At 47.8% G+C, this 138,116-nt stretch overlaps 14 protein-coding genes, 1 long non-coding RNA gene, 1 other non-coding gene and 2 pseudogenes across 22 annotated transcripts; 11 read left to right on the top strand and 7 right to left on the bottom strand.

Moving 5' to 3' along the window:
- Positions 1-3,684: 3,684 nt before the first annotated feature.
- On the bottom strand, positions 3,685-6,609 carry LOC112876033 (transcription factor NAI1-like). 2 transcript variants are annotated; one of them, XM_025940064.1, is made up of 4 exons: positions 6,476-6,609; positions 5,584-6,202; positions 5,088-5,483; positions 3,685-4,321 (listed from the first exon to the last, which is right to left on the bottom strand). In XM_025940064.1, the coding sequence occupies exons 1-4, from the start codon at positions 6,577-6,579 to the stop codon at positions 4,208-4,210; spliced, it is 1,233 nt and encodes a 410-aa protein (XP_025795849.1). In that variant the 5' UTR covers positions 6,580-6,609; the 3' UTR covers positions 3,685-4,207. The 2 variants fall into 2 exon arrangements, with proteins under 2 accessions (XP_025795849.1, XP_025795850.1); XM_025940065.1 differs by having other exon boundaries at positions 5,584-6,208; positions 6,476-6,501.
- Positions 6,610-11,575: 4,966 nt separating this feature from the next.
- Positions 11,576-16,331, bottom strand: LOC112876579 (transcription factor bHLH25-like). Of its 2 annotated transcripts, XM_025940723.1 has the most exons (4): positions 16,228-16,331; positions 15,610-16,053; positions 15,091-15,483; positions 11,576-12,256 (listed from the first exon to the last, which is right to left on the bottom strand). In XM_025940723.1, the coding sequence occupies exons 2-4, from the start codon at positions 16,027-16,029 to the stop codon at positions 12,146-12,148; spliced, it is 924 nt and encodes a 307-aa protein (XP_025796508.1). In that variant the 5' UTR covers positions 16,030-16,053; positions 16,228-16,331; the 3' UTR covers positions 11,576-12,145. The 2 variants fall into 2 exon arrangements, with proteins under 2 accessions (XP_025796508.1, XP_025796507.1); XM_025940722.1 differs by having other exon boundaries at positions 15,610-16,293.
- Positions 16,332-22,102: 5,771 nt separating this feature from the next.
- LOC112875297 (ADP-ribosylation factor-like protein 2) lies at positions 22,103-43,143 on the top strand. Of its 2 annotated transcripts, none has more exons than XM_025939097.1 (5): positions 22,103-22,303; positions 22,473-22,583; positions 23,916-24,078; positions 24,569-24,649; positions 42,933-43,143. In XM_025939097.1, exons 1-5 carry the CDS (start codon positions 22,239-22,241, stop codon positions 42,981-42,983), a joined length of 471 nt encoding a protein of 156 aa, XP_025794882.1. In that variant the 5' UTR covers positions 22,103-22,238; the 3' UTR covers positions 42,984-43,143. The 2 variants fall into 2 exon arrangements, with proteins under 2 accessions (XP_025794882.1, XP_025794881.1); XM_025939096.1 differs by lacking the exon at positions 42,933-43,143 and adding an exon at positions 41,078-41,271 and having other exon boundaries at positions 22,104-22,303.
- LOC112875299 (glycine-rich RNA-binding protein 2-like) lies at positions 41,370-42,328 on the bottom strand. Its single transcript, XM_025939098.1, has 2 exons — positions 42,129-42,328; positions 41,370-41,955 (listed from the first exon to the last, which is right to left on the bottom strand). The coding sequence occupies exons 1-2, from the start codon at positions 42,240-42,242 to the stop codon at positions 41,566-41,568; spliced, it is 504 nt and encodes a 167-aa protein (XP_025794883.1). The 5' UTR covers positions 42,243-42,328; the 3' UTR covers positions 41,370-41,565.
- A 712-nt stretch (positions 43,144-43,855) lies between the features above and the next one.
- TRNAR-CCU lies at positions 43,856-43,928 on the top strand. Its single transcript has one exon. It is a non-coding gene; the product is annotated as a tRNA-Arg (tRNA).
- A 245-nt stretch (positions 43,929-44,173) lies between these two features.
- Positions 44,174-45,009, top strand: LOC112877643. Its single transcript, XM_025941991.1, has one exon. The coding sequence runs from the start codon at positions 44,409-44,411 to the stop codon at positions 44,937-44,939; it is 531 nt and encodes a 176-aa protein (XP_025797776.1). The 5' UTR covers positions 44,174-44,408; the 3' UTR covers positions 44,940-45,009.
- Positions 45,010-50,481: 5,472 nt separating this feature from the next.
- LOC112872708 lies at positions 50,482-52,239 on the top strand (annotated as a pseudogene).
- Positions 52,240-58,282: 6,043 nt separating this feature from the next.
- LOC112874304 (protein WHAT'S THIS FACTOR 1 homolog) lies at positions 58,283-73,316 on the top strand. Of its 2 annotated transcripts, XM_025937551.1 has the most exons (8): positions 62,064-62,422; positions 63,166-63,798; positions 63,976-65,557; positions 70,318-70,564; positions 70,687-71,074; positions 72,332-72,406; positions 72,475-72,744; positions 72,864-73,316. In XM_025937551.1, exons 2-3 carry the CDS (start codon positions 63,254-63,256, stop codon positions 64,406-64,408), a joined length of 978 nt encoding a protein of 325 aa, XP_025793336.1. In that variant the 5' UTR covers positions 62,064-62,422; positions 63,166-63,253; the 3' UTR covers positions 64,409-65,557; positions 70,318-70,564; positions 70,687-71,074; positions 72,332-72,406; positions 72,475-72,744; positions 72,864-73,316. The 2 variants fall into 2 exon arrangements, with proteins under 2 accessions (XP_025793335.1, XP_025793336.1); XM_025937550.1 differs by lacking the exon at positions 62,064-62,422 and adding an exon at positions 58,283-58,577 and having other exon boundaries at positions 63,166-65,557.
- Positions 73,317-80,198: 6,882 nt separating this feature from the next.
- Positions 80,199-80,999, bottom strand: LOC112877648. The gene is made up of 2 exons (XR_003225530.1): positions 80,922-80,999; positions 80,199-80,831 (listed from the first exon to the last, which is right to left on the bottom strand). It is a non-coding gene; the product is annotated as an uncharacterized LOC112877648 (long non-coding RNA).
- Positions 81,000-81,248: 249 nt separating this feature from the next.
- Positions 81,249-83,015, top strand: LOC112877647 (BOI-related E3 ubiquitin-protein ligase 1-like). The gene is made up of 2 exons (XM_025941996.1): positions 81,249-82,135; positions 82,249-83,015. The coding sequence occupies exons 1-2, from the start codon at positions 81,653-81,655 to the stop codon at positions 82,789-82,791; spliced, it is 1,026 nt and encodes a 341-aa protein (XP_025797781.1). The 5' UTR covers positions 81,249-81,652; the 3' UTR covers positions 82,792-83,015.
- A 3,965-nt stretch (positions 83,016-86,980) lies between these two features.
- Positions 86,981-89,742, top strand: LOC112876002 (acidic leucine-rich nuclear phosphoprotein 32-related protein 2-like). Its single transcript, XM_025940025.1, has 2 exons — positions 86,981-87,778; positions 89,288-89,742. The coding sequence occupies exons 1-2, from the start codon at positions 87,068-87,070 to the stop codon at positions 89,429-89,431; spliced, it is 855 nt and encodes a 284-aa protein (XP_025795810.1). The 5' UTR covers positions 86,981-87,067; the 3' UTR covers positions 89,432-89,742.
- Positions 89,743-91,270: 1,528 nt separating this feature from the next.
- Positions 91,271-95,170, top strand: LOC112876001 (putative receptor-like protein kinase At4g00960). Of its 3 annotated transcripts, none has more exons than XM_025940024.1 (9): positions 91,271-91,688; positions 91,760-92,048; positions 92,187-92,989; positions 93,193-93,318; positions 93,556-93,677; positions 93,772-93,982; positions 94,092-94,305; positions 94,402-94,567; positions 94,687-95,170. In XM_025940024.1, exons 2-9 carry the CDS (start codon positions 92,008-92,010, stop codon positions 95,026-95,028), a joined length of 2,025 nt encoding a protein of 674 aa, XP_025795809.1. In that variant the 5' UTR covers positions 91,271-91,688; positions 91,760-92,007; the 3' UTR covers positions 95,029-95,170. The 3 variants fall into 3 exon arrangements, with proteins under 3 accessions (XP_025795809.1, XP_025795807.1, XP_025795808.1); XM_025940022.1 differs by having other exon boundaries at positions 91,476-91,688; positions 94,062-94,305; XM_025940023.1 differs by having other exon boundaries at positions 91,477-91,688; positions 91,760-91,952; positions 94,062-94,305.
- A 6,910-nt stretch (positions 95,171-102,080) lies between these two features.
- Positions 102,081-103,274, bottom strand: LOC112876523 (deoxyuridine 5'-triphosphate nucleotidohydrolase). The gene is made up of 3 exons (XM_025940651.1): positions 102,900-103,274; positions 102,717-102,808; positions 102,081-102,614 (listed from the first exon to the last, which is right to left on the bottom strand). The coding sequence occupies exons 1-3, from the start codon at positions 103,211-103,213 to the stop codon at positions 102,370-102,372; spliced, it is 651 nt and encodes a 216-aa protein (XP_025796436.1). The 5' UTR covers positions 103,214-103,274; the 3' UTR covers positions 102,081-102,369.
- A 651-nt stretch (positions 103,275-103,925) lies between these two features.
- On the bottom strand, positions 103,926-110,127 carry LOC112876354 (guanine nucleotide-binding protein subunit beta). Its single transcript, XM_025940448.1, has 6 exons — positions 109,791-110,127; positions 109,571-109,665; positions 107,088-107,512; positions 105,864-106,227; positions 104,965-105,078; positions 103,926-104,393 (listed from the first exon to the last, which is right to left on the bottom strand). The coding sequence occupies exons 1-6, from the start codon at positions 109,897-109,899 to the stop codon at positions 104,358-104,360; spliced, it is 1,143 nt and encodes a 380-aa protein (XP_025796233.1). The 5' UTR covers positions 109,900-110,127; the 3' UTR covers positions 103,926-104,357.
- Positions 110,128-110,965: 838 nt separating this feature from the next.
- Positions 110,966-114,171, bottom strand: LOC112872814 (glucan endo-1,3-beta-glucosidase 7). The gene is made up of 3 exons (XM_025935856.1): positions 113,789-114,171; positions 112,222-113,496; positions 110,966-111,510 (listed from the first exon to the last, which is right to left on the bottom strand). The coding sequence occupies exons 1-3, from the start codon at positions 113,865-113,867 to the stop codon at positions 111,473-111,475; spliced, it is 1,392 nt and encodes a 463-aa protein (XP_025791641.1). The 5' UTR covers positions 113,868-114,171; the 3' UTR covers positions 110,966-111,472.
- Positions 114,172-116,285: 2,114 nt separating this feature from the next.
- LOC112875819 lies at positions 116,286-118,314 on the top strand. The gene is made up of 2 exons (XM_025939801.1): positions 116,286-116,602; positions 117,601-118,314. The coding sequence occupies exons 1-2, from the start codon at positions 116,541-116,543 to the stop codon at positions 117,806-117,808; spliced, it is 270 nt and encodes an 89-aa protein (XP_025795586.1). The 5' UTR covers positions 116,286-116,540; the 3' UTR covers positions 117,809-118,314.
- Positions 118,315-120,726: 2,412 nt separating this feature from the next.
- On the top strand, positions 120,727-121,614 carry LOC112872709 (putative cyclin-dependent kinase F-2). The gene has a single exon (XM_025935778.1). It carries the CDS (start codon positions 120,727-120,729, stop codon positions 121,612-121,614), a length of 888 nt encoding a protein of 295 aa, XP_025791563.1.
- A 5,640-nt stretch (positions 121,615-127,254) lies between these two features.
- Positions 127,255-131,622, top strand: LOC112872711 (annotated as a pseudogene).
- The last annotated feature ends 6,494 nt before the right edge of the window (positions 131,623-138,116 follow it).

Below are 138,116 nucleotides of genomic sequence, written 5' to 3' on the forward strand. Positions count from 1 at the left end.
GTCCAGCACTGCCCGTCGTCCTATCGCTGGTCCTGATGATGATGGTGATTGCATGCATCTGTCGTCGTCCCCTACCTGCACGCTCCGTCCTGGAGGCACGTGGTGAACAAGCCTCCTCCTGGCCTTCTCCGGCGACCATGCGATGCATACGCTGCTTTAATTTGTTTGGCAGCACCTGTCTCTGTGCTGCCCACTCATCACGCTCGATCGGGCACCACTGCACTCCAGTACGTGGCGGCTAGCACGCAGCATGCTGGCGAATCAGCAGCATCATTGCATTAAAAGGCCCAGATTCCTCTCTCTCTCTCTGGTGGCTCTCCCGAGGTCGCTTTGCAACAGGCATCATATAGGCAGGCACGTAGAGGTGGGGAAAACGAGGGCCAATGTGATCCATTCATTCGCGTGTTCTCCTGGATAGACATATGGAATCTATGCGCGGCCTTTTCATATCCTTCCCTGCTCTCGATTAGATAGCGAGGCTGCTATTTATGGAATTACTCTACTGCTGAGTGTTTGGCAGAGCCGCGGAGCTGTCTTGGAGGCTGCTCCAAAATAGCTCGATCCGGCTCTTCTATTTTTCACTCAAAACAGCTCGTCACACGGAACATTTGGTAGAGCTCCTTAGAAGGAGCCGGAACCGGAGCTGGATAGCAGCCCTGCCAAACATGACCTCTCCAGTTCTTTAATCTTATAGTTTAGAGTAGTACTTGCTTGTAAGGCCTACTTAGGTGCACATCATTGATTCGTTGTAGTAACTTTGCATTGTATGTATGTTCTGACCTGGTTTATAGGTATTGGCTGCAGCTGATGATCCATTTTGGTGTCTAGACGGCCAACTTGGTCCATAGTTGATGGCGACCAAATAAATATTCAAGATTGCAAGTCTATTTGATGAAATTGTCACACCGAGAAGACGTCCATCTGTTCTGAATTATCGATAATTTTTTTTATTTGACCCAAAATCAAAAACTCTAATTTTAACCAAATATATATTTACACGAAAATTACTGAATCACGTTCAGTAAAAAGGTGTCCGTAATCGCACGCAACAGTTATTACTGAAAATTTATCCGGTAATTATTGAGTGTACTGTAGCTAGCTACACCTAGGGGTTAGGGCATAGAATAGCACGTGGGTATATTTACATCTATAGTGCTAAGTTAGTGTATTACCAAATTGTATATTTCCATATGGATTTAATGAAACCAATAGGAAGGCGTAAATGTTGAGGCTTTTTTCATGAAGCCGGCCGTTTAACCATGCATCTCACGCACGTATTAACATCGAGATAGACTGTAGAATTGCAGCGACTGGTTGCCGAAAACATTGACTGCTGCCCATGCATGAAGCGCGGTACATTGCAAAAAAAAACAAAACGGAATCATCGTGAGAGTCCCAATAAGACTATGGTCCGTACCTGACACAAACATAAATTAATCCAGGTTAGTAGGGGACATGCTCACGTGGCCGATAGATGGCCATACTCCTTGTGCCAGCAGGGGCCACGGTGACCAGCATCGATCTGTTCTGTTTCTGTTCGCTTGGTTGTAACAACTAATTAACCACAGCGTTCTTGATAGCGTTGGAAATCAAAATCGTACGAGAAGTTGGCGTATCTGAAATGAAACGAATATCAGAATATGTCAGATATATATATATATATATATATGTTTAATAGCGAGATGCGAAATCGAGCTTTCTTGTCAGCTTGCTCTAGCCTCTATCTACAGTTGAAAAGATTTGAAAGTTGACGTGCGGGTGTTTTTTTTATAGATCATGTTTGATCCATGGACCAAACTTTAGCTCTAAAGTTTAGTCCATTAGATATCAAACAGGTGGACTAAATTTTGGATTAAAGTTTAGAGTTTAGTTCATTAGTCCATAAGACCCACTAATTCGGACTAAAGTTTAGTTTCACCTATTTATACATTTTAAATAATTTTCCACTTAAAGTTTAGTTCATAGATTCAGACAGGCATGGACTAAAGTTTAGTTTTATATTTAATTATCTAAATTTTAGTGCAGACTAAAGTTTAGTTCTAAGTGATCCAAACGGGACCTTAGCCTCGATCTCCTTTGCAACTAAGTGATCCGAACGGGACCTTAGCCTCGATCTCCTTTGCAATCACCTAAAGGACAAAAAAAATGTTTCTAGAGGCCATGCACTAAAAAAAATTAGATATGCAACCCTAAAGTTTACTTATTAAGATATCCCAAAATCTTTTGGTGTTAATACAATACTACACACACTGCGGCCTTGTGGCTAGTAGCTAATAGCTAGCAGGTTCCAGACGTACGGTTTGCTTAGCAATAATGGAAGTAAAAAATATCTAGCTAAGCTTAAAAAATTATAAAGGTAGTTCACATCATGGAGATTGTCCCAGAGACTGAGCTGTCTACTGATGTCAATGTTTCGATCTTGAACTCTCACGATTCACCAAGAATACTATATATATGAATATATATATGTGGCAATTATATACGCGGCACTATATCAGAATGGGTCCTGCACGGTTTGCCATAGGACACCCACCAAACTTTTGTCTCTTGTTAAACTAATCGATCCAAACAACCATTTCTCCTCTCTTAATTTTGAGCTAACGGCCTTCTCTTGATTGCGAGACTATACCTTGTCGAGGTCCTTTGTTGTCAACTCATTCTTAATCATGCTTGCGTATTCCATGGCGATCAAGAAAATCAGCGCATATGAACGTGCACAACTGCGTATCGTTTTGATTTATCAAGTACCCACATGCTTTTACAAAATTATCCTTTGATTCGCACTATCCTACAACACACGCAGTAAAGCACTTGTGCGGGATATACCCCCGATTGGTACAAGGAAGGCCCTCCTCCTACTTTGCGAAAGGGGTTCGGGCCGGCTGTTCAAGTTGACGTAATGGTAACAAGAAGATCCCTGAGATATGGAAGTATATTTATTATAATATTTGTACCCCCACTCCACACCCTGTGGCGGATCCAAGAATTGAAGTTGTGTGTGTGGGTGGGGAGGGGGGGCCCTCCATGGGATGCATGGGGGTAGGGGGTGGAGGGCTCCCGCCCCCCCTGCCCCCATACTGGATCCGCCCTTGCCCACCCTCACTCCCACTAGGATTATATTGATTTTATTTGTATATACCCTCTCCGATCATAATAAGTTAATTATTTCAAATTTGGTTGCAAATTACTTTTATGTGTTACATATATATATTTAAAAAGAATATGCGAAGATTTATCTAAAAATACAGTTTCATAAAAGTATACAAATTTATTTTATAATGTTCCTTAACAAAAGTTATGTTTTGAATAACGTGTTAGTGTCCAGAATGTTGCTTATTATTAATTTATTTGTGGGACCGGTGTGGGAGTATAAGTATGGTTGCTCGTGAATCTCGAAATCCCTCGCAGGTAAATCACTGTATCACAATATAGTTCCTGAATTCTTCATCAAGTTCCTCCCAGATAATCAACTACATGAGAGTTTCTGAATTTCCTTCCACAGAATGTCTGCATAATTTTAAAATATAGTCCATACAAATACAACGCGAAGCCTCTAAAAATTTAAGTGTATTTAAATTTACCATTATATTGCTCAAAGGCACACATCTCATAACATTACTAATTGTACCCACTTAATATTTTTATCTGAACTGAAATGTATGACTAGTTGTAAATGCACAAATATAGATCAATGGAGACAGCTAGAATCATGAACAGTGGTATTAGCACATGGCTACATAATATTTGTACAAGAGCTAAGCTTGGTTCAAATCAACTTGACAACTTACTTGCAGACCACTTGCTGGTACATGCATGCATTGCATGCTTTATTTCACTGGAGGCAACCATCTGATTTGATCTTTCTTGAGGATTTTTTTGGGACAATAACACCTCCCATCTGCATGGATGTTGATGCATACCTGGCACCAAGTTGCAAACATGTGGTGCAGAAATTATCGTCTCGAACATCCACTAGTGTGCATGCTCATGGTCGTCATCACCACTTACACAATGTGCATGATTTGTTGCATGCACGCTACGTGAAGGGACGTCGCGCCAAAGGTTAAAAAAAAAAGCTCAACCCGTAAATTGTTGCAAAAAAGAAAAAGAAAAGGAACACTCAATTGCATTATATATGCCATCGGAGTTTACTATTCCCACAGCCGTAGATATTTTTTTTTTTGTATATGCAGACCCAAGCCTTTAACTAGTTTCCTGTTTCATCATCAGTGCTGTTGCAGCTGCTATTATGCTGGTGCAGTAATGCAGAGTTGAGTCTGCCAACAATCTCCTCCGCAGTTACGGTGAACCCCTCCTCCACCTGATCAAACCAAAAGATTGTTGTTAACCTCTTGTTCTGAATATCAACTTATTAACAACTCAGCTAGCAAGTTCTCCTCAAAGTTAAGAAACTCCATCCAATAATTGTAAGTTATGTGGTTTATCTATTGCAAGGTCTCTATAATTTTGAGGTGTGGAAATTAGAAAAAAAATGAAACGAACGGATTGCATCACCGTAATGACCACTCGAAAAATGAACACGGATTGCATCCAATATATAGATCAGTAACTCAACAAGACTAGTTTCAACCAAAAAAGGAAAAAAAAAACAGATCATTCAAAATATATGAATGCAGTAGCTAGGCAGGGTTTGCTATCAATGAGATCAATGTATGCAATTTCACTCTTCAATGAAATCAAGAAATAGAAGATAAATAAAGTTGAATCATGCTAGTCTTGTTAAAACATGTGCTACTGATTATCTCACTCACAATCGGATAAAAGTTAAAAGCTTTTAATGCGGGAAAAAATAAAAGTTAAAGTTGAACCATACGTTCCGTCATTGATTGCATTGCGAAAAGGTATCCTGTCAACACGAAATTAATGGATTATAATATCCTATTGATAGTACTAATTATTTGTCTTTTGGCTATGCTCTTCCACTATTAAGAATTCGTAACCAGCATAACTTTTCTTTCACATCGATCAAAAGACTATCAGAGTGTTGTTATGTTAAGAAACAGTGAAGCACAGTACTACAATTATATGATCAGAGTATCCATTAGACTGGTCGGTCAAACCTGTACCTTTGCTGTGATGGTTATGATCAGAGTGCCCGCCGGGAACGGCATGACATTGGCGTGGGTGATACTGAGGCGGAGCTCCTCGACCTCGGTGAGCAGCTTCACGGCCACCCCCTTGCCGTCCTCGCAGTTGATCCTCACCATCACGCTCTTATCCGAGAACCGGGCCTCTATCTCCGGCAGCTGTTTCCTCACCGCAGGCGCGGCTGATGACGCTGACAACGGGGAGCCATCTTCGTCCGGCTTGGCCGCAGCATGGAGGCATGGCCTCTTGACGAGCACCACGGTCTTGACGATGCTCCTGCCGTTGCTGCTGCCGTCAGCCTCCAGGCCTCTGAGCTTTTCTTGGAGCTCCTTGACGTACTTGGTCGCGTCAGAAAGGATCGTCGCCTTGTCCATCTGGTCAGAAATTAATCGTTGCATCGTGCGATTCAATTCGTGTCAGAGATAATCGGTAATGTCCAAGAGGTGAAGGGATTAATCTGATTTGGATCAGGACCTTCTTGAGGCTGGGGATGACGGTGGAGAGCTCGATGAAGCGTTGGTTGATCTTCTCCCGCCGCTTCCGCTCCGCGATGATGTGGTCCTGAGCGTACGGCGTCGACATGGATCCCGCGCCCTTTGCACCTGCTCTCCTCGTCGGTGGCGACCGGCACACTATGTCCGGCGGGCGGCGCGTGGGGGCGGCCTCCGCCGCCGCCAGCATGCCGTCGCTGCCTGGCAGCGCCGAGGCGGCGGCGCCGAAGTTCCAGCTCACCGGAAGGTTGGTGCCGCTGCCGCTTCTGCTCGGTGCGCGCCTGGCGGAGTTGGGCGTCGGCGGCCAGGCGTCGTGATCCATGGCCGCGCCGGCCGAGTTGTTGCCTCCGCTGCTGCCGTCGGTGGTGTCGTCGCCGGAGCTCCAGCTGTTCGCCGGCGCTGCCGAGATGAGCTCCTGGACCATTTCGGCCGCGTGCGAGGCCTCCCGGAGCGCTTGGAGCGAGGGGAAGGTCGCCTCGCTGCAGTCGTTGCTGATGGCGCCGGCCACCGGCCGCTCGTGCCGCAGCGTGTCCATCGCCCACTGCATAAACAGGCTCGAGTCCTCCTCCATTCTGATGCCTGTCCTTAGCTTGGCGGTGTATCTGCAGCTAGCAGAGATGATGATATGCTTATTAATTCGGTAGCAGGCTAGAACAATTTTTATATCCTCCAGGGGAAATGGTGCAAATGGTGTATGACCCGGCGAAATCACTACGTGAGCAGATCTTGCTAGCTACTCCGTAGAAAAGGCAAGACCAAATAAACGCACTAAAACCCCACGACGTCACCCGGAACAATCTCTTCAACAAATTGAGGCCTACACACGTACAAATGTACTACTGATTGCTGATTCAGAAATAAACCCAGACAATTACCTCAGATCCATCAGTGGCGCCCTCTCTCGACCATAATTGGAGTAAATTATATGAAGCTCGGGTGAAAATGATAGCTTGCACACCGTCACTGAAAGGTGAATCATGAGGTAAAAGCACAAGCCATGATATGTGGATTTGGCCTCCTATCCAAATCAAGCTAAGGTCAGGGGGTGAGGCTTTGCGGTGACTAGATCAACCAATAGTGCGTATGCTCTTTAGTGATGGTTAGGACTGGGCATTTTTTTTTCTCGAAAACACTGAACCAAACCGACGCACCGAGTTGACGGTTTTTCAGTTTTTTCCGGTTCGGTTTCGGTTTGCATGTTTACCGGACTCGGTGATCGGTGTCGGGTTCGGCTCCAGGGTCGCACCGAACCGAACAAACCACCGAAATAATACACTTTGCAGACTCCAGAAGTAAATTTGGCCCACCACGGCCCATCCCCTGCCTCACCTCCACCCTAACCTTATCCTCTCCACTGTCTTCCTCTCCCGAGTCCCAATCCCCCACTCCCTCGCACCCAAGGCGGCGGCGTCACGAGCAGCGCCCGGCGCCGACGCGCGGGGCTCAGGCGGCTGCAGGCTGCTTGCATCCTATCTTGTGACTTGTGCTGCTTGCTTGCTGCGTCGGCTCGGCTAGCTGCATCTGTACACCTACACTAGTTGCTGAACTTCGGTATAAAACCGAACACCGAACCGATCGTGTCGGTTCTTGATATCGCGTAGCACCGGACGGTTCTCATTTTTGCTGCACCGAATTCAAACCGAACGCCCAGCCCTAGTGATGGTTATGTTGCGGATACATGTAGATCAGCACCGAAACAGACACATGTGCACAGTACACAAAGAGCCATCTACAAAAAAAACTGATCCCTAGTCTTTAAACATTTTAAGTAATACGGCTATGTATCTGTAAAATAAAAGCTAAGTGATCTCCAGATTAGTAAAGAAAGTGGATAACATTAGGCGTGACACCCGTAGCCTGACCCGCCCACAGCCCTAGCAAAGGCCTGAACCCTGACGTATCTGCCTACTTGCACTGCTGATTGAGTTTGACGTATCTGCTGAAGTTGGGTATTCCCAACATAAATGTGTAAATGGAAAAATGTATAGGCAACGCAAATTTGAGTGTGGAAACTAAATGATTCATGCTATATAACTTAGAGAAAATCTTCAATTATGCTACAAATTTGGACTTGGAATTTGGGAAAAATTACAGCATAGAATCTTCTGCATCCTGCTCCTCCTATATTGGCCCTAGCCTTTAGGCCATCCCATGCTATTGGGAACCATTGCACCTAGCTTGCTGCTTTGCTGACATATTATAGCTCTTCTAATCCTCTTGGCCGTTGTTATGGTGCCACGCCATCTACGATCTACCAGCCTGGCCCAAGATTTGGATTTGAGAAGTAAAAAAAAATCGACAGAGGCTGATAAAATACGATGTGCGAGACTTGAGAGAGAAAAGAGACAGTGAGACAGAGAGGTGATGGGCTAGATAATCTCCTCATAGACTTAGAAATAATAGAATTTGACCTAACATAAACTATAAATATGTATGTACTTTATATATACTTATATTTTGCAAAATAAGTTGGGTATTTCTGGGAATATCAGGAATACCCCCTTGACTCCGCCCATGGTTTGACAGATCTTAGTTTTTTGAGCACGCAACTAGCTATAGTTGGAAGCAATTGCCAGATAAAGTTCAACCCTATACGCAAATAACAAATTAGGCGCCAAATTGACCTCATTGTGATGGCAATCCAAAGGAATAGCTGATCTGTTAATTGTTTTTCTGATCTTTGGACATATTTTGGGCCTTTGGGGTTAGAACTAATATAAATGACAATGTGCACAAATACAAAGTTGCATTTGTCTCTGAGGTTTGCAGCTGATTTGAGGACAATCAACTGATACTTCTCATATGCATCATTTTGGAGATTCTGGAAAAGAGAACAAACAAGAACAAGCAAATCATTACCCGGATTTTGGATTTTGGAGTTGTTCTTGATTGGAGAGCCAAGGAGGTTTCCTAAAAACACAACCTTGGTTTACCTATGTCAGTATATGGAATGCAACAAGGTTAAATATTGGGCCAGGGTGTCCAAAAAAATTAATACCTAAGATCTTAGTTAGGGTATGTAGGCTTAATTTGTTTACACCACGGAAACTTTAACCTACATGTATCGTACGATTTATCTACAAATGAAAGGGCATTGTTTCCACATCAAGAGCTCCATTATTGGGGCAAGGCCACCACTGTAAACGTCATGCTGGCCATTCAGAAATCTTGCCATCTTTTCCATGGAGAACAACGGCCGTTTTGTCAACAAGCTAGCAAATGCAAGTTAAACCCCGGCCCCTCTAAAGGCTAGCGAAAACATCGCTTTACATGCTGATGGTGCCTCCAATCTTGTAGCCGCTGGGTGCGCGTGAGTACAATAATCTACTACCAGTAGCATATTCTTTAACCAAAGGCACGCACACAGCCCGAGTTGCTTTTCATCAGCAGATCAATTTTTTTTTATCTAATGTGTGCAGGTCATCAGAGGTATGGCGCAGTGTAAAATCACGTGCTGTTTACCTAGATTTGTGCAGCGTGTCCTGTGCGAAATGCGGCCGTCAAGAAAGAATGATAGACGCATGCGCAACACGAAGAACACACTCTCCAGATAGATATATAGATATACGGCTGCGATGGGATTTTCTGTACTAGTGAAAGGTCCAACCCGGACCAGATGAAAGGTCTGTTCTGTTCTGTACTAGTGACTTGCTGGCGCCTAGAGACCCGGTCGTAATTAAGCCCGTAACAGGAAGCTGCATTTCTGTTATTAGTACTTTAGAGTTAGCGGCGCTTGCAATTTGTTGTCTTTTCCCTCTTCCCTTCACTTCACGTAGCTAAAGATAAACATGTCTAAACAATGCCAACGCAGCAGGTTGGACTTTGGAGTAAAAAAAACAGCTGACATAGAGTAGCAAGCTATCTAACTGAGCTGGACCCCGTACTACACTAGTAATTAACTATAAAGTATATATGTTTGGTTACATGTACCATTTATTTGGTTCCTAAACGTAATGATTCAGGATGGATGGTGATCCTCAGATTTGACTGGGTAAACTCATTCAGGATGAAACATTTCATCACTTGGCATAATTTTCTACTATAAGTGATGAACCATATTGTGTTCAAAGAAATTGGTTGAACCGCACCATCAAGAATCATCCATACATGCACCAATTGCTCCATTTTGAAGAAACAAGATGCTCCTTGAGCAGTATTCTCTCCGTTTTGAATGCGTTTCTGGTCTTGTTTGGATATACATATTAATCGGCCCAACAACGATCCGAGTATAGGTTGGTGGGCTGATTTAATTTGATGGACATCGGAACCTATGTTCAGCCCAAAATGACCAGGCGGTTGAACATGGTTTTTTTTTTAAAAAAAATAGTCTAGAGCCTAGTATATTGTCTTCAACACATACATGTAACAACATCCATATTCTAGAAGCATCATCTATCAAAGCCACGTATTTACTTTTTCTTTAAAGAAAAATTATGAAACGGCCACCCCTGTTCGCCGTCATAGCTCTGCTTCAGCCTTGGACTTCCCTGTTCTTTGTCCCAAGAGAGTATAGTAGGCTGCTCTGGTGGGCGGCTGATTCCTCCGTTATCCTTTGGTTACTAACACTATTAATAGCATTTGGTTTTTGTCATCTGTTCAGCTTTTTGTGGCGGCTGCAGATCGATAGTGCAGTTCCCCATTTGGGTTGGTTTTGCAGTTTTTCCAATGCAGATTGCCGACTGACTCACGTGCCTGTTCAGGCGGTTCTGAATCTGTTTCATAACAAAAAAAAAAGGTTCTGAATCTGGAAGTGATAGACAGAAGCAACTTAATTACAACGGCGAGGGGGCTTTGTGCTTTCTTGATTGGTTTGCTTAGCACTAACTGTAATAAGTAGTCTAGGTACACTCATAGAATAAATAATAACAGAGATTGAGCTGTCTACTGATGATGTCATGGTTTCAATAAGAAACGCCCACCGGGCGCGATTAGTATATGTCAATTATAGTACGTACTATACATAGCACTTTCAGAATGGATCCAGGCTAGGTTTGCCAAAGATGTTGTGTTCACTCAGCTAACCTATGTCTCCGATTAGACTAATGTATCCTAACACCAATCATGCTTTCCTTAACCTTGTGCACTAACCTTGATTGATTGCGAGATCGTCATACCTTAATCGTGTTCCTGGTCATCTCTGTCATTCGTAATCATGCTTTGCGTATTCCATGACGATATAAATCAGGGCGTGCACAGTTGCATTTACGGTATGTGCTTGCCGTATAGACTACTGTTTCCCCAGTTACAATTTTGTTCTTTTCAGAATTGCTGCAAAAGTGTTAAACTGGGGGCATACTAATACAAAGGGAAGTTTTTGTCACTATAGTATGTAGATTTATTCGCAAAAATAACGGGAAAGCTATACTCTACTCGAGCATTTTCTTTGCCTTTCACACTCGAATTTTGTTTTTCTCCTATCACCAATCCGAGACTTTCCCCTCCTCTTCCCTTCTTCTCCATCTCCAGTGAGCTCTTCGGTGAGATTTAGCGTTCGAGGTTGGGGGTTAGGGTTCCGGTAACCTTCTCTATTGCCGACCTTATAGAGGAAGGCTAGGGTGGTAGGCCGGCCCGGCGGAGGTAGCGGGCACGGGGGCGGTGAGGCTGGTGGCGGTGGCACCGCCAGCCGGGTGGTGGAGGAAGCCGGTTGGGTCAGGCCGGGGCAGAGCGACGACGGCTATGGCGGCGGTGGCAGTGCTGGGAGGGGTAGGTGGAGGAGCTGCGGGTGCCAGAGGAAGAAGAAGGCTAAAAGAAGAAGATGAACAGTGCAAGGACGAAGATCCACCGTCAGATCTTGATTTAATGGTAAAAAATTCATGTGTGGAGAAGGAAAAAATACCCGGGTGTGATGCATGCATATGTGTACTGAGCGTGCACATATGCATATATTTATTGTTATTGTATACCTTGTCTTCTGATCTGAAATACAATACAGAATAATCATATACGTAAAAATAGATCGATGGAGACAGCAAGCATCATGAACAGTTTGTAGTACTATAGCACATGATCTTACATATATATTTTACATGCATGAAAAGGCTCGATGCAAATAAAACGTAACTTGAAGAAGTACTTGATTATTGATCTTTCTTGAGAGCTTTTTCTGCAACGACAGTAGCATTCATCTGCTTTGGTCGTTGATGTTTCCCGTTAAGTCTAAACATGTGGTGCAGAACCTTTCTTCGTACGTAGTAATTAGCAATTAAGTATTCGAGCTTTCAGCCAAATTGCCAACATGTGGTGCAGAAATTCTCGTCGCAAGAGCATCCACTAGCTAGTGTGAATACTGCACGGCCAATGACCACTTGACATACGGTGTGCATGGGATCTGATGGTTAATCGCATCACTTGCATGCACGCTACATACGTGAATCGACGGCACACCAAAGGGGAGATCGAAAAACTCAAGCCGTAAATAATCATAAAACTAAAAAAAAAACACCACCCATGCTTCAGTGCTTCACATACTATGACTACACATCTCAGACGTTTCATACCGTTGCATGTGTGTTTATTATTTGTGCACACGAGCAAGCTGGCTGCCTTCAATATGTTCCTGTTTCTTCAGTGCTGTTGCAGCTGCTATGCTGGTTCAGTAATGCAGAGTCGAGTCTGTCGGCAATCTCCTCTTTTGTTGCGGAGAAACCCTCCTCAACCTGGTCAATCGAACAACTATGAATCACTTGATCTGAATCATCATCTAATAATTTAGCAAATTAAATAGCAAGATGTCCTCAGTGCCAGAAAACCTGCTTGTGCACGTTGGCACGGCTAATCTGTCCGCCACATGCACAAAGAAAAATATAGCCGCGCGCCCCTGCCTCTTTGGGGTGCTTTATGAGAGTTTAGAGCGGGTATCAGCACTATAGACGCATGTGGCATCTGGACACATTTCTTTAGTCTACTAGAGACCATTTGTCTTTCCTCTAAAGTTTTGAAGAATGGGCGAAGCTAGGTGAAAATGGCGACGGGTATTTCCTATTGCATACCGGGAATCCGGGATCTTTGCCTTTAAAGAACAGTGCTTCTCACTATTTTTTTGCACAAATCCATCAGGGTCAGATAGCAAAGCTCAGCTCCATTCCTGTTGGAGACATCTGTATTTACAGTGTACTAGGCAAATATACCCATATATTGCTACCGGACAAACACCGTATAAATATTATAAGTATTAGGTATGTATAGTTGTCTATATGTTAATTTGTAGGAATTTACGTGATCGAGTTGGGGATGCACGGGATGGACCAAGGCCTGCATGTTGATGATAGAAGTTGGACAAAAAAAATTAAGGTGTAAACGCTATGTGCTTTAGAAATAGGTAAAAATTATTAAATTATTATTTTCTATTTTAATTTCATAAAGGTGCCACCATATGCATTAACGTCTTCTTTTTATAGAGGGGCACTTTCTACATGTCCTCAAGCTTCATAAGACAATTTCACAGAGACATTCATTTATGTCCAATTGAGTAAAATTGGGTGGACGGTGTATTTAATTTTTCAGATGCTATACATTTTCAGTTACTTTAGGTCGCTTCCTTGAACCATTAACTTTAGGGGAAGGATCCTCCACTAGGAACCTTTAAAGCAAAGATATGTGCATGTCTCATTGTATTGGAACTCTAAGTTACAGTTCTGTAGTTTTAAATGATTGAAATATAAGAAAATTAGAAACATTTGAAAAATAGAGAATTTTTATGTACTTAATTACATCATTGTCGAGGGTAGAATTTTTCATAATCCCTCTAGGATATTGTATTTTGCAAGGTATGGTAAAACATTATTACTGCACACTGCAAGTTGAGTCAAGCATGTGCAAAGATGATTGAAACAAGGCCATAAGATGTATATATTACACTTAGCGAACTAACCGCAATTAGGTTGGTTAGGTTCCAAACGGTTCTAAGTCTAATTAATCTCTGACTTGTTATGGGTAGTCGTATGTATAGCTAACTATTCTTTCAGTGGTAGGCGTGTGTCCATTGGTAATGAGGTGCATGTGATGACTTCCGTAATCTTAAGATGTGCTAACCAATCTCGAAGAAGTTAGAGGTAGGGTGTGCATACATACATTCATGGGAATATATAGGGTGAATGCATGCATGAGTATATGTGAGCATGTGAGTCTGTATTGTGATTAAAAAAGTATATACTACACTCATTTCTTAGAAGACCACATCTCTCAATGGAATTTTATATGTACATTTTTGTGTGTAGTGTATAATTCACTAATTAGTACATCATAATAAGATATTGTACAACAAAAGATATAGTACATTCATCTAATTAAATGGTCCACTTATTCCAAATTAAAGAACAGAAAAGGTTCCGCGAAGGTTTGAAGTGGTTCGCAACAATAATAAAGAATAACCTGTTAAATTCTTAAATTGGGTGGGTTCCTCCTTTTTCCAATGTGGATGTTTTTACTATATACCCACAACATCTACAAAGTCATTTTTATATAAATCTAACAAAAGTACTTGCAATATGATTCATATGCTTAAAATTGAGAGCAAAATTGTATTGGTTATACAATTTTGTATTACTATTTTCAACATTCATAACTAGCTGGTATCACAAAAGTAATTTTTTTCCTTTTACTATTACAATTCTATGTTGCTAATAATAAATGACACCACCAAAATAAACAATGCAACCCCTTCTTTATGGTTTCTAAACGAGAATTTCTACATTTTCTCCTTTTTAACTACTAGGGGAATGGTAGCTCTTGAAGTAGGAGGTGCGGTGAATCCAATCATTATCCCATATCTATAGAATATAGTTATGTTTGATTTGGTTGTAGCATACCTTCAAATACATAAAAGACACATATAGGTCAGTATTTATATGCAACTGCAAATTATAAAAATACAAAAGAAGACGGGCAACTGAAAAACTCAATTGAACTAGCTGTTTGTTGTAGGCGATACGATGAACTTAACGCAGACTTGTTTAGGTGGACTCATTATCACACCCTCCCACGGAGAGAGTGGAAAGCCTTGATTTTTATAGTAAGTAACAGATCAAGTATTGTAATTTTATTCTTTGAAACAAAACCAAGATACAACTGTTAAGGTTGTATTACTTGGACCCTTCGGCGCTCTTGTTAAACCAAGTGCTGCCATAGAAATTGGAAAATCGAGTTTCTCCCTCCCAACCTATCATGCATGCAATAGATTTTAAAGTTGAACCATGCAATTTTCCTTTGATTTGCTCATTTGCATTGCGAAGGTACCCTGATAGCATGGAATATAGAGAAATGGATGCATTGTATAATTGTTACGATTCAAATGACATGTTGTACTAACAGTTTGCATTTTGGTGGTTATGCATGTGTTTGTTCAATTATATAAATTTCTAACCACAGCACTTGTTTATGCATTTAATTTTCTGCACCAAGAAAGAGACTAGAAAATGTTCTTAAGAAATTCAGCATAGTACAATTATGGTCAGACAGACGATTGGTCATCAAAAGGGGATGAAAAACTTGCCTTGGCCGTGATGGCTATGATCAGAGTACAAGCGGAGAACAGCATAACATTGGCGTGGATGACGGTGAGTTGGAGCTCCTCGATCTCGGTGAGCACCTTCACGACCACCCCCTTGCTCTTCTCACAGTGAACCCTCACCATCACGTTCTTCTCTGAGAACCGGACCTCAATCTCCGGTAGCTCTTTCCTCGCTGTCGGTGTGCCAGGCGACGCCGACCGCTGGGAGCCATCATCCTCCGTCGCGGCCGCGGCATGGAGGCATGGCCTCTTGGCGCGCACCAGGCGGGTCTCGATGCTCCTGCCGCTGCTGCCGCCGGCCTCCACGTCTTTGAGCTTCTCTTGGAGCTCCTTCACGTACCTTGTCGCGTCCGAAAGGATCGTCGCCTTGTCCATCTGACCACATATTAGCCGTTGCATTATTATGTGATAATAATAATCTGTATCGATCAGGGATTATATGGGCGTCGATAGCAGTGGAGAGGCGCAGGAAATTTAATCTGGATCCCGGATGCGGATCACCTTCTTGAGGCCGGGGATAACAGTGGAGAGCTCGATGAACCGCTGGTTGATCTTCTCTCGCCGCTTCCGTTCTGCGATGATGTGGTCCTGCGCGTACGACGCCGACATGGATCCCACGCCGGTTCTCCTCGTTGGCGGCGGCCCGTGCCCCAGATCCGGCAGACCGCGAAGGGGGTTGCTGCCAGGCTGCGCAAAGTTCAAGCTCGCCGCGCCGTCGCCGCCGGCGGAGCTCCAGCTGTTTGGTGCATGGACGCCGTTGATCAGCTCCTGGACCATCTCGGCTGCGTGCGACGCCTCGCGGAGCGCTTGGAGCGAGGGGAAGGTAGCCTCGCTGAAGTCAAGACCGGCGGCGGCTAGTCCAGGCTGCTCGTGCTGCAGCGTGTTCGTCGCACACTTGATGAACAGGCTCATGTCCTCCATGTCGGCAGATGGCCAGGTAACTAACCGCAGAAGATGATGATATCCTGATTATATTAGTAACTCGATCGGAGTGCAGAAAAAATTATAGGACAAGATCACCAAAGATAGCCTGCCAATATTCAGTACAGAGGGAACATGCATCATAAAAGGCAGCCTGCTAGGACTACAAATGTACTGCAAATTCATGAACTCAGTTACCTCCCAAATGATTTGGAAAATGTTGGCTTAATAATGTTCTCATAGCCATGGGAGAAAGTCCATCTATTTATAGCCAGCGCACCCCCAAACTCTGCAAACTGTCTCTATACTGCTTGCTTTGCTCAATTGAGGTCACGCAGTGGCCACTCTCTCTTACCATCCAAAAGCCAAGGAATTGAATAAGAAATAATTTCCTGAGATTCTGGTGTTGTGGCCTATATCTAGTGATAATGATATTTTGGCACCTCACGGCAGGCGATGCCCCGGGAAGGTGTCAAGGTGATATATGAGGCAAATTATTTTTTTAGATAAAGATGAAAAAGAAATATTTCCTCTGTTTTGATTATATAACGTTTATGATGAGCTAAGTAGTTTATTTTTTAACTAATTAGTTTAACTCAAACATCATAGATTTAAAAATGTAGGGAATTTATATAACTTCACCGCTATATTCATATGTTTCATGGCCTCCTACCAAACAAGATCTTTGTTTGGACTGGTTTGAAGTGTTCAATGTTCTCTAGTGTGTAACTACGATCCTTTTCAAGCTAAGGGAGATCAAACAGTGAAGTGAGTAAAGGAAGATCAATTCGGAGACAGGAAACAAGAACACAAGACTATATATAGAAGGTCAAAACTAGCCCAAATGAAAATGTGCACAAGTAACAATTTGTATACTCATTTGTGTCATTCTAGGTTCAGATGCAAAATTTATACCTTCTCTAATCATAAATTTAAGTACATTATGGCGTTGTTGTTAGTCAAACTTTTAAGTTCCGTCCAATGTCCATCAGATACATAGATAGACAACACCAGATTGGTGGTACTAGATGCATCGTACACATATTTAAAGTGTCATGTTGGGGGAGGATCTAGTCAAATTTCTAAAGATTTTTTTATTGTGAGTATAGGAATTACTGAATTAGCCAGGAAGACGATAGCCGCATACAGAACAACTAAGGCGACACCGTTCTTGAGTATTATTTGGAATGGGTGTTATTATGCGCACAAGTGTATATGAAATTCAACTGAGTTAAACTAGGTGAAAATTGCAAAGAAATTGACTTCCATGTACCAACTACTTGACTTGATATAGTCTAAGCGGTGAAGCAAACAAAACATGAGAATCCTGCTATCTCATTACTCCTCGATCACAGGCATGCGCAGATGCAGCCCGCCTATACCATACGGACTTAGTCAGGGTCATAAGTACCTAATCCTTTTTACTCTCAAATCACTTGAACAAAAATCTTAACGAGTTACCCGACAGAAACTTCTACTTGCATATAAATACTCTACTTTGGCTGACACAAATGGGGAGTTCACTTACATTCCAAGCTCACCATTATTAGATCACGATTACCGTAAACATCTCACTTTGGCCTTTCAGAGATATGGCTATCTTTTGACGTAAAGCGATGGCCGTTTTGTCGGCAACTAACTGAAAAAAGAAGTAAAATTTTCCAAACGGAGGCAGCGCTGATAGCTGCTGCTGGTGCGAGTGCATACTTCAATTTACTCCTTGTATCAATTGTGACAACTTTTATGCCATCGATCGATGCATGACCATGACAGCATAAAGGCCAGGTGAAAAATCACGTGCGCTGTTTCCTTGTGCCACACAGCGAGCTGTGCAAAATGCGGCGGTCCGGTAGGAAGTAAGGCAATCTCCAACGGGAGACTCTAAACCGTTCTCTACCCTATATATAGAGATTCCGTTCTGTATATGCTCCAGCAGCGTTCTCTAAATGATTCTCTAAAAATAGAGAGCGCTACAGGTTTCCTCTATATATAGATTCTCTCTCCTCTTCTCTATTTTTTCTTTACGTTTTAAACACTGGATTAAATAAAAATAAAATATGTCCATAGCATTTGAGGTATGATAAATACGTACGTACAAAAATTTGGAACAAAATACGTTTCTAATATAGGGTCTAATGTATAGAGAACGAGATTTAGAGAATGTTGTTGGAGAAAAATAAGATATAGAGGAGAGAATCTTGTAGAGAAGTCTGTAAATGAAGTCTGTAAATGATGGATACAGAGAAGGATAACAACCTTTTCTCGATGAACGGATGCAAAGCACAGCGCTCTGATCTAGAGGAGAATCCAACTCAAACTTACACTCGCACGCGTACCTATATCTACAGAGCACTTAAACATATACAAAGATGCTGGTGACAGTGGCCCTTTTCTTTTGCAAGAATTAACCTATGGAAAAAAAACGAACACAATATATTTAGCAAAGATTTGTCCAAAAATGAAAAGTTTCTTTTAAATGAGGGAAGTGTAATTTCCGGACTTTGCCAAAGTAAGGTTGCATGCAACCTTAGACTCACAAACATCAATTATGAAATGTGGCCAGGTTGTATATATACTACGAGAAATTTTACAATGATTGAAATAAATAAGGGTTGTTCATCACGCTAAAATCAATAATTAAGATATAAGATGTACCTAGAAAAATGTACCAAATTTGTGGACCAATACCAAAAAAGTAGGACCAGTACCAATATTAATTTAATTTTGTAATTTTCACAATCAAATCAACAGCCAGAAAAATTCTGCACAACAGGTTCCAAAAGTACGGCATGGTAGTACCTTCCAACCATAGTAACAAGCCTCATATACTTTATTTCCCTTAGAATGGGGATTTCAATTTTTCTTTGGAACGCTGGCATTAACCATGTGGATGCGGTATAAACCGGCGGTTATACTTGTTTTCATAGCCGGTTGCCACTGCGCCCACCTATTTAAGAATCGGCTGTTTGAGCTGAACTGGCGGTAATAGCCCGTTTGCAAAGTCCTTTTCTGTGCTAGTGAAAAAGAGACAGAAGCCTGAACAAGGACGAGTTTAATAAAAAAGAAAGAAATTTAAAGAATGGCATGACTTCTTAATTTTTTCTTATATGCATGGGGACATCACGGTTATTTGTTTCCACTCAAAAATTAAACTCTTGCACTCCATTCATTTGACACTTCCAGCAAACCAGGATGGTGATATTCTCTGCTGATGGTCCTATTTTTTTGCGATTATACAGTATAATTCAGACACTTACAAAGCATCTCTGAAGACTGAGCCGAAATATCCTCGAGATTGATGAAATCACCACGTGCGTCTCATTATCGATCTCATTGTCGATGGGAACGTCGCCTACCAATGAAATTGTTCCACCATTCAGACTTGGAATATTATTGCCATATGTTTTGGCTATGCAGATCCCTGGTAGCCATGCGTAGATATTATGTGTACCACATACTTACTCCCTTCTTTTTTGTAATACGCATTTGTAACCCAATATTCAACCACTAATCTTTGACAAACATTTAATCTAAGAATAATTGTTGATTATACCATATAAATTCATATCGACGGGTACATTTTTGAAAACATTTTTATATGAAATATAAATGTTTATGGCTATGCGGCTGGATGCCCCTTATATTTTTGGACTAATAAGGTAGTAAGACATTAACGGTCAAAGTGTGATGTTGGAGACCACCCTCTGAAAAAAAAAGGTCAGGTTTTCTAGAAGTGGCAACATCACAGTGGGACAGGATACAGGTAAGCGCACAAGAAATGTTGTCCACGCACAAAATCTTGCTAAATCTGCACTGAGACCTACTCTCACAAGCAAGAAGCTGATCATATCGGTGCGATTGGTGAGTACTTGTGGAGAGTCTAGCTAGCTAGCGCGTGTGTTTGCGAACGCTAACACTTGTGGAGTATAATAGATGAGTTTATTTGTATATATTTTTTGAAGCTTTTGGTATGTGACACCTCGGTTGCTTATATTAGAGATCTTCAAGTCCCATGTGACCTACTACTCCTTGTCTGTGCATCCGTGCTATTAAGGCCATTAAAATACAGCTAAAGAGATGACTTGCCTAATAAAATTCACTCTCGATCGAGCTCGCGCTGATGCACATTTCAATTGGCTGAATATATCGATGATTAATCAAGTGAATTACAAGGTAGGGTTGGTTGATGGGCGGACCCGGCGACCTTGATGACCGCCAATGTCCTCTCTGACAAATTTCGTTTTTTGCACACAAAAAACTGTTACCAAATAAAAAAAATATTTGGTGGATCTGCTAGATAAAAAAAAACTAAATCACGCGGGCTGAGGCCGATCGTGACACTTTTCAGAACATAGATGACAGATCTACTCTTTTTTAACTTTTTTCTCCAACACATACAGTACACATATTTTTTAAAATATATATATATACAGTGACAACTACTGCTCTCTGGCGTATAGCCTAGGAGTGGTAATGGATCGTGGTCTGGTGGTCTCTTCACAATCTAATCAACTTGCCCTTATATATTTTTATCTTAAAATTGTATAAGATTAGAGCCCGGTCCTTTTAGGATCCGACCCTTAGATTACTTAGGCTAAATTTTAAGCCGCTTTACCACTCTACATAGATACATACTCTAGCATTTGTGTAAAGTTAATATGTACGGATTCAGGCTAGATTGGGTCGGCAATACATAAGCATTATCGTCCCTTGATTTGTGGGGAACTGAAGAGACAAATCAAGCCAGCCTGCGTGTGATGGTGGAGCCAAGGGAATTGCATGTAATGACATTTCTACGCTACAGTTTTGAGAAGGGGAGACATTGTTGTCAATGACATGTCAGATATGATGTTGATGTCTTTTACAAGGATGATGCGAAAGGCTGATGATAGTGTTTATTTGTGACTTTGCTTCTAATATCCTGCTATAATCACTCTTCATAAAACATGATTGAGAATAGGCAATGCCTTGGTATTGGCTAGCTCTTCCTCCTAGAAGTTTTTATGTTAAAATAGACTGGTATTTACATAGAAGTTTTTATGTATTGCTATGGTGCTACTTATACTTGCTAATCATACAGTAGACTGGTCGCACACTTTGTGTGTTTGTAGTTTATTTTTGTGTGCAAGCTCATATTATTCCCGTGTTGGAGAGAAGCTCAATAATAGCCATGCCAAGAATGTTGTTGTCTTCAGTTCACGCCATCTGTCGCGTCTAGTTGTGTTCTTCTTCTTCTTTACTTAATGGTAATTGATTCATACGACATCTTAAAAAAGTATAACTAAATCAGGTAATCTACACAACCAAACAAGCTAAATGCAAGTCATCGATCGTATACTCTAAACCAATCATCCTTTTTAAAACAAGCCCAAGGACCATCATGCTCTTGTACTAAGGCCAATTATGAAGCATGAGCAAATGTGAATGCATTTATTAGCTTGTTTGGCTTCCATGGCTTTGTTCTATGCCACAATGCAAAGAATACCGCATCTAAAAATAAGTTGATGATGTGAGTTAAACTAAAACATATGCAACACAGTTTCAGTTCGAATGATAGGAAATATGACCGACAAAGAGATATTTACTTTAATCTCCAATATATATTTTTAAATATGTTATTTATGTTTTTTATTTTTCGATGACTACCAAAACATCTAGTTATATTTGAGTTGTTTGGTTCATATTTTGGGTAGTTCCATATATATTACATTGAATTGTTTGACCTTTGAGATTTATAGCTTTTTTAGATAACAGAGGTAATTATTAAGAAAAGTATACCACTTTTTTTTTGAGGGCAAAAGTATACCACTTGGTTTGGCAGGTAAAATCACACGCGCCTGACCTGCTTCATTTTTTTGCCAATTGCATGCTTGGGCTCATCTCGGTTTTGTCTGGACCTGATCCAGTAAAGTTTCGGCTTCTTGGACAAAAATATTGCACGCTAGGCCCAGGTCTAGTATTTTAGCCAATGGGTACAAAAAGACAGGTCCAAGGATGCAAAACGGGCTGGGTGGTTGCGGGCTTGCGGCCCAGGAGGAGGAGACTGAAAAATTTGCTGCTAGAGAAAACTGGAGTGAGGGAGAAGTTGGCATCACTCTGCTGGTCTGTCTGCTCTGCTTGCGGCGGCCTTGGACTCCCCTGTTCGGCCAGTCCTCTCCCCTGCCCGCCTCCGGTCCTCTCCTCTGTTCGGCCGCTTTCCCTCCGAGATCATGGGGCTACTCAGCATCATCAGGAAGATCAAGCGCAAGGAGAAGGAGATGCGCATCCTCATGGTGTAGGTTCCCTCCGCCCTCCATTTCCTTTTTGATGTCCTATGCGTCCGTTCCCCACGGTTCTTAGATTCGTTCGGATCCAGTGCTCGTGCCGCCGGTCTGCTCAATCTTTCGTTTGGCGTTTGCATTGGTTCATGGCGGCTGATGTGATGCGATGTGGGTTCGCCTCAGGGGTCTGGACAACTCGGGGAAGACGACCATCGTGCTCAAGATCAACGGGGAGGACACCAGCGTCATCAGCCCCACCCTCGGCTTCAACATCAAGACCATCAAGTACCACAAGTATGCGTTCCTTCTTTCCTCTTCTAGTCCACTACAGCTCCTGAGCATATGCATTTCTGACATAAGGTTGCTTGCTTTAGAGTCGAGTGTTATGTTAGGCTTGAGTCCCAAAAGGAATTCCTTGCTTTTAAATTAAAAAGGGCGATACATTAGTTCAGTTCATATGGTTTAGTGCCACTGTTGCAATTTAGAACATCAAGAAGTTTTCACCTTAGTTGTGATAATTTAGTGGAGTCGTTTGTTTATGGGCTGCACCTTTGTCTGATACAATGAGGTGGAACTGAGAACCCTGCCATCACATTCTTTTTCTCGCCCTGAGGATTACATTGTGGTTAATTGCCAAATTAGTATATTACAGAGTAGTCTGCTCTGCAAGGTAAATTATATCAGTAGGATTTATTGAAGATGTTAAGGACAAAGGTCAATAGTGCTTCTGTACATGTTCTGCCATGGGACAAATAGTTCAATGTTTTACTTCTGCTGTTCTGCGTTTGTAGAACTGTGAAATAAAAATTGCATAGGCCAGCAGTTTGACAGACTTGTTTTGCATGTTTGTTCATACAAAATGGGGATCGGTTGCCATGTTGAGGTTTCCCACTCAAGTTACCAAAAGTTTTCCTGCTGGTACACATTCATCCGATACGTTACATAAAACATGATTCAGTGAATTAATTGATATTTTTCCCTTAATTGAGATAACATATTGCACTTGTTTACTGGGGGCATGTTCATCTGATATCATGCAGTGAGAAGCCGTAATGCTTTCTCCTCCTGGTCTACTGATTGGATTGCTGTTAATTTGTTAAGTAGAATATTACAGTAGATAACTCTGAAGTAAATTGCGTGATAATAGGGTCTATTAAAGATGTGAGGACAAAATCCAGCATTTCTTCTTTGTAGCCAACACATGTTTGGCCATCAAACAAACAGTTTGATGCTTTAATTCTGTGTTTGTAGAATTGTGAAACAAAAACTGCACAGGCTAGCAATTTGATAGTCCAATGTTGCATGTTGGTTCACGCAACCTAAAAGTTCTGCTGGAGATGCATTTTCATTACTTGTAGTTTCAAACAACTATAAGTTTTTAGTGCAGTGTTGAACTTTTGGAAGATTCAGTTCAGTATAATTATAGATGCAATTTTTTAGTGCAGCATTGAACTTTAGGAACATTCAGTTCATCAGAAGAGCAGACACAATTTTCAAGTACTATAGGTTGCAGACCCTCATTGTCATTTTCCAAATACCAGGCATAGCACATGTGACAATCATGCTTTTTTTTCATGTTACTGCAAGTGGGTCTGGTTAATTATTTTAATTTGGTGATTGTCTCAGATACTTGTTGAACATATGGGACGTTGGAGGACAGAAGACTATCCGATCTTATTGGAGAAATTACTTTGAGCAGACTGATGGGCTAGTTTGGGTGGTTGATAGTTCAGACGTACGAAGGCTTGATGATTGCCGTGCTGAACTCCACAATCTCTTGAAAGAAGAGGTATACTATTACCAGACCTCTAAGCGATAGTGATGAACCGAATATTTAGCTGTAGTTCCATAAAATTTGGTACATAAAAACATTGTTGTCCTTCAATGCCGTGAGAAGATGACTGAAACGTCTGCTTTTAAGTATATTTCGTTTCATTTAGCCCACCTATAATTGTGTAGTCCTAATGATTAATATGATAGCCCGTTTAGTTAATGACAGGGGTCTCATGGTTAAGCGAACGTGAAACTTGATCCCCCACCCCACCCCCACCATCGGGCATCAAATTTAATGTGCTATTGAGCTTATACCCATGAATCCCTTTGTCTTGGCTTGAAATGGTACTGAAATAACATTTCAAACATTGAGGGTGGTACTAGTGAAGAACTATGCCATGTGTTTGGCAGTAAAGAATAATGTCTCTTTGCCAGCCTAGGCTAAGAAATTTATGTATTCAGACAGTATTCCAATTGAATGATCCTTGAATTATTAATTTTAACAGAGACTAGCCGGAGCTTCATTGTTAGTTTTTGCAAATAAACAAGACATACAAGGAGCTCTAAAACCAGCTGAAATTGCCAAGGTAAGCAAACTTCAGTTCCTACATGTGCATTTGAGACTTATGTTTATTTGGCTGCCTCTTGTATGCTTCTGTTAGACAAAGGCTGCAGACATGAAACAGATTCCATAGGCCAGTTATGTTTAGCTATACTGATCTTCATGTGCTCATTTACTGTCAGTGGCGTCATTATTACCATGTGCCACACTCATGTTTGACAAGGTTCTTGTCGGAGGAAATCTCCAGTTCGGTGGCGGAATGCACCCGCCTAATCCTAGTCTAGGATGAGTTTGGGGGAAGTCAAGGAACGGTAGATCAAGGGGTGAATGAATACAGAAAGCACACAAGGGTTTAGAGTGGTTCAGACCGCCGGAGCGTAAAACTCTACTCCACTGTGTGTTGTATTATTTGTGAGAACTTAAAGCTTCCGAGAGCTCGTGAGCTTGGGTGTCTCTGAAAATCCTGCTTTCTATCGTGTGCGCTCTCCCTTTTATATGCTCAAGGGGAGCGCGTACACTGAGCGGGGCCCCGACAGGTGGACCCGACGACATATTAGATAACGTACCCATTGGAGCCTTTATGCCACAGATTCGGAAATCTTCCTCTTCGGCTTCTCCCTGTAGTTCTCGATCGGGAAGTTGATGTGCATATCTTCTACCAGGGTATGGTCATGTACCGTTTCACCAGCACAGTGCCTGCTGTCAGTGACATGCACAGTGGAAGTCGTGCTGTCACTGTTGGGTCAATTCCCGCTGACAGACGAAGGGGCCGTGTTGACCTGCCGTGCTGTAGCTTCAGCGCATACTGTAGTTGCGCACGCCGCAGCCCTCCTGCAGCAGATCATAATTACCCTTTGCTCACTCGCGCGGCGCTGTGATGTGACTACACGCCGCCCGCCTTCGTACGCGGTGTGGTGATGCGACGCGCCGCCTCGGTAACTGGCGGACTTACCGTGGTGTCAGCATACCTACCCGACGTGTCAGTGGACAGCCCACGTCCTGACCCGGGCACGCGCACCCCACCTACCGGCATTTAATACGGTAGTTGGGCTGGTGTCCCGCAGAAAGCTGGCTGCCACCGAACACGTAGCAGAGCTGGCTTAGCAGCCGGTTCCTCAGGGGCACGTGGCGACACCGGACCTCCTCCCCGGAGGAAAGGGAGGTCTGGGCCCCTGAGGCCGACCCAGGTGCACGGACCCCTAGAGGGTCCGGCTTCCACACGTGGCGGCACCGGACCACCCCACGGGGGTTCGGGCCCGTGATGGCCGTTCCTGAGCACCTTATCCTTATGGGCACATGGAGGCGCCAGACCTGTTAGAGCACGGGGTAAGGTCCGGAGACCGTGATCCCAGCTGTCAGGCCCGGGCCGTACACCCCGTCACCAAAAAGCTTAGCGCGAGCTTACGGATAACCTCGCACCCCTCGGGTTGGACATACTAGCAGGAGGTACCCCTGCCCGTATGTACGCACAGTTCTGCTTTGATGTGGACCCAAAAGGATATGCTCAATTGAATGTAGTTAGCACCAGTTATGCTCTTGAATAGTTCTATATCGTGTCAGCATCCAATTTTGCTGCAATAGTTGTATATCCACTATCCAGTCATTCGTGATCAGTCTGCATTTTATTCTCTAAAAATTATGAACCTGTAAAATAGATTTTTGTCAACGGCATGTAGTTCTCCTTGCGAACCAGGACTCTGCAACACTCCATCATTTTCCATTGATTAGATGGAAATTGCTGTGGAGGTTCTAAGATACTGTTGAAGCTCTCATGCCAAAAGATAAAAAGTGCGTGCAAAATGCTGTAGAAGTAGCAGATGTGTGGTGAAAAGTAGGGTTGTAACTTGCTAGCAATATAGTTGCATGATTGGGAGGCAATTCTTTGCTGTACAAGTATACGGCTTGCGCCATTTTCAGCTGTATGCAGTCCCTGCAAAAATTGCTTTACTCTGCATTTAGCTAATGTTGACTCGAAGTGATAGTGTTTTCCAGTAATTCGAGTTACTGCCTTACTGGTCCTGTGAGCATCCAACAGGGACCAGGTAGCTTGGATTAAGTTCACTAGCGACTTGTAACACCACCAGGGATTAGAAAGTTGTCATTGTTGGTTTCATCCATCTAGGGGGCTGTTTAGATTGCAAATTTTTTGCAACACGATACTGTAGCGTTTTCGTTTGTATTTGACAAATTTTATCTAATCATGGACTAACTAGGCTAAAAAGATTCGTCTCGTGATGTACAATTAAACTGTGCAATTAGTTAATTTTTTTACATACATTTACTGCTCCATGCATGTGTCCCAAAATTGATGTGATGGAGAGAGTGCGATGGAGAGAGGGTGTAAAAAGTTAGAATTTGGAGGCGATCTAGGGTGTGTTCGTTTCGCATTAGAGGGGTCTAAAACACAGACCTATAAATTAGAGGTCTAAACATTTTATAAATTAGAGGTCTAAACATTTTAGAGGTCTAATATTTAGAGGGGTGTTCGTTACGGCCCTCTAAAGCCCTCTAATGTGAGTAAAATTACAGTTTTACCCCCTATCCACCCAAACTTCGGCATCCGCGTACACCTCGCCCCTGCCCGCGAGCTCGCCAGACCCTGGCCGCGCCTGGGCGGACCCGAGCAGGTGGCCGCGGTACGAGACGGCGGCGGAGACCGCGCGGTAGCGGAGCGGGAGGACGAAGCCCGTGTTGCGGACGCGGAGCCGCAGCGCGAGGCCAAAGGTCGAGCGCGGGCGGTCGGCGCGGAAGTGGTCGACGCGGAGGCCCTCGACGCGCGCGGCGGGGGCCAAGGGGTAGAGGAGGAAGGCGGCGCCGGCTAGAAGCGCGCGGGCGAGGAGGAGCGGGAGGGTCCGGGTGCAGGCGGCGGGGGAGGGGCCACGGCGGGGGCGGCGGGAAGGGGCGGCGGCGGGGGAGGGGCGGCGCGGGCGCAGGCGGCGGGGGAGGGGCCGTGGCGGGGGCGGCGGGGGAGGGGCCGCGGGCGCAGGCGGCGGGGGAGGGGCCGTGGCGGGGCGGCGGGGGAGGGTGTAGGCATCTAGGCCTTTAAGGTATGTTTCGGTGATTAATGACAACCATTATTGTGACTAATGAGTTTGTGCAGCTTTATAGATCATTATTGCTCATTTGGTTATATGTCAAAAGAGGCCTCCAAATTTTCATTATTCAAAAAGGCGATCTCGGCATTCAACTCTATAATGTGTCAAGACTAAGGATCTTTCTAGTCCTAAGTGTCATAAGGTTGAGAAGGACACTTAGGTTAGTATAGGTTTTATAGTTTTGTAGTGATCGCACTATTAAGAGGGGTTTAGGCTTAGTAACTTGAGCATGGACATGGTCATTTAAAAATGGATGCACACAATGGTCACTCAGGTTTCTAGAAGCTCAAATAAGTGGTTCTCAACTTATATCTCAAGAATATTTGGACTTCATTCAAGACTCAAGTCAGATTAGGCAAAATCAGAAAAATCCTATTCACCGGTTTAACCGACGCCTCAAGTTTTCTATACGTCGGTTAAACGAGGTCACCAGGTCTGGACAAGTCAATACACCGGTTAAACCGACGTGATTTGAAAAGGGACGTCGGTGCAGTTGTCCAGAGACTCGGTTTTCAGTTGATCAGTGGACAAATAGACTCACCGGTTAAACCGACGTTATTTGAAATTGGACGTCGGTGCAGTTGTCCAGTGACTTGGTATTTCTGTTGATCAAAGGATGATTACACTCACCGGTTAAACCGATGCAACGACGGTTAATCTTCCCAAACAGTAACGGCTAGTTTTTCAAAAGGGGAGTTTACATTCACCGGTTAAACCGACGATGACTGTTGGAGGGACGTCGGATTAACCGGCGCTACGCAGTTTTCTGGCAGCTTTTTCTCCAACGGCTCTATTCGTGTGAGCTGCCCATATATACCCCTCCAATGGGTCATTCTACTACTCTTGACACCAGGCAACATCAAAACACACATACTTTAGTCAAGAGCCACCTTGAGCTTCAACATTTCATACACTTGTTGATTCAACCATTCAAGAAGCAAGATTAAGGACTTGAGTAGAGAGAAGCTTGTGTGCATCCATTCTTGGTGATTGGTTCTTGCTCAAGTGAAGACCTTAGCTTGTTACTCTTGGTGATTGGCATCACCTAGGCGATCTTGGTGATCGAGGTGATTCTCGCGGAGCTTGCCAAGGATTGTGGAAGCCCGGAGAAGAGATTTGTACGTGGCTTGATCTCCACCACACCGGGATGGTGAACGGAGACTCTTAGTGAGCGCCCTCGTCTTGGTGACTTGGGAGGTGACAATACTCTTTGTGAGTGTCACAACGTGGACTAGGGGTGTGTGCCAACACATCGATACCACGGGAAAAAATCCGGTTGTCCCTTGTCCACTTTACTTTTTCAAGCATTATCTTTCATGCAATTCTTTCATGTGCTTGATTTAGGGATCACTAGTTAGCTCTACCGTGCTAGGCTTTATCTCTTTTCTATCTTGTCTAGCTTGTGTAGGTTGTTTAGTTATCCGGTTGGTGAATTGGTGCCTTTCTAGTTTTGCATAGGTTAAGGTTGTTTTATCTTGTTTTAGAAATTGAAAAAGGCCCAATTCACCCCCCCTCTTGGTCCATCGATCCTTTCAATTGGTATCAGAGCCTCGTTGCTCATTTGGATCATTAGGCTTCACCGCCTAGAGCTATGGCCAAGATGGGTGGTTCGCCGCCTCACTTCGAGGGCAAGAACTTTGCCTATTGGAAAGTTCGCATGGCCGCATACCTTGATGCGATTGCCCCCGAAGTGTGGTTGGCAACTAAAGTCGGGTTCACCGGAGATCCCACCCCCGACCAATTAAAATGGAATGCTAGAGCTAGAAATGCAATTTTCGAAGCTATTAGTGAGGAGGTCTTTGCTAGAGTAAATGGCATGGATCTAGCAAGTGATATTTGGAAGGAGCTCATTGAAATACATGAAGGTTCCACCAAAGTTCATGAACAAAAATATCACTTGTTTAGAGCTAAGTATGATTCCTTCAAAATGCTAGCTCATGAAAATTGCAATGATATGTATTCTCGCTTGAATGTCATTGTCAAGGACATTAATGCACTTGAAATATCCAAAATTGACAGTGCATCCATCAATCGCAAGATCCTCATGCTACTCCCAAAGCCCAAGTATAACATTATCAATGCTATGCTTCAAAAGGAGGATCTCGCCGCAATGGAAGTTGGAGAACTTGTGGGCGAAATTCGCGCTCATGAAATGAGCATTCTTGGTATGACCGAAGAGCCAACATCAAGCAAGTCAATTGCTCTAAAGACCAAGACAAACAAATCCCGCAAGCTCAAGATGGTCAAACAAGACTCAAGCTCAAGCAATGAAGAAGATGATCATCTTGAGAGCTCATCCGATATTGAAGATGATGGAGAACTTGCTCTCATGATGAGAAAGTTCACACGCTTGAATGAGAAGATCAATAAGAAGGGCTTCAACTTTGACTCCAAGAAGGGAATGTTCCGGCCAATGGATGTCAAGAACAAGATTTGCTACAATTGTGGCGAAAAAGGACACATCCGTCCTAATTGCCCCAAGCCGGACAAAAGAAGCAAGGACAACAAGAGTAAGCATCGCCATGATTCAAGCGATGATGAAGAAGAGGAGAGGAAGAACAAAAACAAGAGATTTGGGAAGAAGAAGACCCATGATAAGAAGACCAAGCTCTTCCCAAAGAAGAAAGGGCACACCAAGAAAAGTTTCTTGGTGGAGAAACAAGAATGGGTGACCGATGTCTCATCAAGCGAAGACTCAAGTGATGAAGAAGACATTGTCACCATCGCCCTCACCAATGAAGAACCATCTCTACCTCCGCCTCCTATGTGCCTCATGGCAAAAGGTAACACCAAGGTATGTGAGGTAGATAGTGAAGATGATAGTGATGAAGAGCTTGATCCAAATGAATTTACTAACCTCATCAATGAGTATACATCCGTCATCAAGAGAGAAAAGGGCAAAGTTAAAGTTCTTGAGAGCACTCATGCCAAGTTAGAGCTTGCCCACTACGACTTACTTAGTAAGTACAATGACTTGCTCAAAAAGCACAATGAGTCACTTGTACTTGCTAAGCAAGTTGAAGAGAGCCACAAAAAGCTCAAACAAGAGCATAGGGAGTTGGCTCACGAGTATCAAGAACTTGAATTTGCTTATGAAGTAATTGACCCAAGTCTTGAGAAAGTTGTTAATGAAAAGGTCAATACTTCTACTTCATGTGATGACCTACTCATTGATGCATATGCCACTAATGTTGTGGCCAAGCTTGCCTCTTCTAGGGAAAAGGAATTGATGGATCAAGTGGCAAGCCTCAAGAGTAGTGTGGAGAAACTCTCAAGGGGAGAATACATCCACAAGGAGATTCTCTTCAACAATGCCCGTGACTATGGTAAGAGAGGTCTTGGTTCATTTCCGGAGCCAAACATGGCTACAACTCCTTCTCCGGAGATCAAGACAAGCTTCATCAAGGAACTTGGTTCATATTGCCAACATTGCCAAGTCACCGGGCACCACACTAGGGAGTGCACTTTACCATCACGTCCTCTTCCTAAATTACCCAAGAATTACTCATCAATGTTCCAAAATAATCATTTTCTCTTGAGTAAAGTGAAGGGCAAGGTGAAGGCCAAGTTCATTGGCAAAATTGCTAAGGAGTCGCGGAAAAAGCTCCCCAAGCAACTTTGGGTCCCAAAAGCTCTTTTCACAAATGTGCAAGGCCCAAAGCTTGTTTGGGTTCCGAAAACTCAAAAATAAATTCTCATGTGTGTAGGTGAACTACAAAGCCGGTGGAAAACATTGGGTACTTGATAGCGGTTGCTCTCAACATATGACCGGCAATGATAGCATGTTCACCTCACTTGAAGACCCCGGCGATCATGAACATGTCACCTATGGTGATAACTCAAAGGGGAAAGTCTTAGGTTTGGGTAGAATTGCAATCTCAAAAGATTTATCCATTTCAAATGTTTTGTTTGTAGAAGCACTTAGTTTTAACCTCATTTCTATTGCACAATTGTGTGATCTTGGACTAACGTGTACCTTTGACAAGAATGGTGTTGTAGTGACTTATGAAAAAGACAAGTCATTGGTATTCACGGGGTTTAGCCATGGCAATATTTATTTGGTGGATTTCTCTTCAAAGCAAACAAGCACCATGACTTGCCTCTTCACCAAGTCGTCTCTTGGGTGGCTTTGGCATAGAAGAATTGCTCAAATTGGCATGAGCAACCTCAAGAAAGCCCACAAGAGAGGGATGATCACCGGCATAAAGGACGTCACTTTTGACAAGAACAAGCTATGCAAAGCGTGTCAAGCCGGGAAGCAAGTTGCAACTCATCATCCTATCAAGACGATGTTGTCTACCTCCAAGTCGCTCGAGCTACTACACATGGATCTTTTTGGTCCAACTTCATACAAGAGCATTGGTGGTAACCTCTATTGCCTAGTAATTGTTGATGATTTTTCCCGTTACACTTGGGTCATGTTTCTAGGTGATAAGGGTGAAACTCCGGAAATTTTCAAGACATTTGCAAGAAAAGCTCAAAGGGAATACAATTCCCCAATCGTGAAGATCCGGAGTGACAACGGCACCGAGTTCAAAAATATGAAGATTGAAGAATGGTGCGATGAAGAAGGAGTCAAACATGAGTTTTCCGCCACCTACACGCCCCAACAAAATGGAGTGGTGGAAAGAAAGAACAAGACTCTCATCACTCTTGCAAGAGCAATGTTGGATGATTATGGCACGTCCGAGAAGTTTTGGGCGGAAGCAATCAACACGGCGTGTCATGCATCCAACCGAGTGTATCCTCACCGACTCCTCAAGAAAACTCCATATGAGCTCATCACCGGAAGGAAACCAAATATTTCATACTTTCGAGTCTTTGGTTGCAAATGCTTCATTTATAAGAAGAAAAGGCTCGGTAAGTTTGAAAGTAGATGTGATGAAGGTTTCTTTCTTGGTTATGCGTCAAACTCCAAAGCATATAGAGTATTCAATCAAACCTCCGGGTTAGTTGAAGAAACATGTGATGTGGAGTTTGATGAATCTAATGGGTCCCAAGAGGAGGTTGTTGGCTATGAGAATGTAGGGGATGAAGAGATTGAAGAAGCCTTGAAGAAGATGTCCATTGGGGATATCAAGCCGGAAGAGATGCATGAAGGCAATGATCAAGGGGGAGGACCTTCCTCATCTATACCAAGCACCTCCACGGCATCCCTAGTGGATGAAGTTCAAGATAAAGTTGATCCACTACCTCAAGAAAATGTGTCAACACCAACACCCCAAGTCCAAGAACAAGAAGAGCAAAATGTTCCACCACAAGCACAAGTCACTCATGATCCACCCCAACAAGCATCCACGCAAATACCGCTAGTGAAGCATGATCGCATATCCAAGGATCATCCAATTGGTCAAATCATTGGTAGTCCTTCCAAAGGAGTAAGTACTCGTTCTAAGCATGCTTCATTTTGCGAACATCACTCGTTTGTTTCTTGTATTGAACCCACTAGCATAGAGGAAGCACTTGAGGACTCGGATTGGGTGATGGCCATGCAAGAAGAGTTGAACAATTTCACCCGCAATGAAGTTTGGGTCCTCGAAGCTCCTCCGAAAGACAAGAACATCATCGGCACAAAGTGGGTCTTTCGAAACAAGCAAGATGAACATGGGGTGGTGGTACGCAACAAAGCAAGACTTGTGGCAAAAGGGTTTTCTCAAGTCGAAGGTTTGGATTTCGGTGAAACTTTTGCTCCGGTCGCAAGACTTGAAGCTATCCGCATTCTTCTTGCTTACTCTTCACATCATAATATCAAGTTATATCAAATGGATGTGAAAAGTGCTTTCTTAAATGGCTTTATTAACGAACTTGTTTATGTTGAGCAACCTCCCGGGTTTGTAGATCCGAGGAATCCTAATCATGTTTATAGGTTGCACAAGGCACTCTATGGACTCAAACAAGCTCCAAGGGCTTGGTATGAGAGACTTCGTGACTTCCTAATCATGCAAGGTTTCAAGATCGGGAGGGTGGACACCACTTTGTTCACAAAAGACGTCAACGGGGACCTTTTCATTTGTCAAATTTATGTTGACGATATTATCTTTGGCTCAACTAATGATTTACTAAGCCATGAGTTTGCTACCATGATGTCTAGGGAATTCGAGATGTCCATGATTGGCGAATTGACCTTCTTCCTTGGTTTTCAAGTCAAACAAATGAAGGAAGGGACATTCATTTATCAAGAAAAATATACTAAAGATATCTTGAAGAAGTTTAAGATGGATGAATGTAAGCCAATCAAGACACCCATGGCAACCAATGGGCATCTCGACTTGGATGTGGACGGTAAACCGGTTGACCAATCCCTCTATCGCTCCATGATAGGGTCTTTGCTTTACCTTACCGCATCTAGGCCCGATATAATGTTTAGCGTGTGCTTGTGTGCCCGCTTTCAAGCTAACCCTAAGGAATCACATCTTTCTGCTGTGAATAGAATCCTTCGGTATCTCAAGCACACTCCTAGCATAGGCTTGTGGTACCCCAAAGGCGCTAGCTTAGATCTCTTGGGATACTCGGATTCGGATTTTGCCGGAAGCCGTGTCGATCGCAAGAGTACCTCCGGGGGTTGCCACTTGCTTGGGCGTTCTCTAGTTTCTTGGTCGAGTAAGAAGCAAAATTCCGTGGCTTTGTCCACCGCGGAAGCGGAATATATAGCTGCCGGTGCATGTTGTGCCCAAATTCTATATATGAAGCAAACCCTTTTGGACTTTGGTGTGAAACTAGGAAGAATACCACTCCTTTGTGACAATGAAAGTGCCGTAAAAATTGCCAAGAATCCTGTTCAACACTCTCGCACAAAGCACATTGATATTCGCCATCACTTCTTGCGTGATCACGAAGCCAAGGGGGACATTTCCCTTCAAGGTGTGAGATCCGAGGAGCAATTGGCGGATATCTTCACAAAACCTTTAGACGAGAGTACCTTTGTTAGGCTAAGAAATGAGCTAAATGTGTTAGATGCGGCAAACGTCATGTAAGTTGCCATGTCATATAGGAAAATGCATACATATAGGACACTTGTCTAACCATGGTAAGATAGTGATGAGCAAGGGTTTAGCTAGAGGTGGTGGTCCACTTGTTTTCCTCTAGGCTTGTAGAAAGGCTCATCATGATGAAGCTTTCCATGGGATCAAATTTGACAAGTAGATCTTGAATTCTCGTTATGCATTTCTTGTCATATAGTTGTGCATCTCATGTTTACCTTTCTTTTGCATGTGTTTGTAATTTGCATTATCATTGCATGCGTAAAGGTCACAAAGGAGATCACTTGATGAAAATGAGACTTGTTTTACGTGCAAGATCTTAATTCATGAGAAGTGAAAAGAGTAAAGTGTTAGGTGCGTTATTGCCTAGTGAGCAAGGTCATTGTGAGTTTGAAGCTTTCCTCCTTCAATATTCCTATGACATGGCTCATACATTTTAAATTGACACTTTGTCTCTCTTGCGACTTACCCTTGATTTTGAAAAGAAAAACTATTTAAGTTATTAAGCTATCCTATTTTGAGGGGTAAAGTCGCCTATGCAAGTCCATTAACTTGAGTTTGGTTGAATCTTATAAGTTCATTGGACTTAGCATAGAAAAGTGAGCTGAGAGAGGGTTTTTGGGTTCACCGGTTAAACCGACGCTCAATGGATCTATACCCATCGGTTTAACCGGCGTTACTAAGTGTCAGCCACAGCTCAGTCATTTCAGGCGTTCAACCGGCGTATACAAAATTTGCAGCATCGGATCAACCGATGAACAGAACACAATTTTGACCTGAAAATCAACTGTTATTTGCATCGTTCAACCGACGAGTTCATTTGTCAGATCATCGGTTCAACCGGCGTACAGATACAGATTTGGCAGTGTTTCTGGTAAACTACACCGACGCAATCAAACGGTGCTCAAAACCTAAGCGTCGGATCAACCGGCGATAAGAATTTCTGCCGGGTCCACATGTCATATTTCTCTCTTGCCGGCTCACGACCCATTTGCTCGCGCTTTCGTTTCCACTCGACCCCTCGCCTTCGTGCCGTCCGTGCGCCGCCGCCACTCGCCGTCCGTGCGCCGCCGCCGCTCGCCGTCCGCGCGCCGCCGCCGCTCGCCGTCCGTGCGCCGCCGCCTTCCCGCGCCCGCGCCGCTCGCGTCCACGCACTGCACCGCCGCCCTCGCGCCGCCGCCGCTTGCACCCGCGCCGCTGCCTGCAGCTCGCGTGCGCCCACGCCGCCGCTGTCCGTCCGTGCCCGTGCCTTCACGCGCGCCCCCGCGCCGCCACTTCCGCACCATCGCCGCTCGCGTCATCCCAGCCGCAGCCCACGTGCCTTGCACACGCACATTGCTTCGCTCTCGCGCATTCACTCTTTCACGCCGCGCACGCCACGTGTTCTGCAGTTTGTCCGAGCGTGCAGCGCCGGTTTCTTGTTTCCTTCTGTTGTGGAGATGGGTCGTGACAAGAGGAAGGGGAAGGAGATAGTGGTTGAGGAGCCCGCGCGCAAGCGGACTCGCGCAGCGAGAGAGGCCGAGAGGGCCGAGATGGTGGCTAAGGCCGCCGAGGAGCAGGCGTCAGGCCGTGCTCGTCCTTTCGCGATCAGAGATCCAGCAGCCAGGGGCAGAGGGAGAGGCAGAGGGATGGGCAGAGTCAGAGGAGGCAGGGCCACCAGAGCCGCAGCAGCAGCAGCAGAGTCAGCGCAGTCAGCTTCAGCGGCAGAGTCCGAGTCAGAGTCAGCGACAGACCAGTCTGAGCAGTCTCAGGGGCAGGCTACACCTCAGTCACCAGCTCTACGACGTTCCGGCCGCACTCGGCAGACGTCCCCTGCAGAGCAGCCCTCACCTGCGACCGAGCGTCGCACTGGACCTAGGACGCGAGGAGGTCACCAGCCACAGGAGCCTCGCAGGTCCACCGCAGCAGCAGCAGCAGCTAGACGAGCCGAGGCCCTAGCGGCCGAGCGCGCAGTGTTCCGCATGGACACTGTCGTGCGTCTGGAGCCAGGTGTGCTGCTCCAGAACTTGACCAAGGCCAATGCGGCAAAGGTCAAGAGGCTCAGATGGAGTATACAGGAGGAGGAGTGGTTCCCGGTGACACGAGACAGCAGGGTCGATCGTAGATTCTGGACGCTCCTTCAGGCCAGTTCTACGAGACCTATCAGAGACGGGGCCACAGGATTTTCCCTCACCGAGTACTGGACTGGGTTTCACTGAGGACAGCTGCAGGGGGAGCTGATGTCCGCGAGCACTTCGAGCACTTCAGAGGTCTGCCCAGGTTGCTCTCGATTGAGAGGAACAGATATATTGAGGACTGGGTCAGAGTTTTCTACGCCACAGCTTGGATTGCCCCAGAGCGCCGAGCAGTTCACTTCATGTTTGGAGGGCAGGTGTTTGGTTTGTCCAGAGCGACACTTGCAGGGATTCTTGGAGTTGACCTAGTTGATGTCTCTCTGCACGAGATGGTCTACGGTGATGCAGATCCACCACGCAGGGCTATGATTGGCGGGATTGCACCTTCTCACGAGGTGATCTCTCAGTGTTTCCGTCAGCCATTCCCTGCTTCCTACGCCAGAGTCCCTAGCCTGCTGACCCAGAGGCTTACGCAGTTCACATGGCACTCCGGAGGACTTTGCTCCCGAGGAGTGGCTACCCAGAGGGGTTCACAGGTCTGCAGCAGCTACTGCTTCTTCACATCCTTACTCATGAGCCGTTCGACATTGTTGACTTCATTTGGCTGAGATTGAGGATGTCATCACTGACGGGATGGGTGTCGTGCGTCAGTTACCATATGCTCACTGGATCAGCTTCATTTGTTCTATGATTGTGCCAGCTGAGTCCCCCGTCAGTGCAGTTTACAGACAGGACGAGGTCCCATGGTTTCCAGTCTACCGTCCGACAGCACCCTCAGACAGGAGGAGAGGCAGACAGGCCGATCGGGCTGCTATGGCACAGTTGGCACCCGAGGTACAGGCCCGAGTGGCCCAGGAGGATGAGGCGTTACTTGCCGCAGAGGCACAGCTTCCAGGAGGAGAGGATGAGATTCACTGGTCCGATCTTGAGTCAGACTCCTCCGAGGACGAGGAGTACTTCCTGCACCTGCTCCAGCGAGTCACGATCACGAGGCAGGGGGGTCCGGAGAGCCAGCTCCAGTGACAGCTGCTATGCTACAGTTTTCTGAGTCTCAGGTGTCTCAGCCGTCTGAGCTCACCGCACTTTTACAGCAGCTGGTCACTCAGCAGAGGGAGGACCGCCGGGCACAGGAGGAGGCCAGGAGAGTCCATGAGGCCCAGCTTGCACAGATCCAGAGGGAGGCCGCCGAGAGCGTGCTGCTACGGAGGAGCGTTTCGTCGGCCTTATTGACAGAGTCTCACAGAGGACGACGCTCAGTTCCAGCAAATGCAGCAGGGCATGATGGCGATGTTCGGGATGATTTCACAGTTGTATTCTCACACCGGACTCGCCCTCAGCAGCCAGCACAGTCAGGCCTTCAGGGCGCCGGAGCACCAGCACTTGCAGTTACACCTGCTCCGGCCTCCACTGCTCCAGCTTCTTCTACGACTCCGGAGATTATGTTCTCACTGTCAGCACTTCTCGGGTCTGCGAGTCGTCCTATCTTCTCTCCACTGCCTGCGACCTCACTATTCCAGGAGTCACCCTCTACAGTCCAGTCAGTTGGCCTCCCCGCAGTACCACAGCCATTACCTTCAGGGGGAGGCGGAGAGGTGTCCTTAGCCCAGCAGTCGTCACAGCCGGCAGCTTCAAGCACTCACCTCTTCAGATGTTGACACATCTTCTGCTGAGCCGGCTACCACTTCCACGGACCCTCTCCCAGGCAGTGCCAGCACCAGGGCCTCGACGACAGCCTCGACGACTGCCACACCTCCCGTCAGCTCAGCACCAGCCGGTCCTTCAGATCAGCAGTTACCAGCAGTCACTGAGGATCCACCGTCTGACGACGACGACGACGATGACCCGGATCGCTTCCTCGCCGTCCCGCGGCACCCAGATCAGTAGCCTTTTTGTGCTTTGATGCCAAAGGGGGAGAGGGAGTCAGGGGGAGGGTAGCTGTAGAGAGAGCTCGATCTGACTTTTGATGTTTCTTATTGTATTATATTTGATGTTAGTTCATGGATATGTACATTTGTCACTTGAGCATGCTGAGCTTTTGAGACATATCTATGGATTTCGTTTGAGCCTTTGAGCTTTTTGGTTCCTTTCTTTCGAGTTTGCCTGTATTTATTCTTGCCATATCTTTCTCGCTCTCTCGTTATTTATGTCTGTGTTGTCATCAATCACCAAAAAGGGGGAGATTGTAGGCATCTAGGCCTTTAAGGTATGTTTCGGTGATTAATGACAACCATTATTGTGACTAATGAGTTTGTGCAGCTTTATAGATCATTATTGCTCATTTGGTTATATGTCAAAAGAGGCCTCCAAATTTTCATTATTCAAAAAGGCGATCTCGGCATTCAACTCTATAATGTGTCAAGACTAAGGATCTTTCTAGTCCTAAGTGTCATAAGGTTGAGAAGGACACTTAGGTTAGTATAGGTTTTATAGTTTTGTAGTGATCGCACTATTAAGAGGGGTTTAGGCTTAGTAACTTGAGCATGGACATGGTCATTTAAAAATGGATGCACACAATGGTCACTCAGGTTTCTAGAAGCTCAAATAAGTGGTTCTCAACTTATATCTCAAGAATATTTGGACTTCATTCAAGACTCAAGTCAGATTAGGCAAAATCAGAAAAATCCTATTCACCGGTTTAACCGACGCCTCAAGTTTTCTATACGTCGGTTAAACGAGGTCACCAGGTCTGGACAAGTCAATACACCGGTTAAACCGACGTGATTTGAAAAGGGACGTCGGTGCAGTTGTCCAGAGACTCGGTTTTCAGTTGATCAGTGGACAAATAGACTCACCGGTTAAACCGACGTTATTTGAAATTGGACGTCGGTGCAGTTGTCCAGTGACTTGGTATTTCTGTTGATCAAAGGATGATTACACTCACCGGTTAAACCGATGCAACGACGGTTAATCTTCCCAAACAGTAACGGCTAGTTTTTCAAAAGGGGAGTTTACATTCACCGGTTAAACCGACGATGACTGTTGGAGGGACGTCGGATTAACCGGCGCTACGCAGTTTTCTGGCAGCTTTTTCTCCAACGGCTCTATTCGTGTGAGCTGCCCATATATACCCCTCCAATGGGTCATTCTACTACTCTTGACACCAGGCAACATCAAAACACACATACTTTAGTCAAGAGCCACCTTGAGCTTCAACATTTCATACACTTGTTGATTCAACCATTCAAGAAGCAAGATTAAGGACTTGAGTAGAGAGAAGCTTGTGTGCATCCATTCTTGGTGATTGGTTCTTGCTCAAGTGAAGACCTTAGCTTGTTACTCTTGGTGATTGGCATCACCTAGGCGATCTTGGTGATCGAGGTGATTCTCGCGGAGCTTGCCAAGGATTGTGGAAGCCCGGAGAAGAGATTTGTACGTGGCTTGATCTCCACCACACCGGGATGGTGAACGGAGACTCTTAGTGAGCGCCCTCGTCTTGGTGACTTGGGAGGTGACAATACTCTTTGTGAGTGTCACAACGTGGACTAGGGGTGTGTGCCAACACATCGATACCACGGGAAAAAATCCGGTTGTCCCTTGTCCACTTTACTTTTTCAAGCATTATCTTTCATGCAATTCTTTCATGTGCTTGATTTAGGGATCACTAGTTAGCTCTACCGTGCTAGGCTTTATCTCTTTTCTATCTTGTCTAGCTTGTGTAGGTTGTTTAGTTATCCGGTTGGTGAATTGGTGCCTTTCTAGTTTTGCATAGGTTAAGGTTGTTTTATCTTGTTTTAGAAATTGAAAAAGGCCCAATTCACCCCCCCTCTTGGTCCATCGATCCTTTCAGAGGGGCCGCGGGCGCACGCGGCGGGAAGGGGCGGCGGCGGGGGAGGGGCCGCGTCGGGGGGGGGGGGAGCAGGGGCGGCGGCGGGGGAGGAGCCGCCGGCGCAGGCGGCGGGAAGGGGCGGCGCGGGCGCAGGCGGCGGGGGAGGGGCGGCGCGGGCGCAGGCGGCGGGAAGGGGCGGCGGGGGGGGGGTGGGCAGCGCTGGGAAAGGCGAGCGGATTAGAGACTGTTAGAGGGCTCGTGGGCTCTAAAGTTTCTGCACCTCTAAACGTCCCATCGGAGCGCGTCTAGTGAGCCGTTCGGATCCCGGCCTCTAAAGTTTAAAGGTTTCGAGCTTTAGAGGCCGGCCGGAAAGCAACGGCCTCCTTGCAAGGCTCCGCCAAGCGTAGGTCTTAGCTGTGTCCACAAAAGGCTTGGGAAGGCAAAACTCCAGTTCTCCACGGCAGATGGCCGACTGACACTCGTGTGCCTTCCTTTCAGGTCCTGAATCTTGAGGTGATGGATAGGAGCAGGCACTGGAAGATCGTTGGTTGCAGCGCCTACACCGGCGAGGGGCTCCTCGACGGATTCGATTGGCTCGTGCAGGACATCGCTTCTCGGATCTACGTCCTAGACTGATAATTTGTCATGCCCTGTCTTGAGTTGGATGAAATCATTGCGTCCGTTGGATGAAATTATTGCGTTCAAGTTTCAGTTGGGTGAAAACTTTTTAGTATTTTTAATCGGTCAGAATGCACGCAGATCAAACCAACTCGGAGCACACCGAGAGATGCGAACAAAAACCTTGCTCACTCTTTTCTTCTCACTTCATTGCGGGAACAACTCGGGAACGGTAAACAGGGGAACCAACACCTAATCGAACGGTAACACGGCCACTAAACTCAGGGGTAACTCGGATCGAACAGTAACACGGAACACTAATATGATATCTAGGATAACTTGGCTGCCAGCACGGGAGGGCCACCCCATCAGTTCCTCCAGGTGCCACCGGAGTCACCGCGGCTGCCGTAGCCACCGCCGCCGTAGCCGCCCTCGCGGCGACCGCCGTAGCCGCCACCGCCTCCGCCGTAGCCGCCGCCGCCGCCGCCACCGTAGCCTCCCTCGCGGCGACCGCCGCCGTAGCCGCCACCACCTCCGCCGTAGCCTCCGCCGCCGCCGCCGTAACCTCCCTGGCGACCGCCGCCGTAGCCACCGCCGCCGCCGCCACCGCCGCGGGACTGGGCCTGGTTGACGGTGATGTTGCGGCCGTCGAGCTCCTTGCCGTTCATGGCCTCGATGGCGTCCAGCATCGACTGCTCCGTGGAGAAGGTGACGAAGCCGAACCCGCGGGACCTCCCCGTCTCACGGTCGGTGATGACCTGCAAGCAGATGAAAAAAAACACTGGATCAGCGAGGGCGTTCGATTCGGGTGAGCTCAGATCCGGATCAAAACAAGGCAGATCTGGCGAACCACGGCACAGATCTAGACCGGCATCAACAGGAACCCATCACAACACCACCCCATGCGAAACGGAACTCGATAGGAACGGACCTTGGAGTCGAGGACGTCGCCGTAGGAGGCGAAGGCCTGCTGGAGGGACGCGTTGTCGGTGGCCCAGGCGAGGCCGCCGACGAAGCAGCGGTACTCCACATCCGCCGCCGCCATCTCCCTTCCAACTAAAACCCTAGAACCGAGGACTTGGTAAGAGGGGGAGGAGAAGCCAACCCACCTCTGAGAGAGCACAGGGGAAGACGGGTGCCCTACCCCGCGAATTTATAGCGCGAGAGGCGCGACGCGCGCCGTCGTGATCGGATCGGACGGTGAGCGTGGGGAGGCGCGGTCCCGGCTGAAGATAAGGATCCCGAGGTGGGTCCACCGGGAGGGTTCTCGAGGGCGAGATATTTTTGCCGATGGCGTGATGGGCCTGCAAGCCGACCGGGGCTGAATGCTTCATATGGGTCGTCTGGTCGGGCCTGCCGACCTATCGCAGTGCCAGCCAGACTGGGGCAATCGGATTGGCCCAACCTGTTGCGGATCCAGAAAAAAATGGCGTGGCGTGGCGGTGCGGTGCAGATTCCCCTGTTGAGTGACAACAACGGAGCTCCATTTTTTAAACAAACGGTCAGGATCTTCTGACGAAAATTTTTACCGTTGGGCCATTGTTAATCGTGCCTAGTTAGCCTTTCAAAAAAATCATGCCTGGTTAATTAGGAGTAGTTGTCCTAGGGTTTCCCATTAAACTACCAGTCTACCACTCTGTTTCTCCATTGCATGCGCGTTCTCTCCAAGCTACTTCATGCTAAACAGTATTATCCATGGCCTCTCAGGACATAATTCTTCATCCATTGCCAACAGGATTCGACCATGCGGGACTGGAACAATATGGAAGAACAATGCCAAGCCTAGAGTTCCAAAATTATCGATGTTGGCGTCGGGATATGCTTGCCTTCTTTTAATAAATGCTTGTTTATAAAGCGGAGAAACACATGCGGTGAAGGGTAACAGGAACTGATGGTAATTATAAATCCGTCTCTTTTGTACAAGATACTCGAAAAATGGTTTGAAAGAAAACATGTGAAATGAAACAAATAGAGGGGGCCATCTTCTGTACAGAAGAAGTGAAATGGGAACTGGAAAAATGATTTGAAAGAAAAACATGTGAAATGAACCAAAAATAGGTCCCACCGAGATTTGAACTCGGGTAGTCCAATGTCCTGACCACTAGACCATGGGACCTTTGGTGGCTCCGCTTGGATTATCATCCTGAAATACTTTTTAAATGCCGCATTCAGTGCAAGAAGGGCATCATTTTATAAGATAATAGTACAGGACCGATGTTGCGGTGAACGAAACGGATGCGGAAAGACGCTGCAAGCCTTTATTTCGCCATCTACGAGACGCACGATGTATCACACTAAAACACCAAGCAAAGCGACCATCCATAATCACTCCCCAACATGACCTCACTGCCAAGATCATTTCCTCACTGCCTCAAATTGGTTATCACCGCTCCAAATTGGCTTCCACCATCACTTTAAATCTCAACCTCAAGCTAAAAAGATCTCGATTGGATTTGTCACAATGCCATCGTCGATACAATCCGTTCAAAGCCATTCATTCGAGCCAAGCTCATAGCATGGAGATTACTCCCACAAACTCCACCAATGGCAGGGTGTACCATATGAGGCCAAGAGAGCAGATGTGCCCCACTTTTCCTTCATGGCGTATCCAGAAGATTTCGGCCAAGAGGCTGCTACTACATTTTCTTTTGACACAAGGCGCCTGTAGCTCAGTGGATAGAGCGTCTGTTTCCTAAGCAGAAGGCCGTAGGTTCGACCCCTACCTGGCGCGTTTAATTTTTTTTTATTATGAAACATCCTGTCACTTCTTTTTTTTTCAAGGTATCAGTCAGAGATATACATGCAGAAAAGGCAATCGCTTTGCTTGTTTTTATTTTGAAAGAAACGATATAGGAAAGTCCAATGCGAATTTTGTCTCTCGATCGAGTCCGATTCAATTTCCTCTTCCAAAACGGAAAATTTACGCCCAAGAAAAACTTGCGCCGCTCAACCGAGAAACGCGAACGGGCACCCTAGCTATGTAGACAGAAAATCTGGCCGGCGTGCGCCGTGCATCCATCCAATCGATCGCCAATGGGAACATCAACTAGCGAGCAAGGAGGGAGAGATCGCGAAGAGGAGACGGAACAGCAGGACGACCTGACGCGGCTGCTACCGGCGGACGTGCTCCGCCGCCTCCCCGCGCCGCGGGCTCGCCGTCTCCCGGTGCGTGTGCGCGGCGTGGCGTGACACCGTCGATGCCCGCCGGCTCATGCTCCCGCGCCTCCTGCCGCACTCGCTGGGCGGCATCTTCCTCCGCTTCTGCGGCTTCTTCTACACCCTGCAGCTCCTCGCCCGCCCCGCGGCCGACGACGACGGCCCCAGGATCCCCGGCGGCGGCCTCGGCCACTTGCCGGACACCGTGCCGTACGACTTATTCCCGTACGGCGGCAGCTTCGACCACTGCAACGGCCTGCTCCTGCTCGACGATGCCGTGGTCAACCCCGCCACGGGGAAGTGGGCCGCGTTGCCGCCACGCCCTCCTCTGTCGACGGAATCAGCAGATGAGTTCTACACGGGCAAGTACCTGGTGTTTGACCCGGCGGCGTCGACGCACTTCGAGGTGGTCTCGATCGATCGCTTGTTGTACATGCCTGATCAGACTGCTATTCAGGCGTCGGAATGGCCACCATCGCCGTGCACCATGCTTGTCTTCTCGTCAAGGACTTGGCAGTGGGAGGAGAGGTCTTTCCTCCGGGAAGGAGAGGCTGCGGGGACGCTCGATGACGTATTTTGCCGATGATTTTGTATTTTGCAGAATATCTTTTTCTAACAACAAGTGCCGGGTGATCAAACCGCCAATTGGCACCGAAGTGTTTCAGGACTTTTATCTAGGAAAATCAGAAAAGGGAGTGTGCTGTGGATTGGTTGATTATTCGGATAATATGTGCCGGCTTCGGGTCTGGAACCTCCAAGAACTTGGTGGCCGGATGAGTGGGTGTTGAAGCATCAAACCGACCTTCAGCTTCTATTGACACATCACAAGTACGACGAGCAAAGTGAGGGACCATGGATCTTGCAAGATGCCAACTATTATCAACGAGCGAGTGAATATAACAACGAGGAAGAAATCGCGCAAATGGATCTTGGGTGGGATTCTAATAACAACGACAATCTTCAGAATGAAGGCATGGTTGATGCGCGCAGTAATGGATTTATCGGTTTCCTTGGACTCCATCCTTATAAGGAGGTTGTCTTCTTGATTCACTCACTGAGAAGAGGATTGGCATATGATTTGAATAACTCAAAAGTTGAAGACTTGGGAAATATGTGTCCAAGAAGTTACAGAAATTGTCCTGGTTACATTGCATGTATTAGGGAGTCTTTTCTTTACACACCATGCTGGGTCGAAGAGTTCCCTCTACCCACATGACTTACGCAATATGTTTCCAAGAAGTTACAGAAATTTGCCTGAGCATCACCACGGATGTATTAGAGAGTCTAGACATCATGCTGTGTCCAAGACTTCCCTCTACACGCTTAATGATTTTGTGAGATTTAAAGGTTTTGCCAACGGAGTTATGCTTCAGCACCGATATTTTTAATTGTATGCTCAGTGATTCTTGTTGGGAGATTAATAGTACCGTTAGCCATGTTTAACATTCCTTTTAAGCTCGTTCTTTCTTCAAGCAGATTGCTCACGAGGTAAGAAGAACCTTTTGCAGTCCCTTTGGTAACATTGGCAAATTTTTAGCTATATGTACGATCATGACATGATCTTTGTTTTCGGCACATTTTCAATGCTAGTGGCACAAGCAAAAACATATGAATCATACTTCTACTGTTAACTACAGTTAGGTCCCATCTAGAACAAGAAAAACAAATGAATAAGAAGGAATTCAAAGAATGGATAGCGGTTTTTTATGTGAACAGCATATTTGGAAAACACCTTGAAAGTCTAGAAAGTAAGCGTTTGGATGTGAATAATGTCTGAGTCTTACACAAGCAAGGGAGAAAATAACATTGGAGTGGACGTCAACCTGCCCATTGCAAAAGTGCTGCGGCTGCACCATGGCAGGGCCGGAACATACAGAAATTCGTTCATCGTTGTTTGTTTCACTTCCTGAGCAATTCACTACACATCAGCATTCTTCTGCATTCGTGTTGCTGTTCGAATGGAAGATGTAGCAGCAAGTGTTGATGGCGAATCATGGTTCTTCTTACTCGTCGAATATGTTCAGGAAGCATAAACGATGTTCAGGGTTCCATTTTTGAGTTTATTGAAGCTACCATTCTGTGCATGCTTGGCAGGGCCTATCTCCTCATGGGAAACAAAATTGACTGTCCTGAACTGAATAAGCTACCACTCTGTGCATGCTTCCTTGCCGATCGGCATGCCTCTATTGACAGACCGAACATCTGCTTTCTGCATCTGCTTCATATAGGAATGCTAGCGCAAGCTCCAACAATGACCACTGAAATTGATGTCAGGTGAAGATGTTGGTAGCCACTGAAATTGCTGCCTGCCATGCGCACTGTGTCCGTGCTTCCAAATGCACATGCCTGGAAGGAGCACCAGTAAGCTTCTTGGTTTACAGGTTCTAGTGCAAGAGATTGCATTGCTCTGAAAATCATTTTTGGCATCGATGCGCCACTACTGACAGACCGAACATCCGCTATCTGCATCTAGATCAATGATGATCATTACCCTTCCTTCATCTAAGCCATGGTGCCGATGCTTGATTACACCAAAGCATCTAAGAACCATTACGCTTTTAACCTCGAGATCAGCTGCGCGCCATTGTCATCATTGAGCAGAAGTGCTAGGTGCAGAATTAATCCCCATTCAGAGTCTGAAACCATCCAGGTATTGGGATGTTCACCCATCTCAGCTGCAGCTGCAAGTCAGTCTCAAGTGTGTAATGGGATGCAACATTCAATATTTCATCAGCGATTATTAGTCTTGTTTTCATCTCTGAAACATTCCCCACCACGCGCATTTGCTTGCAAACTTGTCACCATTGCAAGTGCTTGCTGGATCTGGAAGGTCTAACCTAGCAGATTGAAGCGAACCATCAGACTCCAGGCATGCAAGCGCGATTGGGAAAGGAAGGAGACGGAGAAGAAGATGATGGCACTTACCATTGAAGCCGCCCAGAAGAGGGACGTCGCCGGAGAGGGAGCAGTTGGTAGGTGGCCCGCAGGCCCGGAGCTCTGCTTCCTTGGCCGCGACGGCGAGGAAAGCTCGATCTCGTCCCTGGTCAGGTACCACGTCCTGGAGGGGCTAGGCCAGCGGCTGCGCCCGGCCTGCCGGCGGCTCGCCGCGACCCCTCCTTGCCTGCCGGAGCCGTAGAGTCGCCGTGGTAGCCATGGCCCATGGTCAACAAAGTTTGCATAAAACCCCCTGACTAGTAATCGTGATCCGATATTTTACATAAAGACCCCTAATATTTCACAATAGTCCCTATTTTGTTTCAGCCAACAACCACCGCGCTCCTCGTTCCCCTCCGTCGATGGCGACGGCGAGTCGCGCCGAGCGAGGTCTCCTCCGGCTACCCCATCCCCCTTACCCTCCATATCTCCGTCCTGATCCTTCTCCCACGGCCGGGGATTTGGTTCTTGACGGTCCGTTCGTCAAGGAGGATGCTGTCACGCAGGCTTGCGTCTCTTCTCCCCTAAGAGAACAGCGAGCTAGCGTCCCTCTGGTATGATGTGGCGGCGGCCGGCCAGCGTTTCCATCATCCCCACCGGCAAAGACCCCGTCTCCTGTTGCAATGCAGGCTTCAGTGGTGTTGCAATTGCAAGCCATCGGCGTTGATGAACCTTATAGCTAAGTGCATGCGCTCTGAATGAGCACCGTTCTGTCAGGATGGAATTGACAGGCAGTGACATGGCATGAGTAAAAAGTTTCGTTTGTGTTCTTAAGAGATGAATTCAGAACTCTTTCCATTTTTCTGGTAAGTGTTACTTGCTGATAACTGATCTCGATTGCCAATGGAGGAGGCATGATGGAGCGAAATGCAGCCGAGGCCAACTTAGGAGAAAGTTTTACCAACAGTGTAGGAGTGGTAGAAGAATTAAGTAAAGGACGATGGAGCTTATCAAAACTGGTGACCTGCACGAACACATTAAGTATATAGCAGCTGTTCAAGTTCAACCACATGAGCTGAACACATCTGCGCTAAGTTGATTGAGCATATACGGAGGCGATTGGCATTTCCAGTGCAATCCATACAAATGCGGTGACTTCTCAGGAGTGATGTGGGGATGGGCGGATGGCTGCTTGATCTCTTAGGGTAATCCTGTTCTACAGGTTCACCGAAATATGGAATCCACAGAGACGATGCACATTTACACCCATGAATCAGTCCATGATGCTTGTTGCCCAATGCCCATGCAGTAAACTTCTCTGTAACTGCAAGGTAGGTAACGAAGTTCTTCAGGAGAAAAAAAATTGTAGCAAACTTCTCTGTAACTGCAAGGTAGGCAACAAAGTTCTTCAGGAGAAAAAATTGTAGTACCTAATTTTGCTCTCTCGATTAATTGCCGTACCTTGTACACACAACACACTACTGAAGAGTGGTTGATCTTGTGACCAGACTGAACTCAGCATTTTATCACGACGCTTGGGTTGGATGTCTCAGCTTTTGCACGAATGCCAGTAAAGAATAGCTGTTCCCCGTATAGTGGTTGACTGGCACTGTCAGTTAGGGAAGCATCCGATGCATAATCAATCAGGGAACAGAAGAACAGACGGCAGGGTATACCTTGCGTCAGGTAACAACAATTACTACCTTTGATAGATAAGTGTACCCTTCCGTTCTTCTCCTCCTTGAGAATGCACAAGTGGTAGCCTTCTGATTAAGCATTCCTCACCAAACGAACTTTGCAAATTCAAGCGAAGCATCCAAGTTCGAGCATGCGAATGCGATTGGGAAAGGAAGGAGACGGCCAGGAAGAAGGCAAACTGAAGCCAGACGCGGGACGTCGCTGCTCGCCGGTGAGGGAGCAGAAGGTTGGTGCCCCGGAGCTCTGCCTGCTTGGCCGCGACGGCGAGCCGAGCTCGGTTGCGTCCCTGGTCAGGTTACCACAGCCGGGCAGGCCAGGGCCTGTGCATGCTCTTGGCCGCTCGCCGCCGCCGTTCCCCAGCCGGAGCCGGAGATTCGAAATTACATAAAACCCCCTCATCAATCTAAACGTTTTACAGAAAATTCTTTAAATTGGATCGCGATCCAATAATTTTACAGAAAAAGCCTACAATGGATCGCGATTATTAACTACGATCCAAATATTTGCATAAAGCCCCCTAATATCGAGGTCCATGGGCGAGGGGAAGCAGTCGCCGACCGCGCAAGAGACCACGGAGCGAGGCGGCGGGGCTAAGACCGCAGCAGCACGACGTGGCGCGGCTTCTGCCCGACGACGCGCTCGGTGACATCCTCCGGCGCCTCACGCCGCGGAGCTTCGCCATCTGCCGCTGCGTCTGCAGGTCGCGGCGTGCCGCTGCAGGGCGCCTGCTGCGCGGACCTCCTCCCGCTCCAGCTGCGCGGCGTTTTCGTGGAAGTCTCCGGTGAGGGCCTGCAGGAGTTCCTCGCCCGGCCGTCGACGGCCCCGCGGTGTCCGGCTGGGACGACGACCTGCCTGACATCCGTGCCACGTCGGACGCCAACGACCACTGCCACGGCCTGCTCCTTCTGATACTTGAGGAATCGTGTGGTAAGATCAAGTGGATATCACTATATCAGTACATTGCAGGGACCTCAAGAACACTGTGCCACGTCAGAACAATGAGCAACAAGTTCACGGACCTGGGATTCTACAATATCTGAACTCTAACATCTACGAGGATTCAGACAGAAACAAGGAAGCAAGAACTGAAGAGAAACTTGATTGGAACTCTGATGATGATAATGTTCTTACTGGAAAACATTTGCAACTTGGCATCTTCACTCATCATGACTTTACATATTCTAATCTCCAGCTACTAGCTAGCTGTGTCTAAGGAGCAAGTTCGAGAGAAATTCGCGTCTCAAGACTCTCAGTTAAAGGGAGCTAGCAGATGGATGAAGCCGAGTTGAACAGGGTCATTGCTTTTAGATTCGAACTCCAACAAATTCCTCGTCGCGCGGCCGCTTCGGATTCGTTCGTGGTAACTAGCCATCGCTAAATTCAGAGGAGGACCCTCCATTGTTCCGCCTCGCGAGTCGCGGAGCAGAACGAGGTCACAAACTCACAATTCACAAATTCGGGATCCACGACGGAGGCCGGCCGCAGATCAGGTGTTGCCTCGCCTCGCCTCGGCCGAACGAGCGATTACTGCCAGGAAGAGGCCGAGGCAAGAAGCCATGGCGCGGGACCCGTCGGCGCTGCTGCCGGAGGACGTGCTCGCGGGCGTCCTCCGGCGCCTGGCACCGCGCAGCTCGCCACGTCCAGGTGCGTCTGCAAGGCCTGGCACGCCCTCGTCGACGCCCACCGCCTGCTGCGCCCGGAGCTCCTCCCGCGCTCGCTGGCCGGCATCCTCGTCAACTTCCACGGCCTGTACGTCACGGAGTTCTTCTCCCGCCCCTCGACGGACTCGTACGTCTTCGTCAAGCACGACGAGGACGGCGCCCTCGCCAGCCACGCCGGGTACCATCCGTCGCCGTCCGCCGTCGTTAGGGATCACTGCAACGGCCTCCTCCTGATTGACGCCGACGAGCGCTTGGTACCCAACCCCGGCACGGGATGGTGCGCTCACCTGCCCCCGAGCCCGCCTCGCGTGTGGATGCTGATTCCTTTGACGTTCGGCACCTTGTCTATGATCCCACGATCTCCCCGCACTACGAGGTGTTCTTGTTCCCACGTTTTCGTTACAAGAGAGAACCTGAGGACTTCTTTCCAACAAGTTCTTGGACAGAACACGATCCCATGGTTGAGCAATACGAGGATTTCTCTCCAGGTTCTTGGGCTGAACACGATCCCGCCATGGCAGAGCAATCCGAGGATTTCACTCAAGGTTCTTGGGCTGAACACGATCCCATGGTAGAGCAATCTGAGGATTTCTCTCCAGGTTCTTGGGCTGAACACGATCCCATGGTAGAGCAATCCGAGGGCATCTTCTCTCCAAGTAATTGGGCTGGATACGATCCCATGGTAGAGCAATCTGAATGGCCACCATCGCCGTGTGTTCTTCGTGTATTTTCTTCCAAGACGGAGCGGTGGGAAGAGAGGTCATTCATTAGAGAGGGGAACGCTTCAGGGACCATTGCTGACATGAGATTAGATTGGCCCGAGGATCGCAATGCAGTCTACTGGCGAGAAGCACTTTACGCACACTGTCAAACTGATTTCGTTATGAGGTAAATTCTCTATCCTTAAGCAACGTAGTTTATAATTTGGATTTTTTTTCTCTCCATAGCAAGATTATCGATTCGACGGTCTACTAACCATTTTCTTATAAAAAAAAATTGATCTTTTCAGAATATCCCTATCAAATAATAAGCTCCAAGTGGTCAAGCCTCCGATTCATTTTCAAGAGAACCAACATTTAGGACTTCATCTTGGAAAGTCAGAAAAAGGGGATTTATTTTGCACTAGCCCGCGGACGGTGCGAGCTTAAAATATGGTTCCTTGATGAATCATGCTGCCAGATGGAGTGGGTGTTGAAGCATGAAGCTGATCTCACTGGATGGTTACTGAAGCGTAACATTGAGCGACAAGAAGTTCGTGGGCCATGAAGCTTACACGACATTAACTATCACTCTAATAGAGCGTTGAGGCGGAGTTATAAGAAAGATGATGACATAGAAGTACGGGTGGAAGAAATCTTTGAATGGGACTCAGAAGAGGAGGAACTTGAATCCTACACTAAGAATGAAGACGCGGGCCAAAGGTGTTACTATGGATACATCAACATCCTAGGATTTCATCCGTACAAAGAGATTATCTTCTTGGGTGAACGGATGAGGAGGGGATTGGCATATCATTTAAATAGCACAAAGGTTCAAGATTTGGGTAACTTGCACCCAACGAGATATGACGGAGGACTAATTAATGAGGAGTTCATAGAACAATGTTTTCCATACACGCCCTCATGGATCATGGGGCCCACTAGAGAAAAATGATTTGGATAGTTAGGACATATCAAAAGTTAGTATATATGTTGGTTATTAAATAAAAGGCGATTGAACCATACATCAATTTTGTTCTTTCTTTTTCTAACTTTGATTGAACCATACATCAATTTTGTTCTTTCCTTTTCTAACTTTGATATTGTAAGAGCAACTCTAGCAGACTCTCTAAACAAACTCCCTACTCTAAATTTAGAGGCCAAAGCTAGAATACGAACTGCAGCAGGATCCTTACTAGAGCCCCTATCTTAGGGAGGCCTCCAAATTTAACCCCACAACCCCTAGACCTGGGGGGGTCTGCCCTGGGTCGCCATCCTTCCGTTATTCCCGTAGGAAGGGACTTTTCAGCGTGCCTTTTTTTTTTGCCCCGCGCACCTTTTCTTGTGCAGCAAATCCTTTTCCAATCCGCACCGCTGCCAGAAGCGGTCGTCGTGCCTTTTCTCCACCCGTCGTCCTCCCCAAGCGCCGTCGAGCCCTCCACCTCGGATTCCATCTCAGCAACAGCCCCCTCCCTTGGCCCACCCTTGCAGCTCCCGTCGCCGGCCAAGCAGAGTGCCCTCCTGTGCGTCGGCTGCCCCATCCACTCCTGTGCGCCGACCGCCTTCGGTCCGAGCGCCGCGCAAACCCGGCCACCTCCTCAATTTGGCCCCAACCTCCACCACGAGTGCCACTGCAGGCCACGCCGCCCTTGCAAGTTCTATTTTTTTCTCAATTGTTTCTACGTGCATCAATCAATGATCCACCCTTATCGGTTCAAGTGCAAGCTTCTTTGGCCTGCTCAGATGCAAACAACGCACATGTGATGCAAACTTGCAGCACATGCAAATGCACATACATTTTTTCTTCTAAATCATATGTACAGAGATTGTTGCTATCAATATTGTTGTTCTGAAAATTCAGAACTCATGTACAACATGACCATTTAATTTTGACATGACCATTTAATTTTTAGTTGTAGAATATATTCTAAAAATGTAGAAGATTTTTTGATGTACTATTTGGGAAATTCCTTTTTGCTTAGTCCATACCAAATGATATTAGTTTTGATAGTAGTTCAGTACAAAGTTCATTGGTAAATTCTCTTATGGCAATTTTTTAACTGAATAATGATTTCTCTTATTAGATGTGTGTGCTAGCAAATTATTTTTTAATTGAATGATCATTTCTATTATTAGATGAAATTTTTTCAGTAGCTCCTTTTGTTACTTGTGTGCAGTCACATAGTTTTTCAGTAGTTTGACTATGTTCATATTGTATGCAGTGAATTGCAATGGCAGCAAGAGCTAGTTCTTGGTCGAACTTGTTGTCCGATGAGACTGATGTAGAGGCACTGAGCTTGCAAATACCAATCAAAGGCATTGCTAATCTGGTCAGTGGTGGAAAAGGAAGCACCAAATGATCAAGCAACTACACTCAGCAGAACGACATCCAATTGTGCATGTTGTGGGAGAGTATCAGCACCAATCTTATTGTTGGAAATGAGCAGCCAGGCATGGCATATTGGAAAAAGATTGCTGAGCACTTCCATACCAACCGCACCTTCCAATCTGACAGGAGCGCAAACTCGCTCGAGCATCGTTGGGATACCATTAAGAAGGAATGCAACAAATTTCAAACCTTATATGAACAAGTTGAGCGTCGACATCCAAGCGTCATACCATATAAAGAGCATGTAAGTGTATTTGTCCATTGATCACTTTTTGTAGATTCCATTTTATCCTGATAACTTACACTTGAGTCTTTTTTTCAGTTTCTTGAAGCCCAAACATTGTACTCTAGCCATGCACAAAAGAACAAGGCTTTTTAGTTTCTTCACCGCTAGATCAAAGTGAGGAATTATCCTAAATTTCAATCATCAGTAGATAAAACGCATAAGAGGTCAAGACCCACCAAGTCTTCCATGCCCTCTCAGGGAGACGCATAAGAGGCTAAGATCTAGCAAGTCTTCCATGCCCTCTCAGGGAGGTGCTGAAGAAGAGGAGGGAGATGAGAGTGGTAAGAGTCAAGCTTCCAATTTAGCGCAGGCAAATCAAGAGAAGAGGCCAATTGGAAGGAAGCAAGCAAAGTAAAGGTTGAGAACTGAAGGAGACCGTACAAATAAGCCATTCAGGAGTTGATCTTGGATAAGAAGGAGGAGAAGAAATTAAAGGAGGAGAGGTGAAGGAGGTGAAAAAAATTAAGGAGGAAAGGTGGAAGGAGATAAGGATGATTCATCAGCAAAAGATATTCTTAGAAAAGAAAATATTGATGTGGGAACAGAAGCGGAGAATCATGTTCTGTGATTTGAGCACCATGGATTCATATCAGAAGACCTATGTGTTGGCAATGAGGGCACAAATTGCAGCATAAAAATTGGTTGCCTTAAGTGGTGGGTTCGGCATCGGGTTTCATGATGGTAGTGGTGGAGATTTCAGTGGAGCAGCACAATAGGTATGTACTGTGATGCTTTCAGTAAGATTTTTTTTATCTGGTATATGTTATACATCTAGATCTGTCCTCTAATACTTGTTTGCATTGCTCGTGTGTCTAGACGGATATGCAATTTGGGACAACTGCAAATATTCAAAAAGTTCATGTTCCTGCATGAACTTCCTTCAAGGATAGCTGGAAGTATTCAAGTTCATGTTCCCGCATGGACTCCCTTCAAGTATTATCTTATGTTCAAAGAAACCAAGCTCAAATTATTGCACTTTTCTATATGATGCTTGATGCTTTATTCAAATTGAGCACCTGCATACTTTGGAGCAAAGTAAGTTGAGCTATTTATGTCACCATAGGAGGATCTTTACCTTTTATGTTGAACTATTTATTTATCTGCACCAAGTTTGAACTATGTGGTGTGCTTGATAATTTCTATATGCATGCAATTTTTATATTGAAATTTTGAAGTTTGAATTGTTATGTTTGAAATCACCATTTTCAACATGGTTCATTGCTATGGTTTAGAAATATTTATGTTTGAATTTTAGTGGTGTGATATAAAGGATATATATGGAGAATAGGCTGAAATACAAGAGAAAAAGAAATAGGGGATGAGATCTAGGAGCTTTTGCTGGAGTTTGGTGTAAAAAATAGAGCTCCAAAAGTAGAGGAAGCCCCTACTTACTGAGTAGGGACTCTTATTTAGGGATCATTGCTGGAGTTGCTCAAATACCTTCTATCTTCGAGTAGTGGTGATTTGTTGTATGAGCTAGTTTGTCCCATGGAGCCCTACCGATACATATCTCTTGTTTGATTAGCAGATTCATATGCATACTACCAGTAATTCATTAGGATAACGCTACAGAAATAGCATAGAGGAATGCTCAATATAACGCTTGCTCTGGATGTACGCAACACGCTAGTCGTCATCGTCGCCTATCCGGCTGATTCGGACTAGGCTTTCACCCAAGGGATACAGGTAAGGGGTCAATTCAACAATTTTTTTAAAAAAACAGGTCATCACTCATCACCATTCTTCCGGTGGCTTGATCAATAATTTACACTAATCTATGCCGGTTATCGGATCGGCACAATAATGTTGATCCGGGCCGGTTGCGTCACCAGGCACGGACAATAAGCATATTTGAACTCTATTTCATTCTTACATACTTCTACACCGAGTATGGTTCTGAGATAAAACAAGTAGTAATGGACAACAAATCTAATATTCACCTCCTGCCACTCTGACTCCGATTCTTTTTCACCATAGCAGTAATAAGGGCATGTTTGGTTACTTAAGGTTTATTATAAGCCTATGGAGAGGCTTATAATAAGTTCAAATAGGTGTTTGGTTGTATGGATTTATAATAAATCTTTGTAGTAGCAAATGATTTTTGTACCTCTCATTAATGTTCTTGAAGGAGCTGAATGGATAGGGTTATGGAGGGGTAGAGATTGAAAGCATTGTTTTTTAATGGAGTCCACGGAAAATAAACCTCATAAGTACCATTTAAAAGGGCTTACGGGTTTATAGTGAGGCTTATAATAAGCCTCTCCTTTGAACCGGGTGTTTGAATAAAATTTAGCTTATTTAGAGCTTATTAAATGGAGTTTATTATAAGCCTTAAGTGACTAAACAACCCAAGTCATATCAGCGGAGCGCGCGGATAGCAAGGTCACGAACAAAAGAATAAGGAATCCCAGGGAAGAGCAGTCTAGGGCAGAGTCCGCAGAGCATTGCCCCCACCTCGATTTCGTCTCCACGTACTTCCAACACGGTCCAGGCCCAGCCTACACATAGGGGGAACATCATGGAGACGGCGGACCTGACAGCGCTGCTGCCGGAGGACGTGCTCGCGGGCGTCCTCCGCCGCCTCACGCCGCGCGGCATCGTCAGGTCCAGGTGCGTCTGCAAGGCGTGGCGCGCCCTCATTGACGCCCACCCGCTGCCGCGCGCGGCGCTCCTCCCGCGCTCGCTCGCCGGCGTCCTCATCAACTTCGAGAGCCTGGGCGCCACGGAGTTCTTCTCCCGCCCCTCCGCGGACGAGGACCGCCGCCGCCGCACCTCCGCCGGCGAGCACCACCACTACCTGCCCGGCGACTGCTACGACGCCAAGAGCTCGTGGCGCGGTCGTCTCCAGGACCATTGCAACGGCCTCCTTTACAGCGACTACGGCAACTGCGTGCTCAACCCCCCCACCCGCTGGTGCGCGCTCCTGCCACCGGTCCCGGCGCCGGCACGCGTGGGGACCGAGTACCACTCCTTCCAAGCTGGGCACCTCGTCTATGATCCTACGATCTCCCTGCATTACGAGGTGGTTTTAGTCCAACAGTTCATGTGCAGGGGTAGTACTAGGCCTAGGAGGATCAAATACGATCATGTGGTAGAGCAATCGGAGTGGCCACCATCGCCATGTGTTCTCATCCAAGATGCAGGAGTGGGAAGAGAGGTCATTTGTCAGGGAAGGGAAGGCTGCAGGGACGACGGTTGCCGACATGAGATTGCATTGGCCCGAGAAGCGCAATGCCGTCTACTGGAGTGGGGTGCTTTATGTGCATTGCCAAACCAATTTCGTTATGAGGTAATAACATCTCAATCACTAAGCATTGTCGTCGTTGTGTTATAATTTCAAGTTTTCTTTTCATAATAAGATAATTCAATTGAACGAAAGATAATAACCTTTAATTTTCTTATCAATGTTTTGCAGAATATCGTCGTCGAGTAATAAGTACCAAGTGATCAAACCTCCATTCGATTTTCTAGAGGACAACTATTCCGAATTGTATCTAGGGAGGTCAGGGAAAGGGGTGTGTTGTGCAGCAGCCTATGGACGAAGCTTGTTTAAAGTATGGTTTCTTGACGAATCGTGTGTTCGGATGGAGTGGGTGCTGAAGTACGATGTTGACCTCACTGGATGGTTGCTGAAGCATAAACTTGAGCCACGGCGGCAAATCCACGGGCCGTGGACCTTACAAGATACTAACTTTCACTATGATAACAAGCATCGGGATGAAAACAAAAGTATACAAGTATCTTCGCAAGAAACTTTTGAAGGGGACTCGGATGATGAGAAAACTGAGTGTAGCTCGAGCAGTGCCAATGGAGATGTGGGGCACTACCGCGATCGTATTGATGTTTTTGGGTTTCATCCGCACAAGAAGATTATCTTCTTGAGCAAGCAGATAACAAGAGGACTGGCATGTCATTTGAATAGCTCAAAAGCTCAAGATTTGGGATGCATATGCCCGACAAGATATGATAATGATTACATGCACAATGAGCAAGGCGTAAAACAATCTTTTCCATACACCCCATGCTGGACCATGGGACCAAGTACAGAGGAAAAGAAAAACTTAGAAGAACATGCCAACGGTTAGCGTAGCATATTTGCTTTGGATATGGTGATGGAAGTCGAAGATGAAGGGCATCCATTGAAGTGGGGGGTGGATCTAGAGTTGTGGTCCGTGGTACCGTGGTACCGTGGTAAGCTGCCCTCCAGCAACGCGCGCGGTCGTGTTGTGGCGCTTTGTGGGCTTGCAGTGCAGCCCGGCCGGTGGGTTCGCGGCCCAAACTCTATTTGTCCAGCCCCCACTCCATCCGAGGCAGTCCACGAGGCTCCGCCGGCCGCCCGCGCGCCTCCGCCCCACGCCGCGACGCAGCCCGCCCCCTTCGGCCTTCGACTCCCGCTCCCCCTGCTGGCCTTTGTGTGGGCGCGCGCGCCTCCCGCCTGCTGCCGGCGCCCCGCGCGCCCGCGCCCTAAGCCCCTGACCGCGCCGCGGCGGCGCACCTCCGCGGCTCCGCCCGCAGCCCCGCACCCGGTGCCGGTGACCACCGGCCTGCGGCCGCCGCCCCGACGCGCGGCAGGCGCGTCCGCGCGTGTACTGAGTACTGCACCGGCCCAACCTCACTGGTGTGTACTGCTTTCTCTCAATCTCTCTCACTCTATTCCATGCTTCCATCTCAATCTCACTTCTGTTCAAACAGGGAGTGATTGATGGAATAATTGGTGCGACTCTTTACATTGTAATTTATTGAGTTTGTTGAATTGAACGTATTATGGGACCTTTTTAATTATGTTATTGTAAATTTGGTTATTATATACCGTATTGTTATCAAAGTGCTACTAGTTTTATACCCGTGCGTCGTTACGGGTGAAACCGATTTCATATGTGAGCATTAATATTTGTCATATAAAATATTTGCAACGGCATGTAACAATGAAGTATACATATTAACTTAAATAATATTATCATATATGCAACCAATTCAAACAATTTAGAATTTTGCAGACATTTTTAGTGAACAAATGTGATCCTTCGTACATACTCCCTAGAATACGAACTACACCCTAACTTGTCTAATTCGTCTTGTGATGTATCCATCCCATTGTCCATTCTCCAACCTACTGGCAATATAATAGAAGCCTAAGTTTGCAACCCCAATATCAATTGGCACTGCATTCCTAATAAATTTCTAAACCTTAAAAACAAACTTTATATTTCAATGAACAAACTTTTTTGCAGAATAAGAGATTTATTAAAGTTAAGAAAATATCATTACAGATAGGAGTCCTCATGCACTCTAGAAGATAGAAGAAAAAGGCAAAATTTAACTCATGCTCTAGCTGTCGCCTTTCCTCAAGGGGCGCACGATATGTCCAGCAATGTCGCTTGAAGCTTGCTCGCCATATTTGCACAATCTGTTTCAAGAACCACGGGGATATCATGCCAGCGTTAGTCCAAACAAATACCCTTCCATCATGCAGTAGACTCAGGCTCCTTTGGTCCCTGCAGTGAAATAGAATCCTCTCCAAGCTATTAGTTTAAGTTCCCCTCATGGTCCCTAATGATGATTCCCACGGCCGGCAATATTATTTCTGAAAGTATCCGTAGCTTGTGGAATCCATCTCTGAACATGGCTTTTCTGCTTTATCACAGTTGGCACTTTAGTCCTAATCAGATTGCACTACTTTTCTGCTTAATCACACTTGGCTGATTTGATATAGTGATTCCATACAGCATGTTTGAAAGACAACAAAACCATCTATTGAAATTTTTGCACCCGACGGTGCAAGATATTATTTTTAACAATCCAAATTCTCCATATAAGCATGAGAAAATTAGCAGTTAGCTCAGCCTGGTACTAATCAGTAAGACGCATCAATCACTCAGGACCAATATGAACCATATCCTTCTACTTGGTAATAACCAGTGTTCCTTGTAGCATAACAAAGGGCTGTGGCATGCAGGCAGCTAATGCAGGCATGAAAACAATCCTCTACTGGATAACCGCATAACCCGCACAAGCTGTGCTGCTAAATGTGACAGTAGCATTTGTTAGTATTTGTTGGTAAACTATTGTTCGACTTTCCAAGCAAAAATCTTGACTTGACCAATCATCCATTTGATTATCATCCTGAAAAAAATAGGATCTTGTAACTTGTAGGAAAAGTAATATACTACATCTATCCTAAAGAATCACTTTATATAATCAATTTTGAAGTTAAAACATATTCATATAAGTTCATGTAGGCTAGTGTTGCCATGTAGTTTATTCATACCATGGTCCCATATTTCTTTGAAAAGCTAGTGCTCCGAAAGTTGAAGAATCAGGCTATAATCATTCAAATTTTGTTGACTTCTAGCAATTAGATCAAATTCGTTTCATGCACTTCTTTCTGACAAATAACTATATCATATACACACAAGAGTAAAAAAGAATACATTGAAATGGAAGTGCTCCGAAGACACATTGTACAGCTCCAGATGGTAGGAATATGAGACCATAAAATAATGCTTTTAGTGAAATAATGGAGCATCGCTCTGCATATAAGCTCATATAGGACCAAATTACCTATGTGCACTTCATGGTATATTCTCAGTTAATTATCTATTATGAAAGCATGACTCTGCAGCTGGAAAACAGAAATAGCTAACAACAGTTATGGAATTTAAAGGAAAATCCTCAGCACTACATGTTAGAGAATTATGAGTACCAAATGCAACAGATTTCTCTTTACTTGCACGCGGCTGATCAATCTTGCAACCATTGATATAATTTAGGCACTGCTAAGTAATTGAGAAAGAAAGAATATATAAAAAATTAACCCTATATATTGTGTTTCGCAATATGTTGCGCCTTAATTGCAGTATAAATTATAGAATTTCAATTATCATGATAATCTGATAGAAATTCACAATTGGTACCTATAATTATTAAATGATTCATTAGCAAAATGCTTAATCAGATTAAAAGAGGAGACAAGAGAACTCCGAACCTGCTATCCTTTAGGCACAAGTCTGATGTGCTATTGGTATCTGATTCACCTTCATCTCCTTGTCCACCTGCAGAAGAATACATTCTAGCATGAGCTGGCCAGAAGCCATTTGCTCTGACAAATTACCAAAAAAAATTGATGAGTAATGAGTACTTCAGTCGAGTGGCAAGGATATGTGTTTTGCAGTTAAGAAAATATCAGCCCCAATTTGCAGGGCATAAGACAAAGAAATATTATCAATTTACAAATTCAAAAAGATGTCCACGACTCAATTAAATTGAGCAAAAACTTTTTGAATGTCACTGGTCTTGCATGGAATCTATATCACAAAGCAGTACAACTGTGAGCAGGAAGCCAGGAACAAACATCAGTCAGTGAAGATCCTTAATGCTGCGTCTGTGTACAACGTTATTGCAATAGCTCTGCTTATGCTTGCAGGTTGCAGCTTGCTGCTGGACAGCTGCTTGTGCTTGCTATTGGGCGATGGCTCAGAGCCGCTGCTGCAGCTCCCCAGTGCAGCCTTGATGACAGCCCGGATCCACAGCGGTGACTGCTAAGCGCCGCCTTGATGATAGCCCGGCTCCAACGCTGCTATATGCTGCCATGAGGATGGTCCTGCGCTGCTGAAGCTGCTTCATGCCACTTTGACATCCCCATCTGTGCTAACTGATTGTTATATATTGCCACGACTATATATGGGCGGTACCAACGACCATGCCTGCATCTACATGTGATTGGGCGGAAGGGGAACATACCCTGCTTGCAATCTCGCCCACGGGAGCAAGCTCACAATTTGACCGAGCTCGAGGACCATGAAATCGAGTTCCGCTGTGCAGAGTTGAGCTCGACAACCACCAAATTGAGCTCGGCGGTGGCCAAACTCTACTCCTCCGCACCCGCTGCCGGTGTGTTCTTCTGTTACCCACAGGGCAAGCCAACCCCGGGACCCGGTGAGCTCACCGCCCTTCTAACCGCGCCCATCCCCGCCGCGATAGGTTTACTTCGCGGAGCCCTCACCCCCATTTTTTCCTCCTTCCCGACCCCGAGCCCGAGCCGTTCCCTTTCATTTCGTTCGCGTCTCGGCACCCTCCCTCTCTCTCTCGCGTTTCGCGCCCACCCCCCCCCCGCTTGGCGATTAGCTCCCGCCGCCCGCTCCCTCCCGCGCTCGGCGCCGCCTCGTGCTGTCCCGGCGCGGCGTCCGGCAGGCCCCGCGAGTGCCGGAGGTTCCTCGCGGCCGGCAGATCGGGCGCCGGCGTGCTCCGGGGTGAGATCGGCGGCGGCGGCGGCGGCGGTGGAGAGGGGAGAGGGAGCGTGTGGGGGTGCTCGGGGGAGGAATCGGCTCGCGCGCGCGGGTGAGGAGGAGGGCGTGCAGGTGGAGGAGCGGGGAGGCCGGTGCATGGGGGCATGAAGCGCGGCGCCAGGGAAGACGCGCTCATGGGGTCACAGCTCAAGCGCCCCAACCTCGCCCGATCCGATCCGTGAGTCGCCGCCTATCCGGCCCGGTTCCTCGCCGCCCGCGCGCTCGCTTCCGTGCTTGCTTGCTTGTTCGTTTTGGTTTTTGCTGCGGGCGATTCTCGTTTTTGGGGTTCCGGTCCTGCTCGGTGGAGTCGGCGAGCGAGCGAGAATATTTGAATCTGCCGGACGAATTCGGGGGTTGTCTGGGAATGCCGGCGCGAGGGGGAGGGCGAAGTGAGTTGGAGTCCGGCGCGAGGGGAGGGCGGCGTGGCGGAGCAAGGGCGAGGTCGTCGGGGTGGGGAGAGAGGAACCATCGGTCGGGGTGGGGAGAGAGGAACCATCGGGAGACGCGTGGGTGGGAAGCGCGGGGCGGGGCTGAGAGGCGGGCCGTGGTTCTGCCGGCAGAGGCACGGGATGAGACGTGGATAGTAAGTGCTTTTTAGTAGTAGAGATTATATTATACTGGACTGTGTTTTGAAATTTTTGGTCAGGCCACCCTAGTTTTAAATCATGGGTCCGCCACTGGTCCTTGCACCTTAGCAGTTGACTTAGGAATGATTTACTGAAACGGGTTAAATTTCACCAATTTTGGGGATGCGCCATCGTTCTATTTTTATGATGCATTACGGCTGGATCAGCTCAAAAGCTTCACACTGGAATAAAAGTTTTGGACTAATCCCGTTAAAAAAAGTCACATTTAAATTCTCAAGTCTTGCCACATAGGCTCAAATGTCCCATGTTAAATAAAAGTTTTACTTATTTGCAGGATTTTATGCGCAACGTGCTGGTTCTTCACATGCACTCCTGGATGCTTGAACCTGGAGTGACTACATAGCTTGGTATTCATCATATAAATGACGGGAAGAAGATTGGCAGGCGATGTATATTTGATTCCCAGAACCCTTTACTTCATAAGATGGCAGGCTATGTCATCATTCTCAGCCGGCCATGGACGCCGACCCAAGAAGAAGCTATATTACCGTGAGCCTGGTCTTGACAAAGCCATGGACCTTCAAAAGAAGCCTGCCCTCCTCCTTCGTCTCCGTGATCTCATTTTGGTACAAAGGACAGGCTCATTACTTGTACGTGACCTTGAAAAGGAGGTTGGCTTTGTCCAAAAATGGAACTTTGTTTCACTTATCGAGCGTCATCCCAATATCTTCCATGTCTCTGGTGGAAGCGCTTCCCGAGAGCCCATTGCTGTCACACTTACTGAGAAGGCCAAAAAGATATCCAGTGAAGAGGATCAAGCACGAGAGCTAATGGAGCCAATCTTGGTGAAAAACCTAAGGAAGTTACTGATGATGTCGATGGACTGCCAGATCCCCCTGGAGAAGATTGAGCTAATCCAATCTGAACTGGGATTACCTAAGAACTTCAAGAACAACTTGCTTCCAAGGTATCCTGATTTTTTTTCAATCCGTGATGTGAAGGGATTGGACCATTTGTGTCTGGAGAATTGGGACTCTTCACTAGCAGTCACAGCGCGAGAAGAAAAATTAGATTTTGAGGGTTTCCAAATAGGCTGTAGAGGGATTCCTAAAGATGGAAATATCTTGGGTCCTTTTGCTTTCAGGTTGAAGTACCCAGCAGGATTTAGGCCAAATCGGAAGTACCTTGAGGAGGTTGTCAGGTGGCAAAAGATGGCATTTCCTTCACCTTATTTGAACGCTAGGCGAGTTGAGTCTGCAACGCCACAGGCTCGAAAGCGAGCTGTTGCTGTCCTGCATGAGATTTTGAGCCTGACAATGGAGAGGCGATTGACATCTGATAAGCTAGACGTATTTCACAATGAATACAGGCTTCCATGCAAGTTACTTCTTTGTTTGGTGAAAAATCATGGCATCTTCTACATCACTAACAAGGGAGCAAGAAGCACTGTCTTCCTCAAGGAGGCCTATGAGAACAGTAACCTCATTGATAAGTGTCCTTTATTGAAATTCCATGAGCAGTTTGCATCTTTGATTGGCAGACCATGCTCCAACTCAGATAATTCACTAGCAATATAATTGGTGTGTAGGTTTACTGGTCAGGAGGCAGCTTATTAAAGCACATTTGTGTTAGCAATAATCCTGTGCATGCATGTACATGTCCAGGTTCAGACTTCAGAATGTCCAGGTGCAGCCTTTAGTGTAAGCAGATTTTCAGCTAGCAGATTAGGGAGGATAATAGGCAATCATAGCAGTAATGCCGGCAGTAACCAGGTGGTTTAAGTGAGTCCTTATTGTAGCATGTATCCAGCTATACATAACAAGAAAAAAAAAATCAGAAAAGCAGCAAGCAATTGCAGCACCGATGACTACTGTGTATATCTGCGTTCTGTGCGTGTGCAATCTGTGCTACACTGCTACCTGTGAGGCCGTCTTGGCTTTCAATTTGCACATGCCACTACAGTTTAAGTCTTTTGTACTGTGTGCGTTTCTGTCAGCTCAGTAACTAAAGAGAGAATTAAAGAATTGAAGTGACCAGTGACCCATTTTCAAATGTAAATCCATCTGAGAAATCAAGTGGCAGCTCTGCAGATTAGACAAAATAATGGTTGTACCAGAAGTCACATATTTATTCCCACCATTGTAGGTTTGGATCTTAGGGGCGATATGATTGGCTTAGGAATTTTCTAGAAAGGATTTGCTCCTGTTATGCAGCTTATAATCCAAAACAGCCAGATGCTAGTGGATTTGCTCCCACTATAGCATTCAAGTTATTATATATTTTTAGTTTGCTTATCTTGGCCTGAACCTTTCTTTCTGATAAATAATAGCCAGATGCTCAGTGTTTTGAAACTGTATCATACTATCTTGTGATTCTTCTTAGTGAAATTGATATCTTTCTACCTCTAAGAATGTGTCGCACTAGTAAACAGCCATTGCTTATTTGCTGCGTCGATCAATCACTTGATCCTATGATTAATGGTATTAACTCAGTCTGGTATTGTTTCTCACTTTCTCAGTTGGTTCTTTCTTATCTTATGATTATTTCTGCATCCATACACAGGTGGAAAGCACCTATAAATGCTACAGATGTCGCCAGTAGCTGAATTTGTTCAGAGCGCCAAGGTTTTCTATATTCATGAATCATGATATCTGATGGTTGCCTCGTGGTTATCTCTCACAACCATCCACCTACTTGTGCACTTTTAGGATATGGCTGATGAATAGGTAGCAGTACATCCTTACAGTTGCATGCCATTTGAGATGTCTAAGGATGAGAAATAGCTTCACATGCAACTTGCACAATTAGTAATATCCATTTAAAGGTTATGAGAAAGTTTTTTAGCAATATAAATAAATTTAGTGTTGGCAATAATATTTTTCATTATGTGGAGAGTTCAGCAGAACTTACAGGCAACTTTACAACACAAATTTTGTATCCTACTATGTTGTTTGTTTTGGTTTTAACTTCAGATACAATGGTAAATTGGTAATAATCCAGGCCAGTACTATTTCTCAATCGATTCTTTCTTATGTCCGTATCTTCATCCGTACATGGCAATAAAGCACCTATAAATGCTCCGGACAGTGGCAGTAGCTGAAGTTTTGCTTCCATCTAGCACATCAAACAGTATGCTAGCTTCTTTTTTTCTTTTTTGTTTTTTGCGAGGATCTGAATTTATTGACAGTACCAAGCTTTTCAAATGTTCTTGTTGATGATATCTCACTATTTATTTAGTTACTTCAGTCATGTCTCATGTCGTTGCCGGTCCCAAGCCTGCGATGAGAAAATATGGAGGGTTCTGTTAGGTTTGGCGAACCAGCGTAAAAATCAGCCACTCTAATGGAAATGAAACTCATAAGAAATTCGTTGGGGCGTAACCTTCTTAGCGACGCGCTACAACGGAACCCGGGTGTGGTGTTAAATGGGCAAGGGCCGGGTCGTCATCCCCTCAGGGGCGCATTGTATCGTGATCCGGGTACGATGATAAGTGAGCAAGGGTCGGGTCGTCGCAGCCTCTGTGGCGCGCTACATCTGCGCCCGGGTGTAGTGAAAAATGAGCAAGGGTCTTTACATTTCTCTCGACGGGTGCGAAGGGCAAGGAAGCTAGCCGAGCTAACTAGGATTCGTCTAGGTAGTTGGAACGTAGGGTCTCTAACAGGTAAGTTAAGAGAACTAGTCGATGTAGCAATTAGGAGGCGTGTAAATATTCTATGCGTGCAGGAAACTAAATGGAAGGGCCAGAAGGCGAAGGAGGTGGAGGGTTCTGGCTTCAAGCTTTGGTACACAGGGACAACTTCGGGTAGAAATGGTGTAGGCATCTTAATCGATAAGAGCCTTAAGGATGGAGTTGTAGATGTTAGGAGGCAAGGCGACCGGATTATCCTAGTGCGGTTGGTCATTGGAGATTTGATTCTGAATGTGATCAGTGCCTATGCACCTCAGGTAGGTCTTAGTGAGAGCTCCAAGAGTCAGTTCTGGGAAGATCTTGATAGTATGGTTAGTACCGTGCCTATCAGTGAGAAGCTCTTTATAGGAGGAGATCTCAATGGCCATGTGGGTGCGACTAATGTAGGATATGAGCGAGTACACGGGGGTTTCGGGTATGGTAGTAGGAACGAGGGGGGAGGATGTTTTGAATTTTGCGTTGGTCTACGACCTGCTGTTAGCGAATACCCTCTTCAGAAAGAGAGAGTCCCATCTAGTGACCTTCCATAGTGGACAATACTCGAGCCAAATTGATTTTATCCTTGCTAGGAGAGAGGATAGACGTGCCTGTTTAGATTGTAAGGTGATACCTGGGGAGTGTGTTGTCCCCCAACACAAGCTTGTGGTGGCGGATTTTCGTTTTCGGGTACGTACCCACCGGGACAAACGTGCCAAGATTGCGAGAACGAAGTGGTGGAAGCTTAGAGGGGAAGAGGCACAAACGTTTAAGGAGAGGATGCTAGGCGAGGGGTCTTGGGAAGAAGGAGCAGATGTAGATGATATGTGGCTAAAGATGGCGACATGTGTTCGGAAGGTAGCCTCAGAAGTGTTTGGTGTGAATAGGGGAGGCAAGCAGGAAGTGTTGGTGGTGGAATGATGAGGTGCAAAAGGCTATTAAGGAGAAGAAGGAGTGTTTCAAATGCCTTCACCTCGACAAGAGCGCAACCAACATCGAGGGCTATAGATTAGCGAAGAGGTCTGCAAAGCGAGCTGTAAGTGTAGCGAAAGGTCAGGCTTTTGATGACCTTTATCAACGGCTAGGTACGAAGGAAGGAGAGAAGGATATTTATAGGATAGCTAGGACCCGCGAGAGGAAGACAAGGGATATAAACCAAATCAAATACATCAAGGATGGGACAGATCGACTTCTGGTGAAGGATGAGGAGATCAAGGACAGATGGCGAGAATACTTCGATAAGTTGTTTAATGGAGAAAATGAGGGTTCTACCTTCGAGTTGGACGACTCATTTGATGATACCAACAGACGCTTTGTGAGGAGGATTCAGGAGGCAGAGATCGGGGAGGCTTTGAAGAGGATGAAGGGAGGTAAAGCGATGGGCCCCGATGGCATCCCTATTGAGGTGTGGAGATGCCTGGGTGAGAGGGCGGTAGTATGGTTAACTAAGCTTTTTAACCTAATTTTCCGGTCAAACAAGATGCCGGAGGAATGGAGGAAAAGTATATTAGTACCGATCTTCAAGAACAAGGGAGATGTTCAAAGTTGTACTAACTATCGGGGGATTAAGCTGATAAGCCATACGATGAAGCTTTGGGAGAGGGTTATCGAGCATCGCCTAAAAAGATTGATAAGAGTGACCCAAAACCAGTTTGGGTTCATGCCTGGGAGGTCGACCATGGAGGCGATTTTCTTAGTACGACAGTTGATGGAGAGATATAGAGAGGAGAAGAAGGACTTACACATGGTCTTTATTGACCTAGAGAAGGCGTATGATAAAGTACCGAGAGACGTCATGTGGTGGGCCTTGGAAAAACACAAAGTCCCAACTAAGTATATTACCCTCATCAAGGATATGTACAAGGATGCGATGACTTGTGTTCGAACATGTGATGGCGATAACAGTGACTTTTCAATTAAAATAGGGCTACATCAGGGGTCAGCATTGAGCCCTTATCTATTTGCTTTGGTGATGGATGAGGTCACAAGGGACATACAGGGTGATATCCCCTGGTGTATGCTCTTTGCTGATGATGTGGTGCTAGTTGACGAGAGTAAGGCAGGGATTAATATGAAGTTAGAGCTGTGGAGACACACGCTAGAGTCGAGGGGGTTCAGACTGAGTAGAACCAAGACCGAGTATATGATATGCGACTTTAGCCCGACTAGGCATGAGGATGGGGACGTTAGCCTCGAAGGTCAAGTGGTGGCCAAGAAGGATACTTTCCGGTATCTAGGATCAATGCTTCAGAAAGATGGAGACATTGATAAAGATGTTAGACATAGAATTTCAGCCGGCTGGTTGAAGTGGCGGCAGGCTTCGGGCATCCTCTGTGACAAGAAGGTGCCACAGAGACTAAAAGGTAAGTTCTATAGGACGGCGATTCGCCCGGCGATGCTATACGGTGCTGAATGTTGGCCTACAAAAAGGCGACATGTCCAGCAACTGAGTGTAGCAGAGATGCGTATGCTGCGTTGGTTCTGCGGGCATACAAGAAGGGATAGAGTCCGGAACGAAGAGATTCGAGATAGGGTAGGGGTGGCACCTATCAAGGAGAAGGTGATTCAACATCGGTTGAGATGGTTTGGACATGTACAACGGAGGCTTCCCGAGGCGCCGGTGCGTAGTGGAGTTTTAAAGCGGGGCGATAATGTAAAGAGATGTAGAGGTAGACCTAGACTAACTTGGGACGAGACGGTTAAGAGAGACCTTAAGGAGTGGAATATCGCTAAGGAATTAGCTATGGATAGGAGCGCTTGGAGATTAGCAATTAACGTACCTGAACCGTGACCTTTGTTACTTTTTATTTAACCCCTAACCCTTCCTTTGGCTTGTGCCCTTTTTGTGTTTCTTATTCTTGTTTTCTGTGGGTTTCATCTCTAGCCTACCCCAACTTGCTTGGGACAAAAACCTAAGTTGTTGTTGTTGTAGTCATGTCTCATGTCTGTTGGATAATCACTCCCACAACCCATTCACTTATTTTTGTAAAGCAGGATCTGTTCACTGAATTGCAGCAGCACATTCTTGTATAGTTCCACGTTTTTTGACTTAGTAGTGACTTTATCTTAACTAATTTTGTTGCCTCCTATAGTGCTAGGTTTAGTCTTAACTTCAGATATTAAGTTGGAAATTCTAGTTGCCTCATATATTGTGACGTAGATGCTAGTGATGTGCTTCACCTTCATACATATCTATTTTTCCCTATCATTGACCTACTAAGGTTTGCAGTGTAAAGGGCGTACCCAGTGCCGTAGGCTTCCCGCACTGCGCGGGGTCTGGGGAAGGGTTGTTTTTTTTAAGCACCAAGCCTTTCCCGCACAAATGTGCAGAGGCTGGGGCTCGAACCCGGGACCTTCCGGTTACAGACGGTAGGCTCTACCGCTGCACCAGGCCCGCCCTTCTAAGGTTTGCAGTGTGCTCACTCAAAATTTTGTCCTGCATCATGTGCATCCTATACAATCATCACACTTCATGTTGCAGATTGCCCCTTTTCTGTCTACCAAAACTTGCACGCATGGTATTATTAGCCCCTCTTCTTTGTGCTGTGCTTGTAATAGCTGGCCAGGGAACTAACAGTAGGATCAACTGTGAGCAATGCTGGCCTATGAATTATTGTGTGATCTATATCCATCAGGACAGGCATGCAAAATTTTTAGAAGTTAGCATAGCAATCAAACCATTATAGTTAAATGTATTTCACAATTGTCTATGAAAATCCAGAACCCCAATAGTTAAGATCTTGTGTAGTGTGTGCCTGATGGTATCACTTGTCAGGTTATTTTGTGGCAGGTATATTGTACTAATGTTTCTTTTTGGTGAAGGTACTGCTTTGTGTCAGAATCGATACATTCTGCAGTTGTCAAATAAGAGACTTTCCAACTGAGTGCTCTGACAGGAATGCCATCCTCTGAAAGCCTGTCGGTTACCTGGTTGCTTGCTGCTGAATAATGATCAATGAAATTGGGGGTACTCACTCAGAGCTGTTGTTCTGGGACCAGATTCTAAAAGGACGAAAAAGATTTATCAATGGCTATGCCAACCCCTGCAACAGGCTAATAATAGGCACAGGTTTGGATCCTTTTCATATCTACTTCAATATCTTGAGTATGTTTTGATTTCTCAGCACTGAAGCGGATGTCCACAATCCACATGGAATGTCTTGGTGGGAGATGCATTACTGATGTTCTCAGACTTCACTGCAACGCTAGACCGAGCTTTCAGTGGGATCTGTTGGAATAATCAGATGAACATATGCCAAGAAAAGTTCGACCGACAAAATTATGGGAGGTGAGGACACATTGAGGTGAAATCATGCCAACTGGTTGCTGCTCAGTTTGCTGCCTGATTATAACCCATGAAAGTGAGGAGCATATACGGGGTGCAGCAATCGGGCCCGGATTTTGCAGACACCAAGAGGGCACCATAATGATAGTGGTCACAAGACTGGTCAGATGCACTAAAAGCTAGATTTGGATGGGAGTTAGTGGCTGATAGTTTAGGCAGGCCTATCCTGAAGTCATACAAACAATGGAGGGAGACTAGACGCCCTTTTCAGATCCTGCTTTTTTTTCCCTTCTGGTAAGCATTTATGCCTCCCTCTTAAGTAGCCTTTCCATTTGCTGTTTCTTTGACAACTTACATTGTGAACCTTGCATTGGCCTCTTAAATTTGTTGGCTCTATTATTGGCCACCAAGAGCACATGCTTTTACTTTCCTCCCCCAATCACCGTCAGCCCCTAGTGAGTGACCCATCTAGATTTCCATGTTGATGCGTCTTCCTTGTACACCATTCTTTGCTTGCCTGTCACTGTCCTTGGGTAGCATTACCCGTTCGATAAACAACTTTTGTTTGTGGCTAGGTCCTGCCTTTCGAAGTTGGCAACTTCCACAAAATCACAAGGGTTATCGCTGCTTCAGAACTGGCTTGCCTTGTTGGTTTTGGTGTCCCTTTCCCTGGACCCTGCCTTGACTTTAGGAAGCTGCCATTACCTTTACTTGCCCTTCACTTTGATTTCTATACTTAGCACCTGATTTAGACCTAAATCTAATATATGTCCTCAATTAGGTGGTTTTCTGACTTCTTGTCTTTCATTGTAGGATTCATCATTACCCTCTTGATTTCTGCAGGGCATCTGTTATCTTTGTTGTTGGTTCTTACCTTTTTCATGTTCTCGAGAAACATTTTCTCAAGCTTTAGAGAAACTTGATTGATCCCGTGAATCGCAATGGTTGAACGCCGCAATTACATTTGGCTGGTGCAGACCACCGCTGTTTCTGTCATTGTTCACCTAGTGCCTATCCATTTGGAGGAGAGAGTACCTCATTCAAGCCGTGTAACCATTTCTCTTTCGCTTGCTTGAATGAGCAAATTGGCACCTAGCGGGTGAAACAATCCTGATTTGAACATTGGTGCCTGCTCGGCCATCGCCATCTGTCCTTCCGGACAAGAATTTGGACTATGTATCAGCGTCATCCTGGAGTCTGGTTTCTTCCAACTCCTCCAGCAGCAAGTCATTTTTATACTTGTCTCATCTGAAGAAAGTAAGGTGTGCGTTGATCTATCCTTGGAGTAGGGGTCCATCCTGGCGTAGGCTTGCGTGATTTGTTAGGTTCAGATTTCACAATCTGGGCATACAATCGGGTTCACAATCTGGGCATACAATCGGGCTGTCTGTCCGTCTGTCTGCCTGTCGCTCTGTACCCAATCCATTGGTAGTGTTTGGAAGCCAGCTTCGTGATCTTTCTTTATCCCCGTCATGTTGACAAGTAAAGACACGAGCGTATTATTCTTCTCGCCCATTACTGAAGAAAACGATTTTATTCCATGTCCATCAGGCCAAGCATCTGGAGAGGGAGATGAATCATTCTATCTTTAGCTCACCACCAAACCCACCGGGTCAGTCCCCTGAGGTAAGCATTTGAGATAGCTACTCACCGGGCTGCATAGTTTATCCCTCTAATTTGTGCAGATTTTGTAGGGACAGGCTTGGTGCTGGAGCAATCATATTCCTATCTTATTGGTTGGAAAAATAGCCGCTTTATCTGATTCATTCATAGGGTATAAAGATGGTGCCGGCTGCAGTACCATGGAATGCAATGGCAAAGATAAACCAACTTTATTCGCGAAACAGAAGATGGACCAACTTTGGCGGGAAATAATTAAGGTCTACTACCCTACCAGCCTACCCGCGAAAAATCAAGTTGCAGTGAACCAGAGATCAAGCCTTGCTAGAGGTAATAATAATCAGGTAATGAGCTCTTTCGGTGTTTGGTACTGCTTGTTGTGGAACAAGCTGATGATGACATCCTAATGCGCTGCCCTAATCGCCGTTTGCCATCTAACCATCCTCCTACTCATGTCTTGTAGTAGCTGTGGATAGCGGCCGAGGGCATATGCGTCCGTGGCGGTGGCTTGTGCGAGCTGCATTGTGCTGTCTGTGTCTGCTTCCGATCCGAATGAAATGATGGTGGCGGAGGATCGCTGCGTGCGTGGTGTGGGGGCTGCCGGCCGCGGCCGGTTTTGGTCTTGTCTGCCGCCGCGGATGCTGCTGCCGGGTGAAGCCATGCGCCTGCACCTTTCTGCCAGCAGAAACGTTTCAGTAGCTGCCTGCCTTTGCGCTCGGTCTCTGTATCTTTTGCTTCCTTCAGCATCAATCCACCTCACACCAAATCTCACTCCCTCCTTTTCCTTGTCCTCCTGCCCAGACGTACTGTGTTCCACATTTATTTATTTCTTATTTGTTATGAAAAAATGCTAAAACTTATAGACCAGTTTTTCTACCATTTTTACTCTGGTCTATTCTATAATTGTTGTACTCTATTTTTTTACGGGCCTCCAGTTTTGCAAGTGGATCTTGGCTTGTACTTTGTGATTTGTCTCCAGACCTTTCCTCTGCTGTTCCTTTCTTTCTCTCCTGTCACGTTGCTGCGTGCTCCCGGCAATTACAGAGGTGATGGCGCCATGGGAGGCCGCATAAATCCAGGGAAAGGGACGCGTGCACAATTGTTCACTGCACAGCACACACATCTATGATCATGCATGATGCATATAATAGAGCCCCTGCAGCTTGTCTGCGTGTGCTTCTGATCCAGGAGCCTGACGACGGCAACAGTGGCCGCATCCACTGCACCTTCCCTTCTTTCGGCAGCAGCACTCCGCGCGACACGAGGCCGTGGGGGCGCTCTTGGCATTTGCGAGGAGAGCCGGGAGGAGACCGAGCCAACCCCATTTTCCCCAGAGGCCAGCGGTGGCTTCTCAAAGCCATGGGCATACGCCAGCCGGCTGATCGAGGCCCTTGGGATGCGACGAGATGAGGTGTTTGTTGCCACCCCTGGCATGGTCTTCTTGTCCCAATTGCCATGCTAGGATGTACAAAGTTTTCTTCTAAGATTTTATATGGATCACCAAGATCGTAGGATCAGAAATTTCTGCCAAGGATCACGACTCTGACAACCAAACCAACCTTGCTTTATGAATTATGATGGATGACTCTGCACAGGACAGTGGCACTGCCATGTACCGCGTGGCAAGAGACCTGCCAATTATTGTGCGCTACAGGGCAGGCAACGCCGTGTGGATCCTTTCGACGAGGGAGGGCAGCATGAGCAGTGGGCATGGGCCGCGGCGGTGCTGTGACCTCTGTTGGCAACACAAGTCCTGTCAACTACATCCCATCATGGACACGGAGGAGGAGGAGGAGCCAGATCGCCACGCGCGCTGGAAGCACACGCACCACCTGTGGCTGCCGGCTGCCGGTGGCGTCGGTGGTGGTCGGGACGGGCGCCCGCTCTCATCACAGCACAGATCACACCACCGGCGCGGTGTGGCGCGGCGCGGCTGCTGTGGGTGGCCTGCAAGCAAAGCTAAAAGGCGCCCTCTGTTCCTGCTGATGAAAGAGGCCGGCACCGAGCTCATGGGTGCTTGGAATTGGCCTTTTCGTTTCTTCTTTTTTTTAAGCGCTCGCTCTCTCTCTCTCTCTCTCTATCTCTCTCACACACACACACACCCCACCGTGGACTATCGCTACGCGGATCCCAACAATCCATACCCAAACCGGCCCCCCTCTTGTTTGCGGAAGTGGGAAACGGTTAGCTGGAGAAATATCTGAAACTATTGTTGTTGAACTCAGTGGCAGCGGACACCATCTCATCTGCGATGATGGTGTGGATGCATCACGAGTCATTTCCTTCCATTTGATTCCAACAACAATAACAAGCTTAAGAAGGCAACTTGTGTGTAGAAAAATACAGACAAATCTCAATCTCATTAGGGGTAGATTAGAGTAACTAAAGGGCTGTTTGGAGTGCCGCCTAACCCGTCACGGCGTGCCACACTTTTTCCGCCGCATGTGTGGCGGCCGTTTTGAGCGCCACAAGTTAGGCACACTGTGGCGGGTTATGCGGCACTCCAAACAGTCCTTAAAATAGTCTTGAAGAGTAAATCGAACTTAAATTTTAGAAGCAGGTTAAGAGAACAATTCGAAATAGAAAAATGGGCTTTCCCCTGTCCAAACTAGACTGAACTTTCGAAAAGAAAAAACTAGACCGTACTGGTCTGTGTCCATGCCAATTGAGTGAGACGCGCACACGGCGTCGCGCCACTACGCATGACACAACCGCCGCGCCTCGCAGCTAGCGCAGGGCGCGCACTCACTCCCGGAGGGTGCTGTTGCTTGGAGCCAAGGCAACCGAGCACCGGATCGCACGCACCAGCCTTGCACCGGCGGCGACTTGTTCCTGTCGAGCCCGGCGATCTCACTACGTACTGCGATCCATCCATCATTATCATTCTTGAAAAAAAGAAGAAGTCTTTTTTCTCCCCTTCTTCTGTGCAATTCGATCGGTTCTCGACGGCAACATTATCATCGGCACCACGATGTGCGTGCGCTGTCTGGAGATGAGACGGTGACCAGGAGGATCTGAATCTCATCAGGATACAAAGGCGGCCGCGTCAGTTGGCATCTCGCACAGTGGCCCGGTCCAAATCCCATGCCATGCACACCATGCCCGGGCGGGCCCGGCGACGGGGACACGCGGCGGCGCCTGTGCGTGACGGCAACGGTGTACAGGCGCACGACGACCCCAGCACAGTGCCGTGACGGGAGGAAGAGGACGGGCCCCACCACCCTCCCTCTTCTGTCGTCGCCATGGAAGGTCAGGTCAGCTCCATCGGAATCATGGCACGTCGGCCCATGGATGGATGGAGATGGATCATCCTTGGCTACCTGAGCTACTACTGAGCTAGGGCTTTGAGCACATCGAGCAAATCGTGCTCGATGCCTGCCATGTAGCTAGCCCTCTCCGGGGGGCGCACGAGGGGACCCCATCTTCTGCACATGCACTTGTGGGAGGAGGCATCTAGCTCATCGGCGACAGCGAGGGGGGAGAGAAGAAAAAGGGCGCGATGGATCGGAGGGGAAATAATTAAAGATGCATATGGTTGAGGATATGTGTAGATGGGGTGACTTAGATTCTCGCCTAACATGGTGTTGGGCTTGATAGGATGGAGTTGGGGTGCTAGTCCGTGTTCATCGCTAGCTTTAGGAGTTGGGTTAGGGTTTGCTAATCCAGGAGGTCGTCGATCACGTACAGAAAATTGCAAATTGCCCATAGATCGGGATACATACATAAACAAATAAGCATATCACGTGATGTTGGCTTTCCTTGATGCTTGGCTGGGCATTCTAGATTTCATTTGAGATAGTGGGGTTGAGAGATCTCTATACAATTAAGCCGCTTTCTTATCGTGCCAGATGTGATCTATACCGATAGGTGGGTGTTCTGTGAGGGCTGCGGTGCGCGCTCTCCTTTATGTTGTAACCTCTCTTTTTTATTTCCGCCTTTTTCCGGACACATCTCGTAGTCCCATTTAAGCTTCCTTCATCTTCCATTATTAGTGCCTCGCGATGCGGTTTTCTCGAGTAGTTAAGCCAGATGGTCGATGCGGTTAGCGTTGATGAGAGCAATAATGGAGCCATAGAATATTTTGCGCAAAACAAAAAAAAAAGTGAGTGAGAATGGTACCTATCACACTCACCTATCTATCGATGAATCTGTCGTCGCGTGCTTGTTGGACGGGCGTATGATTTTACCCGCCTTTTAAATTTTCAACCGCTCTTATCTCCTCCTTTCCATCCGCCTCTCCTTTTCATCACCACACCCAATTCCTTGCCCTATGGCAGAGGCTGAAAGCAGAAGCGATTCCATCAGCATGAGTGGACGCAATACTTGCATCTTTGCCGTGTGGTCCTGGCTGTACATGCATGTCGATGTTTGTCGCCATGGCCGTACGGCTGATCTTTGCATCTGCCTAATGTGTGAAAGTAGTGCCTTAAAGCACAAGGCTTTAACTTTTCCCAGGTTACTTCAGAGTCACAGGGCATTTGAAAAAAGCCATGTGCATATGGCTATAGCTAGTGTGGGGAGCAATGCTGGTTACTAGCTAGCCACACCATCAAGGTGGATTGATGATAGCATAGGATAAGTGGTGTGGTGTTCTCCATGATCTTGATCTCACGAGGCAGTAGCCTAGATACTCATTTTGGCACATTTGTTTATATAGAATTATAGGATAATCCTTGGCTTTATTAGTAGACCCATGCATGAATGTGCTTGGTATAAATAGGCTCAAAAGGCTAAGCATATGTAGCATGTCGACATGAGATCAAATCAGTGCCATCTTTGTAGGATGGTATTTTGGTCTGGCTTCCAAGGAGGAATAATTAAGTTCCATGTGTAGTGGTGCATAGAAGGTAGCTATATATCTGTCTAGTACTAAATGGGTCGAGTGGTGGTAGCTAGCATGAGCTGTACTGTGCGACTATTTGTAGGTATTAATGGCTAGGAACAAAAGACATTTCTAATTTCTTTCTTTTTGAAGAGGAAAAATTCCACCCATCCACCTTTTGTTTTGTCAAATAATGTTCCATCTCTTTCGTTCTCCTTATATGTACTGAACTTTGAGCTGAATAAAATGGTTCCTTCTACGTGCATTAGGTTTCAGATGTGACACATCATCTAAAAAAATAACGGCTACTAATATTAGGTGAATTTGGTTTGTGAAAATCCATTCACATACAAACAACATATCCATATATGAATCAATCCCTACTGTCAAATTGTGTTACCTTTCTAATAAGTACTTTTTGAAAATTAAATTCCCCCTTAAAAAAACCCTCAGCTTTTTCTCTAACATCAGAGGCACTTTCAACCAAATAACATTACTACAAACAACTTAGATTTCTTTTTCATGAAAACTATATTATTGATAGACAGGCCATTATTCTAAATTGAGTAACTTTTGTTCATTATGTTATATTGTATACTAGAAAATCTAATGGTTAACAGTTTATGCTGGAGACATGTCAATGCCAAGCAAGTAAACTAGACTAGGGTGCACCATTAGTATACATAAAACAATGGTAAGCATCAGCTTTATAATGGCTTTATTACTTTCTGTTTGCAGTTTTGGGCTAGCTATGCTTCTTTTCCTCCATCTATTTTTGAGGTGAGCGAGCATCAAACATTCTAGATATGGACTAGCTAGCTATCTTCACGCAAGTTGCCCTTGCACTGAAATGGAATCTGCACCTTTGCATGGGCGGCCACTCTATCAGGCCAGATCCATGCATTTCTCCCAAACCACACGTGAACCGGTGAAATTTTGAAGGAACAAAAACCTTTAGCATTGCTGTGGTGCACTTCTCTCTTTTTTGCCTTTCTCTCCCCCTCTTTGCTTTGTTGGATAAATGGAGGAATCACCCTTTACTCCTTTAGTTGACTGATGAAGTGAAGGGACCGAGAAGGTGACACGGCGACCTCGGGTGCAATGGATGATGCCTGACAGTTAACCATATCTCCCTAATCTTTTTGTGGTTGTGAGATTAAAAAGGGCGAGTTCACAAGAATCCATGCTAAACATGACAAATGTATTTGGAGACTCTGTGTCGCTCTGTTGTGAAAACGATTGAACCTAGAAGAGCCTAAAAGGTAACTGAGAAAGGGACATGATAGATGTTGATGTGGTTTGGCATGTCCATTATTCTGCCTATGCTGATTTGCTGTTTAATTCGTGTGCTATACATTGATTGATATTTGTTCTGGTCAAGAACATCTCTTTTTCTGCCAATGGAGGAAGGTCCACATATTCTGTGCACCTATTAATGACGATTTGTGAAAAGAAAATGAAGGCCAACCAATATCACACAAAAAATGTACTTGCCTCTCTCTGTTATACTTTCTTGCACATATCAAAAATTACATCATACCTGAATAATAATAATAATAGTAATAACAGAAGTTTAAGATATAGCGTATACAAGTTTTTTTTAAAAAAGAAAAATATATGGTTGCATTTGGATCAGAAGCAATCGTACCTGAATCATTAGTCTCCAAATCTTTTTCGCAAGCAGGTGTGTGCGGTGTAATCAAACTTAAAGTCAATAGGCATCTAAATAAAGATGGCCATGATGCGATCCCTTTCATTTTGATAAGTGCAGTATTAACTACTGGAGGCAGGTTTCTATGGCCAAATCAATTCATCCTATAGATTTGATGTAATGGATTTGACAGGGATCCACTATACATATGATTTGAAGTAATAAAACAAATAAACCGAATAAAATCCTACAGGTCCAAAACAAGCTTGAACAATCACAGCACAATTAAGCTGCTGCATTATTCAAACAAATCAGAAAATTAGATAGCAAACACGATTCCTTTGGAAACTGTGGCTCTTAATGTTTTTATTTGCACAAAAAGGAGGCATGGCGATGGGAAGTTCTTGAGAAATTGGCAACGCAACCGCACACGAAAGTACAGGTGCAGTGCAGCTGATGGATCGTCTCACGGCAGGATCATCACGACGTTTCACCGATTAGCTAGCAGACTGCCGCATCACAGTAATGCATTATTGACGACGAGGGTACTGATCGATGATGGATGCATCTTGACAGCATGCTGCTCGTCGCTTCCCATGGACAATCTACCGGACCGATCGATCATCACGTGCAGCTTGTGATCGAGCGAGACCCCGTTGTGTTCAGCGACTAGCAGCAGGGATGCTAGCTACGGCTAGCCAGCAGCCAGCTCCATGACAAGGATGCGATCAAGGGAAGCTGAGAGCTAACGGCACTGAATCCGATGCTTCGCCGCCGCGGGGACCGTCCGGCGGGGACGCCATCAGGATTGAAGCGAGGGCCTGCAAGTTCTGACCTAGGAGTACTATAGCTGGGTTACTGGGTAGCTACGTACAAGACGTCTATCTGTCAGCTGCCACAGTGTTTCAGGAAACATGCATGTCGCCCGTGCACGGAAATCTTTTTCGTTTTGTTTGCTAAAAAACAATCCTTTTCGTTTTGCTTCCTTCGCAGGCACGCCGAGCAGATCGAGAGTCCAATGCACTGCAGGCTGGTAAAAGTTAGAAAGAGGTAGCTCGTGGGATTGTAGAAGCTGGCATGTTCCGGCTGATACAAGCTAGATAGACTTCGCAATCGCTAGCTGTCATCCACGCATCTGTAACATCACCACTCATTACAGATAGATGTCTCACGAAAATAAATGATTTGAAACCAATGAAATGAATAGTATAGATTACCTCTCAATCAAAATATGGCTTTTCGAACGTAGGGCACTGGTTAATTAGATGCCAACTCGACCGTGTGAAATCATACATATTTTTTTTATTCGTTTGGGTCAATGATAGTAATAAAATATTACCATTTTCATGGTTACTCATCATGGTTCCAGATACTAGTATGAAACACAGGAATCGCCATCCTGCGTATGCCTGCTCATCCTTCCCAATTCCTTCGTGATGGCAAGCAAATAAATTAAGATGCGCACGCCTCTTTCTATCCATCGACGCCAAGAAAAAAAAAAGATGAACAATGCAAGCTCGTCTGAGAATGGAACGAACCACCTGGCGGCCCCACCGGTCAGGCCCCGGCCCTCACCAGCAGGAGGGAGGGTGCGGGTGTACCGTGTGCACGACACGCGGACGACGTACGCCGCACGGCCCGGCGGACATTGTTGTCCTCCGCTCCTCCTCGCTCGTCCTCGTCTCCTTGCGAGTGGGTCGCTAGCTGACGGTGAATCCCTCTGGACGCTGCGCTCCATTGCTATCCCGTGGCTGGCTCGCTCTTGTTCGTTTCCTCCTCGATCGCTCTCTAGCTCTCGAGTCGAGGCGAGCGAGCGAGAGCACGCGGCATCCATGGCTGCCGGACAGAAAGGATTCTAATTTGCGCGGTCGTGATCGTGCGTGGCCGTCCGTCCGTTTCCATTTCCCATCTGCCTGTTGCTTTGCTCGCCGCACGAAATTGAGGTTTCTGGGAAAGAACTGGAAAGGAGTGAGGAAAAAGAGATGTACATGATCAAGTTGGATGGATTTATTCCCTCAAGAATTTATAGGCAACGATCATGAAGTAACCAAACAAAAAGGAGAAAACGCTTTCCTATCTGGACGCCCCAGGGGTTGGTGCCGTAACCGAGCCCGGCTGATTTGGCGCCTTCAATAACTCCTGCATGCACGCGTGCGTCTATCCTTGCATTGCATTGCTGCCTGGATAGGAGTATATTTGTATATATAAATGTAATCCCAGCACCGGCAAGCAATTGCCTCCCTCCCAAAATCTTCTCTCTCTCTCTCTCTCTTCCAAAGGCGTCGGGATAGTTTGCCTCTTTTGATCCTCTCGCAGTACTTGCGCCGTCGTTGCTTTCTCAGTGACGGCCAACCTTGCAGTTGCAGCCCCCATAAATACGGCGCCCTCCGTTCCGAGGGCCTCCTCCGTTGCCGCCTGGCCTCTCTACCTCCTCCCGAGGCTGCTGTGACCTCACCCTCCACCCGCATCGCCGCCTAGCCCCACCACCGCATCCGTCCATCCGTCCACCTCGGGCGACGGGCCCCTCCACCGCAGGCCGCGCCTCTGCTTTGCTTCCTTCGTGGACGACGGCTGGTAGCGGACTCCGCTCCCCCTCCGGCCCGGCCTCCCTATATAAGGCGCGGGACTGCGGGGCCTGTGCGAGGTTGAGGACAGGATAAATACTCGCGCTCTGTGAGGAGGAGGAGGAGGAGGAGGAGGAGGAAGAAGAAGAAGAAGAAGGGCGTCGTCGGTCGGTCGTCTGCGCGCGCCGGCCGTGCCGATCGGTCGCTGGCCAGCCATGGCCGTCGAGGCGCACCACCTGCTCCACGCGGGAGGAGGGGCGGGAGGGCAGAGGCAGCTGCTGGCGCCCCACGCGGGATGGGCCTGGGCGGCGGGCGACGCCGCGTGCCGCGAGCCGCCGGCGAGCGCGGCGCGGCAGGGGCAGCGGAGACCCGTCACGGGCCAGCAGCAGCAGCACAGGTTCCAGCACCCGTGCGCGGCCACCCCGGTCGCGGCGGCGGGGCCGCAGCTTGTCGCGCCGCCGGGGCGGTACGCGCCCGGGCCGCAGCTGTGCGCGGCCGACGCGTCGGAGAGCGGCGTCACGTTCGGAGGTGGAGGCGGCGCGCGGCAGGAGGCGCTGGCGGCGGCGGCGGCGGCGACCAGGAAGCGGAAGCGCGCCGGCGAGGGGCAGGCGGCGCAGGCGCTCGGGATCGCCGCGGCCGACGTGGCGGCGCACTTCCAGCAGCAGCTGGTCGACGTCGACGGCCTCGTGCTCCAACACGTAAGTGCCATATGCCATGGCTGATCGATGACCGATGTGCTCGATCGCGGTTGCCGCGGCCGGCGTTTTGCGACGAAATAAACTGACGTGATTTCCGCTCCGGTTATCTGCAGACCTCCAAGATGTGGGTGGAGCTGAGGGAGCAGCGCCGGCGGCACGCCGGGCAGGTGGTGGCCGCCGTGGAGGCCGCGGCGGCGAAGCGGCTGCGCGCCAAGGGCGAGGAGATCGAGCGGATCGGCCGCCTCAACTGGGCGCTGGAGGAGCGGGTCAAGAGCCTCTACGTGGAGGCGCAGGTGTGGCGCGACCTGGCGCAGTCCAACGAGGCCGCCGCCAACGCGCTCCGCGGCGAGCTGCAGCAAGCGCTCGACGCCCAGCAGGCGCGCTGCGGCGTCGTCCTCGCCGGCGACGCCGAATCGTGCTGCTGCGGGGAGAACGACGTCGCCGGCGGCACCGGGGCCGTCAACGAGGGGGAGGAGGACGAGGCAGGGACGACGTCGGGGAGGAGGATGTGCACGATGTGCGGCGAGGGCGCGGCCGAGGTGCTGCTGCTGCCTTGCCGGCACCTGTGCGCGTGCGCGCCGTGCGCGGGCGCGGCGCGGGCGTGCCCGGCGTGCGGGTGCGCCAAGAACGGCAGCGTCTGCGTCAACTTTTCGTGATCCCTGTGAAATGAAAGCAAATAGTATTAGAGTAGGTTCTGCTCTCCTCTGTTTTTTTTGTGTGTTTTGTTGATGGGAGGATGATAGGTGCGACGGTAGTGACGTGGATATGAGAGGGGTGCATCTTTGTAGCTTTTTCTCAAGCGGTTGGATCTATATTGATCAACAAGGGAAAAAAAAGAGGGAGAGAAGAAAATCAGAAACCTTGCATCTCCTTTGCTTCAGTTTCTATCCAGATTTATTTCGTGTTAACTGAGTACAACTTTTTGAATTTGAAATATATCTGTGACCAACAACTTAAGTTGGTACCGTACAACATGGAATTTTTACCTTTACAAGCACCATGGTAAAAAAATATTAGTTAGACCTCATGTACCTTTTTAATTGTAAGCCCACCTGTACCGTCCTATTGGGCCTATCCCTCCACATGGAAGTTGATTTAGTGCCCAACACAATGGCCCATTTAACTGTTGAGATGAGCCCAACACAATAGCTTCACGGCTGAGAAGAGAGCCAAGAAAACTCCATCCTTCATTAATATTCCTTCTAGTTTTTCTGGAGCCGAACATCACTTGGAGAGCGAGGTCAGAAGAGAGAACAGCACACAATATAGAATTATAGATTCGGTGGCACCGGGTCAATCTGCTTCAAGCTCGTGATTCGGACCGACGACGTACGGCCGACGCGATGGCAAGCCAAAACAAAACTAGCCGATGATGACCCAAGCACCGCTTGTCGGTTGGCAGGGTCGTCGTCGATGAGGGAGAGAGAGCCGCCGTGCACGCCCGCGCTGTCAGAAGAGGCGACGCGCTACTGCAACACCATGCATCCATACATATGCCTGCCTGCCGACTGTCCCCGGCCCTTCTGATCCATGCCCTGATCCTGATGGCTGGTGCCCGAATCCGCTGCACTGCATGCACACTCGTCACTCGATTGATTCCGCCGCTATTGCGCTAGCTGCAGTGCACTCCGGTGATCCATCCGGCCCCCACGACAATATACGTGGCTGCACGATGCGTGGGGCCAGCCCGGCTGGCCCGCTGCGTGTGTCTGTGTCTCCATCTTTAATTTTGATCCATCCGCATGTACCTCGGCCGGTCATCCACGTCCCACCGGCCGGCGGCCACATCGATGATCAGCACATCCAGAGACGCGCGCGCGCGCCAATCATCGGCTTTTGCTCGTGTGGTGCCGTGGTGGTGCGAGCTGCTCGTCAGATGCATGTATGGGGTCTGGGGATCAAGGCCGGATCCGATCAGATCACATCTCTGGCTGAACCCATGAAAGAGGGATGGTGCGGACTGTGGTCTAGCTAGCTACGCTCCACTACCATGATAGAGGGCGTATGGAGGTGCAGGACTACTGGAAACTGATCAAACATTCAGTAAAACAGTTCTGCAAAGAGTGGAATCGTAATCTGAATAGTGTAATGAGGAAGAAAAAATTGAGATCTTATGCAGCTTACAGACCCTAGACAGAACAGCTGAAAACTCAGGTCTGACTGAGGACCAATGGAAACATAGGTATAAGCTTGAGGAGAAGCTAGAAAAAATCTATGCCTTCGAGGAGATCCAATGGCAAAAGAGGGGAGGGGAAAGATGGCTTTTGGAAGGAGATGCAAACAATGGTTACTTCCACATCAAACAATATAGGCCCATCTGCTTACTCAATGTGGATTACAAGCTGTTTACCAAGGTTCTGACCATGAGATTAACTCCTTTTGCTGACAAGCTGATCAGTGCAACACAGACTGCTTTTATCCCTGGTAGGTATATCCTAGATGGGGTCATTATCTTACATGAAGTGTTGCATGAACTTAGAGTGAAGAATAAGAGAGGGATTATCCTGAAATTGGATTTTGAGAAGGCCTATGACAAAGTGCATTGAAGTTTTATGATAGAGGTGTTAAGGAGGAAAAATTTCCCTGAGAAATGGATAAGTTGGATGAAACAAATAGTTGATGGTGGAAGAGTGGGTATAAATATCAATGGAAACCCAAGTGAATACTTTAGAACTTTTAAAGGGCTACGCCAAGGGGACCTCTATCCCCTCTTCTTTTCAATCTGGTTAGTGATACCTTAGCCACCATGCTAGAGGGGGCTAGAGATGCAGGTGAAACTAAGGGTCTTATACCAGACTTGCTTGAAGGAGGGCTCACTCATTTACAGTACGCGGATGATACAATGACTTTCTTGGATATGAGCTTGCAATCTATCACAAACACGAAGTTGATGTTGTATTGTTTTGAGAACATGACTGGCCTGAAAATTAACTACCAGAAGAGTGAAGTTTTTGTCATTGGGGCTACAATAGAAGAACAAAAGACGGTGGCAGACATGTTCAATTGTAACATTGGGTCTCTACCTCTGAAGTACTTGGGATTATGGTGAATGGCCGACACCTTTTCGCTTCTGATCTGGCTTTTGTACACCAGAAGGTAGAAAAGAAACTCCCTACTTGGCAGAGTGCCACTTTGTCTATGATGGGAAGATGGTTCTGATTGAATCCTGTCTCAGTTCCTTACCTAATTATACGATGGGTGTATACCTGCTGCCAGAAGAGGTCCATCACAAGATAGACACATTTCGTTCTAATTTCTTTTTGGCACGGACCGAACCTGAAAAGAAAATACCACATGGCAAGTTGGGATCTGCTGATGCAACCAAAACGAGCAGGAGGGATGGCTTTCACAAACACTAGAGTGATGAACAAATATCTCCTGGCTAAATGGATTTTCAAGCTTGAAAATTAGGAGGATAGTATATGCTGCAACCTTCTAAGAAGAAAATATTTGAGAGGGAAAAGCTTTTTCAGCTGCAGAAACAAAGCTGGCTCTCAGTTCTGGAGAGGCCTGTTAGAAGTTGGAGAATGTTGCTTGAAAGGCTTACGTTATGTGTCGGGGGATGGCAAGAAGGCGAGGTTTTGGTGGGATGCATGGATTAGTGACTGTCCGCTTAAAAATCAATTCCCCAAACATTTTTTAGATCTGCCGACAGCAAGATTGGTCTGTTTACGAAGTTTTGAGCTCGGGGGATCTTGACCTTATGTTTAGAAGAAACTTTGGCGAGAGGGAGATAGAGGAGTGGGAAAGTTTGACTGAAATAGTTGATGGCGTTATTCTGGTCCCGGAGAAAGACAAGAGTTGCCTGGATCTTTGAGAAGACAGGGCGTTTCTCGACCGCCTCACTATACAAAGAGTTGCTGTTTCCCGGAATGGACAATAGATGGTTGATGGTGGTTTGGGAGGCCAGCCTTCCCCTAAAAATCAAAATCTTCTCTGGCAAGTATGTAATGATAAAATATAGTCGGCAGAGCAGCTGCGCAAAAGGAATTGGCCGGGTGAGATTGCCTGTAAAATGTGTGGCCGGGAGGAGACGACTGACCACATCATCTTCAGATGCGCGCTAGCGCAGTTTGTTTGGTGTGCTTGTAGTGATACACAGAAGTGGCGTAGAACTCCTGCAAGTGTCGCTGACTGGCAGGAAAACTTTCTAGAGGGGGCACAAAGAGGGTCTCGCTGTTTTCTCTTTAATAATGTGTTAGTTTCTTCACCTGATGTAGGTATCTTTCGTGTAATCTCCTTTATGCAGAGATGGGCTATCCTGGAAAAGGGGGATGGGCGGCCTTCGGATCGAGCAGGAGGTTCAACATTTGAAGCTGCGAACTCAGTCTTGGCGATCTAGTTGATGCTATCACCGCAGTTTCTTCTGTCTTTATATAATCTAGCTGGTTCAGAAGTTGTTTCAGTTAAAAAGTTTGAACGCTTGTGTGTGCGCCTCTTGCCTGGTTTCTAGAAGGTGTTCAGAGAGTGAGCTCTTTTTACTAGGATGCTCGCCTGCTCCTAGCTTCCTGAACCTTTTACTTGTAAACTGGTAACCCCAGTAAACGATCTGCTTTCAATATAAAGCTGGGCCAATGGCCTTATATGTCTGAAAAAAACTACCATGAAGAAGACATATGAATTGAGCGAGTCCAGTTTCAAAAAATAACTGATCAAGTCTGCTGGGCCTCAAATCATCGAGTGGATCATTTCCAGGGCCTGCCACGGTCTTTCTCTCTCTTTCCAGAGACGTGGGCCGAAACCCATTCCAAGTCATCCTTGCGAGGCCCATTCACGACCACCCACGTCCCACCGCAGCATCACCAGCCCAAATTCCCCATCCATTTCCGTACGCAGTCCTTCCCCTCCGCACCATCCAGCGCCAGGGTTTAGCTAGGGTTCCCCTGTTGCCACCGCTCCGCCCGCGCCGCCGCCGCCGCCGTCACTGCAGAGATGGCCGCCGTCGGCGAGGACGATGCGGCGTGGGAGCGCGCCATTGACGCCGCCACCAAGGCCGCTTCCGCTGCCACCTCCGGGCCCAAGACCCTCACCCTTGACGGCGCCGTCAAGTCCTCCACTGGCCGGCTCCCCTCCCCGGCCCTCTTCGAGCGCTTCGCCGCGTCCCTCGAGGAGCTGTCCATCGCGGGGGCCCGCCTATCCTCGCTCGAGGGCATGCCGTGCCTCCCGGCGCTCCGCCGCCTCTCGCTCCCCGACAACCGCCTCTCGGGGTCCGCCGCGCTCGCCGCCGTCGCGGAGGCCTGCGGCGCCACGCTGCGCCACCTGGATCTGGGGAACAACCGCTTCGCCGAGGTCGAGGAGCTCGAGCCGCTGGCCAAGCTCGGGATCGAGGCGCTCGACCTGGAGCAGTGCCCCGTCAGCAAGGCCAAGGGGTACAGGGAGAAGGTCTTCGCGCTGATTCCCAGCTTGGAGTATCTGGATGGCGCCGACGCCGAAGGCAACGAGCGTTTGGAGACGGATGACGAAGACTACGTTGAGGAGGAGGACGACGAGGAGGGGGAGGAGGGAGAAGACGGGGAGGGTGAGGAAGGAGAAGACGGGGAGGGGGAGGAGGGAGAAGAGGATGATGGTGAGGAAGGGGATGAAGAAGGTGAGGAGGAAGGGGAAGGGGATGATGATGATGAAGAAGAAGGTGGTGATGAAGAGGTGAGGATTTTACTCTAAATCTTTCTTGTTCGTATAAATCTCATCAGTATTGATTAGTGTACTTGCATACGTTGCATTCAACTCTGACAAGTGACAATGCAATTTAACTCTTATAGCTGACAAGCGCCAACTTGAAAAATGGGTTGTAAATCGCATGCAAATGAAGTTGTGTGAACTTTTGATTTACAAAAGATGGTTATGGGAAGAGGATTTCACTCGATTGATCTATAGATACTATATGTGTTACATTGCTAGTTAGATGATGTATGATATTGACTATTGAGTGATACCTTTGCATGAGCGCCACTGTCAATTTAAAAGTTCGTGGTACTGCATATGATCCATTTTACTTCTGCATGACGTTCCTTTGCAATTCTGGTCCTCTATTTATTTTCTTTTATATTTAGACCTCTTTGCTTGTGCACCATTTTACACATTGAAGTTGATCAATCTATGTATTTTTTCACTCTCATTTTTCAGTATTCATTGTTGTTGAATCATTCAATATGAGACGAGTAATAGTTGGTTTTTTATTGGACAATATGAAAACCCTGGTATCAAAGATAGTTTTATATCATATTTGTTGTTCTTTTGGTGCATGGAAGCAAATCTATGTGCAAAGGTTATAAAAAGTTGGTTGAAATCCTTGCGTCTTGTGAAGGAGCACTTTTCTAACTGAAATATTATTCTGCCGGTTACTAACTATGTTATGGCTAGAATGTATAACTTGAGGTGTTTTTTGGTAGTATACATTTATGTGTAACTCTGTGCTGTTTGATCTTCTACATAGACGATTTGCCACTTCCTGCTATTATCATGCTGATATTTCCATGTCTTGGTATTTCTTGCTGTTGACTATCATCAAGGTTTGACATGTCTCTTTTCATGCCTTGTCGCCTAGTTATTTGTTCTTGTGAATGCTACAATAACCCATAATTTGAGTTTACTTGCAGAGACCTTGACGTTTCTCCTTTTATGCCTTGTCGCCTAGTTATTTGTTCATGTGAATGCTCCGATACCCCATAATTTGAGTTTACTTCTGAGACCTTGACACTTCTCTTTTTATGCCTTGTGTTGCCTAGTTATTTGTTCTTGTGAATGCTCAGATACCCCATAATTTGAATTTACTTGCAGAGACCTCACAATTCTTGGGCTGTGCGATTTCTACCGGTACCTTGATTTTGTTTAACGTCTGGGTAGCTGCCCATAACACCATGCTTGTTTGCTGTTCCCCTAAAGATGGTTGTGTTGAACTATTGATGGTGCTAGGTTTGCCCAGTGTAAGCTTGGCCATGTTGCACCGTTTGAATTTGTAACTGCCATTGAACTCATGGTTTTATACATACATGCCTCAAACCATTCTATGTTGTTCAACTTGGACTTCCCTGCATTTGTCTAGTTTACAGATTGAAACTTGATGTTGTGGTTAAAGAATTTGGTAAACTTAGTAGTCAATGTCGCCTACTGTTAGATGTTTGTGCCACTTAATTAAATTTGGACCATTTTCAGGCTGAAGACGAAGAGGATGAAGCTGATGATGACGAACTTGATGCTGACGCAGATGACAAGGAGAACATTGAAAGCAAAGTAGGATCTTCCCTGCCAAACAAGAGGAAAAGGGATAATGATGATGACACCAATGGAGACAATTAAAACGGTGAGGGAAATAGTTTTTGCTGAACTTTGGAAGCTTTTGTGCACTGATTGTTCTTTGCATGCTTTCCGGGACTTCGTTTTCAGACTTGTAATAGACTAGATTATAGTGTTTGCTAGGTGATTCCATCTCTTGAGTATCTTCTGTAAGTTGTCTGACTCTGAAACCATGAGTAGTTTTGGACATCCCCAGCATACTCGTTTTCTTTCATGTTGACTTCCTGATGCTACCATTTGAGATCCCAGTTTGTATGATACTGGTTTATATTGTGGTTCTGGTTCTAGAGGGTGCTGGACACTTTGGGCTTTCACGCTTGTTTGTAAATGCATCCGTTCTGCATTCTTCTACTGCCTCGCTAACCCGTTCGAATCTGAACTGGCAAGGTTTTGCATTCTTGGTTTCCACCCATATTCAATCCATTGGTGTTGCTAATTTAGTGCTTGATCTAATGGTTTCTTCCTCCAGCTTAGCTGGTTTCTTGATGTGTAACATTCCCTGGGATTTGTGTTCATTACTGTTAGGCTAAATTTCATAACGTGATTTGATACCCCATTGATTGTGTATACTTGGGGGTAGTAATGGATTATGGCCCTAGTGGTCTCTTCACAATCCAACTTGGTCCTTGTATATTTTTAGCTCAAAATTGGACCCTGGCTCTTAGATTATTTAGGCTAAATTTTAAGATCCTTTACCATCCCCACACCCACCCTAGGTATACTAGTAGTTACAGTTGCAGCTGCCATATGCCCGTATCAGAAAGTAAAATCAGTATGTATATATATATAGTGGCAGTGGTATTGATTGTAATCGTACATCATGGAATTTCTTCTTTTTCTGAAAGGTCCAACATGGACTTTCACAACATTTGTAGTAGAAGTTCAATGATGATAGGACACACAATAGGCTGGCGAAGGTGACATGGACGTGGACTTGTTCCTTATGTTCCTTAGCAAAAGCATGATGAAACAGCACAGCTACACGTCTCCGGCATGCCAAGTCCATAGAGTCCGCAACAAGATTCCTTGCGGCACTGAAACCACAAGGGTTCAGAGCTGGTTCCTTTTCTTGCTTGTTTGTCCATTTGTATTTGACAAACGAAGCTGGGTTTCATTTTAAAAATTTATCAGGATGTTGGTCTGAGATATCTTGTAGTGATCATGGGACGAGATCATTCTTCATGAGTTGCCTGATCTATCACCAATTCATTCCTAAAACCAAACGTTCCCACATGATTTGTGCATGATGAGTCGGTCCCTTTACATATATTGGTTTTTTTATGAGACCTTTTCTACTGAATACCTGCATGATTTCTATTTTTGCACCTTGCATGTGGTTTCAACTATGGTAGGTTCTATCTATGATTTTGATTCAAAAAGGGCGAAGCAGCATAAAAACAGATTAATGTGCGCTTGTAAGGTTCTGGGTGTCAGGGTGTGGTTTTCCTTACAAACCAGATTGACTCTTTCTTTACAGTGAAAAATGCAGAAACTCTCTCCTTCAGGATGTGGAAAGATGAGACGGAAAAAAAAAAAAGACGAAGTAGCTGTCAGAAGTCCTCGTAAAAGTAGCTTCATAAGAGTTTAGCTTCAAATAACCTCTGATGAAGGAGATCGTCTTCAGACCCAATAGACCGACGACGCCTTACCATATCTTCCAAAGCCCATTCAGACAAAAGACGGACACTACCCTCCACGCTCAACATGGCTTTGGTCGTCCTACTGCTGCTCTTCTCCGTCCGTTGAGCCGCAGCCACGCCTTCAGCCTCTGCAGCAACGTCGCCGCGGCAGACCGCGAGGCCCCAGGTCTGGTCCGGGGAGCGGCCGAGAGCGCCGGCGGCGAAGCTTACGAGTCACGACGGAGCTAGACGGTTGGCTGAGAGGGACCCGCCGGAAGGGCGACGACGTCGGAGTGGTTGGTGGTATTGAAGCCGTTATTATTGCAGAGGTTGTCCATGAAGCGGACGGTCACGCGTCGGCAGCTAACGGTGGGCCTCAAGATACAAGTGGGTTTAGGCTGACCCGTTACAACGCTTCAAGCCAAAACACCATAAATTCAGAGCTACATTTGAAACACCAGGGATCCAGAATTGTGTCTGATGTGGCTGTCATGCTTAGCCTTCCAGAACTACATTAGGCAGTGGGTTATTGGGTTGACCTAAAAAATCTTCCCATTGCTTCCATATATCTTTACACGGTTTGGGATCCAAATATGTATTTTACACAACGCTACAAGTTTAAAAGTTTAAGAAAACCTAAGGTACGTTTTACTCTTCTTCCTTCATCTCTTCATGCATGACCGTTCTTCTTTCTCCTCCCTCGGTTCTCCAGCTCAAAATCCGACGGCACCCCGCCACCGCCCCACGGCCCGCCTACCACCGCTGCTGACGGCGCTGCCAACGGTGCCACGTACGGCCACCCACCGCGCTCCCGTCAGCCTCTCCCGCCGACCTCACCGGCGTCCGAGCTGCCCACCAACGCCCGCTGCCTGAAGATGCATGATCTCCTTCATATGGTACACAAGGCATGCATATGATTCGTGTGAGCATATTTAAGGATTAGGTTTAAGAACACGGCTGATGTGGCACAATTGCTTTTGTAATCCAACAAAACGTGACAGGTGAGTTAAAAACTTTACAAATTCAAATTAAAATCATATTGTAAGTTTGCAACTACCGACTAGTAGCTAGATAGTAGTATCTTGAGGTAAGCAATTACTCCGGTAAAGTGACCGTGCAAGCTCCACTGCTGCAATCAGCGACCACACCATGGACGCCATGGTATCCTTCATCCTCATGAACCTGCTGTGCAACAGCGACAACTCCTACGCCCTCAACTCCACCTACCACTCCAACGTCGTCGCGCTCCTCGGTTCCCTGTCCGCGGACGCGTCCAACTCCACGGTCGGCTTCGCCACCGGCGCGGCCGGCCGCGGCCCGGACCAGGTGTGGGGCCTCGCGCTCTGCCGCGGCGACGTCAACGGCACCAGCTGCGCGTCCTGCCTCGCCCTCGCCCCGGGCGTCGCGTTCGGCAACTGCAGCGGCGTCAGGGACGTCTCCGTCTACTACGACCGCTGCCTCCTCCGGTTCTCGGACGAGGACTTCCTGGCCAGCCCGGACGACCCCGCCGCGCCGGTGCAGTACGGCCTCAACCTGGAGGTCAACATCACCGGCGACCCCGGCCGGTTCGTCGGGCTCGCGGCCGACCTCGTCGGCGCGCTGTCCGGCTGGGCGGCGCACAACTCCACGTCCAGGTACGCCGCCGGGGTGATGACCTCCGCCCAGGGGTTCACGACGACGGACTTCGCCGTGGTGCGCAACATCTACGGGCTGGTGCAGTGCACGCCGGACCACGCACCGGAGTCGTGCCTGGGGTGCCTCGGCAGGCTCAGGGACGAGATGCCGGCCGTGTTCAACGGCACCTCCGGCGCGCAGTTCAACCTGGTCTGGTGCAACCTTAGGTACGAGGTGTTCCCCTTCTACGACAGCAACCCGGTGGTGAAGCTCGTCGCGCCGCCGCCGCCGCCGCCGGCTCCGGCGGGTGCGTCTGGCCGGAACGACGGTACGCTACCAGATTTCCTGAGCAATTTCTGTGGCAACATGCCAACGAGGCCGATGGGTTTGCACGACCGAGTCACACTGTGATCCACAACTGCCTTGGAAGTATCTCTGAACAATTTTCGACGACTTGGAGAAGTCAATTTGCCGTCAACTATGGCAAGTCTATGCTTACACCACTTGCACCGTGTCCATTTGTAACTGCAGCGAACAGGACAAGGGGAGCGGGAAATGCATCGTCAGCAGCTGCCGTCGTCCTCGGTGTCGTCCTAGCTGGCGTCCTTGTGTCCACGTTTATCGTCTTCCTCCGGAGGAAAGCTCAAGTAAAGCAATGTGAGTTGTATCGATGCGCTGCGCTCTTCTGTTCTGAAAGGAAGCATGTTCTGCACACTCTTTGATCTCAAGTGCAACAGTCAGGCTCTGTAGCAGTCAGAATTCCAGCTTCTGCATTTACATTTTAGCAACATACTAGATTATACATAGAACATTGGAAAGAGAGTTAAAGCAAACGTGATTTGAAAAAATAGTAGCTTAATTCAGTGATAATGAAAAGAAAACATGTATCTGCAGATGCCGAAGAAGACGAAGATTCCGGGTCACTTCTCTTTGACCTGACAACGTTGAGAAGGGCAACGGCAAATTTCGCCGAAGAGAATAAGCTTGGGCATGGAGGTTTTGGTGCAGTGTACAAAGTACGCCGAAGAGAACTCTGTAACTTCATTTCCAAGCAACATACTCAATCCTGCCCAACATAAACTGTACTGATACCTGAACTTTGCTTTTCAGGGGTTCTTGCCCGACGGGCGGCAGATCGCCGTGAAGAGACTGGACAAAGCCTCGTCGCAAGGCCTGAAGCAGCTGAAGAACGAGCTGCTGCTGGTCGCCAAGCTTCGGCACAACAACCTCGCGAAGCTTTACGGCGTCTGCTTGAAGGAACAAGAGAAGCTGCTTGTCTACGAGTACCTGCCCAATCGAAGCCTGGACACCTTCCTCTTCGGTACAAAATGATACACAGCTAACATGGATAATTTGTCAACACTTATTACTCATGGCAATTAGCATGCTTGTTCCTGCAGCACCTGAGACTGAGAAGCGTCTGTTGTTAGGATGGGAGGCAAGGTACCGCATAATCTACGGAACAGCACGAGGCCTGCTGTACCTTCACGAGGACTCGCAGGTCAAGGTCGTGCACCGTGATCTCAAGGCCAGCAACATCCTGCTGGACGCCGACATGAACCCAAAGATCTCCGATTTCGGGCTGGCAAGGCTCTTCAGCGGCGACAAGACGACTACGGTCACGAGCCAAGTCGTCGGGACACTGTAAGTAACACTCCATCATCACGAGCATGCATGCATGAACTTCCTAGATCAACCGTCCCTCCCAGCAGCATTCCACGGCATTGTTTTGCCTTGCAGAGGGTACATGGCACCGGAGTACGCAGTCATGGGGCACCTTTCGGTCAAGCTAGATGTGTACAGCTTTGGAGTCCTGGTCCTGGAGATCATCACCGGGAGGAGAAACACCGATGCCTGCTTTGAATCAGAGGTAGACGACGGAGGATCAAGCACGATGCTGAGCCACGTGAGTCTTCCTAATCTCTTCCTCTGACCCTCTCACGAAATACAACAAGATCATTCATGGGAACAACAATATGGGTTACCGAATAAACTCGATCCTGTGATGTCGTTACATGCCTGCAGGTATGGGATCGCTGGTCGAAGGGAACGGCGCTGGAGACCATGGATCCGTCGCTGGACTCCCAAGCACCGGAGAGCGAGGTGCTCAAGTGCATCCACCTCGGGCTCCTCTGCGTGCAGGAGAACCCGGCGGACCGGCCGGCCATGCTGGACGTCCTCGTCATGCTCCACGGCCAAACCTCGAGTTTTGCCGCGCCGTCGAAGCCGGCGTTCGCCTTTGGGCACGGCGAGACGTTGAGCTCCGGCGAAAGGCCTAATGTGTCTGGAGGTCCAGGCAACCAAAGAGCACCTGCTGCTGATTTCTCTGTGAACGAAATGTCTGTATCAGAGTTCCAGCCTAGATAGACAGGTAAAAAAGACGGACAAGACCCTGGGGGGAATTGTTCTTGTCGATGTTTGGAAGCTTTCATGCAATGGTCTTGTTACTTTCCATTTTACAAACCTCAGCATTCATTCATTAAGAAAAACGAATGTTCTTTTTTTCGAATCGAGGCGCACCCCATTTCCATTAAAAGAACGGAAATACCAACGTTCTTACAGACAGAGAAAGATCACAGGAGAAGAAAAGAAAAAAAAGGGGGGGTGCAGGATGATTTGGAGAGAAGGAAACACGGAAACCTGCTAAGGCCTGAACAACGGCAACTGGAAGGAAACACGGCATTCTACGCCGGCGGCCGGAGGTACGCGGGCGACATCCATGTTCGCTGAAGAGTGAAGAGCGCGGCGGCTGGCGGCGGACAACAACCGCAGAGCCCGCAGCTACTAGGCGGCTAGCCGGCTACATCATGTTGGCGAGGTGGCGGGCGGCTCCGGCCGGGGCGCATGCCCATTGCCCACGCAGGCGCCGGCGACGCGGCCGACGTCGAAGCGGGCGCACGACAGCGCCATGTGGCAGAGGCAGAGGACGCCGTCGGCGCCCATCCGCCCGGACCCCACCACGGCCCTCCGCCGCCGCAGAAGAGATCCATCTGGTCGGCGAGAGGCCTCCGGCGTTAAAAACAGCCCGTGGTTTCCCGGGCGCGCCGGCGGCGGCGGCGGGCGCGACCTCGCCATTGCAGGCGGCCGTTCTGCGGAGCCTCCGCCGCCGGTGTCCTTCCGCCTCCCCGCGTGCAGGTCCCAGCAAAATTTACAGATGACCCCTTAAATTATCATAAACTCCCTAAAATAGATCGCAGCCATTAATCACGATCTAATATTTTACAGTAAAGCCCCCAAACTGGAAAGCTTTTATCAATCGCGATCCGAATTTTTACAATGGACCCCCAAATCGATCCAGCATTTTACAATAAAACCCCCAAATGTTTGCAGATTAGACCTCTCATTTCCCATCCGCCGCTGGCCACCGGCGCCACCACAAGCGGCCGGAGTTTTGGTGGTGGCGGTAGCGCAAGGCGTCCTAGTCCGCCCTCCGCGACGATGCGATGAGGCCTAGGCCGCCTGTGCGCTGCGGTTCCTCGCCGCCGGCCGGGAATCTCGTAGGGAGCTTAAGAACTGCTACGCGGGATCAGCAGCGTGGACAGCCACGTTGACTCATGGAGTATTTAACTATTTGCTATTTTGCGGATGATATTTATTTGACAACTATTTTTATTTTAGCTTCTATATATTTACCATTCCTCTTCACGCGAAGCTAATTATTAACCAAAATCGCCGACGTGGCATGCCAGATTAGCCAGCCAGCGTGGAGAGGGAGCACGTGAAAAGACCATCATACCTTTTTTATGTATCTGTGTATAGAATGAATGGAAGGAGGTCAACTTGCTTGCTGTTTTTCTTGGAACAAAGAAAAGAGAAGCGGAGAAGTCATGGTGCGAAGAGAGAGCCGGAGGTAGAAAAACGGTGGATGGAAAAAGGCACGAGCACCGAGGTCTTTTTGCGTGCCCTCTCCACGCTGGCTGGCTGATCTGGTGTGCCACGTTGGTGGTTTTAGTAAATAATTAGCTTCATACGAAGAAAAGTGATAAATATGTACAAGTTAAAATAAAAATAACTTTAAAAAATATCATCCGTAAGAATAGTAAATAGCTAAATACCCCACGGGTCAACGTGGTTGTCCACCCTATTGATCCCGCGTAGCAGTTCTTAAGCTCCCTACAAGATTCCCGGCCGGCGTGGCTTGAGGCTTGAGCGCCCAAGCCCCAGCTTTTGCCGCGGCGCATCGTGGAGCTGCCGAGCCCTAATCGGAGGTGAGATTGGCGGTGGCAGGCGCGCAGGCCGGCGGTGAAGCATCTGCGCGAGCTGGGGACGGTGGGAGGAGCTAGTGGCGGAGCAGGTCGCAAGCGGAGCTTTCGCGCAAGCCGGTGGCGAGCTGGAGGTGGAGCATAGCGCTGACGGCCGTGTGCGGTAAGGCTGCGGCGCCGCGGAGCTCAGGCGGTGCGCTCGCGAGCAGGTGGCGGAGGGTGCGCGCAAGCCGGCTGGGAGAGGGGGCCTAGAGGCGGAGTGGGTGAGCGGCCGGCGTTGGAGCATGCTGACGGTCCGCCGCCGTGTTGCGATTGAGATAAGGAGAGGGAAAGAGAAGCCGCCGTGCTGCGATTGAGATAAGAAGAGAGAAAGACAATGCGGGGAAGAAAGGAGAGAGATGGGTAACCGGTAACCTAGGCCCCGAATGTTTTGGAGAGCGGGCTAAAAGTTGGACTGATGGAGAAATAATCGTTTGGGACTGACGTGTACAGATGTAAGTTATATTTATTTTGGATCATTGGATCGATAAATAAATTTGATAAAATAAACTAGAATGGCATTATGCATAATTAATTTAGGAGAAGAAATAAACTAAGATGGCATGCCATCATAATTATTTACTTCACCTATAAAACACCATTGAGTACCCACTTGCATCTCTATGGAATGAGTTATAGGTGGTAACTAACTGCAATTCTTGGAGAAGGCCTAAGAGAAAGATAGTTGCGGATGGGACCTACATCCTTTAAAGGAGCAAAATGGTCTTTTCGCACGTCATTTGACAGTGGATGGATGAAAAATGGACGGAGCGTCAAATTGGCGATGAAAGTTGAAATCGTGGCTATACAAGGAATTAAAATTTTTAGAGGATCAAGAAAGAAACCAGCGATTCTAGTGGTATTAAATAGAGAAATTTCTCATAGAGTTACCAGCGGCAGCATTTGCGACCTCTGCAAACTTTCCAAAAACTTAGCTTTGTATGCAGGTTCAGCAAACCTGGAGAATAACCTAATTTGGTGCTTTGCAGGCCGGCTGCTAATACTGCAATGGGATCAGCCCATATTTTCATTGTCTATCATAGAATTTCAAATTTGAAATGGCAGCAGCTGCGCGAGAAGTGCATGGAAGTGGCATTTCAGACACATGGCTGGGTTCATAGCAAAGGTTTCTGCCATGCCGCCAAAGGCAGCTCCTGCCTTCTGTTCTGCAGAGTGATATAACCTCTTACCACCCAGCCCAAATAGGCAAATATCGCCAGAGGATCAGCCAGCAGTCCTAGTGAGTCATCATGGCATCGCGCCGCTCGCCACGACACTGTAGCGTGGCGAGTGGTGGCCGGAAACCAAGCAGGCCCAGGCCCATATATGTTCAAAAGCAAATCCAGCTTTAAAAAAAAAACCCAAATCCAGAGCTGTTCAAAAGAGTCATCATGACATGTCTCACAATTTCATCCATTGCTTTTGCGAATTCTCATCAAGCCATCATCTAAATGTCAAAGTCCAATTCTAATTAGCATTTTAGCCTCTGCACACTTGTTCGTCAATGATGTGAAACAAATTAAACGTTGAAAGTTCTCTTGGAAAAAGATACTGATGCACAGTTGCACATGGAAGGGCGAGAGAAGGGCTACCACCGCGGGTGAGAGAAGGGCGAGCCATTGAATCTTCATCTAACGGTAGAAAAAATATTTGGTGGCCTACATTTTAATTTGTTTGGGCTATTGTTACCGGTTGCATTGGATATTTGGATGGACGACCTCTCTAACACGATACTCGCCACGGTAAGGATGGCGTGCGTCCTGGGTTCTGGGTTCTGGTCGTGGTCGTGGTTGCCTCTTCCGGCGCGTAGCAGTGCCGCCGGTCCGTTGCCTCTGCTAGGTAGTCTGCTCTGCTGCACAGATGCGCAGTGGCGCATCAGCGCATCGCCACTGCTCGCGAACGTGCTCGAATCCGACCATTAAAGTCCGTCACATCAGCATTTAGACACTAATTAGGAGTATTAAATATAGACTAATTACAAAAACCAATTGTATAAATATAGACTAATTCACGAGATGAGTCTATTAAACCTACTTGGTCCATAATTTAGCAATATTGTGCTACAATAAACATATGCTTATGTTTAGTCGCCTAATTAGCATCAAGCATCCGATATGATCCGGATTAAAAATTAGTTGTGATCCAAACAGTCCCTGGCCTAGAGCACCAGAGATGAGCACAGGCAACACAACTACTAGCCTTTTGTTTCATTGGTGCTCAAATATTTGGTGCGATTTGGTTGACGAACAGATCCGCTAGGCATGAGCTGAAACAAAGAACCACTCGATATGCACCCAAATATATACTGAAGAGTACATCCACGGTGCAGCGGCACGCACAACCAAAGCTACCACATAGCACAGATCACACACGTACGCAAGAACAAGGGAACGAAACGCAAACGATGGAGCTAGCAGCACACTAGGCGGCGGATCAACTACAGGAACTAGGAACACGACGTGCTTTGCCGGCGCCCGCACGGGCGGCGGGTTCCGTCAGGAATGCGGTGGCCGGCCGGCGGCTGACAACCACCTAGCCTGACAGCCAGCCACACGCCCACGCGCCGCTACACCCGGCCGTCGGCACCACGAGGCCTCGGGCACATGTCGGCGAGGTGGCGGGCGGCTCCGGGGTGGGAACCCACGCAGGTGGCGTAGAGGCTGGAGATTCGGTCGACGCTGAAGCTGCTGCTCAGCAGCGGCACGTGGCAGAAGCAGGGCACGCCGTTGGCGCCCATGCGGGCGGAGCCTGCCACGGCCTCGCAGCACGGCGGGCTGGGCGACGACGACCGCCCGCCGCCGCAGAAGAGCTCCATCTGGTCGGCGAGGATTGCCGTCGCGCAGCCCGACGTGTCCACGGGCGACCCAACGGCGGGCGCGCCTCCGCCGTGGCAGGCGGAGGGCGCGTGCGACGGGTGGCCACCGGCCGCGCAGGCGGCGTAGAGCCTGAGGAGGTCTGTGGCGTTGAGCGCGTCGTTGACGAGTGGCTCCTCGGCCGCGAGGCGGCAGAGGCAGCTCGCGCCGCCGCCGACGCGGGCCGAGTGCGCCAGCGCCTGGCAGCACCACTCGGTGGGCAGGCCGCGCACGCAGAAGAGCGCGACGGTCGGGGCGAGGACCGCGGGCTGGCACCCGCGCACCGCGGCGGCGTCTCCCGGGGCCGCGGTGAGGAGGAGGACGGCGAGGAGGAGGCCGGGCAGGAGGAGGGCCTCGCGGGAGCGCGCCATGGCTGGCCAAGGGACTGAAAGCCTCGGTGGAAACTGGGAAGCGCCCTCGCTCGTCTCGATCGGCTGCGTTAAATAGACAAGAGGCCGGCGGGGAGTGGGCGCAGAGGAGTGAAGACTGAAGAGGCGCTCGCTCCACTGAGGCGGCAATGGAATGCTCGTCATGGGCTCATGGCTCACGGCAGCAAGCCAGCAGCAGAGCTTCAGGCCCCGGGCTCTTGCCTCTTGGCCAAAGCCTTGGCTTTGCTCTCATGCAGTGATGAAAGGAGTAATGCGCCCAGCCCACCCACCACTTGCGACCTCTGAAAACTTTCCAAAAACTGCCTTCAAAAGCTGAAACTAGCTCCATAGCCCAAACAGTTGGACAACCAGCAGAAACAAATTATAGCTACGGATATGCTTTTGATCGAAATACAAATGATCTGCATTTTCTTTTTTCTTCTCATCCAGCATTTTGAATGTAAGTACAATGATAGCTCAAAATTGTGAAAACCAACTTGGAGATCTCAAGGGATTCGCTGATCAAAACGTAGATGCTGGTGGACCGTGGTGAGGGTTGCTTGGATGCAAGATGAATACCAAGATCAGCTGCAGTACACAGGTGCTCTGATCCTCTTGCATTCTGCAGCGCTGTTCTGAGCTAGTTCTGCCATGGCATGTGGCATTTGACCCAGTGTGCACTCTTGAGTCTCTGAGCATGTCCTACTACTTGCTATCCAGGTTCAACAAGCCCGGCAGGACCCTAATTTTGTGCTTCCTGCTGCAGTGCTGCTGGCTGCTAATGGTGACAGTGACGAAGTGCACCCACTAGAATAGAAGGAGGTCTCGGCCGAGAGCCCTTGTCATGGACTCATCGTCACATGGCTAGCTTGCAGCGAAGCTTCATGATGCTCTGGCGCCCTAGCCCAAACTGGCGATGCGGTCTGAGGCAGCTCTTGCCTTTCCGCAGAGTCAGAGAATAAACTCACCATCGGATCGGCTAGGTTCGAAAGTAGAGGTTATGGTCATATTTCATAAGCAAATTAAGTGGCTTATGATCCCTGTAGTTACTCCTTTTCTAAAAAAAACGACAGCAGAATCTCAATGGTTCAGACTGCGCTTTTGATTCCTTCAAGTCATTTTTTTTACTCTTTTCTCTTTTTTTATGAGCTTGTGAGCTGCAAATTCTTTAAAAATTTGGTTGTATGCCGTCGCAGAGGTCGTAAACTTTTCCTTTTCTAAAAAAAGAACCGCGATGGTTTTCTGTTTTCTTTTTTTTTCTCTTAATGCAACCGCTTAATAGTGATAATTTTATGACCGGAGTACACATCTCCTACGATTCAGTTGTCTCTGCCTTTAAGGTTTGCAACGTTCAATCTTACTTTCTTTAAGAATCTCGACAAACAAGGTCTTCCGGAGCAAGAAGAACCCAGCAGGGATGGCGCAGCAGTTCGGGGGGATCGTGTGGGAGAACGACGTGCATAAAGTGAGGAGCCCCGTTGTGTTCATCTGGGACTGAGAATTTGAGGCAGCCCTGAGCCGGCAGTTCGGGGAGATCGTGTGGGAGAAGAGCTACACGGTTGTGCAACAAGTGTTGTGTTGGTCGAAAACAGAGTGAATGCCATAGTAGAAATTTGTTCATGTTGATCGTAGAAAAGGCCATGTTTTCACCTTTCAGGATACTGAAATGCAGAGTTCAGCACGTGGTAAAAAAAGGTTTTCCCTTGTGTAGTTGTGTTGCCTCATGGTACTGCAGCGTTTCCCGAACCAGAAGCGTTTCAATTGCGGCATTTAAGATATCAATCAGATGTTCTGATCACGCCATCACCCATCAGACTAAGCAGCAGTGCTCGAATACAGGCATACAGCCTCACACCATCTGCTCCTCTGCAGGCGGTCGGACTGCAGAAACGCAGTCTACTTCCAGTTATTTTCATCGTTTCAGATTGTAAAGCCACACGCATGCAATTCTGGAGATCTTCAGAAATGACCAACACACTAGGTGCACAATAAGATCACTGAAGAAACAAGTTCTTAGCATTTCCTGCATTCAGCTACCGGCACAACCTAAGCTTCTTGACACGTTCGATGGCAGGATAGTTCCACTGCCACCTTAACATCACGACTTTCACGAGCGCTTACAGCCAACAAAAGACACACCAAGGTTGCCTACTTGCATCGCCACCCTAACCTAGAGAGCAGGGACTGATGAGCTAGTAACTACCGTCCCTCCTTTCGAGTGGAGAGACCGTCACGGCTCAGACGCCCTCAGACGCCGGTGGATCCGAACCCTCCCTCGCCGCGCACGGTGGCGTCGAGGTCCTCCACCTCCGCGACCTCCGGCGCCGCGATCACCTCGATGATCATCTGGGCGATCCGGTCGCCGGGCTTCACGGCGAAGTCCGTGTCCGAGTGGTTGAAGAGGATGACCCCGACGGGGCCGCGGTAGTCCGCGTCGATCACGCCCGCGCCCACGTCGATGGAGTGCTTCAGCGCCAGCCCCGACCTCGGCGCTGAAAAGGGCAAAGAGACCGGACAAGCATTTCATCAAACACCTGCGGGGCGAATAACCGAACAGAGAAAAGAAGAGGTAACGGGAACGGTCGGTTGCTCACCGACGCGCGCGTAGGTGCCCTCCGGGATGGCGATGCTGAGGTCCGTCGGCACCAGCGCCTTCCCCCTCGCCGGCACCACCATCTCCGCCGCGCTGGCCACAACCAAACAAACAAACCGTCAACAGATCCGCGCGGCCCCGAGGTTTTCTTGGCAATTGATGCGGGCGGCGACAGAGCGCGTACCTCGAGAGGTCGTAGCCGGCGGCGAGGGCGGAGCCGCGGGACGGCAGGACGGCCTTGTCGGAGAGCTTCTTCACCTTGAGCAAGGGCGCGAGCTTGGAGATCTTCTGGGGAGGCTCCTGGACTGCGTCGGTGGCGGCGGCGCCGTTGGAGGCGGCCATGGCGGTGGTCGAGAAGGTTCCTGGGTGAAGGCGGTGGGAGAAGGGGAGAAATCTGGGAGGAGCTGGAGTTGAGAGGAGGAGGAGGCGGCGGCGGCGGCGCGGGCTAAATAGGGAGGCGGCGGCGCGGGAACAGATGGCGCCAAAGTTTCCCGCCATATTTGCCCTCGCTCGCGCAAAATTTTCCTTGGACGGTTGGTTATTGGGTTTGTCTCGCCGTCTCGGTCTCCGCTGTCTCCCATTTTAATGCCACCAGTCAAGTTTTTTCCTTATAAAGAATCCCTGCTGCAGATTGGTCAGTTTATAAATTGTGAAATTTGATTGGGTTTTCAAAAGATAATTCCAGATTTAAATGCTGTATTGTAACTTTGCAAGTGAAAAGGCTCGTGTTCCCAATATATTTTTTTGCGGGTACAAATTCCCAGTATTCACGGGAGATGAGCAAAATTCCTAGCTTTGGTTTGTGGTTGCCTGACACTCCTCCCAGAGCAGAGGTTTAATAAACAAGGAAAACCGAACACCGCAAGGTTGCCAGGTCCATGCATTTTACATGGTGGGAAAACGGATTAAATCGTGCACTTTTCACACTTGCATCCATATTGTCAAACTGAATACAACTATAAATTTGAATATCCTCAAGTATGTATGCGAATCATGCCGTTTGAATCCAAATATGTATTCAACTTCAAAATTTTATTCGTTCTGGTCGATTGTGAATAATCAATAGGTCTAGCGAAACAATTTTGTATATGAACCTTCGTCTTGCTCGGCCTTGTTATTTGTACCAAGAATAGTTTGACTGGTCAACAATAATGTGTACATCATTTTTTATATCGAGCAATTGGAGAAAAGTCAAGGGGGACACCAGCAGTGACTCAACCAAACACACAAATAACTAGTACCAGGTAAGAATACAACATTCCTAAACGTGGAAATAATGCATACGTCACAGGAAGCTAATGTTCCTAATTTGGCAAAAGATAAACTGAAAGCTTGGTTTCGGAATATACATGCTACTTCTCTAACTCGAAAAGAAGAAAGGTTGTACAAAGAAAGGGTAGATCACAAGTTGCTGATATTCTGGTAATAACAGTATCAACAGACACTAACTCAACAAGATACAACACATGATGTCTTGCCGAGAAATTGCTCTTTTTCACTCCATTGAACGTTGGGCATGGTACACAAGATTCTATACTACAAAAACAACAAATCGATGCCCAGGAACAAGTCGAGTTGTGATCAGCAATCACCATTCTTAAGGCGCAATAACAAACATACAACATGGCGAAGAAATGTGGCTTCAAACTATTTTCCGGTGTCCACTGAAGGCCCAAATCTGTAAATTTCAACAAGATGCAACTTTAAGATCAGAATGCTGAAGTTCACTCCAAACCATTCTCTATCTGGGATTGCACATGATAGTGCTATAGTCAGCTATGTAATTCTCAGGATTAGCGATAGAATATGATATAAATGGGAAAAAGAAGAGCGTAATACATCCTATGTATTAATAAGTACTACTATTTTGATCCAAATAGTTTTCTTGTCAGATACCAAGTAAGATTTAATCTAAGTTGCAGCTTACCTGGGCAAAACATTGCAAACTCGGTACCCTTATATCCTAACTAGTATTGACTTATGAATTATGATTACACGCACATATAGGAAGGTTAGGGCTTGGGGGTACAAATTGATAACAAAAGATGCACAAAAGGCTCACACGAGTTCAGGCAATGCACAAGAAGACACTTTGAAAAGGGCTTAACCAAGAGCATAAGATGACATAATTATACTATGCAGTACAACTAATACTTCAAGTTCTAGTAGAACTGTTAGTGTCCAAGACATAAAAAAGTTTACACCATTGAGGAAGTAGGCAGTGAAAAAAAAATCTTAAATGTCCTTACCTTCAAATTTTTGTCCCAACTTCCTGTACACAATGCACTCCCATCAGATGACATTCCAAGGCAACTTATCCGACCATCATGGGAGTTCTGGAGGTTTCCCAAATTAAGTACCACCTGAGAAATTTTTAAAAATATTAACAAGAGAATAAATCAGCAATAATGGGAGGCAGATATAAAATGGTGGGAGGCAGCCACAAGCCTTTCACAATAGCTTGAAGTCAGATATGCTTTTATATTACCCATCAAGTTTGCCCAATTCAAAACCTATGTTTTTAACCTCTTGGCCTAATGCAGGAACTAGGAATCTTTGGATACAATACAAGGTACTACCTCCAGTCACCTAAAGTTGATGTTTCAGACATGAATTTTAAATTGCATCTAGCTCATTTTAGATGTCTAAATGACACCTTTTACTGACCGGAGGGAGTAATCTGCAGCAGCAGCCTCTAAATTTGTATGCAGGTCGCTGTATGCACTAAAAAGGAGGAACAGAAGCTAGGCTACTTAATTTTCAAGAGGTCAGTCCATGTAATCATGTCGCTGAGAAGCATCTCAAAGGAAAAGATAGGCAAATAATTCCTTATCTTGAATTGCTTTGCCCTGTGGCTAATCTTCACTTGATAAATGCAACCATATTTGCATGCTCATATTTTTACTGAATGGCAATGGTGTTACGCTTATCTAACATAGATTGTATCACTAGTCAAATCTGAATTTATATGGTTCGCAAACTGTACCACAATCAAATATGTCATTTTTTTCAACAGAAGGGAACCAAATTGTGGTGGAACAGTAAAATATAGCAGTAATTTGATCAGTGTTGATTCTTGGCGTTAATTTTCCTTTGAAATATATAGGCTGTATTTAATTTCATGGAAAATAGCCAAAAAAATACAAACCTCGGCAAGAAGTGTGTCCCACACATAACAGTCACCATTGGAGTACCCAGCAAAAAGTAGCCTTCCTGATATCGAAAATGCGATAGATGTAACAGTAGGTAGTTCATTATCATTCCTAGCAGGCTCCCTACTGTACACCTGAAGTTGATGCCCTGTTCTCATGTCAAATAATCTACATGTGCCATCATCTGAGCCAGTACCAAACCTATGGCCATCAGGGAAAAACTTCACACTGTTAACATCAGCCTCATGTCCATGATAGGTTCGAACAGCCCGACTTGCAATTCTTATATCCCACAGCCTCACAGTTGCATCACATGAGCCAGAGACAAACATATTCGTATTTGATGAGTTGATGGATACACTGAAAAAGAAATGGAAAGATCAGAAACTCAAAACCGAACTTATAGACAAGCAAAAGTACAGCAAACTCCAAATTTTATTTTAATGTGACCAAATAAACCTGCATTTTCAGCAAAAAATTGTAAAGCCACAACACAACCATGCTGCCATATCTCATTGATGTTGATGTATTTGCCAAATAGGCATAATGCATTTGCCTTGCATGCACTAGCTAGACTAGTTGGTAAGTGTGCCTAATTCTACGAGGATATTTTGCATTGGAATAAGTGATGTAATATTAGCAACCTTTATGGAAAGAGCGTTAACTAAATGCCTCCTTGTGCTACTGCTGAAGAGCCTGCGTACTTGTTGCTACTAATTACAGTCAGTGCTAAAAAGTTTGCACTGTCCAATTGTAGCAGCCAACAAATACAAACCAGACATTTATTTAAGTAGCTAAACGGCGGTGGCATGATCCTTTCAACACATTATTGAGAAACTTTATTCAATTCCATGATGATAACAATCAGTTCGCTAACAAAACTTTAGAAGCAATAGCAGTATTTCTGGTCATCAAATATTGAACATATTGACAAAGCTATCAATCTAGTATCTACCAGCTTAAATTGAAAATGTATCAAGTGAGAAGATATCAATTAATAACGAGGAGACAACAATCAGTCCTCAAAGAAAAACTTTAGAAGCAATAGCAGTATTTTTGGTCATTAAATATTGGCATATTGGCAAAGCTAGCAACCTATTGTACCACCAGCATAAATTGAAAATTTATCAAGTGAGAATATATATATTAGTTATGAGGAGGGAAATCTGCAATAGTACGCACAACACTGAAAACGCAGTCCTGAAACAACAGGCAATTACCTTTGAACATCAGCTGTATGCCCTGATGGAAATTCACCTCCAAATATTGATATCCTCTGGCCAGTAGTAACATCCCACAGAACACATGTCTGATCGCCTGAGCTTGTAATAAGGCGAGTTTCCTGATCTGGGACATATTGGCATGACGAAACATAGCCCTTGTGTCCAGTAAGAATTCTAGATACAGGCATGTTCCCATCTCTGTCTGCTTGCGAGTTAAGATTGAAAATAGAGCATGCACTATCTAGACCACCACAGGCAACCGACTGGCCATTGGGTGCAAAAGCACACGTCATCACCCATGGGCAATGCAGCTTTATGGCATGTGTTTTCTGGCTTGTTAATGCATTCCATACAATTAGCCTTCCATCTTGTGAGGCACTGACTATCCAATTCTTTTCAGGAGTCCAATCCAGAGAATATACCTGTGATGAGTTATGAGTTAATACTATTTATAGCACCACAAAACCATTTCATGTAGCAATTTTGCATAGTAGTACCTTAGAAAGATACCTGAAGTGCCCAATTTCCAAGAACAACCACAAAACCTAAATCTAGGCATCTTAGAACAGTTGGAATTTCAAAGCACCAGAAGTTCAAAACTTTAGCATCATAGTCTTAGCGAAATGGCAATAAATCTTGAATATTCTAATTTTTAACATCGGCATCAAAGATCAGGACAATGGGATGAAAACATTATATGGGGAGACTTAATCCTTGCTTGCTTGCTATGCACGATGCTGTCCCTTTTTCAGGGCTGACTTGACTTGACCTCTAAATGATCTCTAGATGTAAGCAAATTTTATACCTCACACATAGAAACTCTACATAGATAAACCCACCAAATAACAGAACCAATTACTAATACTTCAGTGATGGGTTCGTGACGTGCTACAGTCAGTATAGCTGCAGTAGAATGTGCATCGATCTTGTCACATATCTAAAACATCAACCTCACAATGGTATCATTTGCTTCATTACTCACTCTGGCTCCATGTAATGATAATGTGCTAAAGCTTAGGGAGGGGGGGAAGCAAACTCAGCAAGAAGCAAACATATCATTCTGATAATGAATGCCACTGTTCACATTCTATACTACAATTGGTTTTCAACCAATAACATGCTTGCAGGTGAAATAGGGAATATATGAAAGCAATAGCGGAATATGTTTCACCATTGAAGTCTTTCCATATTGGAACCCTGGCTATCACTAGTTCAACACTTATAGTGGCAACAGTGACAATGTTTGTGTCGTGCTTGGCCCAGCTTAACACATATCCAGTTGTATCAATTATTCCCCTTGGATCATAGATGAATAGGTACTAGAGTTGACTTCTTTTTTCCTGAGGGCTAAGGAAGGAATGGGTACGCAGTGTCCTCGCTAATACTTTAAAATTTGCATTTTGATTCAACATAAAGATGCATTCTTTCTGAGGTAATATTATCTAATTAGGGGTGTAATGGAAATCACTATAACAGAACTGAGCTGTGCCGACGTACTTCAGAACACCCATAATTCTATTCACTTGGTAAGATTAGCCTTGCCTGCTAGAAGAATCTCATATCCTACAGGACCAAACCTACATACTGATGGATCTGTTCCAGTTGTTGACAAATGTTTACAAACCTTGATCCCTGAGTCCTGTCCTCTCAGTTTTTAAAATTCTATATGGGTCATCTAACAATTCTATAGCCCAAAATTGCGCTCCAATTTAACCTAACCACAGATTTTACCACGATAAGTATTTTCTAATTATAGATGCAATGTCAAATCACTACTGTTAGGAACCAAGTTCTGCCTATATATTGCACAATGCCCACAATTTTACAACTTGGTAGGGTCAACCTCGCTTATTGGATAAGTCTGTAGATACGCTTCCTACAGGACCCAAGTTTAACGAGCAATTGAACACTCGCAAAATCTCTCCCTTAAATGCGTAAGATCTTCAAATTTTGAAATGGAGGACCAAAGAACCTCAAAACCATATATGCCTCGCATATTTCGAATTATAGTACTGCATTTTGTAACATAAACAAAAGTGCATAAAGTGCATTAGGTGCCAATTAAACTTGTGCTCTTCCTAAATGACATCACGATTTCCCCAAACCACAAGGTAACTTTGCTGTAGTCAACAACAGTGAGTCTACAGAGACTTGAACGGTGCTAAATCCATGCTAAATTAGACAAAATCATCAAAAATTATCAAACGCAAGTTGAAGCTAAAGTCAAGTAGGTACGAGTTTTTACTCGTTAGTTCGTGATGAACAACGACGCAGCTACGAGTTTTTAATCGTGAAGAACAATGACGCAGCTACGAGTTGCTACCATTAGTGACCCCACGTTCCAAATTCAACAATCCGCAAAAGCAAAAAATGAGCTCACCCATCTCACACTCCAAATTGCACACGAGGAAACAGAAACTAAAGGAAAAGTCGCAAAATAGCTGCCCCGAAATGGAGAGGTGAGAGAGCAAGTCAACAACCTTTCCGCTGTGGCCCTGCAGCGTGCGGCAGCAGACCAGATCCGTCGGATTGAAGCTCACCGGCGCCCTCCCCTGCGCCTTGGAGTACCTCGCCACTGCACGGCACAGTCGCGCACAGACACACCAATCAGCGAATGCCCGCGAAATTCCCCCAAACTCGCGAGAGGATTCCTGACGATGAGCAGGAGGAGCAGGAGGAGAAAGAGGGCGGCGGCCTCACCGTCGGTGTCGAGGAGCATCTCCCGGCGCTGGCGGAGGCGCTCGCGCAGGGAGTTGACCGACGCCGTCGCCGCGGCGTGCTTCTCCTTGAGCTCCGCCACGGACGCCATCGGGTGCCGCCCGCTAGCCTTTGCGCCGGGGACTCGCGCGACGGCGTGGGGGGTCGGGGATCTACCAGGACGCGCGCATGGAGGTGGGGCAGGGGGGCGGCTCCAATGGCTGCGGCAGAGCTTCGGAAGCTCCCGCGGCGGTGGGGTCCGGAGGAGCAGAAGGCGAATCGGCGGCGGCGGCGAGAAACTGACAAAGGTGCGCGATGGGGAGAGCCGAGAGAGGAGGTTGGGGTGTGAGTTGTTGGGGACGCGGTGGGTTTAGGCAGGGCGGCGTGGCGGGCGTGCCCGCTCAGGGTGCATGACATGTGGGGTCGGGTAACAAACCGCGGGCCCAGGTTGACGTGGTGTTGATTTATCATTTATGCCAGGCCTGCCGCGGCTGCGAGCGGCGAGGCTTGATGGGGATGGGTCCACGGGAGCAGTGACCGTTGGTTCTGGGCTTCACACTTGCTCGAGTTCGTCAATTGTCATTCAACTGCATGTTGCTTCGTCTACCTCGCCTTCGCCATGCCTGGGCTTGTGTTGAGCTGCGGTGCAAGTCTGAAATAGTCTGAACTATCACCGGCGATCATCGGGGGCGTGACAGAACCTGGACGTCACGAGAGAAGGTGTTTAATGGGGATCGTCGACCATTGTGTTGTCCTTTTTGATATTACAATATTCTCGCCATTACATATGTCTAAAAGCAGCTCCAGCATAACACTGGGACTCCTCTCTTTTTTCTCTTCCACGTCTTTTATTTTTTTTTTCTCCTGCGGGGTTGTAACTTGTAACTGAAGATATTGCGTGCGGGTTAGCCCTAAACGGTCGGATTAAAAGTCCATCCCGGTGAAGATGACGTCGGGAGGAAGATGTCATGTCCTAGGCGCCAGGTGGAAAGCCGACAAGAATTCCAGCCCGATCGATCAGGCGGCAGGTCCACGCGCACCACCAACCGTTATCCCGCGCGCGACCACATCATCGGCCGACGTTGACGCGGCACGTCTTGGCCGAGACCTTTCCCGTTGGGATCATCCTGATCGTGAATTCAAAAGGATCCAGACCGGCCTGCATGGCACGGTAACACTTTTAGGGTAAAATTTCTGAACAATTCAGTCAAATTCTACTTATGGACAGACACACGCATACATTAACACACGCGCCACATGCCCACATGCCATCACTGCCACAGCAGCTGACACTCGGTTTTCACGAAGCCGCAAACCCAAACCTGCCCAAAGCGCGAACCACAACTGTCACAAGCAAAAGCAATCCTCTGTTCTCCCAACACAAAGCCATAGGCAGGCAGCTCGAAAGGAGCGGCCAAGCCAAGGGGAAACTTCTGCTGCTGCTACGACCAAGCCAGACAAGGGGACGCTTTGCATTCGCCACTGCACTTGGCGTCCCTACACCACGAGACAAGTCGACAACCACCGCCATTATTCGAAGCTTTATTCGGTCCCTCCAGAGAGTCCAGGCCGTAAGGCCCAGATCGACACTCCACTCGCCGAGTCAATCATCATGGTCCTCCGAGGACGAATCGTGCGCCACGCTGCCGGGAGGTGGCTGCCGGGGTTAAACACAGTGGCTTCTATCATTGGCCTCCCCCGGTGTACACGCACGCGCCGTAGCCTGCGAGGAGAGAAATGAGCTTTCAGATTGCCTCGTTGGCGAGCTGCAGGTGAAAAGATGACATGTCCGGCACATAGAACCAGCTGCTGACGATGCACATTACTGAGCAAGAAATTGAGCTGATCTACCTAGCAATCATGTCAAGTATTTTAGCGTAACAACACAAGCAAGCAGACACCTAGATAGCTTGAGAGATGTGGGAGGGTGACTCCAACGTTGGATAGCAAAGCAAGCTTGTGCACTGCAACATTAACCTGCCACTAATTCTGTGATCATGAATATTTCAAAAAAAAATTCTGTGATCATGCTTGTTGGCTGCACCTAAAACTACAGGCTTTTGGCTGGGGAAAGTGGGACACGGCAGAAAGCCTGCTGGTCAGTTTCGGTGTGCGCAGGGGATCGCTGCAGACGGTGCTGTGGTAGTAGTGTGGTGGGCAACCGTCAGCACATGAGCAATGGATGAAGGAAAGAGATGACGGGGAATGGGGAAAGCCGGTTCCCTTTCATCATGCTCATGTCATGCCACCATTGCCGTGTCTCTGCAGCGCTGCAAGCAGATTTGCATGAACAAACCCGGACGAATCAGGCCATCTCAGCGGCCCGGCCTGCTTTGCGACGGCTGACGGGCGGCTCCATGACGAACGAACCATAGAAGAAGCGTGATGGAATGGAGAGATGCGGAGAGCCAGGGAGGCGCGTGCGTGCACTTACTGGGGTTGTCGGAGGTGAGCGTGGCGGACGCCCGGAAGTCGCAGTTCCAGGGGTGCCGCCCCGCCGCCTGGTACAGCTGGTTCATGGCGTACGCCGCGTGGGCGCGCACCGTGTTGGGCTCGAAGCACGCGCCGCCGGGCTGGATGGCGCCGCAGTCCACGCCCACCTGCGCGCACGCGTAGTCCAGGTCCGCCTGCAGCTCCGCGTCCGACGCGCCGTCCCGCGCCACGCACCACCCGCCGCTGGCCCTCGGCTGTCCCGCCGCCGGCGCTCCGCCCGCGGCCCCGGCCGCCGACGCCAGCCCGGCGTCGTACGCCATGCTCAGATCCGTGTGGTACAGCCCGAAGGAGCGCTCCGACGTCGGCCCGGGCTTGAGGTCCTCGTCGTACAGCGCGAACAGGTACGTCTCCACCGGCTTCCCCGGCATCAGCGGCGTGCCGGCGCCGGACCGCAGGTGGGCCACCAGGTTCGACACGTACGCCCTGGCGTTCTCCACCGAGGCGCCGGGCTCCCCGGCGTCGCCCCTGGTCGGCCACCCCGTCTCCGCCACCAGGATGTCCACGTTCCCGTACCCGGCGCGCACCATCGCGGACTTGACGGCGTCCAGCTGCGCGTCGAACATGTTGGTGTACTTGATCTTGGACCCGGCGTCGACGCGGCCGGCGTTGGGCTGGAAGAGGCAGAAGGCGAGCGTGTCCGGGCGCGGGTCGGACTGGTACGCGAACCACGGGTAGGGGTTGATCATGAAGGGCGCGCCGGTCTTGCTGAGGAAGCCCAGGATGCCCTGCAGCTGCGGCGCGATGTCCGGGTGGAACGCGCCCGTGGACGGCGGGTCGGACTGCGCCATAACGCCCATGGTGTTGACGGTGGAGAACCGGACACCCGCGGCGCCGTCGCCCGCGGCCGCCGCCGCGGCGCGGAGGTTCTGCATGGCCGGGAGCAGCGCCGCGGCCAGGGAGGCGTCCCCGGACTCGAGCACCTCGTTGCCCACGGCCACGACAGAGATGGCCGTCGCCGGGACGAACGGGAGCACGTTGGCGGCGAGCCACCGGGACGCCGCGGCCGGGTCCGCGGCCAGCGAGGGGATGTCGCCGTTGGCCACGCCGACCACCACGGAGATGTTGGAGCCGGCCAGCGCGCGGATGAGCCCCGCGTCGACGCCGTAGAGCCGCACCTTGGAGATGGCCGTGGACTTGAGCAGCCGCGCCGTCTCCTCCGGCGGCGGCAGGTTGTCCGCCACCTCGCCGTAGTTGACGCCGATGTACGGCTGCGCGCCTGCACGCGCGCAATGGCGCAAGGAAATCCAGCCGGGCCCGTCATCACCAATCGCCCACAGAACAGAAGCATCCGACAAAATCCTCCCCCAACTCAATCAACCCAATCCAGCAGCTGAGAAAAGGCGTAAAATTCATCCGCAGATCTTTCCGGCTCGGAAAGCCTGGATTTCCCCATCCGCCCGCCAACTTTCCCTGCACTCCTCGGGGCTCGCGATCGAGATCGCTATTGCTAAAAAGAGAGACTGCTGCTGCTGCTGCTAAAGAAAAAAGAGGGGGGTTGGATTACTCACTCGACCCGCAGACGAGGCAGAGAAGCCAGATTGGCAGCAGAGATGAGACGGGCTTCCGCTTCCCCGCCGCCGCGCCCATGGGGTTCGTCACTGTCAGTCAGAGCACAGAAAGAGAGGGAACTGGGAAGGAGGGAAGAGCGGGGAAAGGGACGGACGAGGACGAGCAGTGAGTCTGAGGTCTGAGCTCAGCCGCAGCCGGCGGCGAGTGTTAGGAGCGGAGCCGTTAAAACGTGGACGCGGGGTGGATCGAGGGGCGGAGCCGCCGGCCAGATGACGCAGAGGCAGGAACCGCTACGCTACGCCGGCGCCACCCACCCACGCCTACGGGAGGCGCTAGCAGTGGGCCCCCGGAGTGGCGTGCGGCCGCGAGACACCGGATCGCGCGCGGGTAAGGTATCCGGTGTCTGGGAGGCTTGACGTGCGTGTGACGGGGACGACGCGGCTCGAGCGAGAGGGAGCCGCGCGCTGAGCTGTAGCCACGTGCGTGGGCCGTGGCGCGTGGACGGCGGTCGGGTCGCTGCGGGCGGCGGCGGGGCGCGGTGGGTGCGGGGGCGGCCGGCTCCGACAAGCGCCGCAGAGGCAGAGGACGACGGTGATGGGGCCTTGGAGAGAGCCGTTGGGCAGGCTCGGCGCGCGCGGCCTGACGGATCGTGGAGCCCGATCTGGCGGTGACATTTTTTGGTCTCACTTTTCACCGCGGGCGGGTAACTCCTCTGCGGCGAGGTCGCGCGGGTAGATCCGCCGTCACTGATGGCACGGGGACAAACGCACGGTCGCACTGCACCAATGTACCGCCGCGGAGTGGCTTGTGTCGTGCGTTTGCACGGTAAATTCGTGGTAGACTGGTAGCATTGAGCTTTGAAAGCGACTGTTCGCGTGGGCTCCAAAAATGGCACTGCAGAGTTGCTGCGCCTAATGGAACACAGCTGCCATCCCAGATAGAACGATAGATGCCGTCTACGTTGCTTTAGCTAGTAGGTTATCATCAACCATCTACCAACCACTTTGAATCAGGTTCTTCTTCTCCTCCTCCGTACAAGTGCACGGGCATCTATGCACCATGCACGTCTGATTATTTTTGTAGGGAGTATATGAAAGGAACCCAACCGAGCAGAACATCCTGTGCCTACTGGGGGAACCGGGAAAGATGCACGATGATGCAGCGGCGCACGCCCGAACGCTACGAACTGGACCTGCCTGCCTTCCCAGGCGGGGCACGGAGCAGGACGCTGTCCCTTGCTTGCTTCGGTCAGTCTACCACTGCCTCTCGGACAGCCTGCAACGATTGCCCTACGGCTGGTATACGTGTGTAGATTATTACGGCTGATCCAGAGGTCCAAGGAAAGTTCTCCATGAACCATGGCTTCCTTTTCTCCTTTTTAGAGGAAGGAAGTTCTCTCCGTGAGACCGTGACCCGGCAGCAGCCGTTTGCAAGCCAGCAACGCACGTGCAGAGAACAACGGCGCAAAATACACTAGCCTGCAAAAGTATTGTGCTGCATACTGTTGGATGTTGGGCCCATACGGGCTGAACATGGCCCAGTAGCTCAAGTAAAGTGGGGTAAGGCCCATTAGGAGAAGGCTTTTGAGGACACTGACTCATTGACGGTGTTTAAAACTGTCTGGAAGCCGTACGTACTTTGGTAGTAGCTTACAGTTTAGCCTCTTGAATCCTACAACAATACGCGAAGGTGTTCGTTCATAGGAATTTCAATGTATGTTTAACAAGGTTCCAGCCCGTGAAAAGTTTCGTCTGCATGTCTCTGTATTTTCCCAATTTCCTATGCATACCCTAGGATCTTCCCAAAAACCTATACCTGCATTTTTTTGTTCAAACCTTTGATTTCTGTACTTGAACTTCTACCATGTGCTTCTACTACTGCTTTTTACTCCTCCAATTAAACTTCTGTCTCAGTCGTCTTGCGAACTACCACCACCTCTCCTATTTCATCGCTAGACCTAGTTGTCCTGCTTTCTAATTTCTATATGCTAGGAACAAAATCTCCTTCGCTTTCTGTAGGTCCGGAACACTAACCTGAGTCTCCACCGCTGTTTTTATCATCGGCGGACACATCATTATTAGGAAGCATGTATCATCTCCCCCATCTATCCTCCTCATATTCCTCTTCCTTGTGCTCCATGTTTTCCCCCTCTTTTCTTCGTCTTCTTTGCCCCCTCTTTTCTTCGTTTTCTTCGCCCCGGTCCATATTCATACATCCAGACCTAATGCTTTCAGAAGTCTATTCTATTCTTTTTTCATTTCGTGTTCGTAAAAGTGAAAGCTTTTGAGACAGACTTCGGTTTTATCTGATTAAGAAACCGGTGTAAACCCAAGCAAAAAAAGTCTTATCGTCATGTCATTTGCAAATATTCATGTCGTGCTACAATTTCTCATGTACCCAAAACTTTAAGATCCGTGCTGTGCCTGTCCGCCACTTGTCGTAATCTTAGAAGCTCTCTCACCAAATAGAGCTGGCCGAAATTTGTTTGCGCGATTCTGTCCCCCTCGTGGCCTCGTCGTCCCCTGGACGACTTTTCCCCCCGTCTCCCACCCCGCGGCGCGGCGGAATCCAGTTCCAACCAAGCCCACCAAATCGAGCCGAGCCCCCGGCGCCGCCGAATCCCGCGGCCTCGGAGATCCAGAAGGGTCTAGAAGCAGCGGGGGAGGCGCCGCCGGAAGCGGAGGAAAGCAGGCGCCGGTGGTGGCGAAGTCGTCGGCGTCGGGGGCGGCGGCGGCGGCTGGGGTGGCTGCGATGATAACCCGGTCGAAGCTGGTGGAGCAGCTCCGCGACTACCAGATCCGATCCCAGCACAAGTAAATACCGCGCCCGCCTCCATTCCCCCTCCAACCCCCGACTGGAACTCCGCCTAGTTCGTAGAGATTGAGATTGACTAGCCGCGTGCTCAGATCTCGCGCTCTGGATGCGTGTGGTGAGCATCACACGGTCTGTAGTTGCAGTGGGTTAAGTTGCGTCCTTGGTAGGGAATGCGGTTTACTCTGCTGTTGTAATCTGGTTGGACGAGTCGACTAAGTGTCTGCCTGTTTTGATGCGTAGAGGCATTGCCAATTTGCGTGGCCTTGATCTGAAAGAACTGCAGAATTCATTGTATGAAAAGTTATGTTATGGGCTTATGGCAATGTCTGCTCTAGTGATTGTTGTTAAGAACATGATCTTGTGGTGCTCTCTACCTGGGTTTTATATGTCCTGGGCCCTGGGGAGTCAAATGCATTTATATTTGTTCATGCAGTGTAGGTTCAAACTGGCCTCATTAAACGTGTCATGGTGGAGTCTTTTTCTTCTGAATGTAGTCTAGTATTATAATGTTGCTCATAGGTTTGAGCTTCACTGGTTTTAGCCATGGTTAACAAATCATGCCCTCACTTACTATCTGACACTGTCCTAATGCATACGACATTTGAGAGAGTTAACTCACTACTCACAGTTAGTTTTCATGGCAGCTCACTGTCCTACTGCATACAACATTAGAGAGAGTTAACTCACTACTCACCAGTTAGTTTTCATGGCAGCACACTGTCCTACAGCATACAATGTTCGGGAGAGTTAACTCACTACACACCAGTTAGTTTTCATGGCAGCACGCTTCCTTGATGTTTTTAGAACGGGAAGTGCCAAACCATGCTAGCAGACCACTAAATGTTTCACATGTGCATTTGGAAGTTGCTTGCTCTATGAACATGTCAGCTACTGAGTGGCATGCAGAATAATTTCTTCTTCCTGTTAGCCTGTCCTATCTGAGATACATCTTCCTCTTCATTAATCTGAACATTCCTCTGCTTTCTATGTTCTGCAGGCGTGACATTATCGGAGCAATCTCATGGGGCCTGCTGTGTTGCTTTCTGATAATATCCTCGTACATGACGCTATACTTCAGGCACTTTTGGCTTAGTGCTGTTATCATCTCACTCGGCATTCTCCTTCCTGCTGGCCTGTATATTTTGAGGCAGAGAAAGCTGGCTAAGAAGAGAGAGAGAAGACTGTTGTTGCCTCTCTCCATGTAATGTTGTTGGTAGATTCCTTGTTTCTGCACTTGTTCTTGTCTTGATAGAATCCGCATTCTTGGCTTGCGGCTTGCCTAGCACACATCCAACATTTTATACGTCTCTGGCCCTTAATACACGTCCTTAGTGTTTTCCAAAGTTCTACAAGAGAGACATGATTATTTCACGACGTTCCGGTAGATATCCTCTAATGCATTGAGGGTATGATAGGTTGTGCCATATGCTATATTTTTCGTTTTCTTTTTCTTTTTGGTTTTGGTTTGATGGATAACTGCAGCCTGAAGAAATATCTCAACATGTCAGGTTACACAGGGTATCACCACACTTTTGTATCTAGATACTGTTTTGTTGTTCTGATGGAACTTGTTAGCCTTGATTTCCTTGTGGATTTCTTATGCTCACAGCCCAGTCAGTTGATATTTGTTTTGAGAAAGTTGTATGTCGGAAGGCAGAGCAGATAGGCACTGTATACTTTCTTACCGCTGGAATGGATTTGTAGTTTTGTACTGGCAGTCGCTGCAACATATATTTTGCTTCAAATGCTAACACTTGCAAACATTAACATAAGCAACATGTTTTGAGTGTGCTGTATGCCTGTAATTTTGTACGGGCTCTTGAGCTCGAGGTGAACTTTACGGTCCTTTTGGACAGAAGTTGGATGAGAATCTGAATGGTGGTTTATACGGGACTTCGAGCGTTACCAGTGCGACCCTCTTTACTGGAATGTAATTTGGCAAAATGTGTTTGGGCGTTGGAGAAGGAAGACATCACAGATTTCACAGGGGTGCTGCAAGAGCAGGATGCTAGAGCATGGCTCGCACTCGCACATACTTTCTCGTCGCTGCCACAGGAGGCTAGAGTGGCGAGTAACTGCCTTAATGCAGTCAAGAGTATTCAGACCAGAGGAATGGGCACCTATGGCCATATCACCCAGGAAATCAAGGCGACAGTCGAAAATTTTCTGAATATTGAGTTCGTCTATGAGCGAAGAGAATCCAACACTGAAGCGAATAATCTGGCAAGGAGTGCCATTTATGATTCCTCTAGCCGCCATGTGTGGCTTGTAACTCCTCCAGTAGACGTTTGTACCTAGTACGTTTTAGTTGCTTAATGAAGTGTGCTACCCCTAAAAAAACCAGTGCGACCCAAATTTCGAAATGGTTGTCCGATTAATGCGAAGTTTTTTTTGAAAAGCTTGCAGGAGCACTGCTATGTTGTACGAATGCAAAGTCATGTGCTGAAATTGCACAGTACATGACCATCACCTCTGGAGGAATTATGCCCCGTTTGGTTTATGCGGATTAAATTTTACTCCCATCACATTGGATGTTTGGATATTAAATAGAAGTATTAAGGGGCTGTTTGGATTCTCAGACTAAACTTTAGTCCCCGTCATACTAGAAGTTTGGACACCAATTAGAAGTATTAAATATAGGCTAATTAAAAAATAATTGCATAAATGGAGGCTAATTCGAGACGAATCCATTAAGTCTAATTAGTCCATGATTTGGCATTGTTATGGTATGGTAAATATGTGCTAATGATGGATTAATTAGGCTTAATAGATTCGTCTCGTGAATTAGCCTCCATTTATGTAATTAGTTTTTAGTTAGCTCATGTTTAATATTCCTAATTAGTATCCAAACATACCTGTGATCCGGATTAAAAGTTAGTTCCGGATCCAAAACCCTCTAAATATAGGCTAATTACAAAACCAATTACATAAATGGAGACTGATTTGCGAGACGAATCCATTAAATCTAATTAGTCCATAATTTGATAATGTTGTGCTATGGTAAACATATGCTAATGATAGATTAATTAGGTTTAATAAATTCATCTAGTAAAGACTCCATTTATACAATTTTATAGTTAGCTCATATTTAGTCTCTCTAATTAGCATCGAACACCCGATGTGATATGGTATTTTAGTCCATTCAACCAACGAAGGCAAACAGACGATGGCACGCGGCGCCGGCGACCGAACCGTCCAAATCGTAGCTGGTCGAAGTCGGACTCCGCCGTATATAGTTGCCGCCGCGCCGCTCGGCATGATTCGCATCGCCACCGGCATTCCACGGCCTCCCCCTCGTCTCGCGATCGTCCCACCGCCTCCGCTCCCTGACTCCCTCCACTAGCGATGGCCGCCTGCGTCGTAGAGGCTGCCACCACCACCGCCGCCGCCGCCAGTCCCCGCCACGCCGCCGCGCGGCAGACCCGCACGAGGATGCGCGTCGCCATGGGCACCACCGACGACTACGAGGGGGCCTTCGCCGCCGTCGTCAGGGCTGCGCAACCGCGGCACCGGCCGGGCCGTCGCCATGAAGTACCTCAACGAGCCCGTCGGCGGCTACGCCATGCTGCTGCGGGAGGCGCGCTTCCTCGAGGCGTGCGCCGGGAACCCGTTCGTCGTCGGCTCCCACGGCCTCGCCCGCGACCCTGCCACCACGGAGCCCTGCGCCTCTGCCTCGTCATGGAGTGCGCCGGCCAGAGCCTCCACGTCCACGACGCCCTGCGCTGCCACAGACCCCGCGGGATCCCCGGCGTCGAACATTTTCAGAAATTAATCGCAATCCATTTTTTACAAATAGACCCCCATTCATTTACATATAGACCCCTAACTTGGATCGCGTTACTAATTGCGATCCGAATATTTATAAATAGGACCTGATATTTTTACTATGCCCCCTAATTCGGATCGCGATTACTAATCGCGATCCGAATATTTACGTAAGGCCCCCGCCCCCTGTACTTTACAATATACCCCCTGGTTTCCGTCGGCCTTCCCGCCGCCGTCGCCTCCTGCCGCGGCCGCCGGCCGGAGGCGCAATCCCCTAAATCCTGCAGCAAGGAGTGGAGGAGGCGCTCCGTCGTCAGGGCGCGCCACCGCGGCACCGGCCGGGCCGTCGCCCGTCGCCATGAAGTTCCTCAACGAGCCCGGCGGCGGCCACGCCACGCTGCTGCGGGAAGCGCGCTTCCTCGAGTCGTGTGCCGGGAACCCGCTCGTCGTCGGCTCCCACGGGCTCGCCCACGACCCGGCCACCACGGAGCTCTGCCTCATCATGGAGTGCGCCGGCCAGAGCCTCCACGATGCCCTGCGCTGCCAACGCCCCCGCGGGGTCCCGCCGCTGCCCGAGGCCACGGTGCGCGCCGCCATGTGGCTGCTGCTGACGGGCGCCAAGAGGATGCACGACGCCCACATCATCCACCGCTACATCAAGCCGCAGAACCTCCTCGTCGGCGACGACCAGATGGTCAGGTTCTGCGACCTCGGGCTCGCCGTGTACATGGCCGAGCGGCCGCCGTACGAGCCGGCCGGCACGCTGTGGTACATGGCGCCCGAGACGCTGCTGGGGAAGCCCGACTACGTCGCGCTCGTCGACATCTGGTCGCTCGGCTGCGTCATGGCGGAGCTCATCGACGGGAGGCCTCTGCTCCAGGGCCTCAACTACGAAGACCAGCTCTGCGCGATCTTCGGCGTGCTCGGTATGCCGGATGACACGACCTGGCCGTGGTTCTCGTCCACGCCGTTCGCCAGCGAGATGCCGGAGCTGGACAAGCAGCGGTGCAAGGGCAGCGTCCTCTGCAAGTTCCCAGAGACGAAGCTGTCCAAGGAAGGATTCGAAGTCCTCAGTGGCCTCCTCACGTGCAACCCCGACAAGCGGCTCACGGCAGCCGCCGCGCTCAAGCATCCATGGTTCTCTAAGATCCAATCACCGGAGGTGCCAAAGACAGAAGAAGCAGTGTCGCCGTTGCCCAACCCAAGAGACCGAGGCTGCTGTGTGCGTGACTTAGATTTCCTCTGACGTTTTATTATGATGTAAAATTAGTCTCTTCATCAGAACGGTGCTTGTGATCTGCTGTAGTGTTGTCAGTACTTCGAGGTAAATCAGATTATTTGAACTGAATCAGTTTCCTTCTGTGCTTCCCAATGATTTTGATTGTTCCTGTTGTCAGCATTCACGCTGAGCCCTGAGTTGCCTAGGTGGCTAGGTACCGTATCTCTGAATTTTGGCATGCCACAATCGAATAGTTGTAGGTACATTCAGATGAGTAAATTTCCTCTATGGTCTAGAAATAATACCATTTCCTTCTATGGCCTCGAAAGTTGAATCTCTCTTGTTTGGCTCCATTTTTAACTTATATCCCTTCTTTGGCTCTAACATCGACTATGTCAGTTAACTCGTAGGAACGGGTAACTAGTTATTTTTCACCCCTCTTTTCTTAACTAAAACGACCTTCAAATTATCTCCAAAATTCATAAAAATTTTTACAGTGATATAACTGATGGAGATGAATCCATTTTGCAAAAAAAACATACTTATCATTTACGATCTTAAAATTAAAATTTACCAAATTAGACTACTTTTTAAGACTATCTGATTTTTTATAGCACAAAACTATTATCCAAAAATTGGTAAAAAATACATAATATTTCTAAGATAAGATGTGTGAATTTATAAAATTATTTTCTACTATACGTTACGTAGATAATTTCGAAGTTCTTTAACAAAAATAAATTTAAGCTTTCCTTCAATTTTTTTAACAGAACTTCAAAATTCTATAAGTAACATATAATATAAAATAAATTTATAAATTAATACATCCTATCTTAGAAATATTAGATATTTTTTATCAATTTGTGAATAGTAGTTTTGTGCCATAAAAAATCAGATAGTCTTAAAACGTAGCCTAATTTGGTGAATTTTAATTTTAAGATCGTAAATGATAAATATATTTTTTTGCAAAATGGATTCATCTCCATCAATTGTATCACTATAAAAAGGCTTTATGAATTTTGGAGGTGATTTGAATGTTATTTTAGTCAAGAAAAGAGAGATGAAAAACTATAAGTTACTATTCATGCGAGTTAACTGATAAAGTTGACGGTAGAGCCAAAAAAGATAGAAGTTAAAAATAGGGCCAAATAAAGAGGATTCAATTTTTGAGGAATATAGAAGAAAGCAGTATTATTTCTAAGGCCATAGAGGGAATTTACTCCATTCAGATCTAGGTGCAACAATTCACCTAAGCTAGGGCGTGAAGCTTGCTTGTATTAGCACTTAGTTTTAGGTACATTTAGATAAATTTATCCAATGTTCAAAGATCAATCAGTACATGTAGTTCATCCTCTCCTTGAGATATTTCTCTTTGTGCAATAGCCCACAAGTCAATCAATTCATCATGCATATGCGCAATCCAAAATCAATCCATGAGGTGATTCCATCAGTTCATCATGCATATGTCAGTAGATGCTTAAAGGAACAAACTATACAAGTATGCCAAAATATCTTTGGTTACATCAATATGGTTTCCTACTCATACGAAATACATAGATCTTTTGTTCTTGCTCTGTATCTACCTGAACAAATTTTTTTTCTGTGCCTCCTTCCTTCCCCTCCTAAGCTCTGGTTGAAAGACGCTCTCAGGTTTTGCAACTACACAGAACATCTGAAGCAAGCAAACATATGCATTAATTGATCGATCGGCAAACGATCATCCGAGGTCTCCGAGTTGTCTCAATTGAGGATGTACCAATTCGACCCCCTCCAAACTGAAGACATTTCAGATGAGATGAGATCTCCCAGGAGGCAAGCGTGGTCTCTCGGACGAGGTACTCAGCAAGTCGGCGAGTCGCTGCACCAGGAACAAGAGCAGCTGATCGTGCTCCGGGATGATCAACGGTGAATTTCCGGTGGTGCCGTGGAACGGGACTCGAACGGCGGCGGCGGCGGCCGGTGCTGGTGAAGGCCGGGAAGATCGCACGGGCAAAGGGCAACCACCGGGACGACTCCTTCCACTCCAATGTTTGCCCTCTCGCTGGCCCAGCGGGATCCCCGAACTCAACGCCGAGAAGAAGCCGCCGCAGGCTCCCGGCAGCGGGGCGGTTCTGCCGAGGGCCATGGCTGAACATTTTCAGAAATTCTGATATTTATAAATAAACCCACGGTAATTTAGAATTTAGATCGCGATTAATAGTCGCGATCCAAATATTTATATATAGCCCCCCTAAACTTTACAATATGCCCCCTAGTTCGGATCGCGATTATTAATTGTGATCCGAATATTTGCATATAACACCCTGGTTGGGTCGGCCTTCCGCCGCCGCCGCCCTCCGCCCCGGCCGGAGGCGCAAAGCCCCATCCCGCCCGCCCTCTCCCCGGATGCCGCAGCAATGAGCGGAGGAGGCGCGCTGGATTCATCGAATCTTACGAGCCGAGCGAACAGCCGCGTGTCTGAACCAGAGGTGAGTCGGCGTGGCCACTTATGCCGCCGGTTCGCCGGACTGTGCTGCAGAAGGAGCGCCTGACGGTAATGAGGGCGAGAAGGCCCGGTAGACGCGTAGCGCAGGAGCACGGGAGGCCCAATCCTCCTGCTGGTCCCGTCTCTCAAGGATGAAACACGGCGACCAGTGGCCACCGGCGTCTTCGACGGATGGAGGTTTTGTTGACTTTCAGTTGCATTTTAGCTGTGCTCATCAATTGTTCCCACAAGCACAAAGAGGGAAGATGAATTGGTAGGTTGATTCGTTGATTGAGGAAATGAAGGGAAGTCTTCTATCTATCCAGATGCCTAATTGCCTATTATGCTAAACATTGGGAACTGGCCAGCTTAAAGTCTCCCTCGTAGCGAGATGCATAATTGAAGTACCTTCCAAGTAGCTGGAGAAGCTGGAAAACAAGGCGTGTCCTTTCCTTCACCCAAGGAGAAGCTGGAGAGTAGATACCATCCAGTTGCAGTGTAAAAGAAGAACAGAAATCTAACATTTTTAAACAGCATTCAAATGCAAATGTTATTGCCTGGAATACATGAATCTGGATAGCAGGACACTACATGTTCTGCATCAATAATTGAAATCTGAATTTCATTTTTTTTAAAATCTGTTGTAAAAATTCAGGTTCTGCAGGTTCACTTCATGTGTAGTGAAAATTGCTTTCGGGTCCCAAGCTGGTACTCTGATAGAGAGAATGTCCCTGCAGAATTCGTACATACATAGTGGTAATATGATGATTTCACAAATCCTGTGAAAAAGAACCATGTGTAAGAAACATGGTTCTATTAGACCATTATTATGATTTTAATGATTACATGGCAACATAGTCAATGGGACTAACAGATTTATGAGCTTAAGTTTGTAGGATTTCTATGTCTCCTGGATGGAGTCCAATTTATATACAATACAATCCAAATCGTGCTCATGTTGTAGTGAAAATGCAGATATAGAATATATTTGGGGTGTCCAATTGATCGTAGCGATGATTTGGCAAGATGCAGCAAGAAATGAGCCACTAGTTTAACCGACGTCCCTAGTTTTGAACCAATCGTTGCATTGGTAGTTCAATTGGCGATCAAGTGCAGAAAACTAAGTAGCACCGGTTGAGCCGACGCTATAAGAAGAAAGATGTCGGTGCAACGAGAAGGCATGGCGATCATGATCAAGTGGAAAAGTACCACACGCACCTGTTGAACCGACGCTCTTGAGTCAAGCATAAGTGCATTGGTAGTTTACTATTGCAGAAGTGTTTGGAGTTGGAGAAGGCTGAAGGTCTTCAGTACCGAGCATCGGTGCATTGGTAGTTTACTATTGTAGAAGCGTTTGGAGTTGGAGAAACCTGGAGGTCTTCAGTACCGGTTGAACTGACAGTGCGTCGGTGTATGCGTAGGTACAATGACGCAAGCAAAAGCAGGCATGGCAGATAGGAGAGTAACGGCTAGTATGCGTTGGTGCAACGATGCAAGCAAAAGCAGGCGTGGCAGATAGGGGAGTAACGGCTAGTATGCAAGTTCAGAGTGACCGGTTAAACCGACGGCTGTGACCATTTTAACCGATGCTTTATACTTTTCTAGGTAAAAGTAAGCAATGGCTATGAGCTGCCCTCTAGCCTATATAAGATCTCACCTCGGATAACTTGAGGTTGTTGGAGTTCATGACAAGTCCGTTACACTCAGAAGAAGTTCTCCAAGCCATTGAAGAGCACATTAATCACATCCTTAGAATTAGCATAAGCTTTGTAAGTGAGAGTGTTATGCTAGCTCTGGTTAGAGTGAGAGTGCAAGATATAGTTTCCTTGTGTGCTGATTCTTGAGTGAATCAAATCTTGTATTTCGGTGTGCCGGCCTCTTGGAGTTCTTAGTGGCTCACCGGCAAGTCATCGATCCTCCGCTTGGTGTGGAGCGGTGACGACGGCTTTGTGCGGGGGACGTGGAGACTTCCTTCCTTCGTGGAGAAGCTCCTCAGTGAAGACGGCATTGAGATAACCGGGGACTTGGCGAGAGTCTTTGCGGCGAGTCAAGAAGAGTCCTAGAAGAGACTTAGTGACCAGAAAGCAATACTCTTAGCGAGTGCTTCAACAACGTGGACTAGGAGCAGTCTTGTGCCTACCGATACCACGGGATAAATTTTCGTGTTGAGAGTTTGCTTTCCCTTATCCCCTTTCTTTAAGCTTCCGTATTTATTATTGCAATCTTATATGTTTTTACATTCTTAGTGTAGTATCTTGCTAAGATTGGCTATTGGCTATAGGTTGCAAAACTCTTTGGGATGAGATTTTTTATAGTAGTGAACCCTAGTTGCACATCTAGATAATATGATTTAGCTTATGTTTTGTGCTAATTAGTTTGAGTCATAGGTTAAGGTTTTAAGAATTACCTAATTGCTTTCACCATACAGTGAAATAATACTTGGGCTGAAATCTAAATGAAAAATTAGAAAAACGCGGTTCACGAACAAGTTCTAAGCTGTGTTTGCTGGATATTCTTGGTGAGCCCATCATATTAATTCATCTCTGAAGTATTTTATATAGCCTGATCTCGGCTTGGTGAATACGGTGGTGGAGTTTTGGTTCCGGTCAAATGGTAATCAGTTCCTGCCAGTGCCGGTGAACTTCAAGTTCTGTAGTAATATTCAGTGTCTGCTGCAGAAGCACACTGTCTGATTGGCCCCATAATATTCAGAGACCATGCCGAGCTTACAGTTCAGAGTTTCAGACATTGCTAAGGTGTTCAGGAAATGCACGCAGTTCAGGACTCATCGATCACTGATGCCGAGATGAAGAGGGATCCGCATGTGAAAAGCATTTCAAATCTGCAAACTGGAACGTCTAATTTGATCCGGCCATGTTCCAACTCCTCTGGTCTCGCAGACCATGCAACCGAGACATGCGTTACGGGCACGCCATCAGCCAATGCAAACCTTTCCTAATCAGGCTTGAACGTCCGCGGATCGCATCGGGGGCATCGATTTTGTGTTGACGCCGGATTGATTTCAACTCGCTGTCGGTCTCACTCCGACAATAAATACTCGACTTGCCTCCGACACTCGAGTACTCAACTCGCGCGCATTCCTCGCATCGCCACCGGCCGACTTGGGGCGCCTCTCCCCCGCCTCGCGCAGCCGTCCCCTGCCTAGGGCAGCCAATCTGCCGTCTTTTCTTCTTCCGCTCGCGATGGCCGCCTGCGTAGTGCCCGCTGCCGCGGCGAGACCGGCCGGCCTCAAGAGGAGGCGCATCGCCGTCAGCAGCGCGGAGCCGTACGAGGAGATCAGCCGCCCCGGCGAGGGGGCCTTCGGCGCGGTCGTCATGGCGCGCCACCGGGCCACGGGCCAGATCGTCGCCATCAAAAGCTGAAGAGCATCGGCGAGGACCATGGCGGTCACGCTGCTCTGCTGCGGGGGGCGCGCTTCCTCGAGGAGGCGTGCGGCGGCGGGGACAACCCGTTCGTCGTCGGCTTCCGCGGCTCGTCCGCGCCCCGGCCACCTTGGACCTCCGCCTCGTCATGGAGTGCGTGGGCCCCAGCCTCCACGACCTCCTCCGCCAGCGCGGCCCCGCGAGCCCGCCGCTGCCCGAGGCCACGGTGCGCGCCGCCATGTGGCAGCTGCTCACGGCCGCCAAGAAGATGCACGGCGGCGGCATCGCGCACCGCGACATCAAGCCCCAGAACATACTCGTCGGCGACGGTCGCAGCGTCGTCAAGCTCTGCGACTTCGGGCTCGCCAAGTCCACGGACGAGCGGCCGCCGTACGAGCCGGCCGGCACGCTGTGGTACATGGCGCCGGACATGCTGCTGGAGAAGCCCGACTACGACGAGCGCGTCGACGTCTGGTCCCTCGGCTGCGTCATGGCGGAGCTCATCAACAACGGGAGGCCTCTGCTCCAGGGATTCTACGACCAGGGCCAGCTCTGCGCCATCTTCGATGTGCTCGGCGTGCCTGACGACAGCACGTGGCCGGGGGGTTCTCGTCCACGACGTTCGCCACCGTGACGATGCCAGAGCTGGACGTGAAGCGGGACAACTACCTGGGCGAGCACTTCCCCGAGACGAAGCTGTCCAAGGATGGATTCGAGGTCCTCAGCGGCCTCCTCACGTGCAACCCGGAGAAGCGGCTCACTGCAGCTGCGGCGCTCAGGCGTCCATGGTTAGCCAAGATCGGCGCGCTAAAGCTGCCAAAGGAGGAATTGGCACCGCAGATTCCCAAGAGACGAAGGCTGCATGCTGTGTGTTTGACGAGATTTTGTGCAAATCTTCAAATACGGTCATATGAACTATACATATTAATATGGGTCATATTATGCGTGCTATCTCTAAACCACTGAGAGAAGAGAAGCATCAAGAGAAGAAAACAAGTTAATCTAGTTGCATGGGCTTGCCGCTTGGTGTACGTGGTGACCAGCATAGCAACTAGTACATGCATGCACGTTTCTCTGGAGCTGCCAATGTATACGTATCCAGGAGCAATACGGAACGTGTCAATATACTGCCGGCCTGCGAGACAGGCGGCATATCCGAGAAGGTTCTAGAAGAACGGGAAGATTCTAGAAGCCCTTGTCATGAGCTGCAGTCAGCCAGAACACAACCACCCCGGCGAACGGAACAGGAGATATTGTTTCAAGGGGTCCCTGAGCTAAACAGACTAGAGGCTTTCTACATATATCTATCTCAAGCCCAGGCCCATATCTCAGAGAGTATCATGTATGTTTATCTGGTCACCGATGCCTGACTAGGGTGGCTATCAAGTTCTAGAAGATAGAGATTGATCATCTTGACTAGCGAGCAAATTGGGATATTCTGTTCAAACTAACTACGGCGGCGCCCGGGAGACTCGGCGCAGCCCTCTGCTGCCCTGGCAGGTGCCTATATAAGGCCCTGCCTCCCTCACGTTTAGCGGTTCCTTTTCCAATCGGAGGCCGGCGCCCGTCGCATCCATCATCGCTCAGGCTGCCGGCGCCCTTCACCTGCATCGCCGCCAAGTCTGCACCGAGCCAGCTACGCTCTCCACGACCATCATCACCAAGCTCGCCGTCCGTCGTCATCGCGAGAAGCCAGGAGCCGGCGATCGTACCGAAGCCATGTCGAAGCCAGGGAGCACGACGAGCAAGGGAGCAGGACGCCATGGCCCCTCTCTTCGTTATTAGCGCCGCAGGTTGATCTTCTACTTCCCCTCCATGCTTTTTGCAGATCGCATACATGCATGGCCGTCCATGTTGCCGTGGTGCTCGAGAACAGAGGCAAGAGTTGCGCTGCCGTGGTGCCGCAAGGTAGAGAACGGAGGCCAAAGTGATAGCACTTAGAGATCGACTAAGCGTGAATTAGCTCGGTAATAAGCCAAATAAGATAGCATTGGTGACTAATCTAGATAGAAAGAGAGAGAGAGAGATGGAGAAGATGCCGAACCCCCGGTTGAAGTCCCAGCGTCGCCGTTGTTGGCCATGGCGTTGAGGAAACCGAGCCGGAGTCGAGGACGAGGATGAGCGGGCGGCGGTGAAGTGAGCAGTGTGATGCAGAGGCAGCGGCACTCGGTGTAGAGGCGGCGGGGCTTCCCGTCGCTTCAGCGCCCCCCCTTGGATCGGATCGCTAGGGTTTTTATGTGGGCAATAGGCACGGCGGCGAACCTCGTACCGTGTGCCCCGGCCCCCACCTTCTATTTAATGTGGCGCTGCGCGACGGGGGGCCACATGCCATTGATTTGGCTGTGTGCCCCCTGATCGGGGCGCGTAACGGACTCCGGATCGGTCGTTGGACCGATCCGGGTCGAGATCAAGTTAACATTCTCCCCTTTGATCTCTACCAACTTACTCACTTCTTATGTCCGATTTCATTCAGATTAATATATTGAGCATGCCTCGTCTCAACAGTTATTACTATTGGATTAACAGCCACAACATACTTTTCCATTTGACACAGAACCATAATTTTGGGCCCTTACTGTCCAGGAATCATATGCTTTCCCGTAAACCCATGCCGGCTAAGTGTTCTCTGAACACATTGGGTGGTAAGCCTTTTGTGAGCGGATCCGCTAACATGTTCTTTGTGCTCAAATACTCAAGACTGATTGTATGATCCTAGATTTGCTCTTTAACAACATAAAACTTTATGTCGATGTGTTTGGCAGCTCCACTCGACTTGTTGTTGTGAGCTCATAGCTCCACCTGCGAGAGTGAACACATAGCCTGACGTGGATTTTCTGTCATCCTTATCTCCTGCAAAGTCTGAGTCTGAATAACCCTCTATTACTAGAGATTCAGATCTTCTGTATGTTAGCATGAGGTCTTTCGTTCCTTGCACATAACGCAAGGCTTTCTTAACCATTTTCCAGTGTTCTATCCCTGGATTACTCTGGAATCTGCCAAGTATCCCGGTGACAAAAGCTAAGTCAGGGCGCGTACATACTTGAGCATACTGTAGGCTTCCGACAGCTGAAGCATATGGTACCGCTTTCATCTGATCGATTTCATACTGATTTCTGGGACACTAAAATTTCCCATAACTATCACCCTTGACTATAGGAGCAGGTGTTGGCTTACTCGAATGCATACCGTACTTTTTTAGTACCTTTTCTAGGTATGCTTTCTGCGATAATCCTAAAACCCCCTTGTTTCTATCTCGGTGAATCTCAATTCCTAAAACGAATGAGGCTTCACCTAAATCTTTCATATCGAACTTTGAGGACAAGAATTTCTTTGTCTCTAAAAGCAAATCAATATCGCTGCTAACAACCAGAATATCATCCACATATAGAATAAGGAAAACGAATTTTCCATTCTTAAATTTTGCATAAATGCAGTTGTCCTCCTCATTTTCTTTGAAACCAAACTTTCTTACGGTTTCATCGAATTTCAAATACCACTGTCTGGAGGCTTGCTTTAATCCATAAATGGATTTCTTTAGACGACATCCCATCTTTTCTTTTCCTTCCACGACAAAACCTTTTGGCTGTGCCATGTAAACATTCTCATACAGGTCCCCGTTGAGGAACGCCGTCTTTACATCCATCTGATGTAACTCTAAGTTATAATGAGCCACTAGTGCTATTATAATCCTGAAGGAATCCTTGCATGAAATAGGAGAAAATATCTCATTATAATCTATCCCTTCTCTTTGTGTGAAACCTTTCGCCACAAGTCGCGCTTTATATCTTTCTATATTCCCTTTGGAGTCACATTTAGTCTTGTAGACCCATTTACAGCCTACTGTTTTGGCTCCTTTAGGAATTTCTTCTAGATCCCAAACATCGTTGGTACTCATCGATTTCATTTCATCTTCCATGGCTTCCAACCATTCAGACGAATGAACGCTTCTCATGGCTTCTTCAAATGAAGTGGGGTCACCCTCCATCTGAATTTCCTCGCTATTATAGATTTGATAATCGCTCGAAATAGCGGGCTTTCTCGTTCTTTGAGACCTTCTCGGTGCCTCAGCTATCGGCAGTTCTTCTACTTGGAGCTGCTGTTGCTCCCCCTGATGTGCGGCTACCGGTTCTGTCGGATCCTGAAGGACAGGTTCTTGATTCTGACTCGTCGCCGCAGCTGGAGAACTAACAACGGGTGCTGGCACCGTAGATCAAGCAGCAACTGGTGAAGGATTAACAACAGGTGCTGACACCGTAGGTGAAGCAGCAACAGGCAACACGAAAAATGGATCTTGGGTCATCGGAGTAGGTACAAAAACCCGCTTCTCCTCAAGGTCGATCTTTCGAGCTACCGTGCTCCCCCTCATCATTTCATCCTCCAGAAAGACAGCGTGTCTCGTTTCTACGAACTTTGTATATCCATTAGGACAGTAGAAACGATAACCCTTCGACTTTTCTGGGTAGCCAATAAAATGGCAACTTACCGTCTTAGAGTCTAACTTTCCGATATTTGGATTAAATACATTCGCCTCACCCGGACAGCCCCATACATGTAAATAGTTTAGTGTGGGTTTTCTCCCTGTCCATAACTCGTACGGTGTTTTAGGCACCGACTTACTCGGTACGCGATTAAGAATATGAATAGCGGTTTTTAACGCCTCCATCCATAAATTAATCGGTAACGTGGAGTAACTTAGCATACTTCTCACCATATCCATTAAGGTACGGTTACGTCTTTCAGCGACTCCATTTTGCTGAGGGTCACCCGGTGTTGAGTACTGAGCTACTATTCCATTTTCCTGTAGAAACCTCGCAAAATGTCCAGGAATTTGGCCATACGGGGTGTGTCGACCGTAGTACTCACCTCCACGGTCAGATCTTACTATTTTTATTTTAAGATTTTGCTAATTTTCTACTTCAGCCTTAAAAATCTTGAATTTATCTAACGCTTCTGATCTTTCTTTAATTGGATAAATATAGCCATAACGCGAATAATCATCCGTAAACCTTATGAACAAATTATAACCGTCCACAGACTTTATGGGAAATGAACCACAGATATCTGTGTGCACTATCTCCAAAACTCCTGAACTGCGTTTGGCTCCTTTCTTTATTTTCTTAACGTACTTTTCTTTAACGCAATCGATGCAATGTTCTTCATCTGAAAAATCTAACGGATGGAGAATATTTTCTTTAATTAATCTCTCAATTCTCCCCCTCAAAATATGGCCTAAACGACAGTGCCTTAATTTCGCTGAATTTTCGTTGTCGCATCGTTTGCGCTTATGACTTGCGTCGTTAGTCGTGCGTTCAATACTCGTAGTATTGCTAACAGAATTCACAGTCTCATGCATAGGCAACATATAAAGTTTGTCTTGTGGGATGGCAAGACCAACACACTGGCTTTCAAATATAATCTCACATTATTCTTTGTCAAAATGACACTTATAACCATCATCTGCCAAATATGATACTGAAATTAAATTTCTAGACAAAGAGGGTACATAAAGAACATTATGTAACTGGAGTTTAAAGCCATTCTCTAATTCTAACGTGAGTTTACAAACTGCTTCAACGTCGGCTCTAACTCCATTGGCGACTTTCAGCCATCTATCCCCTCTTTGTAGCATCATCTTTGTACTTATACCCTGCAAAGAATTAGCAACATGAATAGTTGCACCTGAGTCAATCCACCAAGTAGATTTAGAATAACTTACGTACAGGGTCTCATCTATAAATGTGATAACATCCTCACCTTTCTTAATTAAATGCTTTAAAAAATCTGGGCAATCTTTCTTGTAGTGTCCCGTCTTGTGACACCACATGCATTGATCTTTTTCAATGTGTGGTTGATATTTCTTTCCACCCTTGCCTGGGTGAGTCGAAGAAGAAGAAGAAGTGGAAACTCGTTTAAACTGAGGTTTCCCTTGTGGCCTCGTGTATTTGTCAGAAGAGTTGTTTCTTTTGTTGTGCCTAATATAGTTGAGCGTGTCACCATGCGAGGCTTTGAGTCTTTCCTCTTCTTGCACACACATCGCGATGAGCTTCTCGAGATCCCATGTCTCTGGGCTGATGTTGTAGTTAACAACAAAAATCTCAAACTCTTTTGGCAGAGAAGCCAGAACCAGATGGACAACAAAAGCATGAGGAAGCTCCATGTCCATAGGTTTGAGCTTGGATGCCATGTTGCTCATCTTTAGTATGTGCTCTCTCACACCACCGCCAGTGTACTTGTCATTTACTAACCTCTGAATCAGAGTTTGTGCATAAACTTTTGAAGAGCCAACAAATTGACTCTCAACTTTCTTTAAGTACTCAACTGCAGTGGCGCAATCTGGGATTGCTCCCCTGATACTGTCTATAATGGAACTCTTGATGACCATCAAGCACTCCCTATTGGAAGAGTTCCATTTTGCTCTCTCAAGATCAAACTTCATTTGAACATTTGCATGTTCTCTCTGACGAGCTTGCCAAGCGGCAGAGGTCTCTTCCGGGTCCCTCACCAGTTCCTCGGGACCAACGGGAAACGGTGAGGTGATGGCTAAATCAATGTCTGACAGTGCAAGAGCCATTTCTAGCTTCTGTGCCCATATCCCGTAGTTGGAACTATCCAACGGCGGTATAGCATTAATAAAGGTCATTGCATTAGATTCTAAAATTTAAATCAAGAAAAGTGAGAACTGTTTTATAAAATAATAAATTGCATATCTTAATTCAACGTTGGTCAATATTAAGACATACAAATATCTAGCTGCATTATTTCTAAAACACCGTTGGGCAGAATTAGAGCAAATGCATGAAACTTACTTAAAAATTATAATACTGATATTATCAACGTTGGTCAGAAAATAACAATATTATAACGGAAGAAAACTGAAAAACTGACTCCTTTAATTATAATGTCTCGTTGGGTCTAAAATAATTAAAGGATATAACTTAATTAAATTTGCAGCGGAAAAATGAATTGTGCTAACTTTCAGAAATATTCTTACTTCCTGTCTCTCTATAGAAATTATCACGTTGGTGAAAATTAAAACAGAGATGAAATCATGCATGAAGTGTTTAAAAAAGTTTCTAAGAAAATAACGAAAACTTACTGTTCACCCAACCCCAACTAGCCCAAAATTGAGCCCAAAACGGCCCAGTGCGGCCCCGCCCAGCGCGGCCAACGCGCGCGCGGGGCTGCTGACCGCGCACCAGGCCGCAACCTGGGCCTGGGCCGGCAAAGCAGCGCCCCGCCTGGGCCGCAAGGAGCCCAACGTCTCCAAAACCACCCGCAGCCGTTGGATCTCATTGGACGGACGTCCGGCCGAACAAAACCCCCTCCCGGCGAGCGTTGCCCTAACCCTAGCTCATTTCCCTCCGTTCCCCTCAGCCGCTCCTCCTTCCTCCGCGCGACGGCGACCGAGGCGACCGAGGCGACGGTGCCGCCGCGGGCCTCCTCGCCGGCGAGCGCGCTCGCCTGGACGTGAGCGCGCCGCCGTCGAGTGGGCTCGAGGCGGCCAGCTAGCCCGCGCACCACGGCACGGTGGGGATCCGCAAGCTCGACGGCTCGGGATGCTACGGTCCTGTCGACGGCGGAGGTTCGCCGGGGCTTCTGAGCCTCGGCGTTGCTTTCCCGTGGAGCAGGTGGCTCCCGGTGTCGAGGTAAGTACCCTCCTGCCTCGCTCGATTTGGGGCTGGGGCTAGGGTTAGGATTAGGGTTTGGCTCGGGGTGTGTGGATTCTTTCACCCCGAAGGGTTTGACTTGATCTTTTCTTTCTTGCCGTGCAATTTCTCTCGGGTTAATGTAATTCCCCTCCTTCTAATTGCTTTGGCCTTCTTACCCGAGGCTAACTACGTTTAGTTAGGCTAACTGATACCATTGATAGCACTTAGAGATCGACTAAGCGTGAATTAGCTCGGTAATAAGCTAAATAAGATAGCATTGGTGACTAATCTAGATAGAAACAGAGAGAGAGAGAGATGGAGAAGATGCCGAACCCCCGGTTGAAGTCCCAGCGTCGCCGTTGTTGGCCATGGCGTTGAGGAAACCGAGCCGGAGTCGAGGACGAGGATGAGTGGGCGGCGGTGAAGTGAGCAGTGTGATGCAGAGGCAGCGGCGCTCGGTGTAGAGGCGGCGGGGCTTCCCGTCGTTTCAGCGCCCCCTTGGATCGGATCGCTAGGGTTTTTAGGTGGGCAATAGGCACGGCGGCGAACCTCGTACCGTGTGCCTCGGCCCCCACCTTCTATTTAATGTGGCGCTGCGCGATGGGGGTCCACATGCCATTGACTTGGCTGTGCGTCCCCCGATCGGGGCGCGTAACGGACTCCGGATCGGTCGTTGGACCGATCCGGGTCGAGATCAAGTTAACACAAAGCTGCGTCGCCTGGACGACGACGCATCCTGAGTCGGAGCTCGTAAACGCATCAAGATCCCTTCTGTACAGGTCAAGCTGCAGCGACGCTACCACCGCAGTCGCGCAGCGACGATGACGCCGCGAGGCCACCAGGACGGGACACAGCATCAAGATGACGGACAGAACGGCGCCATGGTGCCGGTCTGTCACAAGACCACGCCGCCGGCGGCCGATGCGGATCAACGTCATGCCATCCGAGAGGGCCTGAGCTCCATGCCTAAGGCCCAAGCCATTGCCGTCGAGCAAGCCATGCCCAAGTCGAGATGGCATCGCCGATGCCGACGCATCCGCACTGCCCTGGAGCTCTCGCACGCTCAGCTATGAGCAGCCGCCGTCACCGACAGCGCCGCGACGAGGCTGCCGGAAAGTCACAGAGGCGCCTACGACAACGGCACTGCTGCAGGCTGCCATGAGACGCCAACGACAACTGCGCCGCTGCAAGGCTGCCGGAGGGACACGGAGCCGCGAACAACACGGCGCCGCTGCAAGGCTGCCGGAGGGACATGGAGCCGCGAACAACACGGCGCCGCTGCAAGGACTCCGGAAAGCTATGGTGCCGTGAACAACGACAACTCCGACGACAAGCACGGCTGCACGGCTTTCTTCGTGGCGGCAGTGTAACGGCGAGCTACGCCTCCAACGGCGGGCAAGCATCTACGGCAGGCTGCAGAACTGCATCGGCAAGACGACGGTGACGTGATTGAGGTCTGCGGAGGGTACCGCGTTGCCATCTGCTCGGAACGGGCGAGGCCGGCCCCTGGACGTGTACGGGCGCTGGGCGTGGCTGATGTGTTCATGCTCATGCATGGACATGCATGTCAGTCAAGCAAGCAAGGACCAGGCATTCGCAAGTGGAGCACGCCGTCCAAGTGCCCAGATAGCTCAGGCTCTCACGGTCCTATCCCGATCAGTGGAACCGTCTAGGATCATCTCTACCACGACCAAGCTGCCGCGACGTCGACCTGGTCCAGCTCGCGTGACCATGCATCGCCGACATACCCCTACTGCGACTACTCCGCCGTTCAAGACCGACGAGGCTGAACAACACGGGCGGACGCCGCTGATGTTCCAGCTGCGCTACATCGGCTGATGGACACCGACGTAGCCACGGCCCACATCTACAGCACCACCATTATCATGCATGGAGAACGTAAAGCGAAGACCGAAAACGACAACCACTGCAGCAGAACCGGAGGTACTCCGGCAAGCCAACCTTACGGAGATAATTAACCGGGAGCTTTCCGAGGCCCCGGAAAATAGAAGATCACGTTGTCCAAGTTGGATCTGCCCTGCGGCAGGCTATGGAGCGCACATACATACAAGAGAACCAGTATTTATATTTTTAAAATATGAATAAAGTTTGGGTTCCCTTATTCTGTCTTTGTCTCTTTATTTTTGTGTACTTGGTACACTGGCACGCCCGCACTCTTTTATTCCCTGCAGGGAAATCCCAGCGTGTGTGATTTTTCTCCACAAACACTGTGTGCGTGGCCTGAGGTCTCCTTTGATCGTCGTATTATGTAAACTATAAAGTTAGTTGATTCTTTCGGAGCAGAGCCTGCAATGGCTACAATGTTATCAATCGGGGGAAATGTCTCCTCACGTGTACTCGTGACCACATGATCTATCTGAACCACTGTTGATTTTCTCACCTACCCATGATTTTTTCACCCATCTCCAACCGTTGATTTCAAAATGGATGGCTATGATAGACTATGCAGCCACAAGTGCATGTGAAAAATCCATGTTCGTTGTCAATCAATCAGTACTATGTAAATGTGGATGTGAAATTAGTCTAATCCTGAGAATAGAGCTTCTAATGGTGGCATTTTAACCTAATCCTTTTCTATGTGTTTTGTGAATGAATCTGATTGGTCGTGCCCGTACGCATCTCGCCTGAGGCCTGTAGTGCGTTTCCAAGCTCTGAGAAAGATTTCCTTTGTGTGATGGAGGCACCAACCACTTCTTCCTCGTTAACCGCCGTGTCGCATGAGTTGCCGGCTTCCCGCAGGCCCGCAGCCATCCACAATGGCGTTTCACCCAGATGGCCTCACCGGCCACAGCTGCAGTTCAACCTCGCCCGCTGCAGCAGCCACATGCATCTCACCTAAACCATCATCGCAAGTGGCGAATCGAGCCAGAGAGTAAAGAGGGAGTTCATCTCCCTTTTCTTCTTCCTCCCCTTCTTTTCTTCTTTCTCCATTAATCTTGGGGAGTTAGGGGTGGGGGCTTGAGCCCCCCAGCCCCCTTAGATTCGCCCCATCGCAGCTCAGACACACGAACA

Source organism: Panicum hallii, chromosome 9, assembly GCF_002211085.1.
Source record: "Panicum hallii strain FIL2 chromosome 9, PHallii_v3.1, whole genome shotgun sequence".
NCBI classification, from domain to species: Eukaryota; Viridiplantae; Streptophyta; class Magnoliopsida; order Poales; family Poaceae; genus Panicum; species Panicum hallii.

Coding starts and splice junctions, on each gene's coding strand:
- LOC112876033 (XM_025940064.1), bottom strand. CDS start 6,579: ATGATTCACCTTTCAGTGACGGTGTGCAAGCTATCATTTTCACCCGAG. Junction 6,203..6,475: donor GCGCCACTGATGGATCTGAG/GTAATTGTCTGG, acceptor TGCTAGCTGCAG/ATACACCGCCAAGCTAAGGA. Junction 5,484..5,583: donor TCATCCCCAGCCTCAAGAAG/GTCCTGATCCAA, acceptor ATTTCTGACCAG/ATGGACAAGGCGACGATCCT.
- LOC112876579 (XM_025940723.1), bottom strand. CDS start 16,029: ATGGAGGACATGAGCCTGTTCATCAAGTGTGCGACGAACACGCTGCAG. Junction 15,484..15,609: donor TTATCCCCGGCCTCAAGAAG/GTGATCCGCATC, acceptor ATATGTGGTCAG/ATGGACAAGGCGACGATCCT. Junction 12,257..15,090: donor TCATAGCCATCACGGCCAAG/GCAAGTTTTTCA, acceptor TCGATTGACCAG/GTTGAGGAGGGTTTCTCCGC.
- LOC112875297 (XM_025939096.1), top strand. CDS start 22,239: ATGGGGCTACTCAGCATCATCAGGAAGATCAAGCGCAAGGAGAAGGAG. Junction 22,304..22,472: donor GAGATGCGCATCCTCATGGT/GTAGGTTCCCTC, acceptor GGTTCGCCTCAG/GGGTCTGGACAACTCGGGGA. Junction 24,079..24,568: donor ACAATCTCTTGAAAGAAGAG/GTATACTATTAC, acceptor TAATTTTAACAG/AGACTAGCCGGAGCTTCATT.
- LOC112875299 (XM_025939098.1), bottom strand. CDS start 42,242: ATGGCGGCGGCGGATGTGGAGTACCGCTGCTTCGTCGGCGGCCTCGCC. Junction 41,956..42,128: donor GCGACGTCCTCGACTCCAAG/GTCCGTTCCTAT, acceptor ATCTGCTTGCAG/GTCATCACCGACCGTGAGAC.
- LOC112877643 (XM_025941991.1), top strand. CDS start 44,409: ATGCTCCCGCGCCTCCTGCCGCACTCGCTGGGCGGCATCTTCCTCCGC.
- LOC112874304 (XM_025937550.1), top strand. CDS start 63,254: ATGACGGGAAGAAGATTGGCAGGCGATGTATATTTGATTCCCAGAACC.
- LOC112877647 (XM_025941996.1), top strand. CDS start 81,653: ATGGCCGTCGAGGCGCACCACCTGCTCCACGCGGGAGGAGGGGCGGGA. Junction 82,136..82,248: donor ACGGCCTCGTGCTCCAACAC/GTAAGTGCCATA, acceptor GGTTATCTGCAG/ACCTCCAAGATGTGGGTGGA.
- LOC112876002 (XM_025940025.1), top strand. CDS start 87,068: ATGGCCGCCGTCGGCGAGGACGATGCGGCGTGGGAGCGCGCCATTGAC. Junction 87,779..89,287: donor AAGAAGGTGGTGATGAAGAG/GTGAGGATTTTA, acceptor GACCATTTTCAG/GCTGAAGACGAAGAGGATGA.
- LOC112876001 (XM_025940022.1), top strand. CDS start 92,008: ATGTGGCACAATTGCTTTTGTAATCCAACAAAACGTGACAG. Junction 92,990..93,192: donor TGCGTCTGGCCGGAACGACG/GTACGCTACCAG, acceptor TTGTAACTGCAG/CGAACAGGACAAGGGGAGCG. Junction 93,678..93,771: donor GTTTTGGTGCAGTGTACAAA/GTACGCCGAAGA, acceptor TTTGCTTTTCAG/GGGTTCTTGCCCGACGGGCG.
- LOC112876523 (XM_025940651.1), bottom strand. CDS start 103,213: ATGGCGGGAAACTTTGGCGCCATCTGTTCCCGCGCCGCCGCCTCCCTA. Junction 102,809..102,899: donor GCCGGCTACGACCTCTCGAG/GTACGCGCTCTG, acceptor GGTTGTGGCCAG/CGCGGCGGAGATGGTGGTGC. Junction 102,615..102,716: donor GGGCACCTACGCGCGCGTCG/GTGAGCAACCGA, acceptor TGCCCTTTTCAG/CGCCGAGGTCGGGGCTGGCG.
- LOC112876354 (XM_025940448.1), bottom strand. CDS start 109,899: ATGGCGTCCGTGGCGGAGCTCAAGGAGAAGCACGCCGCGGCGACGGCG. Junction 107,513..109,570: donor TGCAGGGCCACAGCGGAAAG/GTTGTTGACTTG, acceptor AACTCATCACAG/GTATATTCTCTGGATTGGAC. Junction 106,228..107,087: donor CATACAGCTGATGTTCAAAG/GTAATTGCCTGT, acceptor TTTCTTTTTCAG/TGTATCCATCAACTCATCAA.
- LOC112872814 (XM_025935856.1), bottom strand. CDS start 113,867: ATGGGCGCGGCGGCGGGGAAGCGGAAGCCCGTCTCATCTCTGCTGCCA. Junction 113,497..113,788: donor CTGCCTCGTCTGCGGGTCGA/GTGAGTAATCCA, acceptor GCGCGCGTGCAG/GCGCGCAGCCGTACATCGGC. Junction 111,511..112,221: donor GCTCACCTCCGACAACCCCA/GTAAGTGCACGC, acceptor CTCTCCTCGCAG/GCTACGGCGCGTGCGTGTAC.
- LOC112875819 (XM_025939801.1), top strand. CDS start 116,541: ATGATAACCCGGTCGAAGCTGGTGGAGCAGCTCCGCGACTACCAGATC. Junction 116,603..117,600: donor CAGATCCGATCCCAGCACAA/GTAAATACCGCG, acceptor TATGTTCTGCAG/GCGTGACATTATCGGAGCAA.
- LOC112872709 (XM_025935778.1), top strand. CDS start 120,727: ATGAAGTTCCTCAACGAGCCCGGCGGCGGCCACGCCACGCTGCTGCGG.